Raw genomic sequence first — 144,179 nt, 5'->3', positions numbered from 1 at the left:
TGTGTGCCTTCGAACCGCCGGCGGTCATATAGTTACTCCAAAGGGGATGTGCACGGCTCGCATTCAGATTAACGGACGTACGTTCGTCGTTAGTTGCGTTGTTTTAAGTGACTGCTCCCGTGACCTTATCCTCGGCATTGACTTTCTGCGGGAGTACGGAGCAGTTATCGACCTGCGAAATAGACTCGTCACGTTTTCGATGGGACAATCTACCGAACAAGATAGTAGCAGTCCTTGCAATAACGCACTTCGTGTTTCCGCTGAGAGCGTCTCGCTGCCGCCGCGAAGCAGTGCTCTTGTGGAAGTTACCTGTGACGATTTCCGTACCGGTGATGCTGTAGCGGAGGCGAACCATACACTCCTGCTTGCTCATGGCATTTGCGCTCCCCGAAGTTTATTGTCGTTTCACAATGGCCGGGCTGCACTCCTTGTCACAAATTTTTCTAATGAGTACCGACACTTGTTCCCGGGGACTGCTATCGCTTTTGCTGACCATGTTGCGCACGATCCGGTCTGTTTTGCATCCACGGCAGTAGAAACTAACGAGCCATCTCTTGACAACATCGACATTAACTGTCACTTGTTAAAGGAGAAACGGCGGGCTTTAGAGCAACTGCTGCTAGACTTCAAGCACTGCTTTGCTTCTTCCTCGAAGGTTCGTCAAACGCCCATCACACAACATCGCATCATTACTTATGACGACGCTCGCCCAATACGACAGCAGCCTTATCGTGTGTCTGCCAAAGAACGAGAAGTGATCCAGACGCAAGTTCAGGAGATGCTGGATGATGGTGTTGTGCAGCCTTCACAAAGTCCGTGGTCTTCACCAGTAGTCCTTGTCAAAAAGAAAGACGGCACTCTTCGATTTTGCGTCGACTATCGGAAATTGAATAATGTGACAAAGAAAGATGTATACCCGTTGCCGCGCAACGATGACTCACTGGACAGATTGCGACGTGCGAAGTATTTTTCATCTATTGATTTAAAAAGCGGCTATTGGCAAATCGAAGTAGACGAAAGAGACCGAGAAAAAACCGCATTTGTCACTCCAGATGGCCTATATGAATTCAAAGTACTCCCATTTGGATTGTGCTCTGCCCCAGCTACATTCCAAAGGATGATGGACACCGTCCTCACTGGCCTCAAGTGGCAGATCTGTCTTGTGTACTTGGACGATGTAGTTGTTTTTTCCGAAACATTTGATCAACACCTCGAACGCCTTCGAGCTGTCCTGGAAGCCCTCCGTTCTGCTGATCTCACGCTGAAGCCCCAGAAATGCCACTTCGGGTATACAGAACTCAAGTTCCTCGGCCATGTTGTAAGCGCTGATGGGGTGCGCCCGGATCCCGATAAGACTGCTGCCGTCGCACGATTTCCCGTTCCAGCTAATAAGAAGGCTGTTCAGCGCTTCCTCGGCCTGTGCGCATATTATCGGCGTTTCATTGCGGACTTTTCTCAGATCGCAGAACCTCTGACGCGCCTTACAAGGAAGGACACCTCCTTTGTGTGGAACTCTGAGCAGCAGATGGCCTTCTCTTTGCTTCGTGAGCGCCTTCAAACATCCCCTGTTCTGGCGCACTTCGATGAAGCGGCTGACACTGCGGTACACACTGACGCCAGTAGTATCGGTCTTGGCGCGGTCCTTGTTCAGCATCAAGACGGGTTCGAGCGAGTAATAGCCTATGCCAGCCGCACTCTCTCTCGTGCCGAAATGAACTATTCCACCTCAGAAAAGGAATGCCTGGCGGTCGTATGGGCTACTATGAAGTTTCGTCCCTATCTTTACGGCCGGCCATTTAAAGTCGTCACCGACCATCATTGTTTGTGCTGGCTGGCAAATCTGCGAGACCCATCTGGACGACTTGCACGCTGGAGTTTACGTCTTCAGGAGTTTGACATAACCATTGTTTACAAGTCCGGCCGCAAACACGAAGACGCCGACACGCTGTCACGAGCACCCGTTGACACTGGCGATACTACAGCCGATGACGATAGCGGTTTTCTAGGAGCCCTCAGCGCATCTGAGCTCAGGGATCGACAAAGAGCTGATCCAGACATCCTTCCACTCATCGATTATCTGGAAGGGCGTGATACGATTCTGCCTCGACACTTATCTCGGCACCTTGGTTCCTTCTGCATACGGCAAGGCGTATTGTATAAAAGAAACTTCCAGAGCCAAGACAGAACTTACATTCTGGTAGTTCCATGCGAGCTCCGTGAGGATATTCTCCTTGCTTGCCATGATGAACCAACGTCTGGTCATTTGGGTTGCTCACGGACTCTTGCTCGAGTGCGCAACATGTATTACTGGCCAGGACTTTCCGCAGCAGTGAAACGCTATGTACGAAGCTGTCGCGAATGCCAGCGCCGTAAAACACCGCCCCAGAAGCCTGCCGGATTTCTCAAGCCCGTTAAAGTTCCCCGCATTCCGTTCGACCAAATTGGAATGGATCTCCTTGGCCCTTTCCCTTTGTCGCAGGCCGGAAGCAAATGGATAGTAGTCGCTACTGACTACCTGACTCGATACGCTGAGACAAAGGCGATCCCTCATGCCACAGCTTCCGAAGTAGCAGAGTTTTTCATGCACAACATAGTCTTGCGGCATGGCGCCCCTTCCTACGTCATTACCGACAGAGGGACAGCTTTCACATCACAGCTGATCGACCGCATATTTGAGCTGAGTTGCACGACCCATCGCAAAACCACAGCGTACCATCCACAAAGCAATGGCCTTACAGAAAGATTGAATAAGACGATTGCGGACATGTTGGCAATGTACGTCGATGTGCAGCACAAGACCTGGGACGAGGTGCTGCCGTACGTTACATTTGCGTATAATACAGCCTTACAAGAGACAACGCGCTTCACACCATTTCGACTTGTTTACGGACGCGAAGTTCAGAGCATGCTCGATGCCATGCTCCCGTGCCCAGATGATGACCAGCTATCCTCAGATGCCCAGCAATATGCCATCCGCGCTGAGGAAGCCCGCCAGCTCGCCCGTGTGCACATTGGGCAGCAGCAGACCACTGACGCGCACCGTTACAACCTCCGGCACCGCCAGGTTGACTACAAGCCTGGAGATCAAGTCTGGGTATGGACACCAGTTCGCCGTCCAGGCTTGTCAGAGAAACTCCTTTCCCGCTACTTCGGGCCGTACAAAGTGTTGCGCCGTGTGAGTGACCTTAGTTAGGAAGTTATCCCAGACGGTGCCACACAACCAAAACGTCGAAAGCACAGCTCGGACATTGTGCACATTGTGCGACTGAAGCCGTACTACCACCGATAGCGTATGGCCACCCGCTGTGACCACTCTCTTGCTTTTCACACCATTTTTACCGGCCCTTCTCATTTTTTTTTTCGGAGGGAGGGGGTAATGCCACCTAGCGTTGCCAGGTGGCGCCTGACTGAGGTGTGAAAGGAGGACGAAGTTGAAGAGGACGACAAAGTGTCGCTTGCACGTTTGCGTCTGTGCTGCTGTGTTCTTGTGTCTGGGCTACCCCTGCTATCATTGGTATCCTTAGTCACCGTGTACGTGACAATATATACATCGTCACGCACTTCCCGCGGTCCTTATTGAAGGAAGATGAGGTTTGGCGGTATAAGCAGAAGAGGACGAGGAAGCTGGGTCTGTCTGCTGGGGTGTACTAATCTCCAGCGCATCCTAACATCTGTGTAAATAAACCTCGTAACAAGTGTGATGGAGTTTGCGGGCTACAGATCACCACGGAACCTCTCCTACTTCGCCGAAGTAGAATTCCTGGCCTACCCCCTCTACGGACGGTGTACTAATCTCCAGCGCATCCTAACATCTGTGTAAATAAACCTCGTAACAAGTGTGATGGAGTTTGCGGGGGGCTACAGATCATCACGGAACCTCTCCTACTTCGCCGAAGTAGAATTCCTGGCCTACCCCCTCTACGGACGGTGTACTAATCTCCAGCGCATCCTAACATCTGTGTAAATAAACCTCGTAACAAGTGTGATGGAGTTTGCGGGCTACAGATCATCACGGAACCTCTCCTACTTCGCCGAAGTAGAATTCCTGGCCTACCCCCTCTACGGACGGTGTACTAATCTCCAGCGCGTTCTAACATCTGTGTAAATAAACCTCGTAACAAGTGTGATGGAGTTTGCGGGCTACAGGTCATCACGGAGCCTCTCCTACTTCGCCGAAGTAGAATTCCTGGCCTACCCCCTCTACGGACGGAGATGGCGCAAGCCCTGCCCAGCTCAACCGACCACCACACAGCTTTATCGGGAACCCCGACTAAATATGGCAAGCCTGGAGATGTGGATGACTGGCTCAACCACTACAATCGGGTGAGCAAATACAATCACTGGGATGCGAATACCAAGTTGGCGAAGGCGGTATTTTTACTTAAGAAACTGCGATAACATGGTTTGACAATCATGAAGCATCCCTGACCACCTGGGATCGCTTCATGGAGGAAATGAGAGCGGGATTTGGCGATGCTGATGATCGAAAAAAGAGCGCCGAACAGACTCTGGCTCGACGAGCGCAGGTACCGGGGGAGACCTGCACAACTTACATTGAAGTCGTCCTGCTGTGCAGGATAGTTGATGCTCGGATGACTGAGGAAGGCAGAGTGGGTCACCTCCTCAAAGGAATAGCGCAAGACATGTACAACTTTCTTATCTCCAAGGACGATTTGAATACAACGCTGATGTAACACTACACTGCCGCACGTTAGAATGTTTGAAGCGACGGCGTATCATTCCGAAGTTTGGTCGGTTGCCTAATGTCACAACTGTCGCCAGTGTGGATGTGTCTGAAACAACAAGCATGGCAGATACAATTCGACAGATCGTCCGCGAAGAGCTTCGGAGTCATCAAGATATTGGGGGCCACGTCAGACCCGTCTACAGTGGCACCTCTTCTTCAGACAATAGCCCATCTTTTACCTGTTATGCTCCCTCTGTTACGTCTCCTTCACACGCCCGATGCTCTGCTGCTCATCGTCCGAACATCCAGCCTCTCACCATCAACGCCTACAACAGCGAGCACTCTCGTCCTCCTTGTCGACTACATCCAGAACAAGAAGCGTTTAATCGAAGCGATGATGGGCCTTATTCATCGAATGAACGTGAGCCGCCAGTGTGTTATGCCTGTGGAATGATCCGCCACATTTCGTATTTTTACCGCAACCGTCGTCCGTACCAACAGTATCGCCGACAGTGGTGAACTCTCGTATAAGGTTTCCTGCTGACAATGATGATTCAAATAGAAGAACACCTGACCGGATTGAGTACAAAGCAACAGCTAGCCGACAAGAACGCAGAATGGGGCTGAACCGAAACGAATCACCGGCCTCCGACCTTGGCCTGACACCACCATCTCGGCGCCTACAACGCTCCCCTTCTTCCCGACGACCGTTGCCACCTCCGGGAAACTAGTGAGTACGGCCGATAGACGTGAGGTCGCAAATGATTCTAGCTTACCCATGCCTCTGCCCGTTTCGATGTTCAAGAATGTTCAAGAATTGAAGTGTTTGTGGACGATGTACTACGTGCTACACAGGCGCAACCATTCCTGCTATAAGTCTCGCTTTTAAAAACTACCTTGGGCGTAAAATTATGTTTGCTTGAGATAGTGCAACAATATTGTGTGGTGTTGGTGGCGAACCGCTCAACCCACTTGGAGTCTCTACCGTGATTCTTGTTACCGCCGGCCACACATTCCGAACTGAATTCGCCGTACTTGCTCGATCAATGCATGACGTAATTCTTGGACTCGGTTTCCTGGAACAATGTGGGGCAACTCTCGAATTTCGCAACGGAGACATTTCTGTGAGCAATCGAATTGAATCTGCTTTGCGTGAAAATTCGCGGACCAATCTAGCACGCTTTTGGTTTCGGACGACATATTAATTCCTGCAATGTCAGCAGAATTTATACGAGTTGTTAGTTCAAGTTGTGCCAGTGATTGGTTCGACGCTGTAGTTGAACCACTCGCCCTCAACTGCACGAATAAAAATATTCTGATTCCCCGCCGCATCACCTCAGTCATGAATGGCCATTCTTCTTTGTCGATAACGAGCTGGTCTAACGAACCTATTGTATTACCACGTGGTCTAAAACTTGCCAACTTTGACAAAGACACTTTTAAATCAGTGGCCGTGCTCAGCACAGGCAATTCCCAGCCTACCGCATGCTCAGAAGTAGATGAGACAAACTTTCTGGCCATCATTAACAAATCCCTGCCAACAAGTGACCGTCACAGTTTAGTGTAAATTCTGGCGAAACATACTGCGACTTTCGATTTCTCTCGGGACTCGCCAGCACGGATTCCCATTTCCCATACTCAGAACCGAATCAATACTGGGACTACAGATCCAATTCCTCAGAAGCCTTATCATTTATCCCCAGCAGAGCGCCAAACAATCGAAGAACAAGTGCGTGATATGCTGCATAAGGACATCATTCAGGAATCGTCTAGTCCGTTGGCTGCCCCTGCGATTCTAGTCAAAAAGAAAGATGGCACATGGCGATTTTGTGTTGATTATCGACGGCTGAATACTGTTACCAAGAAGGACGTGTATCCCCTGCCACGTATTGAAGACGCATTGATTGCTTACATTCCGCCTCCTATTTTCCTCAGTTGACCTGCGATCAGGCTATTGGCAGATCCCTATGCACCCGGAAGATAAAGAAAAGACGGCATTCATCCCCCCAGGCGGGCTGTATGAATTTAATGTGATGCCGTTTGGGTTATGTAACGTTCCATCCACGTTCGAAAGGTTCATGGATACAGTTTTGCGCGGACTGAAGTGGTACATTAGTACATGTTATTCGGATCATGTAGAGATAGTCGGGACTATTTTTCGTGAACACAACTGTCGATTAGAGATTGTCTTGGAGTGTATTGAGAAAGCTGGTCTGGTACTCAACTCCAAGAAATGTCCTTTTGGAGAACGCCAGACTGTAGTACTTGGACATCTCATAGACAAGGATGGAATCAGGCCTGATCCGAAAAAGATCGAAGCTGTGACTTGTTTTAAACCGCCGAAATCGTTAAAACATCTCAGCAGGTTTTGGGGGCTTTGCTCCTATTTTCGGCGTTTTGTCCCGAAGTTTGCTCTTCTAGCACATCCACTTACTTGTCTTCTGCAAAAAGATGTGCCTTTCAAGTGGACTGCCGATTGTGACTCCTACTTTCGTCAGTTAAAATTTATTTTGACATCAGGACCAGTATTACGCCACTTCTGTCCATCAGCTCCAACAGAACTTCAAACTGAGGCCAGCGCAGTTGGAGTTGGTGCTGTGCTCATACAGCGCTACAATGAGAATGAACATGTCGTTGCATATGCAAGTCGTTCTTTGACCAAGGCTGGGAGTAAAAACACAGTAACTGAGCAGGAATGCTTAGCTGTTGTATTCGGTGTCAACGGTTTAGGTCATGTCTTTATGGATGTGCATTTATAACTGTGACGGACCATCATTCCTTACGTTGGCTTGTAAACTTTCGTGACCCCTGTGGACGCCTTGCGCGGTGGGCTTTGCGCCTTCAAGAATTAAATTTTACTCTGTATTTTAAGAGTGGTCGTAAGTACTGTCATGCTGACAGCCTGTCACGGTTGCCACTTGAAACTACTCATTGCGACAATGAGGCCTTGGATAAATATATAGCTGCTATCTCTACAAGTCTTCCCGATGTTGCTGAATTCAAGATTGCGCGTTGGCACCGCTTTTTGATGCAGCAAGTTCCCGGCACCCTCCGCCCTCATTCGGCATTCGTGACGGTCTACTACACAGGAAGAACTACTCGTCAGTAGGTGCGCGGTTTCTTCTGGTAGTTCCTACAAGTCTTAGGTGTCAGGTTCTTCGGGTAATGCACGACGATGCCACAGCTGGACAATTGGGATTCGCGAGGACATTGCACAGGACTAAGCAACGTTTTTATCAGCCGAAGATGCGTCAAACTACTCAACGTTATGTGAACAGCTGCCTCCAGTGCCAGCGTTTCAAGCACCCAACCTGCTCACCGCCGGGTCATCTTCAGCCCATAAAGCCACCACGAGCCCCATTCGAACAGGCTGGAATTGACCTTCTAGGACCATTTCCCTGTTCCTCCAACGGAAACCGCTGGGTCATAGTGTGCGTAGACTACCTTACGCGGTACTGTGAAACTGCTGCTATACCGTCAGCCACTGCTTCTGATGTCTCGGCGTTCCTCCTACGGTCCAGCATTCTTCGACATGGGCCTCCTCGTGTGTTAATAAGCGATCGTGGGCGACAGTTTACGGCAGAAGTTGTAGAACTTCTTCGCCTCTGCTCATCCCATTTTCGCCATTCAACTCCTTACCACCCAAAAACAAACGGTCTTACCGAACGCACCAATCGGACGCTTAGCAATATGCTCGCAATGTATGTCGACTCCCGCCACAAAACCTGGGATGAAGTCCTTCCGTTTATACATACGCATTTAACACTGCTAAGCACGAAACGACAGGCTACAGTTCGTTTTTTCTTCTTTATGCACGACCTCCACGAAGCACTTTGGACAAGTTTTTGCCTTTCTCACTCCCTGCTGAAACCTCACTAGCGCATACTCTCTCTTTGGCTGCAGGAGCTCGTCAACTCGCTAGACTTCGCACTCTAGCCTCCCAGGAGCGCTATAAGCAACGCTACGACAAGCATCATCAAGATGTTAATTATGGCCCTGGTGACTTGGTGGGCTTTGCACGCCGTTGCGTAAGCGCGGCTTGTCCCAGAAACTGTTGCCCCATTATACTGGCCCTTTCGTGGTACTGGAACGCCTCAGCGCAGTAAACGTTGTAGTCTCTCGCCTGAACACCTAAGAGCGTCATTCTCGGAAGACCCAAGTAGTCCAGGTGGCCCGCATGAAGCCCTTCTATCACCGTGCCGAATCTTGACTCGCCCGGCGGGCATCGTCTGCGAAGGGGGCAATGTCACGCACTTCCCGCGGTCCTTAGTGAAGGAAGATGAGGTTTGGCGGGATAAGCAGGACTAGGAAGCTGGGTCTGTGTGCTGTGGTGTGCTAATCTCCAGCACATGCTAACATCTGTGTAAATAAACCGCGTAACAATATATATATATATATATATATATATATATATATATATATATATATATATATATATATATATATATATATATATATATATATATACGAGGAAAGTCGAGGAAAGTGGAATTTGAAATGCTTTCTCTGCGGCCGCTGTGTGCTGCGAAACACTGCGGTCGAGATTCGGTGCACAGTTTGAAGTTAAATACTACGGCTTAGTGGCACCAACCTTTGCCGCTGCTTGCTGGTTCTGCGATCGCCTACAGTTGGCACATTTCAAAAGCTACGTATAAATGTCGCATTATTGCACATCATATTCGCCACACATTGTTCTAATTTTGTATATATCATTTAAAGAAATTCTGGCGAAAAATAACATTTCACACACAGGTTCTTTATGGAAGAAGTCTTCGTAAACTGTTGCTAGACATGACGGTATCGTACTTAGGCACATGCTCAGCCGGTGCGGTTGAGTGGCGTTTAGCGTTTCATAATAATACAGTGTTGCCCGCAAAACCATAAAAACCAAACCATCCTCGCTTTGTTTTACGGCTCGGCTCAGATGTGCACAGAGCAAGTGTGAGAGATACTGCGGTTCCCTTTCCCATAAACCAATTTAAACAATTTTTGTTAAGAGCGTTCATGAGACTTCCTCCATTTGAGTCTTTTCAGCGCGTTTGATGCAGGAGCATAATATTCAAGTTGTCCTGTTTTCTGTTGGCCTGAACAATAGATACTTATGAGTTTTTTACCGCTTCGCATACGCCTAGGTTTGTAGCCTTGCCAGATCAATGCCGTTGGTATCAATGATAGGTCAGTATGCATAGGAATGATCAGCGAATTGGCAAAATTGATTTCGTTGTTTCTGAAGTGCACTGACATCGCACAGCCTACGCAGAGGCGTTAAAGGCCACCCTGTGGCCGAAATTAGTCCGTAGCTCTCCACTACAACACCTCTGTCTTACGCTTTCACTCCCGCCTTTGTGCCACGGAGCCTGAAATCTCACCTTCAGATGCAGTAATTTTTTTATTTCGCCATTCCTTATGGCGCAGTGCCGGTCTCTAAAGAAAATCGTGGCCATTGCTGCGCATTTTCGTTATTAAAAACCAATTTATACATTTTGTTAGTTATTGTTGCTTCTGATACGTTTAATATGAAAAGGTCGGCTGCTGCGTCATGCCGACTACGGACACATTCACGTCAAACCTAGCAATTATTGCGTAGGTTATGTAAAGAAATAGGGCGAAGGAAATACACATGGGATGATCTTGCTCTCCTCGATTAGTGGGCAGCCTTTAGCTTTGAAAAAGGTCAGTATGTTGCCTTAGCCTGTGCTGCAGGCACCCTTTTTTATTATATCCTTTTTTTTATCATAGCCTACGCTACAACAGGTTGACCATTAGAATAGAATAACTTTCATGCGTGTAAAGAGAGGCCTTTACATGTGACATGACAAAATTTGTTTTTTTTTTGTGTGTTACAGAAGGGGTACCATGGTGATGGATTCTTTAATTTTCATTGTTGGAGTACCCTGCACCATATGCACTGTATACGCACTGAGTTTTAGAAATGACGCTCTACGAATTTTCGCCTCATCGAACATTCTGTGCTTGCGATTTACTATAAGCGGAATCGCGCCCATTCTAAGAGAAAACCGAATTGTGTAAAAAATGACCACATATGTTTTTTTTTTAGTTCTGTCTTGAACATTATATTTTTCTGTGCGTCTGTTGTACTTTTCTTTAGTAGCATTGTGTTTACTCTAGTCCAGTAGTACCTTTCTGCCGTAACTAAAGACAATTCTGATGTTATTACAGAAACTTCTGTTGTAACGACAGGCTATAATTAAAATTTGGTAAAGGCATTAAGGCCTGTTTGGATGTGATGATGCAAAAGTACGAACACGTCCTTGAACGTTACAGCAGCTCAAATTGTACATCATACCACCAGCTCAGCGGTCACTCCCATGCTTATGTAAGTACTCACACACTTGAATCCACTTAGAAAGGTCATTTGTCAGCGCATAGCACCCTGGCACGCTCTGAGAGGTCCACTCTGAGAAGTCCGGAGTGATTCGGACATTAGCAGTTGCTGTCGCGTGGCTGACGGTACCTACGCTTACTCTAACATCGCACGTATCGAAAAAAGTGAAGCTAGCGTATTGTGAATATTTCCCAAATTTGAGTTAGCCAGATGACATTGAGAATGAGGCTATTGAATAATGTTCATTTTTTCAGGGTGTAGTTTCTCATGCGCAGTTCATTCTCACGGTCTCAATATTAATGATGACAAAAAAACGTGAAAGTTTCTCAGATGCATGGGGTTAAGAATTTCTCATAACTCGCTGATAACGTATAAGCAGCCTCAGTATTATAGGGTGAGTTTGTAACATAAAGACCAGCTTGAAGGCCCCTAGTTTTGTTCGTGAGACGTTTCTGGCTAACTTCTCTTCATTGGATACTTTATCATGAAGCGCTTATTATACGGTCCTTTCTAATTGGAAGGTTATTGCTTGTGAGCGCTGTTGTCGTCTAGAGTGAATCAGAGAACAGCGATAAATCTAGATTGCACAGCACCTCTCTGTCGAAAAAGCTATGTAGCACCTAGGAGTTATTGATAAATTGACACAAGTTTGCCATACCTGATAGAAATATTATATTATCTCATACAGATCTCATTCAGAAATATATAGTGTAGTGTGGTAATCTTCATCGATATAACCACTGACATGCGTCGCGTGCTGCCGCTCTCAAGGACGAAGAAGTTGTTCGCTGCCTTGCTCTTTCGCCACGCCTGACGCTTCGCTGCGAGGCTCCCCTGAGCGGCTGGAATCATCTGGGTTCACCGAATAAACACACCCCTACAATTGGTGCAGGTGCTGCTGGGTACGTTCCCGTCCACCCTGGAACTAAGAAGCCGCACGTTACCCTCTGCTTCCAGCATGCCGGACGACACTGCCACGACATCGTCGCCCCTCCCAACCACCGTGCTGTGTTCTGGAGCTCTACGGCAGCGTGATCCGTGCTTCTTCAGTGGCACAGCCGACCAGGACGTCGACGATTGGTTGGCGGCATATGAGCGCGTCAGTAGCTATAACAGATGGGACGACGCTATCAAGCTAAGCAATGTAATCTTTTATCTGACTGACGTGGCGAACCTCTGGTTTCGCAACCATGAGGCAGAACTGCCATCTTGGTCTGCATTTAAAAAGAATTTTGCAGAAGTGTTCGGCCGCCCTGCAGTTCGCAAGCTCCGGGCAGAACAACGCTTGCGTGAGCGCACTCAGCAAGTCGATGAGTCGTTCACTAGTTATATAGAGGACATCGTGGACCTATGCAAGCGTGTCGATCCGCTAATGACTGAAGCGGGTAAGATCGAGAACATCATGAAAGGCATCTCTGACGACGCGTGCCAAATGCTCTGGGTAAAAAATCCTGCCACGGTGAGTGACGTGATCAAGCTTTGCCAGAGCTACGACGTGCTTCGTAAGAAGCGCGCTTCTACCCGGCGGTCCGGTGTTAGAGACGACGCCATCTCTACACTTGCGCTGGACGGTTCTACCCCATCAGAGGACAGCCCTTTACTTCAGCAAATCAAAGCCTTCGTTCGAGAAGAGGTCGCCCGCCAGCTATCGCTGGTCCCTCAGTTACAGGATAGTGGCCGCCTTGTTCCTGACATGGCTCCGTCTTTGGCCCCTACCATACTGCATGCCGTTCAATATCACATCGCTGACGTCCTTCCGCCCAGCTCCATGCTCCCGCCCAGGACTGTGCTGCCGCCCAGCCCCGTGCCAGCGCAAGTAACGGCACCACTGACTTACGCCCAAGTTGCGGCCAGGCCGCTCATGCCATCAGCATCTCTTTCCTACCAGGCCGTTCCTTCCAACCTTCCTTCGCCTTTGCCTGGGTCTGCGTTCCATGTCCCTATTCCAAGGGCACGCCAACGCCCTACGAACCCTTGGCGTACCGCGGACAACCGACCAATCTGCTACTCTTGCGGGCTGCCGGGCCATGTCGCACGCCTTTGCCGCCAACGCCTTCCACCTTCTCGACCTGAACTATGGAACTACTCCTACAATACAGACCAGCCCTCGCCGAGAAATCCGCCCAGTTCCGAATTTGTATCTCGTGACAATCAAACGTACACAACTCGCCGATCACCTTCCCCTCGTCGCCGTTCCCCGTCCCCACTCCGACGTTCTACCGGCACCGTTGAGGGAAACTAACAGTCGCAGTTCCCGGGGCAAGAACTGCGCTTGGTTCGAACTCTTCAAGTCCTCGGTGTTCTCCCACTAACGTAATTCAAGTGTTTTTCGACGGCGTCGCAGTACTCGCTCTAGTCGACACGGGCGCTGCCGTATCAGTCATCAATGAAGCTCTTTGCCGTCGTCTTCGTAAGGTGACCACCGCACTTTCCGACTTTTCGCTTCGCACCGCCTCATCACAGCGCATTCATCCCTCAGCGGCGTGCACGGCCCGTGTTCTCATCGAAGACGTCTTATACACCATCGAGTTTATTGTACTGTCTCGCTGCTCACACGACATCATCCTGGGCTACGATTTCCTTTCCACTCATCATGCCGTTATTGACTGCGCCCGCGCGGAAGTTTCCTTTTTACCTCTTTGTGATACCGTCTTGTGTGACGTCCCTACCCGGCCTGCAAAACTCCTCGTCGCCAATGACACAGACATTCCCCCATTTTCTGCTGCCCTCGTTCCACTCTCCTGTGAAAGCGTTATTAGTTCGACTGTCTTCTTCACACCTTCCGACGCCGCTTCACGCCATCCCTGCTTCCATTTGCGGTCCTCAAGTTCGAAGATGGCCTTAGTGCAATGTACGTCTCAAATCCATTTTCGTGCCCGTCCGTCCTGCTACGCGGCGAGTGTCTCGGTCGTATTGAAGAACTTGATCCCGCGCTTGTAAATACTCTTCCTGCAACGCCTATTTCATTAGACGTTAATGTGCTCAGCTCTTGCCATACAGCGACCGCTTCGACACCACCCGATGTTCTTCAACAAGCTATTGACGCAGATCTCCCACCCGCACAACGCGATCAACTCGCTGCTCTTCTACAGAACTTCACTTCTGCCTTCGACCTTCCTCACACTGCTCTGGGTCGCACGTCTGTCGTTACGCACGCAATCGACACTGGTACAAACGCACCTTTACGACAGCGTCTTTATCGCGTGTCGGCCTCTGAGCGCCAAGTCATTGCTGACAACGTGGACGACATGCTTCGCCGGGGCGTCATACAGCCATCTAACAGTCCATGGGCTTCTCCGGTTGTTTTGGTCACCAAGAAAGATGGTTCCATCCGGTTTTGCGTCGATTACCGTAGGCTTAACAAAATCACGCGCAAAGATGTCTATCCTTTGCCGCGAATCGACGACGCCTTGGACTGTTTACAGGGAGCCGAGTATTTCTCCTCTTTGGATTTGCGCTCCGGCTACTGGCAGGTACCGATGGCTGATAATGACCGCTCGAAAACTGTCTTTATAACACCGGATGGATTATACGAGTTCAACGTTATGCCCTTTGGCCTCTGCAATGCCCCGGCTACTTTCGAGCGCCTGATGGACACTGTTCTTCGTGGACTCAAGTGGCAGACCTGTCTTTGTTATCTGGACGACATCGTAGTTTTTTCTGCCAACTTTTCTTCTCACCTTCTCCGCCTAAAGGATGTCCTCACGTGTCTCGCCGGCGCTGGGCTTCAGTTGAATTTGAAGAAGTGCCACTTTGCCGCTCGAAAACTCACAATTTTAGGCCACATAGTTTCTAAGGACGGCATTCTTCCCGACCCCAGCAAACTTCGCGCAGTTGCAGAGTTCCCGAAGCCAACCTCCCTGAAGCAGCTTCGGAGCTTTATCGGCCTCTGCTCCTACTTTCGACGTTTCATCTTGAACTTCGCCTCTATCATCGCTCCTCTGACCCAGCTCCTTGCCGGCAGCTCCGACCTTTCCGCCTGGACTCCAGCCTGCGATAAAGCCTTCGACACTTTACGCCGCCTTTTGGTTTCGCCGCCCATTCTACGCCACTTTGATCCGGCTGCGCCTACGGAGATCCACACTGATGCCAGCGGTATTGGGCTTGGTGCCGTCCTTACCCAACGTAAGCCTGGTTACAGCGAGTATGTTGTGGCATACGCCAGCCGAACATTGACAAAGGCAGAATCTAATTATTCAGTCACAGAAAGGGAATGTTTGGCCATTATTTGGGCTATCGGAAAATTTCGTCCTTATGTGTATGGTCGACCGTTTTACGTTGTGACCGATCACCACGCTTTGTGCTGGCTTGCCTCTCTGAAAGACCCATCCGGTCGCCTTGCTCGCTGGGCTCTTCGTCTCCGGGAGTTTGACATTCATGTCATTTATCGATCAGGCCTGAAGCATACGGACGCGGATGCTCTTTCCCGCTCGCCATTGCCTAGAGATAATTCGTCTGACCACGTCTGTGCCTACGATTTGTCGACTCTTACAACTATCGACATGGCTACCGAGCAGCGGAATGACCCCTGGATCAATGCACTTTTGGATTTTCTCTCAAGTCCTACTCCCGGTCATTCATCCAAAGCGCTCGTCCGCCAAGCCCACCACTTCTCCATTCGTGACGGTCTTCTCTATCGCCGAAATTATTTGCTTGATGGACGGAAGTGGCTTCTAGTCATCCCGCGTCATCTCCGCGCCGACATTTGTACTGCGTACCATGGTGACCCACAATGTGCTCACGGTGGCGTATTGAAAACCTACACGCGCCTACGTCTGCGATTTTACTGGCGTGGAATGTACCGCTTCGTAAGACATTTCGTGCGCGCTTGCGAATCTTGTCAACGCCGAAAAACTCCTCAGAAGTCCTCTGTTTTGTTGCAGCCGTTACCCTGCCCTGCTCGTCCGTTTGACCGCGTTGGCATAGATCTCTATGGCCCTCTTCCGACTACTCCTGCTGGAAACCGGTGGATTATTGTGGCAGTAGACCATCTGACTCGCTACACTGAAACATCACCGTTACCCTCTGCCTCTGCAAGAGACGTTGCTTTGTTCATTCTCAACAACTTGATTCTTCGCCACGGGACTCCGAAGGAACTGCTCAGTGACCGCGGACGCGTTTTCTTGTGCGACGCTCTCGAGGCCCTACTGAAAGAATGTCGCATCATTCATCGCACTGCTACTTCTTACCACCCTCAGACGAATGGCCTGACAGAACGCTTCAACCGTACTCTGAGTGACATGCTGGCCATGTACGTCAACGACGCTCATTCCAACTGGGACCACGTTCTTCCCTTCGTAACCTGCGCGTGCAACACTGCGATACAGACCACCACTGGATTCTCTCCCTTTTTTCTTCTTTACGGGCGCGAGCCAACCTGCACAATGGACGCGCTTTTTCCCTACCGCCCTGATGTTTCTGAATCGACGCCACTCTCGGACGCCGCCCAGTATGCAGAAGAATGCCGTCAGCTCGCTCGTTCGCTCACAAAGGAAAATCAGTGGCAACAAAAACACCATCGTGACACTGGTGAGGCGCCTTCATATGCGCCCAACTCCCTGGTGTGGCTCTGGGTTCCTGCCACAACCGCCGGCCTGTCAAAGAAGCTTCTTGCTCGGTATCACGGTCCATAGCGAGTCCTTCAAAAAACATCTCCTGTGAACTACGTAGTTGAGCCCGTTACGCCATCTGCGGACTTGCGTCGCCGTGGACGCGAAATAGTTCATGTGGACCGAATCAAGCCCTACTACGATCCGTCTGTCCTTTCGGCACCATGAGTCGCCAGGATGGCTCCTTCTCTGCCCGGGGGGAAACTGTAGTGTGGTAATCTTCATCGATATAACCACTGACATGCGTCGCGTGCTGCCGCTCTCAAGGACGAAGAAGTTGTTCGCGGCCTTGCTCTTTCGCCACGCCTGACGCTTCGCTGCGAGTCTCCCCTGAGCGGCTGGAATCATCTGGGTTCACCGAATAAACACACCCCTACAATAGGATTTTATGCCATTTGTATGAGTTTGATATCAGAAAATCTGCATGAGGTTATGGTGACTCAGCATTTTTTCCACAAGGGTTCATACACAGTTTTTTAATGCTAACAAGTCAGGAAGAAATTCTGGAATAGAGGGCAGTCACGTTAAATTCGAGGTTTAAGCACACACAACCGACAAAGCAACAGGATTTAACAATGGATAAAATAGTTCCTACTCTCGTTTTTCTAAAGAACATGACAACGTTGATTGATATGGCGGATGTGGGCACAGATCCCATACACACAGAAAAGTCAAACCACCAGGAGGTATCTAGATGCCACAGTCAGAACTGGGCATGGTCTTACCGATTGGTTTCCTATTGAGAAAGGAGTGAGGCAAGGCTGCATACTCTCGCCCTGCCTATTTAACCTATATGCAGAGTGCATCATGAGGAAAGCCGGTCTGGACGAGTCTTCATATGGAGTGAAGATTGCTGGAAAACGTATCAAAAACCTTAGATATGCGGATGATACCACATTAATGGCAGAAAGTGAAGTGGAACTCAAGAGACTTTTGATGCGCGTACAAGAAGAGAGTGACAAGTTTGGGCTTAAACTGAACATCAAAAAGACAAAGATCATGGCGTCTTGCCCTATCAAGTCCTGGAGCATCAATGGACAAGAAGTGGAAGCTGTTACAGATTTTCTCTTCTTGGGCTCCAAGATTACCTCGGAAGGAGACTGCAGCCATGAAATTAGGAGACGCCTGTTTCTGGGAAAGAGAGCAATGGTTAGCCTTGACCGCCTAGTAAAGAGCAGAGACATTAGTCTGCCAACCAAGATCCGTATAACTCGTGCTATGGTCTTTCCAGTTGTGATGTATGGATGCGAGAGTTGGACTGTGAAAAAGGCTGACCGCCGAAGAATTGACGCGTTTGAATTGTGGTGCTGGCGAAGACTCTTGAGAGTTCCTTCGACTGCCAGAAGATCAAATCAGTCAATATTGTCGACCATAAACCCTGACTGCTCATTGGAGGGTCAAATTCTAAAGTTAAAACTCAGCTACTTTGGTCATCTGATGAGAACAGAGGAGTCGCTGGAGAAAGATTTGATGTTGGGAAAGGTTGACGGTCGCCGGAGAAGAGGTAGGCAGCGAACGCGATGGTTAGATGGCATCCTCGAGGCACTGCAGATGAAGTTATGTGATGTTAGGAAGATAGTGAGAGACAGGAAAGCATAGCGTGAAATGGTCCATAGGGTTACGAAGAGTCGGACACGACTTAACGACTGAACTGAACTGAATAAGCATTGCTACGATGCGGCTTGCACAAGAGATGGTCAAACGCCTACTAGCAAACTACGTCTTACACAAAGAGGACATGCCCGTTTGGACAACCGAAGAGTAACTTGCCTGCAAGAAGGAAGCCCTACGGGACGCGGTCCACAGCAGCCGAGTTTGCAAGCGCCCAGGGGGTCGAATGATTCACGGACAAGCCGGTGTTTCTATACACCGATGGTAAACGAAACATTCATTCGGGAGAGGTTAACCTCAACTTACCAGGCTATAGAATGCTCTGCATGGACAAGACACGGGTCCTGGAATGTGGAACCAATCAAACAATCTACTTAATCCTGCCACCCAAACTATCCGATCTACCATCCAAGGAATGGCTGCGATCATATCCAGGCTAGGCATGAGAGAGGAAGGCACTGTCCGCTTAGTTAATGTACCTAACAGCCGACTGTGGACCACCTCAACAGTGTTAAACTCAATGCTATAGACGCCCGTTTCAGGGGAGCCTTTAAAAGAGCTCTCAGCTTACCCAGTCAGTTATACAGAAAGAAGGGTCTAAGACCATGAATTCATAGCACATCTTTGGAGCTCAGCGAAGCCCTGTTCACAAACCAGGAAGAACAACTTCCCGCGACAGTGGATGATAGGAAGAGGCTTTGCAAGCTTGTAAAGTAACCTTAAGTGTAATTCTTAGAAATATAAAGCTAGCAGAGTGGGTCCCAGAAATAACTCAAGTTACGAAGTTCTAGTGAAATTCCAGAAGACATGGGCATGAGAAGAGCATGCAGGGCGGAGAGTGGACAATCGATGGTCGTTAAGGGTAAATAACAGGATTCCAAAGCAAGGAAACCGTAGTGAAGGCGCCGGAAACTTAGATGGGTGCAAGATGTTAGGAAGCTTGTAGAGTCAAGTGGATGCAGCTAGCACAGGACCGGGTGAATTGAAGGAATATAGGAGAAGCCTTTGTTCTGCAGCAAGTATAGTCCGGCTGATGAAGATGATAATAGGGATGAAAGTAACAGGACCATCCAAGTTCACATGTATTTGCACGTCCACGACAGTGGACGTGCAAATGCTTAACGCCAGGCAGCAAACTAGAAGGCATGCAAGAGTAAAATATGAGAGGAGTAAGCTGAACCTAGGCGTACGTCGAGTCAAATATGCTATCCATGGTAATTGCTGCTTACAGCTCAAACCGGCCGTACAGGCCTCCATTTGTGCGAATCACAGGATGCAGAATCCATAACAATGACTCTGGCGATCAGATATAGCGAGAAACTAAGGATCTCGCGCACAGTACATATATAAACCCCGTATAAAACGCACGAACAGCACATATAAAAACCCCGTACTCCAGGGGTCTTTGTGGTATATATTTATATATATATATATATATATATATATATATATATATATATATATATATATATATATATATATATTGAAAGAATGCTTGGTTGAGATGGCAAGGTCCTGACGGCAAGGCCAGCGATGCCTTGTCTAGCGTTTTACTCCGATGGCAAAACCCAGGCGCGCGCCAGAGCCGGCGCCGCGGGACGATGATGATGGTATGTACAAATGAAAGAGGAAGATCATGGCATGTACAAATTAAAGAACGTCCACGGAAGGCTCACAATATATATATTAAGGGTACGCCGGGGGACGTGGCCAGGAACAAGACATAAATAACCAATTGGGCGGTTGTATGAGGTCCACCATGGATTGTTGACCGGACGTCCAGGAGGCACATGAGAGTGGGGCGGAGGTGGTGGCGGTGGTAACGGCGCTGCATAGACGACAGAGCACGTAGGTCTTGCGGCGACAGCTGCGTACGTTAGCGGGGCTGTCACAGGTGTAAGTTAACTGCTTGGTGGTGAAACGTCTGCAACTTGCTCCTGGATGGTGCGTCGCATTGTAGGATCTAGCGATGGGGTGCTTGCGGCAGAAGCAGGGGGAAGCAACAGTTGGCGAGCCACTTCCTCCCGTATAAAGGCCTTGATCTCGGGAAGGATGGAAGGCCGTTCAGAAGCGAGATCAAATACTGTAGGAGGCGGGAAGAACCGATGGTTCATGACAGAACGTCGAGTAGACGCTCGTTGCCTCTTGATGACGTCGTTAGTCTGACACAACTGAACCACTTAGATGATGGTTTGCGGATTTGTGGTCGTCAACATCTGAGAGGCATCGTCGGATATTACCTTTTGGATCTTGGTGATTTTGTCAGTTTCGGACATGTAGGGATTAACACAACTACTAAGGTCGAAAATGTCCTCTAAGTAGCTGGTGAATGTTTCCTCAGGATGCGGAGCGCGGGCTTCGAGGCGTTGTTTGGCGCGCAGTTTGTGCACGGCGAGGCGCCTGAATACCTCTGATAGGCTCGTTTTGAAGGCTGACCAGGTGGGCAGGTCAGGTTTGTGGTTGCGGAGTCAGGTAAAAGAGGACTCTAGCGAATTTGGTGGTATCGGCACACTTTTATGCGCTTATGCGTTCGTATGAGGATAGCGAATCATCCACATCATCGTCATCTGCGCCACTGATGAAGCTGGGGTCACGCTGGTGAAGCCCGCAAGAGCACAGGATGGTAGGCGGAGCGGTGGGAGCTGTCGAGCTTTGAATAGCGGTCTGGCTTAATGCCTTAGGCATAGCAGATGGTGGAACGAGTGTGTGGCTGCGAACCTCCAGCTTGAGAGGAGGAAACGAAGAGCAGCCTCCACCAAATGTAAGTTCACGTGCAATCTCAGGTCAGTGTTCCGGTTGAACGTTCCACTAAGAAGCCAGTATCTTGCGTCGTCTTCTTTATTTGACGCCTTCTTTGTTAGCACGCGCCTTTCGACCTACGCTCGTGTTCTTTACGACAGTCACCGGCGAACGTTGGGGCAACACTACAATATATATATATATATATATATATATATATATATATATATATATATATATATATATATATACATCGTCACGCACTCCCACGGTCCTTATTGAAGGTAGATGAGGTTTGGCGGGATAAGCAGAAGAGGACGAGGAAGCTGGGTCTGTCTGCTGTGGTGTACTAATCTCCAGCGCATCCTAACATCTGTGTAAGTAAACCTCGTAACAAGTGTGATGGAGTTTGCGGGCTGCAGATCATCACGGAACCTCTACTACTTCGCCAAAGTAGAATTCCTGGCCTACCCCCTCTACGGACGGAGATGGCGCAAGCCCTGCCCAGCTCAACCGACCACCACACAGCTTTATCGGGAACCCTGGCACTAAATACGGCGAGCCCGGAGAAGATGTGGATGACTGGCTCAACCACTACAATCGGGTGAGCAAATACAATCGCTGGGATGCGAATACCAAGTTGACGAAGGCGGTATTTTTAATTAAGAAACTGCGATAACATGGTTTGACAATCATGAAGCATCCCTGATCACCTGGGATCGCTTCATGGAGGAAATGAGAGCGGGATTTGGCGATGCTGATGCTCGAAAAAAAGAGCGCCGAACAGACTCTGGCTCGACGAGCGCAAGTACCGGGGGAGACCTGCACAACTTACATAGAAGTCGTCTAGCTGTGCAGAATAGTTGATGCTCGGATGACTGAGGAAGGCAGAGTGGGTCACCTCCTCAAAGGAATAGCGCAAGACGTGCACAACTTATCTCCAAGGACGATTTGAATACAACGCTGATGTAACCCGACACTGCCGCACGTTAGAATGTTTGAAGCGACGGCGTATCATTCGGAAGTTTGGTCGGTTGCCTAATGTCACAACTGTCGCCAGTGTGGATGTGTCTGAAACAACAAGCATGGCAGATACAATTCGACAGATCGTCCGCGAAGAGCTTCGGAGTCATCAAGATATTGGGGGCCACGTCAGACCCGTCTACAGTGGCACCTCTTCTTCAGACAATAGCCCATCTTTTACCTGTTATGCTCCCTCTGTTACGTCTCCTTCACACGCCCGATGCTCTGCTGCTCATCGTCCGAACATCCAGCCTCTCACCATCAACGCCTACAACAGCGAGCCCTCTCGTCCTCCTTGTCGACTACATCCAGAACAAGAAGCGTTTAATCGAAGCGACGATGGGCCTTATTCATCGAATGAACGTGAGCCGCCAGTGTGTTATGCCTGTGGAATGATCCGCCACATTTCGTATTTTTACCGCAACCGTCGTCCGTACCAACAGTATCGCCGACAGTGGTGAACTCTCGTATAAGGTTTCCTGCTGACAATGATGATTCAAATAGAAGAACACCTGACCGGATTGAGTACAAAGCAACAGCTAGCCGACAAGAACGCAGAATGGCGCTGAACCGAAACGAATCACCGGCCTCCGACCTTGGCCTGACACCACCATCTCGGCGCCTACGACGCTCCCCTTCTTCCCGACGACCGTCGCCACCTCCGGGAAACTAGTGAGTACGGCCGATAGACGTGAGGTCGCAAATGATTCTAGCTTACCCATGCCTCTGCCCGTTTCGATGTTCAAGAATGTTCAAGAATTGAAGTGTTTGTGGACGATGTACTACGTGCTACACAGGCGCAACCATTCCTGCTATAAGTCTCGCTTTTAAAAACTACCTTGGGCGTCAAATTATGTTTGCTTGAGATAGTGCAACAACATTGTGTGGTGTTGGTGGCGAACCGCTTAACCCACTTGGAGTCTACCGTGATTCTTGTTACCGCCGGCCACACATTCCGAACTGAATTCGCCGTACTTGCTCGATCAATGCATGACGTAATTCTTGGACTCGGTTTCCTGGAACAATGTGGGGCAACTCTCGACTTTCGCAACGGAGACATTTCTGTGAGCAATCGAATTGAATCTGCTTTGCGTGAAAATTCGCGGACCAATCTAGCACGCTTTTGGTTTCGGACGACATATTAATTCCTGCAATGTCAGCAGAATTTATACGAGTTGTTAGTTCAAGTTGTGCCAGTGATTGGTTCGACGCTGTAGTTGAACCACTCGCCCTCAACTGCACGAATAAAAATATTCTGATTCCCCGCTGCATCACCTCAGTCATGAATGGCCATTCTTCTTTGCGGATAACTAGCTGCTCTAACGAACCTATTGTATTACCACGTGGTCTAAAACTTGCCAACTTTGACAAAGACACTTTTAAATCAGTGGCCGTGCTCAGCACAGGCAATTCCCAGCCTACCGCATGCTCAGAAGTAGATGAGACAAACTTTCTGGCCATGATTAACAAATCCCTGCCAACAAGTGACCATCACAGATTAGTGTAAGTTCTGGCGAAACATACTGCGACTTTCGATTTCTCTCGGGACTCGCCACCACGGATTCGCATTTCCCATACTCAGCACCGAATCAATACTGGGACTGCAGATCCAATCCGCCAGGAGCCTTATCATTTATCCCCAGCAGAGCGCCAAACAATCGAAGGACAAGTTCGTGATATGCTGCATAAGGGCATTATTCAGGAATCGTCTAGTCCGCTGGCTGCCAATGCGATTCTAGTCAAAAAGAAAGATGGCACATGGCGATTTTGTGTTGATTATCGACGGCTGAATACTGTTACCAAGAAGGACGTGTATCCCTTCAGACATCTTATAGTAGCGCGGACAAAAACACACACAAGACAGGGTACAGGACGAGCGCTACTATACGATGTGTGTGTTTTTGTTCGCGCTACTATAAGATGTCTGAAGTACTGCACCAACTAGGCCGACAACACATCTTACTGACGTGTATCCCCTGCCACGTATTGAAGACGCCATTGATTGCTTACATTCCGCCTCCTATTTTCCTCAGTTGACCTGCGATCAGTCTATTGGCAGATCCCCATGCACCCGGAAGATAAAGAAAAGACGGCACTCATCCCCCCAGACGGGCTGTATGAATTTAATGTGATGCCGTTTGGGTTATGTAACGTTCCATCCACGTTCGAAAGGTTCATGGATACAGTTTTGCGCGGACTGAAGTGGTACGTCTGTACATGTTATTTGGATCATGTAGTGACATTGGGGACTATTTTTCGTGAACACAACTGTCGATTAGAGATTGTCTTGGAGTGTATTGAGAAAGCTGGTCTGGTACTGAACTCCAAGAAATCTCATTTTGGAGAACGCCAGTCTGCAGTACTTGGACATCTCATAGACAAGGATGGAATCAGGCTGATCCGAAAAAGATCGAAGCTGTGACATGTTTTAAACCCCCGAAATCGTTAAAACAGCTCAGCAGGTTTTTGGGGCTTCGCTCCTATTTTCGGCGTTTTGTCCCGAAGTTTGCTGATCTAGCACATCCACTTACTTGTCTTCTGCAAAAAGATGTGCCTTTCAAGTGGACTGCCGATTGTGACTCCGCCTTTATTCGGTTAAAATTTATTTTGACATCAGGACCAGTACTACGCCACTTCTGTCCATCAGCTCCAACAGAACTTTACACTGAGGCCAGCGCAGTTGGAGTTGGTGCTGTGCTCATACAGCGCTACAATGAGAATCAACATGTCGTTGCATATGCAAGTCGTTCTTTGAGCAAGGCTGAGCGTAAAAACACAGTAACTGAACAGGAATGCTTATCTGTTGTATTCGGTGTGCAACGGTTTAGGTCATATCTTTATGGATGTGCATTTAAAACTGTGACGGACCATCATTCCTTACGTTGGCTTGTAAACTTTCGTGACCCCTGTGGACGCCTTGCGCGGTGGGCTTTGCGCCTTCAAGAATTCAATTTTACTCTGTATTTTAAGAGTGGTCGTAAGTACGGTGATGCTGACAGCCTGTCACGGTTGCCACTTGAAACTACTCATTGCGACAATGAGGCCTTGGATAAATATATAGCTGCTATCTCTACAAGTTTTCGCGATGTTGCTGAATTCAAGATTACGCACTGGCACCGCTTTTTGATGCAGCAAGTTCCCGGCACCCTCCGCCCTCATTCTGCATTCGTGACGGTCTACTACACAAGAAGAACTACTCGTCAGTAGGTGCGCGGTTTCTTCTGGTAGTTCCTACAAGTATTAGGTGTCAGGTTCTTCGGGTAATGCACGACGATGCCACAGCTGGACAATTGGGTTTCGCGAGGACATTGCACAGGACTAAGCAACGTTTTTATCAGCCGAAGATGCGTCAAACTACTCAACGTTATGTGAACAGCTGCCTTCAGTGCCAGCGTTTCAAACACCCAACCTGCTCACCGCCGGGTCATCTTCAGCCCATAACGCCACCACGAACCCCATTCGAACAGGCGGGAATTGACTTCTAGGACCATTTCCCTGTTCCTCAACGGAAACCGCTGGGTCATAGTGTGCGTAGACTACCTTACGCGGTACTGTGAAACTGCTGCTATACCGTCAGCCACTGCTTCTGATGTCTCGGCGTTCCTCCTACGGTCCAGAATTCTTCGGCATGGGCCTCCTCGTGTGTTAATAAGCGATCGTGGCCGACAGTTTACGGCAAAAGTTGTAGAACTTCTTCGCCTCTGCTCATCCCATTTTCGCCATTCAACTCCTTACCACCCACAAACAAACGGTCTTACCAAACGCACCAATCGGACGCTTAGCAATATGCTCGCAATGTATGTCGACTCCCGCCACAAAACCTGGGATGAAGTCTTTCCGTTTATACATACGCATTTAACACTGCTAAGCACAAAACGACAGGCTACAGTTCGTTTTTTCTTCTTTATGCACGACCTCCACGAAGCACTTTGGACAAGTTTTTGCCTTTCTCACTCTCTGCTGAAACTTCACTAGCGCATACTCTCTCTTTTTCTCCAGGAGCTCGTCAACTCGCTAGACTTCTATAAGCAGGACCTATATAAGGACCGCTATAAGCAACGCTACGACAAGCATCATCAAGATGTTAATTATGACCCTGGTGACTTGGTGGGCTTTGGACGCCGTTGCGTAAGCGCGGCTTGTCCCAGAAACTGTTGCACCATTATACTGGCCCTTTCGTGGTACTGGAACGCCTCAGCGCAGTAAACGTTGTAGTCTCTCGCCTGAACACCTAAGAGCGTCGTTCTCGGAAGACCCAAGTAGTCCAGGTGGCCCGCATGAAGCCCTTCTATCAACGTGCCGAATCTTGACTCTCCCGGCGGGCATCGTCTGCGAAGGGGGCAGTGTCACGCACTTCCCGCGGTCCTTATTGAAGGAAGATGAGGTTTGGCGGGATAAGCAGGACTAGGAAGCTGGGTCTGTGTGCTGTGGTGTGCTAATCTCCAGCATGTGCTAACATCTGTGTAAATAAACCGCGTAACAATATATATATATAAATATATATATATATATATATATATATATATATATATATATATATATATATATATATATATATATATATATATATATATATATATATATATATATATATATATATATATATATATATATATATACGAGGAAAGTCGAGGAAAGTGGCATTTGAAATGCTTTCTCTGCGGCCGCTGTGTGCTGCGAAACACTGCGGTCGAGAATCGGTGCACCGTTTAAAGTTAGATACTAAGGCTTAGTGTCGCCAACCTTTGGCGCTGCTTGCTGGTTATGCGATCGCCTACAGCTGGCACATTTCAAAAGCTACGTATAAATGTCGCATTATTGCACATCATATTCGCCACACATTGTTCTATTTTGTATATATCATTTAAAGAAATTGTGGCGAAAAATAACATTTCACACACAGGTTCTTTATGGAAGAAGTCTTCGTAAACTGTTGCTTGAAATGACAGTTTCGTACTTAGGCACATGCTCAGCCGGTGCGGTTGAGTGGTTACTGCACTCGACTACTGAGCCAGGGGACTCGAGGGAATTTCGGCCGTGGTGGTCCGGTTTTGGTGGAGACAGATTGCAAGACGCCGTTTACTGGGTCGTGTCAATACATGCTGAAGAATCCTGGACGCAGAAATTACCCGGAGATTTCCAGTACAAGGTCTGCAATGATCTCAGTTGCCTTCCCAACTCAAGTGTTATGGCTCTCATATGGCTCTCTGCGAACTAAATGCATTTTTGCTTCAGGCCAAAAGCATTAAAATGGCTCCCAGTATGGCGCTGACCCTCGTTACCTCTCTGGATGGCCGAAATTAAACACAAGCCAAAATCTCGTTCAGCTCGGAGCATTGGGACATATTTTGCCGTAGATAGCCTGAATATTATACCAACAGCGCCATCATTAACGATAGCTAATACGGCCGACGTGTTCATGTCTCCTTGGGGTTTTAACAGGGATCTCGGTTTCCAACAAGCACGCACTAATACGTTTTCGTTCAAGAGGCAGTTATCAGTCGTGAAACAAAATTAGTAGGTATGCTTCAGTGGCGAAGTCTTTATTTACGCTATAAGAGACAAATGTTTGACATGGCCAGAAGTCGCTAAGGTAAAAAGAAAACAGGTAATAATTTAAGGGACAGTTTGTTTTCTCACATGTCTCTAGAAAGTTGAAGTGCAAGTTGATAATGCTTTCTGGCTGTCCTCCTTGTTTCTTTTATAGTTTTTCCTGGTCAAGATTGTCGGCCGCCCTTTGTTAAACTGTGTTTGGTCGTAGTACAAGGCCCCTTGATTGTCACGTGAGTTTTGACATAAATTGTGCTGCGGTTTTCCTCGAAAATAAAGTTGTCAGTTAGCGCCTGTCCTGTCTATATCTGTGTTAGTTGTCCCCGTCTTTTTGCGCTATGTCTTCAAGAAGTGCGAGTTATTACTAAAATATTATAGTTCAGTTCATGAAATTAAGTACCTCATCAATATTTGAAAACATGAGCCGAAGGGGCACTTTTGATCTTGTAGTTAAGATGAAAATGAAATTTGGACACAAAAGTTTGAGAGTGTATCGCAACCTTCGTATAGGTAGACGGACGGATGTTCTAGATAAGAAAGGGATGGAATCGCATATAAAAAACGCCCCCTGCTATAGGAATAATTCGATGTTTTAAGGACTGTCTACCAAAGCTGTATTTTATTGCCTTCTTTGCCTCCTTTCAAATTAATTAACCACAAAACATTTGCTTGCAATGAGTGGTCTGCTTGAACATTACTCTCAGTTTTCCCTCAGTGGAGCATGAATAGCTATGTAGAGACTTTTGAATCGTGACTACTGTGCTGCTGCAGAGGGTGCGTTATTACGATATTTATCACCTTACTAAAAAAAAAGAAACGCTAACGTACTGGCGCTCGCTCCGTTCTCGTCGCATGATGCTATCTAATTAACAGCACATTGTGATTGCATGCTACAAGCCATCCCTTGGTTTCACATTTGCCTGCCTACGTCGATGTGCTGCGTCAGTCACATGATCACCTCTCCCGGCTTTTTGGTATGACGCGCCATATATTGCCGTAATCGATTATGCTCCAAGAACACGAAGGAAGAAGCGGCGCCATTTCGATGGAGTTCGAATTCGAAAGGTGCTTGCCTGGTATGTCAGCGCCTCCTCTCTTTTTTACTATGCCAGCCGAATCGCAAGCTTCGCAGCAGGAGCCATCAGTTAACCTCACTTCATTTATAACTGCCGCGATCTGGCACTACATGTAGAGTATGGCTGCTTGCGATATGCCTGCGTCCGGTTACGCAGCGCTGGCGTTCTGCTCATCGCTCGCTCCCACTTATACACCAGACGTCTGCCGGATTCTTGCTTCAAGCCTCTTAAACTGTGGCTCTCACTTCACCCGTTGTAAGGTGCTTTAAAAGCCAAAGCTATACTAAGCTAACATGAGCCAAGTGCATTGTTGCCGTAATTTGACCTTCAACAGGAAGAGCGGTGGTTCTGTGCCATCACGTGGTCCCAGGCAACTCGTCGCAGGTGCACGTGCGAGCCACCACGACCGCCATGAGGGCGCTGCCTGTCCAGCTCTGGAAAAGCAGCTAACCAGGGAACTTGCCGGTGGCTTAATAGAAGGGACCAACCAATGCCGCCTAAAAGGTTCAGGCCTGCGCCCTATGGGAGGGACGCCACGTCCGGTAGCCGTCGACAGCTTCGCCCAGCCAGATCGTCGTTGCCGCCGCACTCGGTGCCGGAACGGGATTGCCGTCGCACACAAACAAGACAAACCTAGGCTAGCGTTCTGTCATAAAGGGAAGCGCAGGTAACCTGCTGTGCAAGCGATATTGTGTTACGTGTAGTTTGGTCGTTTTCCACGAATTACGGGTGAATGAATGACTGCGCTACAAAAAACACGGCGAAATCTTTGCAGTTACTACGTCAGATTCTGCTCCTCCCGCATCCATCAGATTAATCAACTGAAGCCGACCGAAGACACATCTGTCAGTTGTCACCATCCTGCTAAGTTTATAGCCCATGCTACTGGATATTTCAAAGGCTGACTTTCCCACGTGAATCAAATAGAACCATTACAAGAGGAAAATGGACTGCGTGGCATTGGTAATCTGTTTATTATTTTCATCAAAATAAAGTGCACTGTAGCTTCAAGTTGACCATCCAAACCATAATTACCGCCTCGCAGGCTGCCTAAATGGGCTTGATCGATCATGATTATTCAACAACAAAAAATAACCATGAACAAACATAAATACCGCTTCAGAAATACAAAGCGTGAATAAGCATGAAGGTAGGGAATTTGTATTGACAAGTAAAATCTACAGAATCTTTCAACAAATCACAATCTCAGCCGTTAAATTTAATTAAAAGGAGCTCGACGCATGAACAGCTGACGTTAGTACCGCTGAGTACAACATCTGAACACTTGATAAATCATTAGTGATTTACCTTCTTTTGAGAAATAAATTTTTTATATTATCTTTCGTGGTTATTGTAATTTTGCTGCCAATAATACAAATCGTTGACACTTGCCACTACTTCGATCGCAAATGCACAGATCGTCGCATAGAGCATAGCGTTTAGTGGCCAGTCTTCTTAAGTACAGCAGTTTGAGAGCATACTTGGATAAAGCCGAAAAAAATGGGAATCCACGCCGACCCAACCGGTGTCAGACAAATAAGTGGTGCTCGCCGCAGCTTAATCGGCGACGCTATTTCTTCCTACCTACAGAACCGAATCAGGCAAATATACAGTCAAGTGTACTAACGAACAAAACTGACCTTCATAGACTATCTCTGTGTGAAATATGACAGCAAACAATCTAGTTATTCAGCCATTGAAAGCATTCTATGATTCCCTCTCAGAGGCAAGGCGGCTTTTACTTTTACGCAAAAATAGGCTTTGCACATTTTGCACAAAGCGCGCTGCAAGGGGGACAAAACGCAATGAAAGTACCCCTCAGGTTTGAAGAAGCTGTTATCTTGTGACCTTTTTGTGGCATGGCTCGCAGCCGCTTGTGCCGTTCGGCACAAGTCTCTCAGAAATGAGAAAACTTGAAACTTCGTCTCTTCATTGTAGTTGCCTTGGCAGTTCGGCACGCAACACTTGTGAGGCATGCCGACAGTACACCGGACGGTTAAGCACACCATACACGACGTTAAGTTGCAGAAACGTACACAAAGTAGAGCAGGGACACAAAACGCCACAGCCACACCGTCAGCAGTGCACCATAGCCGGCTGTGAATGACGCGCCTACCGGAAATGACGTTGCTCACGTGACAACATCGAGCTCTCAGGCCTTACCTTTTTACCAGGTACAAGGTTGAAAGTTGGGAGCTGTGTCTGCTGTGGCCTTCTGTCCTACTCCTACTCCTCGTTAGTCCTCGTTTTTCGCGCTACATTCAAAATTAATTTTTACCAGATGTTGAACAAACGCCTCGTAGACTTGTTTCAATCCTGCGCGTCACATTCCATGGCATCAGACACGTCATCGTTGGCCGCCGACGCCGCCACGCTGCTTCGAACGTTTCGTGTGCTGCATGCTGTATCGAAATCTCCCACGTCGAATAATGGAACCATCTAAGGAATTGTTTTATTAGGACTGCTGCTTGTTGTAAGCGCTGTCCCATACATCCGTAAAGAGCTACCACCTACCTGCACAATTAAGAATAAGAGATTCAGTTTGGTTTCTTTTGCGGTTTGAAGTCCTAAATCGATTCAGGCTATGAGAGACGCCGTAGTGGAGGGCTGCGGAAATTTCGACGATCTGGGGCTCCTTGCCGTGCACCAACGAAGAGAACACGGGTGCCTTGATTTTGTTACTGTTTTAGTGCTTATTTTATTCTAGGTACAAATAGAAAGATGTTTGCTAGCCCCGGTATCTGCTATCTGATGTCACAAGCGCCTGAACTGGGGCGGCGGAAATAAAGAGACAGCGAGGAAGGGGCCTGCATCGAAAAGCTACCGCCGAAGGATAAGATATCTATGCCGTCTTCTCCATTAAGAGGGGTTGGGTGAACGGTAGTACTCACGCTTGTCGGGATGAATAGGCGTCATACGTTTCAGGAATTTCTACAGTGTAGAAAGCGGTTGTTCGGAGAATCAATATTGGCGATTTGGTTGATTTGGATTGACAGACTTCGGATGACGATTATAGGTGTGCAGGACTTTCCAGGAACCAGCGCAAAGTGTCATATAGCGTTTATCTAGCTCATATGAGTCTCCGATGTAGCATTGTTCAAGTTTTCAAAGCATTCATAAGCCATGCAGTCCGGACTCAGACCAGCCTTCAGTTTCGTTATATTAATAGTATTGAGAAACCTAGCTAACGTGAGTTGAGATTGCACCCCGTTATAGCATAAACTGCATTCTGATCAAACATTCGGAGACCACAGGTGGTTGTGTATTGTGTTTATGAGATAAGGTGTGTGGAATAAAAGAGTTGAGAGCATTTCTCAGCGTGAGACACGCGATAAAAGCAGGACCAGCCGGACGTCTAAGCTTTCATCTTACGCCAATAGTTCCACACATCGAGGCTCTTACTGAGGTGAAACCAAGCGAAGTGCACCACGCCAACCAGAAATGACACTATAGACCTCGGTGATGAGACCTAGCTTCAGTCTTTAGCTGAAGACGGAGGAGAAGACGCAACAAGGGATCCAGTTGCCGTGAGTCTTAAAGTCAGTGTGACAGCGCTGTGTTCAAAAACAAACGAACGCTTCGAGAGTTTGGTGCCATGCTAGGCTTCTCGAGTTACGAAGTAGAAACTACCAAATCTCGCTTGCCAGTATTAGGATGCGTTTGTATACACAAAGTCGAGAGAATTTTTAGCTGCGGGAACACGCAACGCGACCCAGTAAGCATATATTGGTGACACAGGCAGAGCGATGCGTGGTATACGTAAGGCAGATCAATTGGAATGATTACGGGACCTCCACCACAAGTTCTGTTTGTGATACTAGGTAACTGCCTGTAATTCGCATTACCGGATATATTCTGGTAACTATGGTGCCATCTACTGGTGGATGTGATGAAGGTGCCCTCATCCAAGTTTATTTAACCCTTTTAACAAAGAGGGTATTGAGAAAATTTTAATATTTACGAAAGTATGATGACAGCCTCATCTGGCTTCAGCTGGACGAATACGGCTTACCATGCATTTACACGTGGCTGTTTGGCTGCTTGATTTTGCATTTGAGGGTTGTGATTATCTTTGATGATAGTTTCTCGTCCTGTTTACTGAGTGAGGAGAGATCATTTTGAAGGCGCAAGAAAAAAATAATGGGTATTGAGCAGATACGACTTGCACAAGGTGAAAAATCGTGGGAGTGCAATTTCAAGTTTAGGGATAACAAAGACGCAAGCTGGAGTTGAGAGCTGGTGAGGCTGTTGGACATGCTCCCGGTCCATTTTGACCTGTTATCTTCTTGCTTTTGTTAGTCAAGTTTCTCTCTTATATGGCTATTGTACCGCACCTAGATCATTTAATGACCGGAGCTCCTAGATGATTCACTAATGACAAATAAGTACCTAATAACCTTAGACATGACAAACAATTTATATACCACTTAGGTGTGAATGCGAAATCCGAGAGGTGCAGGAGCAGAGGTTTTATTTTATGCCTATTGAAATCAAACATATTGATTAAATCTAAAGATGAAAATTGGTTGATTTGACGCAGCAACCTGGTGAAAATTAGAAGGCTATTTGTTGGATATGACAGAGGAGTACATATGCGTTGTGTTAGGCGAATAAAATCACCTGCTAACCACGGCCATGAAAACCTTCGAAGAAAATTACATTCGAGTCCACAATATTTTATTGTTGTAATGCAGCTAGTAGCAGAGGGTGTTCCAGAAAGTTCTAATTCTGGATTTATTGCAGAGAATGCGCTAGACTTTGATGCTCGCGCTGCTGTGTTTATCAAAGCAGCCATGAATTGAAGGCATAGATGTTCAGACTAGAAACGATCGCTTAAGTCATCCACAGCGAAGCGTTTTTTTAGCAATTAAATTTATGTTTACACATGAAGCATTCTTAGCTGATGTGAAAAACCGTAGTTTCTGCTGGAGCTAAAAGGTCTGGGTTGCCAGCAGGTGGACAACTAGACTCAAACTGAACCTCACGGTTTCTATTGCCTCAGCATTCGAAAACTGCGTCAAGACGTCGACAGGGCTACTTTCGTTTTAAAGGTTATGCGGTCTTTCTTTAAGCAGCACCACTGTCTGAAAAACTCTGTGTGACAACTGAGGAGGCTTGACTCGATGACGTCCTTTGGCAACTGTAGTGCTTGTCATGACCACTCGTCTTTAGTTTGTGCGAAAATACGTTTAGATGAACTTTCCGCGTATTACAAAAGGCGCTAACATCAGCAACAGATGTTTAGTGGTTTTCAGGTCTCCGAAGCCCACCGAGCAATGTGGACTTTCTGGTTTCTGGGTTTAGGATTGCTTCTCGGTAAGCTTATCCCATTCCGATTCTGATCATCTAAATGTTTTATTAGGTGCTGGTACTTAGACAAGCCCAGGGCGGCGAAACACCGCTACCCTCTCCGTTTCCTGAACTGTTGCAGTGACCACTTCAAAGGAAATACGTTTTTCCAAGCCAACAATTACTTTAAGCTCGTAATGTGCACCAGCTAGGGCATTACGTTTTAGTGAGTTGTCGGCATGAAATCCTTTTGCTAAAACATCTTTGAGTGCTTCACTTTTTGTTCGCTAAGACCACATTCCTACTAGTTATAAAGTGGAGCCAGCCTCGTATCAGTGCGCTATACCTATGAAATATATCATGGCCATCCGTATTTGCAAGGTTAGCTGTTTAAATGTGGTCCAAACCGTTAAAATTCTTGAATCTATAATATGTCCTGTGTTACAACAAACAGAAACAGTTACAAGTGGAGAATACATAACGGCAGAAGCCTTGGTATGAAGCTTCTTCATGGAAGCAAAGAAAAATTAAATACTGAAAGTACTGAAATACGAGAGAGAAATAGAAGGAACAGATGTAAAGATAACCTACTGCTGGCCAAATGATCTATAGAGAAATCTGTGAAGTGCTCCCAAAAAGGGCTTCCAAAGATAATGCTCGTTTTTGCTTCCGGTAATTAATGATAGTTTTTAATTTACTTTGCTGACAGTGCTGCAGGGGCTATCTATGTAACGATTATACACTGATGTTTACCTTATTTGTAGAAATCCAATTGTGGGCGCCTTCATTCCATATATTGAAACGGTAGGTTTCTGCTCTGTGATGTTTGTTTCCTTCATATTCCAAAACATCATTTCAATTTTCGAAAGAGATACGACCCTCATTGTAATTTTAGAGAACGTGATTTTCCGGTATTTTCCAATTCCAAAAAGAATGATAATCATAGCAAAGTTCTTGCTTATTTTTTTATTGTTTTCAGTTAGGTCTTCGTGCTAATCAGATACGACTTCGGCAGAGGTTCAAATAGCATGTTGAGAGGTATAGCACTCCATAAGCAAAAAGCAAGAACATTTTTCTGCCACTCTTTAGAGCCGCAGTTTGAAAAATTGAAAAGAAAGTAAAAGCAAAGGCAAAACAGGGAAATCATCCAACCTGGTGATGGTGCCCCTCCATCCATGACGCTTCAGTTTGGTGACGTCATCTGTGGCATAGTATTTCGTACTCTGAAATACATGATGACATCATCAGTGGTGTAGAATGTCGTATCCTGAAATAAGTGACGTCAATAGTGGTGTAGTATTTTGTGCATTGACATTAATGGTTTCGTCATCAATGGATCAATATGTCGGGCATTGAAATTGCTGAGGACGTCATCAGTACTGTAGTATGTCATACTTTGAAATTAATGATGGCATCATCAGTAATGTAGAATGTCGTACCTTGTAATAAATGATGACGTCATCATTTGTGTAGTACGTCGAACATTGCAAGTATTAATGACGTCTTCTGTTGTATATAGTATGTCATGTGCACATGAGCACACACACTTATACACTCACAAACGCCCATACATACATACATACATACATACATACATACATACATACGTACATACGTACATACATACATACATACATACATACATACATACATACATACATACATACATACATACATACATACATACATACATACGTACATACGTACATACGTACATACATACATACATACATACATACATACATACATACATACATACATACATACATACATACATACATACATACATACATACATACATACATACATACATACATACATATATGCATACATACATACATACAGTCTTTGTCAAAAATATACAGCCCAAGGGTTTTGCTTCTAAGCCCAGTAACAGGGCACAGTACGCATCTGCTCTGCTTGAGATCTAGTAGACGACAAATCTAGTCCCCATTCTTCTCTATGCTTACCTATGTATTCCAGTATTCCTTCCAAGGGCTTAGTTAGAGTGCTTAGAAGCGAACCCCTTGGGCTGTATATTTTTGACAAAGGCTGTACATACATACATACATACATACATACATACATACATACATACATAGATACATACATACATACATACATACATACATACATACATACATACATACATACATACATACATACATACATACATACATACATACATACATACATACATACATACATACATACATACATACATACATACATACATACATACATACATACATACATACATACATACATACATACATACATACATACATACATACATACATACATACATACATACATACATACATACATACGTACGTACGTACATACATACACACACACACACACTAACTTATACGAAGCTGACCCAACGCCTTCGCTGACCCCGCCGGGCGTTCGATCAATGCCTCCCTGCGGCACCTTTCATTTGGCGCTTCCTCGAACGTCGCACCACATAGAAAATGCAGTACAGCAGCAGGAGGAGGATAAACTTCATTTTTGCCGACAGTAAGTAGTAAAATGTTTTGGGGTTATACTCCCCGCAAGGGGCCATGAGTTCATGGCGCTTAGCGACTTCTCGGGCTCTTGTCATGATCCTGATTTGTGGATGAGCTTCCACGAGCTCCATAACAGTGTTATAGATGCCTAATTCCAGAGGTTTCTTGGTGGGGGTCTGGTGAGGGAGGTGAAGATCCGTGTTGTATGCCTGTCTAATAAGACCGTCGACATAGTCCCGTTCTTAGCAGTGAACGTAGAGGTAAGGTAGGGTATATGTTAGGCGACTGATAACAAATGCTTCAACCAGACATCGTAAATCAGCCTCCCGCATACCCCAACGTTTGTTAGCATTGTGCTGAATGATATGAATGATATGGTAGACAGCTGCTGTGAGTTTAGCTAGAGTGTCGGTATTTTCCGATTGATTTGAATAAGAAGCCCCAATATCATAATGGTGGATGCTTCTCGTATAGGCTGGCTGCTAGCAGTGATGCAGATGAAAGGATGATCGCGAAAGCAGGATGAGCCTCGGATGAGGAGCAGCTCGGACTTTTGAGGGGATCATGAGAGGACTACTCCAGCTGCGTGGCGTTCAATGATATCTACTTCTCGCTGAAATGTGGATTCAATTTCGGCATCGTTGCCTGTGGAAATCCATAGGGTGATATCGTCTGCGTATAAGGTACCAGATAGCCGGGTTATAGCATGTAATTTAGGAGGTAACGTGAGCAAGGCGAGATTAAAAAGGAAAGGGGAGAGGTCTGATCCTTGGGGCGTTTCATTGCTTTCAAGGACAATATTGCCTGATAGTAAAAAAACAAAACTTACTTCAGCTGTCCGGATAGAAGCGTGCTTATGTCAAGTCCGAGGATAGCCTTTGCGCCCGATTTTTTAGAAGGGTATATCTCTTTCGACAGCTGCAGCATAATGTTCTGAGCGCAGAGATTTAGGCGGAAGCCAATCATAGTAGGAGGTAGGAGGCGATTATCTTCTACAAAATGGTTAAGCTGTTGAGAATGACGTGTTCCATTAGTATACTAGCACAGAAAGATGCTCGAGAGCTAGTCAATTGCCGGGCTTTGGTATGAAAGTCCCCCGTGCACGTTTCCATGCTGCGAGGATTTCACACTGTGTCCGGCAGTCATTCATAAAGGCGGTGAGGGTTTCAATGGATGGGACATTCAAATTACGAAACGTTTTGTTGCAAATGCCGTCTGGTCCAGGAGCAGAGCTAGGGCGGAGTTGAGTTAGCGTGAATCTTACCCGATCTCCGAAATATCTGCATCTAGAGTGAGATTATCATCACTCCTATAGGAGGGAGTGTAGAGAGCTTGGGGGTGGGCATTGAGATACCGTAGACGAAGTTCATCGAGGAGTTCTTGGTCGGAGCCGGGATGTTTATGAACTATGCGAGAAATACTGTCTTGTTGGGATATTTTGAAACCGTTCGGGTCTAAAAGGTAATGGTTTAATTGCCAGATGCAGGTGAGCCAGAGCTGGCCGCGCATGTTGTCGCAATCGTAGCTCCATTTTTGGGCAGCCAAGGCAAGAGTGTGAGCCTCGATTTGCTCATCTATAAGAACTGTCCGTCGTCGAAGCGTTCTATTGTGACGTTGCGTCTTCCAGCGGTTTTGCATGCTTTCGCGAGCCTGCCACAGATGGGGCAGATGGTTATCTATATTAGGTTGTTCAGCTGTTGTACGAGATTCCGTAGTAGTAGCAGAGGCTTCTATCTGGAGAGCAGACACCTATTCGTCCAAATTCTCAACCGGGCAGGGGCGTTCAGACAACGTAGCTCCAGAAACATCGGAAACCGTGATAGTAGTCGGGCGGCCTTTGATCTCCCCTTTTACGAGGGAGGAGTGCCAGCAAGACACCGTACATGAACTAAACGGCGGGATTAGAGGAAATTGTGTTCAAGATTCCGACGGTGTCAAGTACTCCATGAGTTTCTCCTTGGTCTCTTCTACGTATTGATTGTGAATGATACCTCGTATGTATTGTCCTGGTGGCGCCAAATAGGTGGCAACACAGTTTGGGGTGCTGAAGGTTAGGGTTTTGTGAACACAGTCAACTCGAAGGCGATCGGCTTTGATGTTGGAGTAAGCCAAACTGAGGCTTGATATGATGGCTATGCGAAGGGCGTTCTCGCCTCACGCACTTGAGGCGTCCTACCGAATGATGACTTTGAAATCTTCACGAGGGAGACGTGTCAGCGGCGGAGCGCGGTTAGTCAGCTTGCGTAACGTGGAGGGATACAAAAGCTGAGACGCGCTATGCTCTTCGTTCGAGGAACGCGACTATGCAAGCGGCGGTCTGGGTTGGCGTATTGAAGACGACGAAGCAGCGGAGCCGTGTTCGTAACAGCGGGCTACGTAGGTGCAGTCTTTGGGTACATACTTTTCAGGGGGTAGATCCTCGCCTTCCACGGGAACAATGCCCATGCTTAGCATAGCACTGTATCCGGTGACGAAGCGAAGCCTGTTCCCAATGCCGATAGGCTTAACAAGGCTGGTGCCGGGCTCGGCGGAATAAAGTAGTAATTTAGGTCGCAAAAACGGAGTGCCGGTCCTGAAAATGGGCATCGCAGGTGCCAGGCATCTTGATGAATCGCGGAACACGCAATACAATACCATGGAAGGTAAAACGCCGCTCAGAACATAAAACATTTTAGAGGGAAATTTGGACCACTAAAGGGCAATGAAGAGAAAGCCATTATAGCGCTGAGGACTGTAGCCCTCCTTCTCTTCTTTCACTCCCACATTCTTAGCTTCCTTTATGGCGTGGTACATGTGTCAAACGAAGAATTGTGACAGATACTGCACCTTTTCTGCAATCTAAACCACTTTCAAGGCTGTGTTTGGATGGAGGCCAAACGAATAGGCATCCCTGTGCTGTGCGATATCTGTGCACGTCAAAACATATAGATGACGTCCTCTACAACACGCGACGCATAGAAACTACAACCGAAACCCCTACCCTTGACTCACGCCTAGCCCACCTCTGGGAGACTTATTATGGCATCCTGGGACGCTGGAAAAACAATAAACAAAACAGACGACATAAAAAGCGGCTGGCTGCGCTTCAGACCCAAATAGAACAATATTCTGAGGAGCTGTGCAGAGCAAATTGGGGACAAGTATGTGATAGAATCGCGGGAAAACTGTCCACCAAACACGCATAGCAACTTCGGTGACATCTCATTGACCCTACACGCACTACGTCAACAACACAACACCAGGTGACACGCCTCTTACACGAACACATTGAAGATCCCGACGCCCTCCTAGACGCACTTCAAAACACGCACACCTCTCTGGGAGCCCCCACACCTCTACCCCCGTATAAAGGAGAGCCCAATTCGACACTGGACACAGAGTTGACGGAGACAGAAGTCATAGCAGCCCTCCTTAGTCTCCGAACTCTGCACCTGGTCCGGACCAAATCACAAACACAATGCTCCGTAATCTAGAAGGCCAGTTGGTCGCCAAAATTATGGCATACTTTAACCAGTGCTGGGTGGAGGGTGTCCTCCCGCAGTCATGGCGTCATGCGAAGGTTATATTTATACCTAAACCTAACAAACCACTTACACTCAAAAACCTTCTCCCGATTTCGCTAGCCTCTTGCCTCGAAAAGCTCTTCGAACATCTGTTAGGCAGACTTACAACACATATGGCAGACAACAATCTATATCCGCACAGCATGGAGGGATTCCGACGCCATCTGTCCGCACAGGACGCCATGGTACAACTCATCCAAGACATTTTTAACCCACTTCTTCTTTGTCACACCAAGGCAGTCTTAACTTTGGATATTTCCATAGCTTTTGATCGCATCGAACATTGGGCGATCATGACTGCCCTATCCACATTGAATGTAGATGCGCAAACGTACACTTATATTCGAGAATTCCTCACTCACCGCATGACTGAGGTACACTTCGGCCCTCTTTCTTCCTCCTCATACATGCTTCGTCCGTCCTCTCCCCTTTTTTGCTTAATGTCAATCTAATTCCTCAAGCCCGAAAACTGTCAGACCTCCCGCATCTGAAACACACCCTCAATGCCGATGACATCACGCTGTGGACCACGCACGGCAGTGATGGCGGTATAGAAGGCACCTTACAGGAAGCAGCCACCCAGACCAAAAATTACGCTTTAAGCATCTGACTGTCTTGCTTCCCAGATAAGTCCGAACTACTGCTCATCCGCGCCAAGAACCGCCATGCCCCCCACTCCCCTATTACTATTAAACGGAATGGGAGCCCAGTAACGGGAGTTGAAACCATCCGCGTATTGGGCCTACACAACCAGAGCAATGGTAAAAACACCACCACACTTATGAAATTCAGGCAGGTTGCATGTGCGATATCGCACCTTATCTGCAGAGTTTCGGGCCACCATAAGGGCATGAAGGAGCGTGACCTTTGTCGCCTCATTCATGCCTTCGTCCTCAGAAACCTGCTTTGCACTTCTCCTTACCTACAACATTCCAAACATCACATAAACGCTTTGGATGCCTTGATCCCCTGGAATAAAAAGCTGCGCTTCACCTTCCCCTCAACGCACCCATAGACAGCTTGCTAGGCCTGGATATACACAACACGATTGGGGAGCTCGTGGAGGCAAACCGACAGGCCCAATACATCCGACTCACGCAAACATTCACTGGGCGGTATATCCTGACTCCCTTGGAATCAAGATACCGGCTAACGACCCAACCCTTTTCTCCATCCCTCGACACATGCACCAAGGACTACTTATCAAGCCACTCCCGAAAAATATTCATCCATCCTACCATGATCAACGCTACAGAACTAGTGCAAAGGCGCTCCACCGATATTATGGCAGTGAGTCGGACGCCATATGGGTGGACGTTGCATGAACGGGTGATGAAGCGACCGCAGCCGTGGTGGATTCCTCCTCATCCCCTCTCATCGCATAACCTCTCCCACCAGACACCTCCCCAGAAGCCGCAGAGGAAGCTGCTATTGCATTTGCCATAACCCGTACGGAAGCCCAGTACAGTTTAACTGATTCAAAAACAGCAATTCCAAATTTTGCAAGGGGCCGAGTCCATGTCCCTGTTATAGCATACTGGACTTGCCTAATGCACTACCGCCCCGCCATGTGGAGCTTATATTGGTGCCTGCGCACTCCGAGAATCCCGGAAACGAGGCTGCCAACTTTTTAGGTCGAGGTTTTTAAACCGAGCTCAGGTGGCCTCTAATCCGGGATTTACGAAGGAGCGCATGCACTCGCTCAGCGAGCTGACGCAGGCCTACAGAGCCTCGCGCCATCTAAAACCCGCCCCACCCCTTCCTAGACAATAAACACGCAACACTATGGCGCAGGCTTCAAACACACACTCTTCGTTCACCCCTTACCCTTTCCCAGTACCATCCCTTCTTCCACACTTCTGCTTGTACTCTTTGTCCAGAAAGCTTTTCCTCTTGCCTCCACATTCTCTCCCTCTGCTCGGCGGACCCTTCCCTGCGGGGCCTAGAGCAACTAAAGACCTGGGAGGACTGGGAGACCCTGCTGCGTTCGGAGGACCCGGTCGCAGACCATCGCCACCGGCCGGGCTGACAGTGTTATGATCCTGAGGAACATAAACACTTGAATTTCAGTGGGGTCGTGCTGGGACCCAGAGGCCTGTGCACCCTGAGCTCCTACGTGAAATAACGGTTTTCTCTTTCTCTCAAATATCTCCAGGTGGTGGAAATTACTCCCTAGCCCTCCACTTCGGCTCCTCTTTCTATCCACTTGTGCTCCCACCTTCCTTCCTCCTTTACGGCGCGGTTAAAATGGCCATGGAAACAATTGTGATAGATACTGCGCCTTTCCCTTCCTGTGAACCATTATTATTATTATTATTATTATTATTGTCAATGATGCCTGCTGTACTAATGCCTCCTAGACATCTTGCTCTGCTTCGGTTTGCTGTGTAGTGCGGTGCACGAGCAAATGGCAAATGAAAGGCGCAGCACTGACGCCTGGATCGGAACTTTGAGGGGGTTAGGTGGCTACTCCTGGCCCTACGGGGCTGGGACAGGAATGTCACTGCCACTTGCAGAGGGGGCTATCATGCCACCATATTTTCATCTGTCGTATGCCGTCATTGCACACGCTACCTTTTCGATGGTGGACGACAGATGTTGCGATGCGCGTCTTTTGTCTTCTCTATTTTTTCTTCTATCCGCATGAGGCAGCAGAGGTGGCTCATCTGCAGAGCCAGTAGCAGGCCCGTACATTTTCTTTTGTCTTCCTTCAGTCGCAACAACAACGACCTTTGATCGGACACCCGGTGGGGTCAGCCTCGTATATGAATATATAGTCTGGTGACGCCAGGAATTGTCATGACGGCACATCGCGCGAACCTTGTAGAACACAACCAGCATTTCATTGAACACATCAAAGTTTACCGACGTTATGTACTTTGTTTACAGGACAGAAAAGGCGAAGTATCTGTAACTCGCGAAATCCGCTATCATTCTCACGATAGACAAGAGGAATTATGAAACTCTTTTCACGATTCGGGAAGTGGCCCAATACCCTCGCCGGGGTGCTTATTACCAAACCATATCCCGTAGGAGCACTCGAGCAGAGGACGCTCTGGCGCGTTGATGGATGGATGGAATATAGGAGCGTCCCGTTTGAAACGGGGTGGTAGCAGTAGCTATCATGCTCATTTTTCTCCATATATCTTAATTATTGATTTAGAATGGTCAAGTAAACCATCATTATATTTATTAAATTTTTGTTCCTACGTTACTTACATTATGTCACTTCTCTGCTTTTAAGCCACCAATCTTCCTGTCGTTTTTTGCTAGTTTCCACCGCCGGTTTATTTACCCGGCCACTGGTATCTCTAAACCCCAGAGCTTCAGGAACAGTGATTGCGCCTGCATCAACTTCCGGATGGATACCATTACATTCGAGAATAATATGGTCAATTGTTTCACTGGAGTTTCCACATACAGCACATGCGTCATCTCCATTGTTAAATTTCTTTTTGTAGCTGCGTGTTCTAAGGCACCCTGATCTAGCTTCAAAAAATAGGGCACTGCCTTTTGAGTTACAAAAGAAATCTTCCTTCCTGATCTGCATTTAGGCACCCGTGAAGGGGAGCGAAGGGACCGAGGCCGCCCAATTGCGGCAAAAAGCGATAGGAAGGTCACTCGCCGAGAGATCCGTAGGCACGGTCAGATCGAAAATACCGAAGGAGATGTTCCGCGTAGTGCTGCGACCGCACGGCGGCGCCGATCAGCTGACAAGGAAAGCGGGACCGAAGCTGCGCCAGGTCCTAGTTACGGCTGCAGGCCTCAAGCTGAACGGGGAAGACAGATTCATCGCCAACCCGAAGAATCAGTCCCTACTAATTATGACCCCGGAGCTCGGCAGGGCGAAGCGGTACGAGCAAATTACGACCATAAAAATCGGGCCAGTTGAGATAGACGCAACTGCTCACGCGGCCATGCCGGAGGGCGGCAAGGGCGTCATATACGACGTTCCGCTGGACGTCACGGAGGAGGAAATTCGGCAGGGACTCAGAGATAACCCTGGCTACATTGGAGCAAGGAGGCTCGGGAAAAAGTCTAAAACCGTGCTCATCATTTTCGAAGACCAAGAAGTCCCGCGAGAGGTATGGTTCAACGGATTGCTATACCGGTGCAACCTCTACAAAAAGAAATTCGATGTGTGCTACGCATGCGGCAACCTAGGACATCGGTCGGACGTCTGCCCGGACCCCACCAGCCCTCGATGCCGAGGGTGCAGAATGCTTAATCCACCGGAGGGGCACGAACAAAATTGCGAGCCGCAATGCCTACTGTGCGGCAGCTGCCACCTCCTGGGGCACAACCGCTGCAGAAGCATGTACCGGACCCCGCACATTCTCAAAGTCCGACAAGCAGAGAAAGAAGCCACCCAGGCTCAAAACAAGCAGCAAGAGCCAACGAAAACCCGGGGCAGATCGAGAGGAAGAGGCGACGCCGCGGGCACAACGGGCCATGCGAGAGACTCCAGCACATCCGTCACCAGAGATGAGCCCAGATCCAAAAGCAAGAACAGGGGGCCGCCACAACCACCGCCACCCAAGGACGACAAGAACCACTGGCCGAAGCCAGGGGAGACGCCGGCCGGACAAGCAAAGACGAATGAAGAAGTTAACGCAGGCGGTAAGTCGGTCAGCTTCGCTAGCGGGGTCTCCAAAGAAAAAAACTTGGAACTTTCGGAATTACAACAGACTCAAGCCGAGCATAGCAAAGAAATCAGAATCATTAAAGAAGACATCAAAGAGTTTGAAGAAACCATCAAATGCCTAGTCGAGATAATTAAAGAGTTAAAAGAGGCAAAAGCTACACCTGCACCGGCACCTCCGATGCTCAGGCAGCCCGTCATACGGGGCCCCGGTGGGGCAAGCGAGAGCAATTGTGGCAGGGACAGTGACGACTCAGATGAAATGAATATCGATCAGGCTAGACCCGCGAAACGTAAATCAGACGACACTAGTGTAATTGGACAAGCCAGAAAGCACGTGGCTTTTAGAAACTTAGTCAAGGATGAAATCATAGACTTCGAATTGAACCTGAATAAGAAACTTGAGGCGAGATTTGGAGTGCTAGAAAAGATGCTTCAAGCCCTTTGCAACGCATCGGGCATACAATATCAAAATCATAATGGATCCCAAAAGGTCTAAAATTTGGCAATGGAATTGCCGGTCGTTGTCAATGAAGCGATGGCTCTTGCAACAGTACGTAGCTAGCCAGAACACACAGCCTTTGGCAATGGCTCTGCAGGAAACGCGAGGTGTATGGAAGCTTTCGGGGTACAAAAGCTACGATAGCGGGAAGGGAAGTAAAACACAGGTCGTGACGTACGTCAAAAACAACGTCGCCGTCGTCCAGCACGAAGTAGGTAACAGGGAGACCGAAACGGTCTTTGTGGAAATCCTGAACGGTAAAAAGAACAGAGGCAGCATATTTCTACTCAATGTGTACAGCTCCCCGAAGTGCACGAAGGCGAGGTTTGGCCCGATATTTAAGAGAGCGATTAGCCTGTCAGGTAAGAACCCACTAATAATAGCCAGTGATTTTAATGCCAGACATCGAGAATGGGGTTACACGACCAGCAACCCGAAGGTCAAACGCTGTTGGAAGATATCACTGAGTCAAACCTCCACATCGCTAACGACATTAGATGCCCGACGAGGGTGGGCAACAGTGTGTCAGCGGACACAAACCCGGACTTGACTCTCTGCCATAGAACTGGCATAGTCAAATGGACGAATAAGCATCAGGATCTAGGTAGCGACCACTACGTGCTAGAGGTAGAACTAAGTAGGAAAGTGAGCGTTAAGCGCGCTGTGTGTCGGACGGAAACCCAAGTGGATTGGGATAAATTCAGACAGATCAGAGAACGGGAAGTAATTGGAGATATAGAGTGCATTCAAAATTGGGCCGCCCAATTATTTACCCATGTCAACGAGGCCACCGAAGAAATTAAAGGCGAAGCTCTGCCTGAGGCGATGGATAGCAGGCCATTCGGCATGTTCAAAAAGAAAGAAGAGCTAACGAAGAAGCTCAAAAAGCAAAAGTGTAACCGCAATCTCAGGAGAGAGATAGCCAGACACAACGTCGAAATAGAAAAATACGCCCGGAAACTCGAGTCGCAACGTTGGGATAACAAATGCGACGGGATGGAGGGCACCATGAATGGGGCCAAGACGTGGCAACTGCTCAGGTTCCTGATTGACCCGACTAAGTCCAAAACGGTTGCCAATATAGAACAGGTCAAGGCGAGGTATAAATTTAAGGGTACGGACAAACAGCTCATTGACAAGCTCAAGTCCATGTGCGTAGCTCCCCCCGCCACCGCGCATTACAGAGATTACAACGGACCGGCGAACAGCGAGCTTGACGCGTCCATAACAGTGGCAGAAGTCAGAGCGGAGCTGCACGGCCTAAAAAGACGCTCGGCCCCCGGGCGGACCTCGTTAATACCAAGATTCTCGCAAATCTGGACGACGAATCGATCAATGCCCTAAACAAATATTTAAATCAGGTGTGGGAGAGTGGTCAAGTACCCCAAGAGTGGAAGAGGGCTAAGATCACCCTAATCCACAAGCAGGGAAAACCACCGGGCTTGGAGAATCTCCGCCCAATATCACTAACATCCTGCGTAGGCAAACTACTTGAGAAAGTTATTCAGAGGAGGCTAACCAAATACACCGAAGAGAATGATGTGTGGCCGGCTGAATTGGTCGGATTCAGGCCCGGCCTTTGTACGCAAGATACCATGCTCAGACTACATAACGATGTTGTCAGAGACTTCAGGAAAAAAATACGAAAGCTATTCTAGGCTTAGGTCTTAAGAAAGCTTTCGACAACGTCAGCCACGACGCCATTCTCGACGGGCTCGCTGAGCTAAGAGTAGGCGAGAGAACCTACAACTACATTAGATCATTCCTGCGAGACAGGATGGCGATCATCAGCTTTCAGGGCTTAAATTCGGAGGAGTTCCCGCTGGGTAACAGAGGAACTCCACAGGGGGCTGTGCTCTCACCTTTCCTTTATAACATCGTAATGAGGAAGCTCCTCCGTAAGCTTGGCCATCTAGATCACTTAAAACTAAGCATCTACGCGGACGATGTGACCGTCTGGATGTGCGAAGGGAACGACTCGTACATCACATCCAGGCTCCAAGAGGCAGCAGATATAATCAGCAAACACGCAGAGGACGAAGGTCTATGCTCCTCGCCAGAAAAATCGGAGCTCCTGGTAATGACCAGCAGTAGTGGGAAGATAACTCCAGATATCAAAATTAAAGTCAACGGAAACGAAGTCCGGAAAGTAGATGAAATTAGAATATTAGGTATGATTATCAACCGCAGGGGTAGTAACAAAAGCCTGATTAAGAAATTAAAAGATCGCGCGGAGCTCGTAGTCAGAGTATTTAAGAAGACGTCCAACAGAAGGAGTGGTCTCACGGAGGCTAGTAGACTCAGACTCATGCAAGCTTTTGTCACGAGCAGAATGTGCTACGCGACTCCATTCCTAAATATCACCAAGACCGAAAAACAAAAATTGAACACCATAATTAGGAGATGCACGAAGTGCGCTCTAGGACTCCCCATAACTACTTCTAACGACATTCTAGAGAAAATGGGGTTGCATAATGAGTGGAAAGAGCTGGCTGCGGCGGTCAGGCTGTCCCAGAGAGAGCGACTCGCAGGAACGGCGGCAGGTAGGCAAATCCTCGATTGGGTAAACCTACTAGCGCCCGGGGAAGGCGAAAGTGTCAGAGAAAGCATAGATCGAGAAATCAGAAAGCATCTATACGTCTCGCCCATACCGAAGAACATGCACCCCATACACGACGAGGGGAGGAGGAAAAGCAGAGCTAAGCACCTCGCTAACAAATTGGACAAACTCCCGCCGGGATCGGTCGCCTACACCGATGCAGCGATCGGGAAAGAAGGCGACGTAACCTCGGTCGCCCTATTGGACACTGGGATCGCCATATGAATAGAAAGAAATCGAGATCTACCGCCGGTAGAGGCGGAGGAGATTGCGATAGTCATTGCCATTGCACGACCAGGCGTGAAAAACGTCATCAGCGATAGCAAAGCGGCGTTTAGAAATTTTAGCAAGTGTAGAGTCAGCAATCGTGCTGCAAAACTTCTGAACGAGTCGTCTCTCGCCGAAAGCGTGACCATAATCTGGACCCCAGCACACGCCGGTCTCGCCGGCAACGAGGCTGACCACATGCTCGCCCGCTCCTCGCTACCTCGGGGTGCTGCGGACGCCTCCACAACATCTAAAACCAAAGAATGTATAGGTACCTTTAGGGATGTAACCGACAACTTGAAAAAAGACCGGAGGATATATCCGCCACCGGTTAGATCCCTGAGTAAAAAGGAATCGTACGACTGGAGAAGACTCCAAGCTCGAAATTTCTTATCGCCCCTGTGGAGGACGGGTGCCAGAGGGCGGAAGAGGGACGGTGCAGAAACCGAAATTTGTAAATTTTGCGGCCACGTGGCAACATTAGATCATATAATATGGAGATGCGTTCGTGCCCCAGGGCGCAACGCGATTAAAACTAGCGATGAATGGGAGACCACGCTAAGAAGCTCCGACGAAAAAACACAGCGATTCGCCGTCCGCCTGGCGGCCGAGGCTGAAGACCTCTTCTCCTAGACGGGGCCGGGTGTCCTCTGGCCGCGGTGTGACAGACTGCCTCCCCGGACGCCTGCGTGCCGACACGTAGGTGGCGGCTGCACCATATTCGGCGGAAATAAATGTTATTCCTCCTCCTCCTCCACTTACGGTATAATTCCACACTCTGTTTCTTTTCCATCGAATTTATCCAATTTTTACCTTCTGTGTTTTTCACCTGTTGCTTAATGCTCTTTATTTCTCCGTCCTTGTGACTAGCATACTTACTAGTTAGTTTCCTAGTTCTTGTCCTCCATTGTGAGTCCATGCTTTTTAAGTACAGGTATTTAAATACTTTAGCTGCCCATCTGTTACTGTCCAATTTCCTCAGGCGTTCCTCATATCATTATTTACTCTGAGCTTTCCGTACTTCGAAAGATGCCCAGCCCATATCTCCCTGTACCGCCTCATTTGTAGTTTTGCCGTGGGCACCTAGTGTTAATCGTCCAACGGATCTCTGATTTGTTTCTAATGTCGACTGTACCTCTGATTTTAGGCACAAAACCGCATTTCCGAAAGTAAGTCCGGGCAACATAATTCCTTTCCAAATACCCCTCAAAACCTCATACCTATTGTATCTCCACAATGCCTTATGCTTCATTATCCCGGCATTCCTTCGCCCTTTGTCCTTGAGTGATTGCTCATGCTTTCCAATGTATGCCAATCCTTCATTTACCCATACCCCCAGATATTTATATTCAGCTACTCTAGGTATTTCATGGCCTTGCATTTTAAGACCCTGATCAGTTGAGCCGTTTCAAATCATCAGACCCGACTTAATTGCCCTAAAACTGAAGCCTAGAGCGTCCCCTTTGTCTCCTCATTACTTAGCTAGAGTTTGCAATTCTTCCAGACTCTCAGCTAGCAGCACAATATCGTCTGCATACATCAAAACGGGGGGCGCTGCTCTACCGCCTTTCCACCTAATCTATATGGGAGGTTAAATCCTAAGTTACTGCCTTGTATCCTCCGTTCCAGGTTTATCATATAAAGCATGAACAGTACCGGTGATAGAGGACAGCCTTGTCTTAATCCTTTGCATACTTTTACAACCTCCGTACTTCTTATCCCTTCCCACGTAATTTCTACTTTGTTATCCCGATATATTTCATGTAGGAACTCTATTATCTCATAACCGATACCTTCTTCTTTAATTATGTTCCACAGGAGTTCCCTGCTTACGCTGCCGTATGCCCCTTTTATGTCCAGGAAGGAAAAATACAAAGGTCTATTTTCCACTCTAGATATTTCGATGCATTGGGTAAGAACGAACAGGCTATCATCTAAGCGCCTACCATTTCTAAAGCCGTTCTGAAGTTCTCCGAGTATCTTGTTACTTTCAACCCATGCTTGCACCTTTAATTTCACCACCTGCATGGCTAACCTGTACATAACATATGCTATGGTAATCGGCCTGTAGGATTTTATGTGCATCCTGTCTCCTTTCCCTTTATAAATCAAATTCATTTTACTCGGCCGCCAGCTGTCCGGAATTTGCTTATTCGTTATGACTGTTTCCAGAGCTTTTAACAACGTTTCCTTACTTTTTGGACCGAGTTCATTAATCAGCTTGATCGGAATTCCATCTATTCCTGTAGATGTGTGGTTAGGAATATTTTTTCTGCATTTTTCCAGTTTAGATTGGTCCGTTCTAAGCTGCTTTGTATTCTGCTATCTTGTGTTGCTTCCTGATTTGCGGAGATTATCCTATCGTCATTCTTAAATGACTCGGCTATAACTGATGTAATGTAGTTCACTGCGTTATCTCCCTTTAAACAATTTCCCTCGTTATCTTGAATCCGATCCTGCTTTCTTTGATTCTTCTTCCCTAGCCAGCTTATATGGTTCCAGAATTTTCTTGCTTCGCCTCTAGAGGCATCGTGTATGTCAGCCATCCAGCGATCGGTGAACTGTCTTATTTTACTTTGGACGAGGGCCTTCACCTGAAGTTTCTTTTGTCGATATGATTCACATATTTGGTCGATTTCCTCCTGAGATACCTGTGCTTTCTCTGCCATTCCGTGTTCCCTTGAAGCAGCCCGTCATTGTTCAATAGCTTCCCTGATTTCCTTATTCCACCAGCTCCGTGGCTTCCTCTTTCCATTCCAGCGGTTTGCTACTTTAACCTCCTGAATTTTCCTCCTTATGAGTAGTTCTACCTGTTCATAATCCCAGTCTTCCAGGGGGCTTTTCTGCATTGCTTCCTCTATGTCTGCCGCTATTTGATCGTCGTTTAATTTTGCGTTTACGTTTTGTGTAAGTTCCATTTCTCTTTTCATCAAGGGCCTCATCTGCAGACTAATACGTTTATGATCACTTCCCAGACTACACTCCCCTTCTTCGTCTATTTCCATTTTTGTGACCTTGCTATAAATTTCCTGCGACATTAGACAATAGTCAATGGTCGTCTGCCTGTCGCGGAATTTCCCCGTGATTTGGCCTTCACATTTTGTTTCTCTATTTCCTATAACTAGATCGTGTCGCTCACAGAAATCTAGCATTAGCTTCCCGTTACAATCCGTGTATCCATCCAGATCGTCGATGTGGCCGTTCATGTCCCCCAGTAGAATAATATTGGCCCCGTTTCCAAACTGGCTTATATCGTCACTGAGACATTCAACAAGATCCCTGTTTTCTTGCCTGCATTGATGTCCTGTTCCTAAATAAACTACCCCTAGCCATGTCCTTATGCCGGCAATTGTTCCTGAAACCCAGATATGTTCTTTACAAGATGATTTAATTCTTTGCCAATTTGTTCCCTGGTGTATCAACATACGTACCCCTCCACCCTTATTGAACCTGAATTCCTCTAAGCAACGCCACCTGGCGTCAAATTGCGGATATATTGTCTAAACGAACAATAGCGCATTTAAAAGCCATTATCCCCGTTTCTTTTGTGGCGCAATGGATTAACACCACCCAGCCCTGCAGTGAAGCTACTGAAACATCTGTTCGAATCTTGTGTTGTAATTTTTTTTTCGGAATTTTTTTTTTCAGTTGCCTTCACCGCAATTACTTCCTGCCTCCAGTGAGTGAATGTTACCTTTAGGATGCGTTCAGAGAGGCCATTCAGCAACAATCGCCGTTTATCTCGCTGAGAGCGTCGTCGGCTCCAGTGCGCCTACGGGATATGGTACCACCCCGGCGGCCAAAATACGTCGCCGGGGTGGTACAGTGGTAAGACGCCCGACTACTGTGCCGGAGTACCCGGGTTCGAACCCGACCACGACGGCTGCGTTACGATGGAGGCGAAACGAAGTGGCGTCCGTGTGCTGTGCGATGGCAGTGCAGGCTAAAGATCCCCAGGTGGTCGAAATTAATGCGTAGCCCTCCACTACGGCTCCCCTTTCTCTCTTTCCACTTTCACTCCCACCTTCATCCCTTACCTTAAGGCGCGGTTCAGGTGTCAACAGAAAACAAGTGAGACAGATACTGCGCCTTTCCCTTCCTGTGAACCAATTATTATTAAGTGGCGCAATTGATAGAGCGCTCAGCTTGGGATCGAATGAATGGAGGTTAGACTCCCGGTGGAGACAAGGTTAATTTATTTTTACTCTCGCCCTCGAAAGCATGACACTTCTGCTCACAGCTTTCTGTGCAACAATGATGAGACATTAGAGGCTTTCGGCCTAAAAGTTCGGAGCTCATATGCGCGTGCGTCTGCACACCAGCCAACCTGGCGAATGAATGAATGAATGAAAAACTTTATTTACACAAAGGGAATTCTCCCGGCGTTGGTGGGACCCTCAGTCCAGGGCCCCAGTGGCCTTTGCCGTCTTGCGCGCTCTGTCAGTCAGCTTGAGCTGGTCGTAAGGCGTCGAGCAGGACAGCGCAGCCTCCCACTGCTCCGGTGTTGGTGTGGTGTTTATTGGTGCTACCTGTGTTTCTTGACAGGCCCATGTAACATGGTAGAGTGTAGGGGGTTCTCCGCATAGTGGGCATTTATTTTCATATGTAGTGGGGTGGATTTTACTGAGTAGACTCAGATTGAGGTATGTGTTAGTCTGTAGCTGTCTCCAGGCAACCGACTGCTCTCTATTGAGATCTTCGTGGGGAGGTGGATAGATCCTCCTTAAGGTTCTTTGATGTTCAAGGATGGCTCCATAGCGTCTAGTGACTGCGTCCGGTTCCCCGTCATTGTGCGCCCCCCGATTGGCGTATCCTCGGGCATTGGCGTCGGCCCGTTGGTTACCTTTGGCAGTCTCATGGCCTGGTGTCCACGTTATGAAGCATCTCGAAAAGCTGATTTTTCTTGCCTTGAGTATGCTGATGGCCACAGTGGATATGCGTCCGCTGCTATACCTTCTGCATACTTCTTGCGAGTCCGTAATTATTTTTGTGGTAGCCTCCTCACCCTGGTGGGTGATAGAGCGATTGCCGCTTCCTCAGCCTCGAGAATTTTGTTGCTCTTGATCGAGGCGCAGTTGACTTCTTTAAGCTGGTGATCAACCACACTGGCTACCGCTCCGCGTTGTTCTTTGTATGTGGTCGCGTCGACTTACAATATGTTTTTTTCCCTGCGAGGCTTCTTTCGTATGCCTCGGATCTTGCCTCTCTTCTGGCCTTGTGTATTTTCGGATGCATGTTTTTCGGAATCGGATTGACCTTAATGATCTCTCTTATTTCTTTCGGTATGCTGCCCGTGCTGTTTATTTCTCTGCAAGCATCGCTCATGCCCCGTATATTTAGCGTGTTCCTTCCCGTTTGCGTCTGCATGAGTCTTATTTTCTGCGCGAGAAGGTGGGCCTCGATGTGATCTTGCACTGTGTTGTTTATGCCCAGTTTACTGAATTTTTCTGTCGAGGTGTTGACCGGTAGTCCAAGAGCGCATTTGTAGGCTTTCCTCAGGATTGCCTCCAGTTGTTCTTCCACGTTGGGCGTTTAGTTGGTGAGAGTGACCTTCTTAGTGACTTTTTCCCAATCGGATTTGATACCCTCTGCCCAATCCTTAATGTCCTTGATCTCTGTATCCTCGGACTCCGCCCTGGTCTTTCTATAGGCTTCCCACTGTGTGAGTCTAGCTTAGCCATAATTTTTCCTGATCGGAAGAGTTTCTATCTGGATGCGCAAGATGCAGTGGTCACTGCCTAGCGTCTCCCCATCGTTTTCCCATCTTGCCTGCCTTATTCCTTTGACGAACGCTAAGTCTGGGCACGAATCGCGGTTGATGCTATTTCCCACTCGCGTTGGCTGGGTGTGATCTGCGATTAGGCTGAGGCTTCTGCGATCAGCTTCTCTGGCTAGATCCTTGCCTTTCGGAGTTTCTCTGACATAGCCCCAGCTTTTATGCCAGGCATTAAAGTCCCCAAGGATGAGAAGACCCCTCTTGCCTGCTGCTTGTTCTGCCTTGCCCAGCAGGTAGCTGAAGCTAGCGTTCTTTTGGCTGGGCGGGCTGTATACGTTAAGCAGGAAGATGCTTTCTTGGCTTCTCTTTTGGGTAATGACTTCGATAAGAACGTGGTCAATGTCCGCTCCGTCGATGTCGTGTCTGATTGCGGTGATAGTTTTGGCAACCAGCGTGGCGACCTTGCTTTCCCCCTGCCCCTCATATGCTGAGTAACCCGGGAGAGTGGGTGATGAGCCGGTTTCCTGTGCGGCGATGATGTCTGGCGGTACTGTACAATTTGTGATATGTTGTTTAAGAAGACCCCGCTTTTTGCTGATCCCGCGGCAGTTCCATTGCCATATTTCAAGGGTTTCCAACTTGACCGAGCTCTTACGGTGCCTCGCCATGCTCGGTCAATGGCCTATTATAGGGTTTGCCTCTGGATTTCATGCTCGTGAATTGTACTAGACGTTCTCTATCTCTGCGCCTCTGCTTGGATGTTAGAAATGAGATTACTAAGATTAGCTAGGGAGTTGTTCGTGGCTGCCATGGCAGTTGCGAATTCTTGCCGCCCTATGGTGGCTGGCTGAGTTTCTGAGTTTCATCTGTTCGCAGGTTCGTGTCGGTCTGCCCTGTTCTCTGGGCTTTGAGCTCTTCTATAAGGTCGTTAAGTTTCTGTCTCAGTTCAGCATTTTCCGCCCTGAGTGTCTGAATGGTTTGTCTTAGTTCTTGCACTTCGTTAAGTTGTCCACTAGTGTTTTTACAGAATTGTGCCTGCGCGTTCGTGTTCTTTGGAACAGTGGGAGAAGTAGAGCAAAGCTGCGCTGCCCAGCTCAGTGCCTGTCACATTTCTCCGTGGATAAACTGATTGGTTTATAGGAAGGGAAAGAGGCGGTAACTGTCTCACTTGTTTTTATGTGGACACCTCAACCGCGCCGTAAGCGAGCCCTAAGGAAAAGGAGGAAAGTGGGAGTGAAGAAAAGAGAAAATGGAGGGCTTCGGGCCAACGCGCAGCAGATGCTTTAGCGTGAGTGAGTGAAAAACTTTATTAAGTATATTTAAGGGAGGGGATGTGTAGGTGGGGTCCCTAGTCCGGGACTCCAGCGGCTGCCGCTGCTACCCGCGCACGTGTCACGAGGGCCCGTTGAACCTCTAGTCCAGAACTGGATAGGGCGCCTCCCACCCCTCAACTGTTGGCACTGCATTCAGATCATCTTGAGGATTGTGTGGGCAGTGAAAAAGCATGCGCCGCTAATCGCTAGGCTTCTCGGCTCCTGGGGGCGGTAGATGCTAGTCGGAACAGCCCGTTTTCTTCGTCTCTTCTGTTGCTTTGTCCCTTGCGGGGCCACCGTACCGAGCAAACCCAAATACGCATCCGGCGTGTATTGTGTTTAAACGGGCTGGTGTGTTATATGTACCTGTCTGTAGCGTCGCCATCTAACTTCCTCCGCTTTGGAGAGCCCCTTGGCTGGGGGTGGATATTTTCTGCGAGAGAGTCTGCAGTGCTGTAACCTCTCCGCATACGTCGCCAGAGGGCCGGGATAGGGCGGTGTGGAGGATGGAGGTGTCGAGTCCCGGGGGAGGAGAGCTCGGGCAGCGGCATGGGCGCACTCGTTCCCTTCCACGCCTTGATGTCCCGGTGTCCAGACGAGGCATTTGTCTTGTTCGGGGTGTCCATAATTTTTCAATATTCTGGCAGCCTGCGGACATATTTGCCCTTTGATGTAGTTGTGGTAGGCAGCCATAGAGTCTGTTATTATATAGGCGCAAGTGGTATGCGTGGCGGCTAAAGCAATAACCACCTCCTCCGCCATTTCTATATTGTCATCGCAGATGGTGAGGGCATCAACCAGTTGTTGTTGGTGAATCACAACCGCTACCGTGTACCCCGCTTCTGACTTTGCTGCGTCTACGTAGTAGGATTCAGTGTCCGTCCCGTACTTTTCCTGGATGTATTTGGCCCGCGCCTTCCGGCGCCCTTGGTGGAACAGAGGATGCATATTGCGGGGTAGGGGATTGGCTATAAACGAGTCTGACCACCCGGGCGGTATAGTCTGTTTTTGTACGAGACCTTACGGGCTAGTCAGGTTAAGGTCCATAAGAACGGTCTGGCCCGTGCGGGTTGCTGCTAGTCGATTTATCTGGGTGGCGCGTTGGGCGGCAAGGAGTTCTTCGGCTGTATTGTGCACCCCCAATTGCAAAAGACATTCTGTGGAAGTGCTTTGGGGCAGGCCCAGCGCCTTTTTAACTGCGTTTCGTGTAATGAAGTCGATTTGCTTATAGTCTCCCGTTTTGAGGTGCAGATACGGTGTCGAATACACAATTCTATTAATGATGAATGCTTGAACCAGGCGCAGGGTGTCGTTGGTAGTGAAGGGAGGAAGGTGGGAGTGAAAGTGGAAAGAGAGAAAGAGGAGCCGTAGTGGAGGGCTACGGAGTAATTTCTACCACCTGGGGATCTTTAACGTGCGCTGACCTCGCACAGCACACGACGCCTCTTCGTTTCGCCTCCATCGAAACGCAGCCGCCGAGGTCGGGTTCGAACCCGGGTACTCCGGCACAGTAGTCGGGCGTCTTACCACTGCACCACCCCGGCGGGAGTGGAACTCAAAAAACTGATTTATTTATAGCAAGGGAAAGACGCGGTAACTGTCTCACTTGTTTTCTGTGGACACCGCAACCGCGCCGTAAGGGAAGGGAGGAAGGTGGGAGTGAAAGTGGAAAGAGAGAAAGAGGAGCCGTAGCGGAAGGCTGCGGAGTAATTTCGACCACCTGGGGATCTTTAACGTGCGCTGACATCGCACAGCACACGGACGCCTCTTCGTTTCTGGAACTCAAAACTGATTTATTTATAGGAAGGGAAAAGCGCAGTAACTGTCTCACTTGTTTTTGAGCGCAGCTCTTTGGCGGGCGTTCCTGTGTTTCGCGGCGGCGTCGGCGTCAGCCTCGTAACCAGTTCCGCCCCCCTTTCAGCCCCCCCCCGTTCGAGCCGGCGCTTTGGCCACCGGAGCCTCGCAGGAGGATGGGGGGGGGGGGGTTCACTCAGCGGCGAATGATGGGGGCAGGAGCGCGCGCAGCTACCGGAGCACACGAGGGAAAAAAAAGTGGAGTGTTTCTTGAAGGAATACGTGTGAAAAATTAAAAAGAGAAGTATGTAATTGTGCTTATGTGCCTTGCTCGAAATCCTTGCCTCTTTTTTTTCTCTATTGGTTCACGGGAAAGGAAAGACGCAGTATTTGTCACATTTGCTCTGTGGACACCTGAACCGCGCCGTAAGGGAAGGGAGGAAGGTGGGAGTGAAAGTGGAATGACAGAAAGGGGAGCCGTAGTGGAGGCCTACGGAGTAATTTCGACCCCCTGGGGATCTTTACGTGCCCTCACATCGCACAGCCCACGGACGCCTCTTCGTTTTGCCTCAATTTATCGAAAAGATGAAACAGCTGATGAGCTGCGCTCAAATTTCGCATTAGGAAGTAACATAATCGTGGGCATTTTTTTTTCTGTAGACACCGCAACCGCGCCGTAAGGGAAGGGAGGAAGATGGGAGTGAAAGTGGAAAGAGAGAAAGAGGAGCCGTAGTGGAGGGCTACGGAGTAATTTCGACCACCTGGGGATCTTTAATCTGGAACTCAAGAGACTTCTGATGCGCGTACAAGAAGAGAGTGAGGCGCGTACAAGCAGAGAGTGAGAACTTTGGGCTTAAACTGAACTATTAAAAGACAAAGAGCATGGCGTCTTGCCCTATCAAGTGCTGCAGCATCAAGGGACAAGAAGTGGAGGCTGTGAGAGATTTTCTCTTCTTGGGCTCCAAGATTACCCCGGAAGGAGGCTGCAGCCATGAAATTAGGAGACGCCAGCTTATGGGAAGCCCCGCCGGGCTGGTGCAGTGGTAAGACGCCCGACTAAAGTCCGCAATACCCGGGCTCGAAACCAACCTCTTTTTTTAAGGAATAACAGCGCGGAGACGAAGGACAAGGAAGAAGACAACACCTGCGCAGGTGTTGTCTTCTTCCTTGTCCTTCGTCTCCGCGCTGTTATTCCTTAAAAATATGTACCAACTAGCTCAACTTCCCGTGTTATTACACCCAACCTCGGCGGCTGCGTTTCGGTGGAGGCGAAACGAAGAGGCGTCCATGTGCTGTGCGATGTCGACGCACGTTAAATATCCCCAGGTGGTCGAAATTACTTCATAGCCCTCCACTATGGCTCGTCTTTCTCTCTTTCTACTTTCACCCCCACCTTCCTCCCTTCCTTTATGGCGCGGTTCAGGTGTCCACAGACACAAGTGCGACAGCTATTGCGCCTTTCCCTTCCTGTGAACCAATTATTATATATGCTTCTGGGAAAGAGCCATAGCTAGCCTTGACCGCCTAGTAAGGAGCAGAGACATTAGACTGCCAACCAAGACCCGTATAACTCGTGCTATGGTCTTTCCAGTTGTGATGTATGGATGCGAGAGTTGGACTGTGAAGGCTGACCGCCAAAGAACTGACGCGTTTGAATTGTGCTACTGGCGGAGACTGTTGAGAGTTCCTTGGACTGCCAGAATATCAATAAGTACTTTCTTCTGGGCGAGTTGGTTCATATTAGCAAAAGGTAGGTGGTGGTAAAAATATTTTAATGAAAATGATTAGGAGGTTGTAGCGGCGGTTGGAGTCCTCAGTCCGGAACCCCATTGGCGTAGGCTGCTGTCCGCGCTCTTCCGATGAGTTCTTTTTGAACCCTTGCGTCCGAGCTGGTCAGAGCTGCCTCCCACCCCTCCTGCGTTGGCTGGTTATTAATAGTGACAGTCTGATTTCGCTGGCATGCCCACACCATATGGTATAGGTCCGCCTTCTCCCCGCAGAATTTGCATTGTGAGTCAAATGACTCTGGATCTATTGCGTGTAGTCTGCGTGGATTGTTAAAAGTGTTGGTCTGTAGCTTGCGGAGGTGTATCTCCTCCCCTTTGTCTAGTGTCTTTGCCGGTGGAGGGTAGACCCGGCGAGATAATCTTAAGTGCTGAAGTATTTCGGTGTAAGTTAGCAATGGGATAGGAGGTTCCACGAGATCCGTATTGGGTGCCCGGGGGAGAAATGCTCGGGCTGAGGCGTGTGCGCTCTCGTTCCCTGGGATGCCCTGGTGACCTGGTACCCATACTAAGTGTTTATTCATGGGTTGGTAGCCACGGGTGTAACTATCTTGCAGGATTTTAGCTGCTAGCGGTGCAATCCTGCCCCTGAGGTAATTGCGATATGCTGTCTGTGAATCTGTAAGAATGTATTCTGAGGTAGTGTGTGTCGCAGCTAGGGCAATTGCCACTTCCTCCGCAGCCAGTGTGTCATGGCTGTGTAATATTAGTCCATCCACTGTTTTATCTTGGTGTACTACCGCAACGGCCGCCATTCCCTGTTCAGGACCCGCAGCATCGACATAGAACACGCCCTCGCGCCCGCCGTAGTGCCTTTTTATAGCTTCCGCTCGTGCTTGTCTTCTTGGCTGGTGAAAGTCGGGGTGCATATTCCTCGGTAATGGAGTTCCCTTGAATTGTCCTCTCCATGAGGCTGGGATGTCGCTTTTAGGGTCTAGCTGTTCGGGGCAATTGATGTTCAAATCGTTCAAGACTTGTCGGCCAGTCAGAGTCGTGGAGAGTCGTACCACCTGCGCCGTGAGGTGTGCCTCAATCAGCTCGTCTACCGTGTTGTGGACGCCCAGTCGTAAAAGCCGGTCCGTCGATGTCGTAAGAGGGAGGCCCAGGGCCTTCTTGTAGGCTGTTCTGATTATGACGTCGAGGTTCTTGATGTCAAACTTCTTGAGACGAAGGTAGGGTGCCGCATAGACGATGCGGCTCACGACGAAGGCCTGCACCAGTCGGAGAGTATCTTCTTCGCGCATCCCTGATTTCCGCGTCGTTATTCTGGCGATCATCCTGCCGACTTGCTCGCTCACGAGGCGGAGTTTCTGGATGGCGAGGTGGTTGTTGCCCTTGTTATTGATGCAAAAGGTAAAAGACTTGCGCAAAAGGTAGATGAAGAAAGAGATGTGACAACAAGACAGAGCGCTAACTTCCAACTGGTTTTATTTAGGAAACGGTACCTACTTATATAGACAAGTGAAATCATATCATATCGATCAAGAGTAAACACGTGAGCACACAACCAGCGAAGATCATCTACCAAGCAGGGCAAAAGTGACTTAAATCTCATCAGATTATCACTGAGGCCAAAAAATGTTTGCAGAGTAAGAAGGCTGAATGATGTATGCAAGGTATACCAACAAACGCAGACAGATACACACACATGGAAGACTGCGCGCGCGCGAATCATTGAACATAAGAGGAATGTGGAAAGCTATAAAACTGGCAACCTGTATGACCATATTGTCTGCCATAAATGCAAACCTGTGTATGAGGGCACTGTAATTCTCGCACGTAGCAAAACCAAAGTGCAGAGAGAGATCATTGAGGCCTTTTTAATAACGAAAAACGGTGAAAAATGTATTAGTTCAACCTCTTTAACACTCCTAGACAAGGAGCTAGCCTTTTTAGGACATGTGTGATTTGCTGTGTTACTTGCTGTTACACTGCTTCTTGTTTGTTGTTGAATTTTATGACTGACGCGGCCTTTGCCTAGAAATCAACAATTCTTTTTGTTTGTTGTTGATTGTTATGACTGACGCGGCTTTTGCCTAGAAAATTGATTTTATTCACTTAGGTTTTCAGCCATTTGGCTGTTTTATCGGTTTTAGTTTGCGACTGCCTGTTTTACTTTGTTTTTAGGTCTGACTTGGCTTAGCCATAGAAATGTGTTGTTACGATTTTACGTGTGCTTGTCTGTTTGTGTGTGTATCTCTGTGTGTGCGTGTGTGTGTGTTATTTGCGCGCGCGCAGTCTTCTATGTGTGTGTATCTGTCTGCGTTTGTTGGTATACTTTGCATACATCATTCAGCCTTCTTACTCTGCAAACATTTTTTGGCCTCAGTGATAATCTGATGAGATTTAAGTCATTTTTGCCCTGCTTGGTAGATGATCTTCGCTGGTTGTGTGCTCACGTGTTTACTCTTGATCGATATGATACGATTTCACTTGTCTATATAAGTAGGTACCGTTTCCTAAATAAAACCAGTTGGAAGTTCGCGCTCTGTCTTGTTGCCACGTCTCTTTCTTCATCTACCTTTTGCACAAGTCTTTTACCTTTTGCCAGAATATCAAATCAGTCAATATCAAATCAGTCTATATTGTCAAAGAAGAGGCGTTCGTGTGCTGTACGATGTCAGCGCACGTTAAAGATCCCCAGGTGGTCGAAATCACTCCGTAGCCCTCCACTACGGCTCCTCGTTCTCTCTTTCCATTTTAACTACCATCTTCTTTCCTTCCCTTACGGCGCGGTTCAGGTGTCCACAGACACAAGTGTGACAGATACTGCGCTTTCCCTTCCTGTGAACCAATTATTATTATTATTATTATGTATTATATCGTCAACTATAAACTCTGACTGCTCATTGGAGGGTCAAATTTTAAAGTTAAACTCAGCTACTTTGGTCATCTGATTAGAAGAGAGGAGTCGCAGTAGAAAGATTTGATGTTGGGAAAGGTTAAGGATCACCGGAGAAGGGGTAGGCAGCGAACGCGGTGGTTATATGGTATCCTCGGGGCGCTGCAGATGAAGTTATGTGATGTTAGGAAGATAGTGAGAGACCGTTAAGTGTGGCGTGATATGGTCCACAGGGTTACGAAGAGTGGGACACGACTGAACGACTGAACTGAACTGAATATGATACCGCCGCAGTGGAGCATTAGTTAAGATACCTGTACAATTGAAGGGCTTTTAGCACAATAATTAACCACAAAAGAAGAGCAGAACGGGACAAGATGCCTGAATACTCTACCGGAGTACCCAGGTTTGTAGCCGAGCGCCGGCGTTTGCGCCTCAATGAATTTTATACGGAGAGGCATTCTTTGGTGTGCGATGTCAGTGCACATAAAAGAACCACACATGGTCGAAATTGACGAATCCTCCATTACGGCGTCACAAGCTGAGTCGCTTTGAGACGTTAAACCGATCACGTTAACTAAACTTAGCTTTCATGAAATAATCACCTCTTGCTTGCAGCCTTTATTTTACGTCAATACACACCGCGATGTCTTTTGACCTGGCTTTTACATTTTGCCCTACATTATATCGTAGATACTCCTTACCCTATAGCATAGGAAATTACCTTAACATATTGGCAGCTAACAAAATATGTATACAAGATATCTCAAAGAATAAGCTATTATCTGCCATGGTGCTGTTTCGAGTCTATTGAGGAATCATTATAAATAGGTTTGTTCTACTTTAATGTATGTTGTTTCTATTATTTATATGCATTTCTTTTGTTATGCACTCAGTCAGCGTTGTACTGTTTTCCTTTTTTTATTGTGTTAATTGGGATGTTAAGTTCACCTTAACGCTGATGTTCACGAAACACACTGCTACCTATGTATTCTTGGGTCACTGGGTGCTACCTCAATCTGCATTATGCAGCTTTTTGCCCAGTGTCCCCTCTTCCCGTTGTAATGTGTGTGGAGAAATAAACTTTCAATTTATTTCAAATAATATTTATGGCGTCGGCTACATGGCTTCTATACACTACTTTGCATGAAAGACGAAACTTAACCTGCAAACATTATACCGGATGTCATCGCGCAATGATACTAGGCGTTACAAAAAAGTTGCTAAGTCTTCCTGGACTTCAGTGTCGAACTGATGCATACTGTGAAGCATCACTCGTGGTTTAATGCGATAACGCAGCCACGGCCGATGTTCTGGAACCTACCTGATGCAATTACTGCCACGACTTAGCGTCGCTTGTAATGAATAGTAGCCTAATGCGCGAAAATTGACTGTAGTGCAGTTACTTGCTGCTAGACACCCATTTAGTACGTTATAAACAGTATACTCGAAAACCATGTGTTTCGTGTCTCGTGACCTGTCTTCGTTGCGCGGGCGTTTACTTGTCTATGCGCAGAGGCGCTGACGTAATGGATCAATTAATAGTTGCATCGTCAATTTTAAAATGTGGAGGTCGGAATGTTTGGCATAATTACGAATTGATTTTTAGCTATTTCTTCGGTTCTTATGTTTCATCTATTTTTCAACTATGGAAGCTTTTGTTTTTGGTAATAGGCATTTTGTTCCCAATTCGCTTGAGAGATTTTTCTTTTCTTCTAGGTTTCACAACGTTCACAACGTCGGAGAAAGACACTCCGAAAGGTGAGGATTTCTTGTTCCTTTTCTGAGAACTCAAAAGCCCGATACATTACTTTCTGAGTAAATGTTTGAAGCCCTTTCAATCAATTTAACTAATATGTAGTAACAGCAACAAAACAATACTTTGAGAAGGGGTGAAAAGAGGGGAAACATGTAAACCAAATTAGAAAATGTGCGTGTTTCCAGTGAGCTTACAGATATCTGAAGTTATAGGTAAACGTCAGGCGGCCACAGAAATATTTTACAGCTAGAACTGTCCCCGTTTAATAAGTTTAATAAGAGAGAATGTTTGAGTTTTTCTCGCGCTGTTCAGAGGATATTAGAGTGCAAGGGAAAAATATATTTGCAGGTTCGACTGTCTGATGTTGTATTTCCGTTACCTGTACCGAAAGTAACCTCTGTTGTGTTTTGGATCTTCAAATATAAGCACACGAGAATAACACCCGTAAATGTGATTGTGAAGTTGTGTGACCTTGCACATGCACGACAAATTGCCTAATATTCTAGTTTTGTTGAGCGTAACTACTTTTTCTTCTGTGAAGGTGTGCTTACTTCGGAGCGTGAATGACGTTTAAATGCAGTAGAACTATAGTTGATTAAGCAAGTATACCGCAAGATAGCATTCCTAAAGGCGGAGTCACACTGCGCAAACACAACAGCGACATCAACCGAACAAGTTCGCCAAACAAGCAGCCAACAAGTTCCCGAACAACCTTGTTGCCCAACAGTATGTCACATCGCACAAACAGCCGGGATGCCGAACAGGTTGCTGCAGTGTTACCTCAGTGTGACAGTGTTCGGCAACCAAAACAAGCAGGAAACAGTGTCCGTCAACACTGTCTGGTTTATTCAGCGGCGGGGCGAATTTTCGGGCGACAACGCACCAACCAAAGTACTCATATTTGAGCTGATTGACTCATTCCTGCACATTTCTACTTGCAGATACCTTTTTTTTTGCAGAAATTTCCTGGCAAACCATTTCCCACGTTGTGGTGTCTTGCAGGCAGCGCATGCAGGCGAGCGCTCACGCGGCGGCGGTCACGAGCAGTCGAGCCAGATTGCTCCGGCCGCACACCGACGCTTCGTGGGGATTGTACGTACATGCTGCGATGTAAAAAATTGTCGAGTACACTTCACTATAGCAAAAATTGTACTTAACTGACCTTTTAATTCACTCAAACTTCTGAAGGTTGCCCCAGAAAGCGCGCCGCTGGTCTGCGTACGTTGTCCGTCGCCGCAGCCGGGACCACGGAGTCGTGAGCCGGCCGTGTAGCGCTGCTTGGTTTGATGCAGTTTACGTTCGTATATAAAACAAAATTGCTATCAGAATGTCTGCCTGCTATACTTGTACAACAGCAGCATGCCTGCACAAATTGCGCAGCTTCCGCAGAGTGTGATGATATGCGCTGCTGCCTGCCTGCCGTACCAGCGACTGCTGGCCGTACTCGTCGCTAGGCCTAGTCCGTTTCGGCGGATGGCACTCCTGATTCCTGAATACGTCAACAGCCTCGAAATCGTAATAAAGAATCGGTTTTTGTCATCGCTTTATAGGGAAGCCCATATGAGTAAAATACATCAGATAAGACATGCGTTTGGCGGCCGTACTTACCACAAGTACCACCGATGACTGCTGCCGGCCGCTACTAACATTGGTCGGCGGACCGGGTCGCACCGGCGCTTCGTGATGATTAACCACGTCTTGCGATGTAAGCAGTCGTCGATTTCAGTTCACTGTAGTTAATTCTATACTCGATGACCACTTTAATTAGTTAAAATTCGCGAATATTATCCACAATCACCAAATTTGTACAAGAGAAAGCAGCGCTCGACACCGTGTACGAAATTGGTACCTCAGTGTGATGCAAACTAATGCCGACAAATATTTAGGGGCTGTTAGGATCGAAGGCTCAGCTCCATTCCACGCGGCCGGATATTCTACTCGAGAGGCGACGACGCGGCGGCGGCTCCGTGCACGGCTAGCTCTTTTGTCCGTAAAACGCGGCGGTGCGTGCAACAACACTTTGGTATTTCGCCGCGCGCCAGACAGCCACTTCGAAGCGACTGCCGGTTGGTGCCTTGGTTCTCCCGGCTTGGATCAACGCCGGAGACTGATGATGAACACGTATGACGCGATCGCATCAGCGAAGCCTGCGTGGGCGAGCTGTGTGGTTGTGCGGTGAGAATGCCGACTTGACGTCCGGTCGAGGAATTCCACTCGTGTTTTGTTGCAAGCCAAGGTGGTTTTCTGCAGGACCAGCGTTCTCACGCTCGAGGCGTGGGAATGTGAATGTCGATGGCCCAGCCGGCGCCAAGTGTGAATTGCAGCCCGTGACTGCAAGAAGCCACAACATCCTCTCCGCTATCATCGACCGTGTCGAACACGCGACTCCTGGACAGGTGTGAACATAAATAAAAAAAAAAAAAATAAAATGTAGATAAATCTTATGCAATGTCTTATCTGCGGTAATCCTCTGCTTATTCCTCCAAACCTCACAAATTTTTCACTGGCCCGCGTATTATGCACGAATTTGGGCGAAATTGTAGCGAACTGGGCGGCTCCTGACATCAGCGTTGCAACGAGCCGCACGGTTCCGCGGTGTGATACGGCGTTGCCAACTGTCGAAGGACAAGTCCGCGAGCGCTGTTGGCGGGAGGCGACCACATGTTTCTGATTAGCTCGTGTTGGAACGATGCGACAGTGTCGCCAACATTACGCCAACACGCTGTTGAAGGACCGTGTTGACCAACTGTTTCCGCAGTGTGACTCTGCCTTAAGTAGCAGCACTTGGCAATAGGCATAGTAGGTCATTATTTACATTTGCACAAGCGCGGTGATAAGGAGAAAGTGCCCTCGCTTAAACTTCGGCACAGCAATAAGTGCGTGTACCTTAAAATAGCCCGATTTTCATTCACAGGCAATCTAACAAAAAAAAAAGCAGCTTTTGCTCTCTCAACGAATAAACGTGTTTATTCTGCCAGTTCCCTTTCTGCACAGCGCTTTTTTAAAGAGCAAAGTGTTTTGAAAAGAGCTAGGAACCGAACAGATATTTCCAGTCTGAGAGATGCCATAATTGTTCGTTCATATGGCTCAGAAGCCAGTCAGGGTCGATTCGATTAACAAAAGATTCGGAGGAACGTAATTAACGACCTTTACAATTCCTGATTATGTCCCACGCATGGGTCGAGACGAGCACTATTTCTCAACTTTACTGTTTCACATAGCAGCTCAACACGCATGCGTAGTACCGTAGCACCAGCTAGAGCTTTTGCTACGCTTGATGGTTATGCAGTTTTGGCCCTCTTAATTTGAGGCGAAGAAACATTCACAGCAAAGCTGCCTTTTGTGAAAAAGATAAAACATTTTGTTTTGTGGTTTGGGCGCAATTGTGGCGAAAAATTGTTAAGTCGGGCCCACCAGAAAACCAGCGTGTTTGTGTCTTTCATGGCCCGAGATGCGACAGCGTTGAGAAGAAAGCGGCATTCTCTGCTAAATACCACCGCAGTGGAGACTCAGTATATGGCTTTGGCAGAACCGCTGCCATTACCCGTAATGAATGGGTCTTATGTGATCTTGAAATTTTTATGAAGCACATATCTCCAGAATTGAGCCGAAACTTTATTAACTTCAGTTTATTTATTGTACATTGTTTCTGCAGATAAATGATATTCTATCGGACGAGAAGGTGACAATGGTAACACTGCACGTATCACGCACATAGGCTGCTAAGGCTTATTGGCCTCATTAGCACCGTGCGCTTCTTTGTGTGCATCCTACCAGTTTCTTTTTTTTATTTTTCGTTTGGAACATTTATCGTTAGTAACTTGGACACTTATCTGAATTATATATCGAAATATTCAACATGCGCTTAACCGCTTTAGGTACCAACCTAAAATGGCTACATACTTTATTCTTTTTTTTATTGTGCATTGTCTGCTGGCGTTTAATTAATCCAAGCAGAGCAAAATATAAAAGAAAATAAATTTGTAGGAGTATTTGAAGATATATAAACAAAGAATGGTGACAGGAAATAAATTGTGAGGCGGAAGTTTGCGGATGAGAAAATGTCAGATTGCATCACACACACACACGCAGAGAATGGGCGTCGGGGAGGTCAGTTAAAAGAAGCTTCAGTCTGGCAATTTGTCGGACTAGCATGACACTGGCATGCAGCAGAACAAAGTTCAATGTAACCTTCATAATACGGCGAATAAACTAGATTTGATTTGGGTGTTTCCCAATGACTATGAATGTTTATGGTGGTAAAATTGCATCAATGTGTTACGATATTTAATTGGTGTCTGCTTCTTAAAAGATATTCCAGGATGCGGAGATACTGGGACCACTGCAGGTAAGCATAAATTGAAAACATATTTCGAAGTTAAAGCTTAATGGTTGGTTGGTTGGTTTGTGGGGTTTAACGTCCCAAAGCAACTCAGGCTATGAGAGACGCCGTAGTGGAGGACTCCGGTAATTTCGACCACCTGGGGTTTTTTAACGTGCACTGACATCGCACAGCACACGGGCGCTTTTGCTTTTCGCCTCCATCGAAAAGCGGCCGCCGAGGCCGGGATTCGATCCCGCATCCTTGGGAACAGTAGTCGAGCGCCGTAACCACTGCACCACCCCGGCGGGGTTAAAGCTTAATGAAACCGGCAGGTTTTTTTACGACCTATTGAAGTACACAGCGATTTTTTGTATTTTTGTGCAGTAAGTTTGTCTAGATAGTTGCAATGGCAGCTGCTTACTGCTTTCTGGAAATAACTGTTCAACACACTTTGGTGCTTCTTGAGCGAAATTGTGCGGCCCATTTTGAGACTAATTTTCAGGTTTAGTTAGCTGCGATAAATTTGGTGTAAAATGAAAGCTTATGAAATACTCTAGTTAGAGAATGATTCAAACATTTATATTCTTAAAAAAAATTTCTTTTCCTTCTTCCTAATTTTCTAGTTATGCGAATATCTGCTCCGGATTCTTGACGCAACAACCTTATTAAATTTACAAAGTAACGGAGCAAACATATTAACATAAAATTGCTACAGTGCGGACATGAAGCTTTTGCGTAAGTCGGCTTTTTAAAATAAAAGACCTTTAAAATCGTTTCATACTTTTTGCGAAGTCAACGATCCGATGAGATTGCAAGGTATGGCGGAGTTCTCAATTAGGCATCTACTTACCACGAACATTGCAGTACTATACGGTACAGTGTTTAAATAAAATTATGATATAAAGCGTATTACAATGACCTGTGTGCATTTAAAGGCCGAAGGGTGATTATGGGCCTTGCACGATTCGCTTATGAGCTGTAGCAGGAATCGGAGCGCTCGGTACAAAGAAGGATGTTGCAGTGACTGCTGAGGTGCGTTTCTTGCTACTGCAGGCAGGACGTCGACAGAAGGAGGCTTACTCCTGGTTACTCTTGTTTCGGAAATACTGCCGGATGTCGCATATGTTTTCCAGAGATATATTGTGGAGCACTCTAGTCTATTTAGAAGCCGGTGCAGGATCACTGGACGAGCAGTCTTGCGATTCGAGTTCTTGGCTTGTTTAGCGCTGTTTATCAGTGCCTTGGCAATGCGAATTCGGAACTAAGTTGGTCCATAAAGCGTTCCTTGACTCTATTGCATCGTCATACTGTCGAGGCGTTCAGAACTACCGCAATTAGTAGGTGGAAGGGCATTCTGACGTAGTCTTCCTTGTTCCAGACTTCATTCTGCACCTTGCAATCAAGAAATTCATGATGGCAACACCTCTCATGCTTGTTTTTTGTGAACTTGTGCAGAGTGCAGCTTTGTGACATCGATTACATTGCCCTTTACAGTTGTCGCTTTGAAATGCATAAAAACTTGTTTGTAAAACAATATTCTAAAGTATACACTCAGGAATTAAAGGAATTACTCTATTTGTGTCGTACATGTTGACCCTGGGATCAACAAGAAACCCAGCAGGCTTACCTGCATAGTCGCTGTATTTATTGGCGATCCACAATGGGCTGACCTTTCTTGCAGTAAACACTCTCAAGGCCGCCCTTAGGCAAGAATTTAGAGGCGCCGCTAGTATGTAGAGCCTCGCTGTCATCGCCTTATCTCTCTGCTAAGCTGCTCGAGGTGCCAAGATCTCTCTCGCAATCATCTGCCACTTAATGGTCAACGGAAGAAGTTAGAGGCCAAAAAAAGCACCGATTCCTTCCTAGACAGCCATCACATTGAATATGTTTTTGATATAATACTATTTTTCTATGGTCATTGGAAGTGCGACGCTTACACAGAAACTTATTCCCGCCAAGACAGTCTGCATCGCGCATGGAAAGCGCGGGAAAATACAGCATTGAGCCCAGGCCTGAAATTCTGCAACTGAAATTTTCTCCCGTGCCGACATGAATGAAGCGACACTCGTCATGCATAATATCCCCATTTGAAGACAGATGCGTTTTCATATATACAGGCCATAGTCAAGTGAAAAGCGGCAACACAACGGGATAACGTTAAACATGTGCTATACTTTGCGCGTATATTTTTTATACTCGGATTGAGCCACCGCCTTTCGATGACGTATTTTTTGTTGCTAAGAAACATTCGACGCCCTCAAACAAGCCTACTCCCTATTAGAACCTGGCATTTAAAAACAAAGGAAACGAAGGCTAGTGTCATCTGTGCAACATGGAACCTTGAAATGTCCTCTGCTCATGACTCTATGCGGCTAGCGACACACTCCCAGCAAATAAAATATTTTTATGGCAGGATAAATATGTGTCTTCATATAAAGCCCCTATATATGAGAGGACTTGAGTACAGTGCAACAATGTTTTTATTCGGCCATATTTGAGTACCTACGATGGGTTGGGGGGGGGGGGGGGGGCAATAGCGCTGCCCTGTACCGTCGCTGCAGCGTCATTTTAGCGGCATGTTTTGAGCTGGGTGCAGAAAAACGTGTGGCCTCAGCCGCGCTATTACACTTGGCGGCCAGTCCGCAACACTTGCAGCCGCGGATGCCGCGAGGTTACTAAAGCGGCACTTACCGCTGGCGCGGTTGACGACGGCGCTCTCGCCGTGCACTACTCCCTGGTCTTCGCTAGGCCTAAATTGTTTTGCATTGAAGGCGCATCGATTGGTACTTTAGAAACACTCTGCGCTAGAATGAATGGCCTCTCCCGAAATTACCTTTCTATACCAATTGCATGGACTTATGAAATAAAAAAAAGATATACTTTATTTCGGCGAAGACCCAGCCAGCTTGCAAGCTAACGATAAGCCGCGCCATACCAGTGGCAGCTGGCTGCAGGTAAAAAAAATAGCTTCTGGAAATTATTGTAGTCCCCATTGCAGCATATCTCATACCACTGTTTGCCTCAGGATACTAAACAACCTATACCGTACCACACCATACCACACCATACCATACGAAACCATGTCATGCCATGCTATACCATAACGTATCATACCATACCACGTCATAACATTCCAAACCATAGCATACCATAGCATACACTACCAACCACAACATACCAGATCATATTATACCATACCATGCCATACCATAACACACCGTACCACACCACACCGCATCACTATACCGTATGATAGCACTACGTGCTAAATTACGATTACTAATGCGACACGGATAGAGAATCGGCGTCCTCAAAAAAGTTCAGAAATGAGTAAGGTTAAAGCTCACTGAATTTTAGGAAGCCAAAAACAGGTGTTTTCTGTTTAATGCTATAATGGCGTTGATTAGCACGAAATGTGAAGACATATTTTACCTGAATGCTGAATCAGTACAACATAAAAAAAATACAGGCTGTTTAGCTCGGCTAATAACGAAATATCATGCAAAAACACTTATGACAGACTATTTCGAAGTTAGGTTTTTAAGGTGTCAGTGTCGAAGTTCAGGATCAAAAAAGGCTATTCGTATTATTGAAAATGCCCCGTTTAAGACTCATACTCAACTTTTTTTGCTAGTTGAAGAACTTTGTCATTTTTGTTATTTAAATTTTATGAAAGATAGCCGAAAGGAATGACATTTTTACGATGATTTAGGTAACTTACTGAATTTATTACTCAACACGTAAAAATGAAGAAAGATATACCACGGTGCAGCATTGGCTTAGAGCTAGCCCATTCGCCTCATGTGCGAAAGGACCTTGGTTCCAATCCCGGTGTCACGCAATTCCCCATGGGAAAAAAATTAAATGATGGAATTGAATAAACAGGTTTAGGGTGCTACCTATCCGGTGATTACATTCGGAAATGCACTCCCTCACCAGAACAGGATTTGGAGACAATGATGTAGTAATTGACCACCACATCCTTTGAATACAGTTATAAAACCTTGGTCCTCAGTTCCCAGCGGCTGCGAAACAACTGACCACGGCGGCGTCAGACCTGCAACGCAGCAAAGGGTGCTGAGATTATCTGGCTCCGGACAGACGGCCAATGGAAACTGAACCTGGAAACTTTTAACGCTAGAACCTTAGCTAGTGAGGCTAGTTTAGTAGTACTTTTCGAGGACCTTGAGGGCTTAAAATTGGATGTGATAGGGCTCAGTGAGGTTAGGAGGCTAAATGAGGCATATGTATACTATATTGAAGGGCGGACATCTATTGTGTTATCGAGGTTTGCCGGAGAGACAAGGACTAGGGGTAGTGTTTCTTGACAATAAGGATATAGCTGGTAATATAGAAGAATTCTGCAGCATTAATGACAGGGTGGCAGGCATCGTAATTAAGCTCAGTAAGCGGTATAAACTGAAGGTTTCACAGGCCTACGCGAATACATATAGTACTGATGATCCGGTAGTTGAAAGTTTCTACGAAGATGTAGAATTAGCAATGGGGAAAGTAAAAGGTTTCGAGCAAGACACGTATGTACAATTACAGACAGCGTTTTTTAATCTTTCACACGTATTCCTTCAAGAAACACTCCACTAACAGTTCTTGGCTGTCATGAAAGAAGCTTTATGATCGGAGAAATGAAGACAGCAATTGAGTTATCGGGAGGTTGTGGGAGGCAGCGCGTGGACCCACAACAACGTTGCACGACGAACAGATAGCAGCGATTGACTGATGCCGCTGACGCCGCTAGCGAGTGAAGCAAGTGAGAACGGGATGCACGCACCGGGATCCGCTGATAGGAGCCGGCGTTTCGGCAACCGGAGAGCACCCTCGTCGCCACGCAGAAAGAGGAGGGACGCCCTCCTCCTCTTTCTGCATGGCGGCGACGGTGTTCTACGTAGTCTTGACTCGCTAGCGGCATCAACGGCATTAGGCAGACGCTGCTAGCGCTGCCTCCGGCGACCCCCCCCCCCCCCCCCCACACACACACCATTATTTGCTCGTCTTCTCCGGTTGCTGGCGCGCTCCTGCCCCAATCGTTCGCCGCTGAGTGTACCCCCCCCCCCCCCGTCTTCCTGCGAGGCTCCGGTTGCCGAAGCGCCGGCTCGAACTGGGGGGATGAAAGGGGCGAAGCGGGTTACGAGACCAACGGCAACGGCCGACGACGACTCGAAACCAAGGAACGGGCGCCAAAGAGCTGCGCTCTAAAGTACTCAATATGCTTTACTAATGGGTGACTTTAATGCCAATGTAGGGAAAAAGTAGGCTGGAGACCAGGCAATGGGTGACTATAGCATTTGTTCTAAGAGTAGAAGGTGGAGTTGCTATTTAAGTTTGGAGAGCGCATAACTTAAAAATTATTCATATTGTTACGGGGATGTACTTAACGTGACGGTACAGCAAACAGAGCAACCGGAAGTGTACATGATAAAGCTCTAACGGGAAGAATAAGAATGAAATCGACTTCATAGTGTGTCTAACACCGAATGCGGGATGCATGATGTAGATGATTATGCAGGATGTAGACGTAATCAAAAAGGTGCGATGCAGTGACCACAGGATGGCAAGGTCTCGAAATAGTCTAGATGTGAAGAGGGAATGGAACAGATTACTAAGAAATTCCATTAACGAACGAGCTAGCAGTGAGGGGGGGAGGGCAGAAGAATTTAGGATCTCGCTACAGAATAGATATTTAGCTTTCACGAAGAATGCTGACCTTAGCGCAGAAGCAATGAACTGTAATTTCAGAGATATAATTACAGATTGCAGTGTAGACGTAGGCGGTAGAATAGTTAGGATACCGGTAAACTATCTAAGGAGAAAGAAAATTTGATTAAGAAACGCCAAAGCCTGAAAGCTTCCGACGTAACTGACATGATAGAACTGGCACAGAACTGGCTGAGATATTAAAGGTAATTGATAAGCGCAAAACGGCTGACATAAGGAAGTAAGCATGAGGAAAGTTGAGCAAGTTCTAAAGAACGGGGCAGCCTTAAAGCGGTAAACAGAAAATTGGGAATAGGCATAGTCACATCTATGCGCTAAGGGAAAAGGCTGCTATTTTCATCACTAATATGGTCTGGATAATAAAAGTAGCAGAGGAATTTTATACTAATCTATATAGTAGCCAATGTAGTCAGGACAATCTTAAGACAAGCAGTGGTGAAAAGCAGCCAGATGTTCCTCCAGAGACGAAGGATGAGGCTAAGAAAGGTTTGGAAACTGCGAAAGGGGGAAGTAGCTGAGGAGGATCAGGTAACGACACACAGGGGTATATCGTGCTAGAAAAACTGGCCACCCTGCGTGCACAATGCCTCGTGTCATCGTCGGTACCGGAGTCAAGGAAGAACGCTTAAGGTATCTTATTCATAGGAACGGAGACGTTAACGGCTTGAAAAATTACAGGCCAATCAGCTTACTATCTGTTACATATAAGCTATTTACTAAGGTAATCGCGAACAGAATCATGACAGTCATAGACTTCAATCTAGCAAAAGATCAAGCAGGTTTTCAGAAAAGGAACTCTACTAACGATAGTATCCATACGATCACCCAGGTGATGGAAAAATGCTCGGAACATAATCAGCCCTTATACATTGATCACGAAAAAGCATATCACTAAGTAGGAACCTTGGCAGTCATACAGGCATTGCCAATTAAGGGCGGTGACGCACCGTATGTGACTGTACTGAAAGATATCTATAGTGGCTGCGCAGCAAGCATACTACTGCATAAATAAAGTAAAAAAAATCCCATAAAGAAAGGTGTTAAGGAAGGAGACACAATCTCCCCAGTACTATTCACAGCCTGCTTAAAGGAAGTATTGAGAGAATTGGAATGAGAGCAGTTAGGGATAAAGCCTGATGTTGAATACCTCAGTAATCAGAAATTCTCTGATGACATTTGCCTCGCTAAGGAACTCAGGGGATGAACTGCAAAGAATAATTGATGACCTAAGACAGGAATAGCAGAAAGCTAGGCTTGAAAATCAATATGCAGAAGACTAAGGTAACGTTCAACAGCTTCGGGAAAGAACAGCAGTTTACGTTAGGTAGCTTGGCACTGGAAATAGCAGGCGAAATGAGAATATGTCTACTTAGGACAGGTAGTAACCGCAGATCCGGAGTATGAAAGAAAAATAACATGGAGAATAAGATTGGCTGGGAGCGCATTTGGTAAGCACTCGCAGATTATGACTACCAGCTTACCGGTATCGCTCAAGAGGAAGGTATACAACAGTCGCATCTTACCTGTACTTACCTATGGAGCTGAAACGTGGAGTCTAAAAGGGGGTTGTACTTAAGTGAGGACTAAGCAGAGGGATATGGAACGCAAAATGGTAGGTGTAACGTTAAGAAATAGAAAGCGCGCAGAGTGGGTCAGAGAAATAACTCGAGGTAAGGACTTTTGAGTGGAAATCAAGAAGAAGAATTGGGCATGGGCAGGGCATGTAGTGCGTAGAGAGGTCAACTAACGGTCGCTTAGTGTAACAAATTGGATTTCAAGGGAAGGAGAACGTAGAAGGGGCGGCAGAAAGTTAGATTGGCGGATTAGGTTAAGATGTTCGCACGTGAGAGTGGATGGAGCTAGCACAGGACCGGGTTATTTGGAGTAATATTGGAGAGGCCTTCGCCCTGCAGTAGCTATCGTCTGGCTGAAGATGGTGATATACCATCTTTTACATATGACGGCCGTCAAATGCTGCGGCTTATAATTCCAAGCCTTCCTAATATACGATATGTCATTTAAAGTACTGACTGCTGTTTCACTAGCTCTGCACACACTTATTTGTCCTGTATTTCCTGCTTTTCTATGCATTTATGTTTCCTCCGTTCGCACTTATGTAGGTTTTTGCCAGGAGATTGTTTTCGTTCTGTTATGTTGTTCCAACCGTGTAAAGGTTGCTGCCGCTTTTCCTGTATTTAAGGGTGCTTCCTGCTGTCAAGCCAGCCCTAGGCTTTTCATATACACCACTAAAATCCTTGATGATGATAACCGAGGGAGTTTGTATTTAAATCTTGTTAAGGGTGGATGATTGTATACTGCACATCCACCCTACAATTTATAGTTCCACACTTTACTACGCTATAATGCCTGAAAGAGGCCTACTCGTAAGGAGGACTATACGACCAAGCTGTCATGAACGACACTTATAAAGCACTGCCTTAAGTAAGATGCAGGGACTTGTCTGACCTAGGGGCAGCATGTCTAAATCGTCAAAGGATCTTGGAAAGCTAGATTCTTATCCGGTGAGCCCGTGGCAGGCGCTGCCACCGGCTCACCAGAAGGTTTATTAAAATTATGGCCAAATCCGTGCTGGCTGCCTAGTGACGCTTTCATACCAAATCAGGCGAAGCGTATTGTCTAGCTGAGCAATTTCTTTATGTGCGTATAAAATATGGAAACCTGATTACTTATTGTAGTATAAATAGTAACAGCCGATTGGGTGAAGAAAATTGGCTAGTTGGAGAGCAACTACATTATGCTCATCCTATTATAGCTGCACGATTATGTAATGTGGTTTAAATAGTAACACTGTCGTAAAGCTCATAGAAAACTTCCCCAGCAATTATCCTATTTGTAAAAACATTCTACAGACAGGGGTCTAGGCAGTCCCTCAGTCCACACTAGAAGAAAGATTTAAGGTTTCTGTAGAAGATGTATATCACATTTGTAGCTGCATGGCTGCGATATCATCAAAGTTTCTCCGTATTTACCTCTTAACATTATTTGTATGCTTTCTTATCGTTTACCCCGTATATGTCAGCCCCCAAGATTTTTTAGTAGGAGCCCTCTTACAATTCAAACGATGAAAAAGAAAACTGTATTATGAGCAGCATAATGTGTTTTCTGAGTATCCAGGCTTGGCTACATAGTGCAACTTGAGAACAAAACATTGCGTAGAAATAAAGACAGATCCTCCAATACCAATAAAACATTTTACTTACCTCCATCTTGTAGCTATCCTTTTGCATATAATTATGTGCGAAATAATGTGGTGTCCATATAAGGGACACATCCTGACTTTGTATGCTGCTATCTTCCTTGCCTGAAGCGCCACCGGCAGATAACCCCAAGCACTTTGGTAAGTTTTAGAACAATTATTCTTCGGGCGCAAAACGTATGGCTATACAATAATGTAAGGGGTCTAAACAGCAAACACTGACGGAATGTAGTCTGAATCTCTGTTTACAATGGGAATTTTGTCAAAACGCTGGAAGTATGTGCGCAGTAAGAAAGCGGGGAGAGTTAGTAACCAATTTAACACAGTCTTTCCTAATAAATTAACAAAGGCTCACAAGCCATCTTTCGCTTTGTAGCTTTGTAAGTGTACCTCTGGGGACCTACATTATTGTGAATGCTTATCCATGACACTCGCACGATGCGGTGAGGGTGCTTCTATGAAAAAAAAAAAACACTACAATGAAGGAGAAGAATAAATAATAGTACAAAGAAAGGTAAACCAACGCAGACCATGTGCGAAATATATTTTTTTACCACGATGTGCAGACCTCACCCATTCAACTTCGAGCAATACACGCTTCGTTATTATGCAAGCATTCGGTATACTCTTATATATGATCAAAATTCAGACGAGAGTGGTGTGTTTCCGAACAAATGGGTTAAATCTAATTTCGTGCTTGAAGATTGATCATATTCCTGATAAAATGAAACCATCTGCGATTTGAGTATAGTTGTCTAAGCGATATTTATTCCCTTTTGGAAATAACAGAGAAACATATCAGTGTTTACCGTCGGAGGGTTTGTCAGTATTGCCGGCTGAGTTTCGAGATTTAGATGCCGCAATAAACTTGAAGGCCTCGCCTTCAGAAAAGGGGTCCGCGAGCCATGGTCTCGCCCGACGAATGATAATTTATTCCAATTTCTTAAAAACACCGGTTTACTTCCTGATAAACGCAAAAGCATTCGATAAAAGGAACAACAAACAAAAGAGACTCCACTGCTGGAGATATGCCGTTGACGCGCACGACGCGTACACTGCCGAGGATAAAACCGAACGAGGGTCAGGGCTTCACCGCGGCAAACAAAACACACTGCGGCGCGAGCAGTGCGAGCGATAGGGCCAAAGCACTAACTGCGGCACAAGAGACATTGCTCCTCGCCTGAAAGCAACTCACGCGAATATGTATAGCCATTTCTGCAGGCACTTCTTCCATATTCGCATCGCCGGTCTTCTTTCCGTCGTCCGTGCACCCTCCGCTGGCCCGTGATGCTCGACGGCCACCCCGCGCTCGCCTCCCCGCCGGAACAAAACGGGGCCTTTCCTCCGACGCGCTTATCTGCCCTTGTCTTTTCGAGGCTAACATCCCGCCCACAAGATTGGCTGCTCGCGCATGCGTACTCGCGCTGCCTGCGCAAACACAATACAAATAGGAAAACGCGCGCGCGCTTTAAAACACTTAAAGGGGCTGCGGAGCCCCACAGACTTAAACTCGCATCACCAACAATGCCTAAATCAAAACTTCACGCGAAGCGTATACAGTTCGTTCGGTCGAAACGCTGGCGCTGTCGCCGCAGCCCATAAATATAAAAACATTTCGAAAAAAATATGCATGCGATTTCGTATTAGTATCGAAACTCTGACGCAAGCCTGATTTGTTCAGCATTGAGGACGGGGCCATCTGAGTTCGCTTCACATGTACCCATGAATTTTCTTACTCTTACCTAGAGGGTAAGCTGGCGGCGCTGCAATTCAACCACCATGGACGTGCAAAGAATCATTGGGCGGTGTGCTACTTGTTGCGGGACAGTTACATTTTTTTAGGGAGCACTGGGTGGCCTTGCTAATATGTCTTCTTTTTATAATCATCCAGAGGCGCAGAATCCTTAGTAGCAAAGGAGAAAAAGCAGACTACGCTAATAAAAGGTTTCTGTTGTTCAAGATGCGACAAAAAACTTCATAAAATTATTATGAAACCGCAGATACTTACAAAGCATATTTTCTTTTTAAAGCGTGCCTATTAAGTGCGAATTATTGACATCCGTGCTGCTGAATACTTAGCCACGCTTTTTGAAATTTACTGTTACAATATCGAGTGTTGGAACGTTTTTCTTTGTAGAACAAAGTTTATTTTGGCATTATTTTTGGTCAGAAGGGGTTGTTCTGCAGTCAGTAACTCTCCGCCTCTATGCTTTGGGCGCTCATGGCGTCTAACTTGGCGCCAGAAAGCTCCATGCAAGCTCCCAAAGATGGCGCGCCACAACTTTCCCTCTAGGCAAGATAAGAAACTCTATGCATTCACCACCTATCTGGTAGCCAAGCTGGAGAGTACTTTGCGAAAGAGTTTCTAACCGAGGACATATGTACATTAAGTATATATCATTCTATTTAATAAGTGTCGATGTCTTCAAAGAAGTGAGATAGGTACTGCGCCTTCCATTCATTAAAAGAACCGAACCGACTAAAGTCATTTAAAAATTTGCCAAAATGAGCCGGTCTCTCAAGCAGAAAATTCTAGAAATTAAAAGTTGGTGTTAAATGCCTTACAGCTTATACTCGTAAGGAAAATCTTAAGCATCGTCTTAGTTTTTAGTTCATAGCAGATTTCAGATGGCAACATGATAGAAAATAGACATCTGTAGACCTCAGTACTTTATTCTTGGGCTAGAAATTCAAAACAAAGATGAAGTTATATTTTTTTAGAAATTATTTTCTCAGCGTGCTCTAAAATAAACTTCTGTTTTTGTGCTGATTGCGTGACTATAGTACAACTAATTACGCAAACAGCTTTGAAGCCGCGGATGCATGAAGAAAATTAAAAGTGCTTATATACTGTCCACAGTAATATTATCACCAAACTACATTTTGGTGGTGGTCGAGTGCGCATTACATGTAAGTATGTACCACTTCATGTCTGAATATTCTTCTTAATATTCAAAATACACAATTTTCGCCTAATATACGAATGGGGATGTAAAAAGAGCGCAGAAAATGATTTCATTGAAATATTTTAACAAAAGACCCCGTACAGATATTCTGCGCAGTAAATAAAGCCGGTTGCAAGGGTTAGAGCTGCTTTGGTGTACAAAGAAAGAGAATTTGTCTGCTGCATTTAGGCAGACCCCTAGTAGAGGTCCAAAATGAGTAAGCACGATTGCGAGCTCCCCCAACTACGTAAGCGTAATAACGGAGTCGGCAATGACTGCTCAGGTGTTTTCATGAATTCTGATGCGTCTAATTTCTAAGCTTATTTTTTTGTACCAGATTTCCTTGTTGTTGTTTTTTTCAGCCGTATACACTGACAAACATGGGTGTAAATTGAAGGTAATTGGAACGTGGATGACGAAGGTAAATCACTTAATTATTGCTTGATTTGTTCACCGATTCAGTAACGATTTAAGAACGCAGCAATTTATGCATGACGCAGCAAGGAAAAAGTTTACGCCAAAGTATTATTGAAGTAGAACCTTGCTGAATCAGCCCTCACTACTTTCGACATAGCATATGTTAGCGCCGTGAAAGGCATAATTATCTGTAATTATCTGGATGTATAAGCAATAAATTGTCACACAGTCGAGCAGATGCTCTATAAACTTACTAATTGCTTTTTGCAACACCTACCATGCATTACAAAAATATAAAAGAACACATGGAACATATAGCAAATGAGATCTATATTTTGGAAGCGTAACACTACCACTATAAGCGATCCGGGAAATTGATATCCGTAGTCAGTTTACCCGCATGGGCCAGTTTCAGCTTCACAAACTCACCTCGGAAACATGGAAAGTATTTCCAACGAACATAAAACAGATCATTTTTGAGAACGGATACAGAAAAACACAAGTTCACAGCAATTTAAGCATTTGCTCACATTGCGAACAGCTTCACACCCAGGATATGGATAGAAGCTTGCCGCTACTCGCTGAAGAACTGCATAAATTGCATAATTGATGAACTTCTGAAGGGGTGAAACTTAGCCCGTGGCCAAAAAGCTGCCTAATACAAATTTAGGTACGGGAACCAGCACTCTGGTAATGAATAGTGTATTAATATGAGAGAGCAAGAAACCAGCATGAAATAAAATGGTGACTCCGGTTACTTTTTTTTGTGCGCAAATAAAGAACGAGCATTCATTTCCGCGAGCATATAATTATTAGAATGCAAGAGCAAGGATTCTGCAAACAATAGAGGAAGCTGTACCTGATGCGGCTGAAAACCACGTGATGAAACTTCTTTGTTCTGAGCAACCGAGTCTGGAGGAAACTAAAATTTATTAAATTAGGGTAAGGAGAGGCTTTCGTGTCGCAGCAGACTTAATCCGATTGAAAAAGAAATCCGCCGATGGTACGTGTATTGAGGGAAATGTGAGATGCTGTACTTACATCGGTCACATTTGTTTGCGGTACTGCATGAGTTTCAAAAGCAATAATATTGTTTCGGGGGGTAGTTCAGCTTGAGGTTACAGAGAGCGGAGACGGTAGACAAGGTTTTCTAACAACAGGCCTTTCCTCGTCGTCTTCTTTGCCACAACTCCCGAGATTCTTCTTTTTCCTTCTTATGCGCATATCAGAGCATGCACCGCCTAACGTGACACTACCCCGCCGGCTGAAAAGCACCGTCCCGGTGCGTACAACCGTCCAAACCAGGGTCCGTGTAGTACGGCTTTAGGCGTGCAACATGGACCGTCTCTTTGCGTGATGTAGAGGTATCCTATGCGGGATGCAAGGGCGCAATTTTGTATGTCACTCGAGTCACTTATCCTAAAATACTGTAGGGTCCTGTATAACGAGGCAAAAGTTTTTCCGAGATGCCAACGAGGCGAGCTGGGGTCCAAAGCAGCACGAGAGAGCCGCAAGAATACTGGATGTTACGATGACAGTAATCATAGCGACGTTTCTAGGAGCGCTGGGAGGCTGCAAGTCGGTTACAAGCAACAACGCGGGCAGCATCAGCTCGGGCTATGGCGTCACGAGCATATGACAGAAGGAAGCAGGCTGTCATAAGAAAGCAGAGGTTCACGGCCGTATGGAAGATAGAAATACCCTGCACCTCCACCAAGGTGTTACGGGGGCTAGTTCAGCTTGAGGTTGCATAGCGGAGACGGGAGATGAGGCTTTCAAACAACAGGCCTTTCCTGCAAGCACCAGCCGACATTGCTCGAACGTCGTCATAGTCTTCGCCAAAACTCCCGAGATTCTTCTTTTTTCCTTATGCGCATATCAGTGCATGAACCGCCTAACGTAACAATATTATTAAAAAGTCCTTGGTGATTTACCAAAAGGTAAGAAATTGTTTAAGCAAAAATAAAACAATTGCGTTTTAAGACTCAATAGCAAAGTACTGACCATCTGTAATGAGCTGCGTGTGAGATGGAAGATGCAAATTACAGTGCATGAGAGTATGTGGAGGAGGAGGAGGAGGAGGAGGAGGAGGAGGAGGAGGAAAGGCAGGGAGGTTAACCAGTAAAAGCCACCGGTTTTCTACCCTGCACTGGGGGAAGGGGATGAGTGGATATAAAAGTTGTGAGAGATTTTTGTAAAACACCGTGTGCTCAGAAAGTTTGCACGACAGCAGTGCAGAGATATAGATAAATTTGCTGTGCGAGTACACACGTAAAAACGGTTTTTATTCATCGCTTTCATCGACGTGTACTATTAATTCGCTGCTTCGTTGCACCGATGCTCGATGGAGGAAGGCTCTTTAATAATACTAAAGACCAAGGGCACCAAAGCTCAAAATACGCCATTATTTTAATGAGTGACTCAGTGCCTTAGTAAGTTCTGTGCGACTGTCGGAGAGCCCTTGAGTCACCGAGTCGGCCGGGTATTCGGTTTGCGTGTAGTATTAGCAGTTCACAGCGTCAAGTGGCAGGTGGAAAATTAGTAAGGATGGATGAAGAAAGCTATTGGGCTGTCAGAAGTCAGGTCGGTGACCCTTAGATTTGGGTTTCTGGAATCAACCTTCCGAGTTCAGTGCGAGAAGGGCACAGGGAAATTGTGATGCCGTAGATTCAGTGATGGTGCCCGAAGTGATGGATATGCGGCGACAAAAATTTAAAGCGAGGGGGGGGGGGGCACCATCATGTGCAGGCATAGGCAGGTATGCTGGCTAATGGTAAAGTGTTAAGAACAAAATAGAAATGAAATAAAAGACAATGTCTAAGCTTTATTGCCGAAGCTTTACTGTCCACGTTTTTGGATTTGCCGGGGTAGCTCTGAAGAAAGGTTGATGAGACCGCTAAAAAAGACCTGCTGCCACTCGGTTTCGTGTCCAGGCCCTGGCAGAAAAGTTAAGCTTTGGTAGCCACTTCTTTATGCCACTGTGCCACATAGTTTCTTGCTTTATTGCCTTTTTTACAAAACAATACAGATTGGCGGAATTGTCAGAATGAGCCCTAGCCTGTTTATAGAAAAGTCCTCTTATTGCGAAACGTTGAAGTTGATCACTTTTCCAATGCACTGACAAGAGTGGGCAGACATGAATGACTTTTCAAAACATCTATTATTTATCGGACAACATCATCAAAATACTATCGGAAAGCTTTGGATTTAAGACCAGGATGACTCCTTTCTTCACGTAATGAGGTGCCAGTTTCTCACTCGGCGCGTTCGATGTCCTCGTCTTCTATAGGTGGGTTCCTATTCGCTTCCTAGTCATTTCATCGACGCTGTGGTGTTGCTACTGCTGTTGGTTTGTGATAACGGCGGTAGTGCGAGACAAAAAGCAGAAAGTAAATTAGCTGCACGTGGAAAGACGTCGCAAATCAATAGCAAACCAGCCGAAATGCACCTAAATTAGTGCTGAACTTTGCTCCTGCATTTGTAACCTTGCTTGGCAGGAATAAACCGCCTATTAAGTTTAAGAAAAAAGTCATAAGTCAAAGCGATTGCAAGTGTTTTGCTCGATGACGTGGTGTTCAGTGGAGTTGGTCGAGAGGAAAGCGTGCAAATGATCGAAAATAACCATATTACAGAGGTTGTGTTTTGTTCACGTAGCCTAGGAAAACATAGGTATAGTGTTCAAAACTATAGTATTTTTTTAACAATATACAAGCTTTCATGTGAGCGTTTTTTTCTTTTCTTGGGTTCAATATTGCAGACCCAATTCAACAGTCACATCGGGCACTACATATCAAACAAGCGCATAGCCAAAGGTAACGAACCTGACAATGTGTGTCATTTGCAGGAGGATCCCAAACGTTTACCGGACTCTCTACGCCGGGTGCGCGCCTCTTCCGGAAGAGTGAAGGTGACATAGTCTATCAACTAATTACGCAGTAGCTTTGTATGTCGGGCGTTATTATCAGAAATAACGTATGTAGAACTAACGTCTACAAATGATAGTAGCCCAAGTTCAATGATTCTTTCCTCCAGTCCTACCATTAATTTCCTGCGCGCAAGTTTTAATGCGGAAGCAAATAACGCTTGCGAAGCAGAGAAATCTAGCTAGTCTCTATATATTAAAACTGAATATTTCACTTTTACAGTAGAAAATCTAGCTTGGCATTGCTTATGAAAACCGTAAATTTCAAGGTATTCGATAGATGAAACATAGTCATTTCTTACAGTTCCATGTATATATATATATATATATATATATATATATATATATATATATATATATATATATATATATATATATATATATATATATATATATATATATATATATATATATATATATATATAGAAATGCTATTTTAACGCAGTATTGAAATTTATTTGGCAATTCGATGTGTGGCAATTCTAGTAGTTCTCCTAATGGCGCTCTTGGTGCTGCTTTTAATAGGCCGCTTTATGCCTGCGGAGGCATGTCGGCCGCTTGGCCTCGGGAACCTTAATACTGGAAGCGCGTGCGCTGTGGAGCATCTTGATGAGGTGAACACGGCGACTGCTTCAAGGCCGCCCTTCGTGATGCCGTACTAAATTTCCACAAATTAAAACCTTCACGCAGTGACAACCTAACTAATTGCTGCTGACTGACCTCGCTTACCACGCATCTCTGTCAGAGGTGTTGTGGAAGCCTCTGTCTGTAATATGTAATGTGTTGTCCTGTCTTGCCAATATGTACGGATCTATACCCGCTCCAAATAATATGCATATACGGGCATAGACAAGTGACTTGTTGGTGATTTTAGCCCTAATAAACCGGAGAATTACGCACTGCGTAAGTGATGAAATAAGCCAGAACCCCACGTAGCTTTAAATTTTTTGTTTTTATTTTGATAGCAAAATAGTTAAATATTTTGTGACAGGCATGCTGTTTTACGCAAGCAACTTCAGCGGAGGCTTCGATACAAAGTTGTTCCTATATAGCAGCCCCTAGCGAGCAATGCCCTGCCTGCGCACGCGTGGTCGCCTTGCACCCTCTGCAGTGTATCACAATGATTAGGAGCACTGGATTCACTTCTGTTGGCCAGTGATTAGCTGTTATATTGCAGTTTTTAGGTTAGCAAGTGTTGTGTTCCAAGTGCTGTGCTCGTCCGTTCTGTTGTGACTGGAGCAGTGCGCGCTAATGAACAGGCCCGCACCCCTCTTCGCGCTTCACCGGGACGCCCCCCACGGCGGGCTCCCTCACTCTCCTCTAGTTGTGGGAAACAAGCCCCATCCCCATCTCCGGCCTCCGTTCCCTCCGTTCTTCACCTGGCAGTTCGGCCTACGCCTCGGCCGACGCTGGTCGCACCCTCTTATCTAGTGAATAAACAAAGTTAACAGTTTAAGAGTAGCGCGTACGTCTTTTCTACATCGACGACGCGCAAACACGACAGTGGCGACGAGGAAGGGGATGACCCGCGCTACACAGCGCTATTGACAAGCCATGGCTACGCGAGAGTTAATACCAGAATTCAACGACTCACATTCGTCATCGTGGGTTGGACGCCTCCAGTTCTACTTCGAGACTAACAACCTCACAGACCCAGCCTTGAAAGGGCCAACCTGCTAATGCTGTGCGGGGAGCAGACTTACGACACTGTCTGCGCCCTTATTCAGCCAAGCACACCAACGGAAGTGCCTTACGAAGAAATCGTTGCAGCACTTCAAAAGCACTACAACCCGAGGTCATCTGAAGCTTACAGCCGAGCCCGCTTCCGGCGACGAGATCAGCTGAAAGGCGAAACTGTGAGCGCCTACGTAGCAGCGCTCAAGAAGCTTGCAGCTGACTGTAATTTTGGGAGGCTGACCACAGCCAGGACAGCTACCGGGCAGCATGAAGACACAGCATCTGCTAACACCACCATGCTTCCATTGGACGTCATGTTACGTGACAGATTTGTGTGCGGACTGAGTGACGAGTCACTACAGCAGCGCCTGTTCGCTCAGAGGGACTTCACGTTTAACAAAGCTTACGACATCACCGTGCGAGCGGAGAGCACCGGTCACCAGCAGAGAGAGATGCGCCGGAACAGCGAGCTGGTACACCAAACAAGCAACTAGGTACGCAGACTTTGTGTTGTGTCAAAATCGGTCAAAAATGTACAACGCTGCTGGCGGTGTGACGGTCAACACAATGCCCAGGGATGCCGATTCCAGTCAGCCACTTGCAATTTTTGCCACAAGCAAGGGCATATTGAGAATGCATGCATTACGAAGCGGAAGCTTGCCAAGATAAAGTCGCCTTCTCAGCCTACCCACAGCGTAGACGCCTCAAAGAATAGGCCGCCATCTGATGCCCACGGAGCAACATCAGCAGTATCATCAGTGTTGTACGACCTGAACACCGTGAATCTCGGCACGCGTCCGAAGATTTTTACCGAAGTTACAGTACACCAAAAACTGATTAAGTTCGAGGTGGACTCAGGCGCAGCCTGTACTTTGATCAGTGAGGCCACATTCCGAACTTCGTGGCCATCAGACGCACCACCCTTGCAACAAGACGACACGCACCTGCGAACGTGGTCAGGACAAAACTTGCCACTATTGGGCTCTGCCAACGTACGGGTTTGTTACAACGCCCAGACCCATACTCTACCAATCCTTTTTGTGAAGGGCTCAGGATCAAGCTTTCTAGGGAGAAACTGGTTTTCTCCATTAGGGGTGACGATATGCGGCATACACCAAACGCCGAGCCACAACGTCATTTAGCAATTGCAGGAGAATTACGAAAGAGTATTCTCTGAAGATATTCCAGGAAATGACGGGCCACCATTCCCACTGGAGTTGTTAAGCGGCACGCAACCGAAGTTTTTGAAGGCCAGGCCGGTACCCTTTGCTCTCGGAGCTTCCGTTGAAAGGGAGTTGGACAAACTGGAGCAGCAAGGTGTCATCGAGCCGACACAACATTCGCAATGGGCCACACCACTGGTTGTAGTTCTGAAGAAGAACGAAACAATACGCATCTGCGGAGACTGCCGGAGCACCGTAAATCTTGCAACTAAAGCGTTGTCTTACCCTCTGCCGACACCTGGAGAAGTGTTCAGTGTACTACGCGGAACAAGAGTCTTCAGCACTCTAGACCTCACCCAGGCCTATCAACAACTGAAGGTGAGCGAACCGACGTCAGAATTACTGACAATCAACACACTGAAAGGCCAGTACAAGGTCAAGAGATTGCCCTTTGGCGTAGCTGCAGCCCCGGCCGTATTTTAGAAGTCCATGGAGACAGTACTTCAAGGAATCCCAGGAGTTTGTGTCTACCTGGACCATGTCATAATCAGTGGCGCTTCCACGGAAGAGCATGCAGCGCGCCTAGAGCACGTTTTTGAAAGGCTAGCGAACTCAAATTTGCGTTTAAGCAAAGAAAAATGCTGTTTTGCGGTGTCAGAGGTGCAATTTCTGGGACACCGAATCGATTCAGAAGACATCCACCCGGCCGAAGACAAAGTGCGAGCGATCACCGAAGCACGGGCACCAACAAACAAGCAGGAGCTACAGGCGTTTCTCGGACTCTTAACGTTCTACGACCGTTTCTTAGAACAAAGAGCTACTGTGGCCAACGACTTATACCAGCTGCTCCGGAAAGAGGTGAAATAGACATAGTCGCCACGCCATCAGCAAGCATTCGACGCCCTGAAACACCTGCTTCGAAGGTGTACAGTCCTCAGCCACTACGACGAAAGGAAGCCACTGCTTTTGTCTCGCGACGCATCTCCGTATGGAGTCGGCACGGTTCTTTCGCAGACTGATGACCAAGGAAGGGAGGCCCCGATTGCCTTCACCTCACGTACGTTGTCACAAGCGGAGCGCAACAAAGCGCAACTGGACAAAGAAGGGCTGGCCATCGTCTATACGGCGACACATTTTCACCAGTACATTGCCGGCCGAAAGGCTATATTTTTAACGGATCACCGACCGCTACCGGGGATTCTGGGGCCACAAAAGCCTATGCCACCGACATTGTCTCCGCGAATGATACGTTGGTGTATCAAGCTCTCAGCGTACGACTACGATCTGGTCTACCGCAATGGGACTAAACATCAGAATGCCGACGCGCTAAGCCGCCTGCCACTGAACGAAACAGTTGACGAACCGCCTCCGCCCGGAGACGTTCTTATGTTCGAAGCACTGCCAGAACCTCCGCTTAGAGCAGGCACAGTTGCAGCATCGACGCAGAAGTGCGGAACTCTACGCCAAGTTTACACAGCTGTTCAACAAGGCAACGTGCACAAACGCAAAGGGGACAACTTCGAATCTTACCGCAGGCGAGCTACAGAGTTGAGCACCCACCGCGACTGCATCCTATTAGGATCCCGAGTTGTGATTCCAAGAGAGCTACGCGCACAAGCTATCTCTCTCATCCACGCCGGACACAGGGGTATCGTTGCCATGAAAGCGTGTGCCAGAAGCTATATGTGGTGGCCTAACATTGACCACGACATTGAAACAACAGTACGAAACTGTAAGCCTTGCCAAAGCAGCCGGAGCAATCCACCGAAAGCTCCTCTCCCAGAATGGGAAAAGCCACACACACCTTGGCACACCCTGCACATTGATTTTGCAGGCCCAATTGAAGGCTGCCCTTTCCTTGTGCTCGTAGATGCTTGCACCAAATGGCTTGAAATAAGGGGAATGCGACAGACGACTTTGGCAGCAGTCACTGACAACCTCCGATCACTGTTCGCAACGTTCGAAATTCCCCGCAAGGTAGTGTCGGACAACGGAACACCGTTAGTATCTGCAGAGATTCTCAAGTTTTATCGCGACAATGGGATCTCTTCAGTCACATCGGCCCCCTACCACCCAGTGACAAACGGACAAGTCGAGCACTACGTGGCCGAGCTTAAACGTGCCCTTGAGAGAGACCAGACAGGGTCGCTGCAGCGCCGCCTCGCACGTTTCCTTTTCAAGCAGCACACAACAGTACAAAACACGACAGGCCAGACCCTAGCGAAAATGATGTTCGAGCGCTAAATGCTGACGCAGCGACCAGCTGCTCTCCCCGAGCCAGAAACAGAGACGACCCGGGAACAAAAACTGATTCCGCGCGGCAGGACATTTGTTGAGGGGCAGCGCCTCCCCGCCCGCTAGTTTCTCAGAAAACCACGCTGGGAGGAAGCTACTGTTGTGCGACGCTAGGCCTGCGCTCTTGGCTCGTCAGCATACATGGAACAGTGGCACGCCGACACCTCAACCAGCTGCGTGGATTTACGACGCCTTCCGAAAGTGGTCCAGCAGCAGCGAGGTCATCTGAACCATCATCCCACATAGTCTGGCATCTCTCCACAGAAGAAAAGACTGCATCCAGGGCAGACCTACAAAACACAGCGGGCAACATCCAGCCTACAAGTGGTCCTTCCCTGTGCGTACAGAGCCAGCGCATCTGCACGTGTCCTTGCCGACCCCCTGCACGCTCTCAGGCAACTTTTTAAGGGGGAAGGAAGTGTTGTGTTTCAAGTTGTGTGCTCGTCCGTTCTGTTGTGACTGGAGCAGTGCGCGCTAAGGAGCAGGCCCGCACCCCTCTTCGCGCTTCGCCGGGAGGACTCGCCGTCTGCCTGCGCTCAGCGGGACGCCCCCCACGGCGGGCTCCCTCACTCTCCTCTAGTTGTGGGAAACAAGCCCCATCCCCATCTCCGGCCTCCGTTCCCTCCGTTCTTCGCGCGGCAGTTCGGCCTACGCCTCGGCCGACGCTTGTTGCACCCTCTTATCTAGTGAATAAACGAAGTTAACAGTTTAACAGTAGCGCGTACGTCTTTTCTATATCGACGACGCGCAAATATGACAGCAAGTATTCCGTGGTCTCTTCAACTTTGGTATATCTGCCTTTGGCATAACAAGTAATGCCTTGAGTCGTAGCATACTGGAAGGCACTCTCTTTGAATCCAAGTACAAGGTGTTGCACAAATAGACGCGCACTGTAGAATGCTTCTCCCAGCTAAACCGCAGAATCCTTGCAGTTCAGATTTCGCACAGAAATCGCATTTTGTCGCTAGTATTTTTTAATACTAAATTTGTTGGGGGGACTTGCCTGATTCGATCAGAAGAAGTCAGATGCTCCCATCGCCTGCGGCGGCGGCGACGCCAGACGAACCGCTGCCCCAGCGATGGGACTGGTGGCGCCACCTCATGCTGCTTACAACAACTCAAACCTTCTGCCAGAAACGTTCGCCCCCTCTTTTCCTGCTACAAAGTTGTTGTATCAGTGTTATCAGTGTTAGCTTTATCAGTGTTAGCTTTAGAAATAACGGCTGTGAGATGAGAATACTTCGCCCCTATGCACAGGAAAATTTCAATCAAAGATCGCAGAGATATGCAAAGAATTAAAATTTTTCAGCCTCTACCTGCATATAATGCATTGTAAAAGTGTGCAAGGAGCCAGGGGTCTTAAACAGATTGGTAATCTTTAGCTGTTTTACATTTGCCCCTGCTGTTGACAGGGAAGTCATTAAATCGCATAGCACAAATTTATAAAATATTGTCACCAACACACGTAGCAAACAGAACAACCGAGCTGCCCTTTTTTTAATCAAGCGAAGCTCGAGACAGACGAGGACGACGCTCAGCCACGCGCCAAGACGTTCGGCCACTTGGTGGCGCTAGAAGATGGGCAGCGGTGTGGCATTGCCCCCCTTCCAGGAGGCATCGACCCGATGCCGCAAACGTAAGGGAACAATAGAAAAGCGGGGCAAGTTATAAGGGAGTCTCTGGCTCTGATTTGGACCCTAAAATTGTTTAACGACTGTAATAAGGCTTCATTCTGGCGACGTGAACTATTTCAGACTTCGGATGCCGAGAGGAGCGGACAGTGCCTTGTGGTAACACCTCGTAGTTCACCGCGCTGAGGCGACGGAGCACCTCGTAGGGTCCAAAGTAACGGCGCAGAAGCTTTTCAGAGCGCCCTCGCAACCGTATTGGGCTCCAAACCCAGACTTGATCGCCGGGTGTGTAAGTCACCTCTCGGTGTCGCAGGTTGTATCGCTGGGCGTCGTATACTTGTTGGTGCCGAATTCGCTGTCGGGCAAGTTGGCGTGCGGCTTCTGCGTCACGAATAAATTGGTCAGCCCCCACGACAGTGGAGGGAACAGAATCCGGAAGAAGCATGGCATCCAGCATAGTGAAAGGTTCGCGTCCATGGACCAAATGAAATGGAGTGAAGCGTGTGGTTTCCTGAAGCGCAGTGTTGTATGCGAACGTGATGTATGGCAGAATTCGGTCCCAGTTTCCATGATCCTCGTCTACATACATAGAAATCATGTCGGCAATTGTCTTGTTAAGCCGCTCAGTTAGTCCATTAGTTTGAGGATGATAGGCAGTTGTTTTTCGGTGGGTGGTGCCACTGAGTCGAAGGACCTCGCTCGTGAGTGCCGACGTAAACGAGGTTCCCCTGTCAGTTAAGACGATTGTTGGGGCGCCGTGACGGAGTACAATGTTATGAATGAAGAAATGCGCAACTTCCTCTGCGGTACCACGGGGAATGGCCTTGGTCTCACAGTAGCGGCTGAGATAGTCAGTGGCAACCGCTATATACCTGTTACCCATTGAGGACTTTGGGAATGGGCCCAGTAAGTCCATGCCTACCTGTTGAAATGGGAATTTTGGGGGATCGATAGGCTGCAGGAGGCCAGCTGGTTTAATGGGCGGTGTCTTCCGCCGCTGGCACTCACGGCAGGTACGGACGTAGCGGTGCACAATGGCAGCTAGCTTGGGCCAGTAGTACTTTCGGCGTATCCGTGCCAATGTGCGAGAAAAACCGAGATGGCCGGAAGAAAGGTTGTCGTGGCACGCACGAAGAACTTCGTCATGAAGCGTGGTGGGTACTACTAGCAGATAAACAGTTTCTGTTGGACCGTAGTTCTTCTTGTAGAGCACACCATCGCGCAAGCAAAATGACGACAGTCCGCGCCTGAAGAGCTGAGGAGGAGATGACCCGGTTCCTTCGAGGTATTCGATGAGGGGCAAAAGTTCAGAATCGGCCCGCTGCTTTCGGGCTAACGTGGACGACGTGATAACACCGAGGAAAGCGGTATCGTCGTCGCAGCCGTCCGTGTGGCAGGGAGTAGGGGCGCGGGACAGACAGTCAGCATCACTGTGTTTCTTGCCGGACTTGTGCACGATAGTAATGTCAAATTCTTGCAACCGAAGGCTCCATCGAGCAAGCCGACCCGATGGATCTTTCAAGTTTGCCAGCCAACACAGTGAGTGATGGTCGCTCACGACACGAAACGGACGACCGTACAAGTACGGACGAAATTTCATGACTGCCCACACGACAGCGAGGCACTCCTTTTCCGTAGTTGAATAGTTAACTTCACAACGGGACAAAGTGCGACTGGCGTAAGCAATGACGCGTTCTGCACCGTCCTGCCACTGAACAAGGACCGCACCGAGGCCAATGTTACTGGCATCCGTGTGCAGTTCCGTGTCAGCCTCTTCGTCGAAGTGGCCAAGTATAGGTGTACATTGGAGACGGGACTTGAGTTCCGCGAAGGCTTGTTCCTGGTCGGGGCCCCAAACGAACGGTTCAGCGTCTTTTGTCAGGCGGGTCAGAGGCTCAGCGATCTTGGAGAAATTGTGAACAAAGCGACGATAGTACGCGCAGAGGCCGAGAAATCGACGCAAGCTTCGTTTATCTTCTGGTTTGGGGAATGAAGCGACAGCGGCCGTTTTTTCTGGGTCTGGGCTAACACCTCGAGCGCTGACAATGTGGCCGAGAAATTTCAGCTCATTAAAAGCGAAGTGGCATTTTTCGGGCTTCAGAGAGAGACCAGCAGATCGGATGGCCTCGAAAACAGCGCGCAAACGTTTCAGGTGCTCTTCGAACGTGTCCGAGAAAATTACAACGTCGTCGAGATATACGAGGCATGACTGCCACTTCAGGCCAGAGAGTACGGTGTCCATCATTCGTTGAAATGTGGCAGGGGCCGAGCACAGGCCAAACGGAAGCACTTTAAACTCATACAAACCGTCCGGCGTAATAAAAGCGGTCTTCTCGCGGTCTCGCTCGTCAACCTCTATTTGCCAATATCCGCTGCGGAAGTCAAGTGACGAAAAGTAAGTGGCATGGCGAAGGCGATCGAGGGAGTCGTCTATGCGCGGCAGGGGGTACACATCCTTTTTCGTGACGTTGTTGAGGCGTCTATAATCAACACAAAACCTCAAGGTTCCATCCTTCTTCGCGACAAGGACAACAGGCGAAGCCCACGGGCTCGTCGACGGCTGGATAACGTCGTCCTGGAGCATTTCTGTTACTTGGCGGCGGATGGCGTCACGTTCTTTTGAAGACACCCGGTAAGGACGCTGGCATAGTGGACGTTGGTCATCGGCAACTATAATTCGGTGCTTCGTTAGGGGCGTCTGTCGGACCTTGGAGGTTGATGCAAAACAATCGCGGAACGAATTGATAAGATTCTCTATGCAGCTTTTCTGACTGGGCAAGAGGCGTGGGTTCAAATCGGTCTGAATGGCTGTAGACGTCGCATTGTCGAGGTCTGACGTGTTGGATAAAGCGTACTGGCCTGTCCATTCTCCAAGTTCTTCAAAATAAGCGACCGTCGTGTTCGCCGTCAAATGTTGGGGTTCACACGTGAAGTTTGTCACTAACACTTCGGCTTGCCCACGGACAAGTTCGACAAGGCCCCGAGCTACACAAACTTGTCGAGTGAGAAGCAGTGACATGTTAGCTTCGGCAATGCCACGCGTGTCGGTGCTGTGATCACATTTGACTGTGACGAACTTGCTCGTCCTCGGAGGGATTGTTATGTGGTCGTCAGAGACGCGCAACATTGTTTTCCGGAAGTCCGTGTTGCTGTCAACGGCTCGCTTGGTTGAAAACGATACTGTGAGCTGCTCCCGAAGGTCTATAACAGCACCATACTCTTTCAGAAAATCCATGCCTAGAATCAGATCTTTACAGCAGTCTTTTAATACGGCAAAGGTGCCAGTGAAAGTAAGACCGCAGATCTCTATGCGGCAAGTGCACATGCCAATCGGCGTCATGACATGGCCACCGGCAGTGCGCATCATTGGCCCAGACCAAGGCGTCAGAACCTTACGGAGTGTCGTTGCTAGCTGGCTGCTCATGACGGAAAAATCGGCGCCGGTATCCACAAGTGCGGTCACATCCCAACTGTCGGCGGTTACGAAAATTTCCCCGGAAACAATGCGTTCGCAGCACGTCGGTAAGTTCGTCGGATCGGGTTGTCGCCGCTCGGGCCGTCGCGTCAAATCGTCGGGTGGAGGCTGTTTATTCTGAGCCGTAGCGGCGGCCTCACCCCCGGAGGTCGCCGTGTTTAGTTTTCCCGGTGAGGGGACGTACCTCTGAATTGCCCAGAGGAGGAGTTTCGACTTGGTGACCCAAAACGCCACGGGGATGATGATCGCGGCTGCCGTTGCGGTGACGTCGGGTGCATCTCGTTAGCAGCGAGGTATTCCTCAATCTCCTGTGGTCTTTCTCCATAGCGAGGTCGAGGCGCGTTCGGTGGAAATCCTCTTAAGCCCATTCTCCGGTATGGGCAATTGCGTAGAATGTGGCCAGGCTCGCCGCAGTGGTAACAGAGCGGCCGTCTGTTGGGTGTGCGCCACAAGTGCGCCTTGCTGATGGCGGGACGCTGGTCTTGCTGCGGCTCGACGGGGCGCAGATCTTGTTGCTGCTCGACGGGACGCAGGTAGCGAGGCGGTGGTCCGGCAACGGGGCGGAATGAATGTGGCTCGGGGGCAGGTCGACGTAGGACATCACTATACGTCATAATGCATGGCTCTGGTTGTGGTGCTGGTGGTGGCTGCACCGCTCGCCGGATTTCATCACGAATGACGTCTCCGGTAGAATAATTCACTGCAGGTGGTGCATTCAAGTGGAGGTTCTGCAGTTCTTCGCGAACGATGCTCCTCACAAGCTCCCGCAATGCCTCGTCCCTAGCTGCTGGCACAGACGCGCAGTAGGGTGTGGCCGCTACGCTTGCCTGACGGCCGTATTGGGTGCAGCGTTCCTGCAGTGAACGTTCCATGCTCGTAGCTTCTCTCGCGAAATCTGCGACAGTTCTTGGAGGGTCACGAATGAGGCCAGCGAACAACTGTTCCTTCACCCCGCGCATGAGGTGCCGTACTTTCGTTGCCTCGGGCATGGTAGTGTCGGCCCGATTGAAAAGTCGCGTCATGTCCTCGACAAACATGGCCACGCTCTCATTTGACTGCTGAGACCTCGAACGGATTGCTATCTCTGCGTTTTCTTTGCGCGTACTCGAGCTGAGCGTTGTGAGCAACTCACGGCGAAAGACGGCCCAGTTGACGAAGGACGTCTCGTGGTTCTCAAACCACGTCTTGGCCGAGTCTTGCAGCGCAAAGTACACATTCATTAACTTCCGCTCGTCGTCCCATTGGTTGAATGCGGCCACACGGTCAAAAGTGGCCAACCAGTCTTCGACATCCTCGAACCGGTCACCATGGAATGATGGCGGTGATCGAGGTGCGAGAAGGACGTACGGTGGGGTGTTGCTGGAATGCTGACTTGTCTGGCTGCCCGTCGTAGATGTCATGGTTCGCAGCGGTGTGGTCAGTGGTTCGAATTCGGGTTGTAGGCCTCGGAGGCGACGGCTCGCTTTATGGACGGGAGTGGCGTCGGAGCGAAGATGGGCAGCGTCACTGACGTCTTCGGGGGCAACGTACATGGGATCTTACCCAGCACCTCCACCAAATGTCACCAACACACGTAGCAAACAGAACAACCGAGCTGCCCTTTTTTTAATCAAGCGAAGCTCGAGACAGACGAGGACGACGCTCAGCCACGCGCCAAGACGTTCGGCCACTTGGTGGCGCTAGAAGATGGGCAGCGGTGTGGCAATATAAAACAACAAATTTTTTTCGCTACATAAGAAAACGAGAAGCGGATGTGTCTTGTTCCAACTCTTTTTTTTTTTTACTATCTACAGCTGCCGGCTTCCTGCCAGAAAATTTGCAATGATACTGTGAAGAATTTTCCGGAAGGGACTCCCTGTCGTCTGGTAAGGCTGAGCTGTGGATAATTTATACATATTTATATTTATCAACAGCAAACAAACTTTATCGACATTTTTACTTAACATCCTATCACAATATTCATAGGCTTTATTCGTGTTCCGGCCTCCAACAACGAACACGCAGCGGGGAAGCAACAAGAAGAAGAGCGTTTAATCGAGATTGCTTGCGGGCATTATACCCTACAAGCTGCTGAATGATAACGGCCATAGCGCATGCGTGACTGATACAATACACCTTCCTCGGTGTAATCTCCAAAAGTCTGAGAGTACAATACGCGACACTCGTTGGAAATTCTGGTCGTAGTGAAGACGATTGGGCTGTCTCTTATATCGGGCGGATCGCCTTGGCACAATTTGCGTGGGCTGTATTGTAGACTGCGATGCTTCCATGTTTTCCTAGGAAATGTCTTCGCAGCGAGAGTCATCTTCCGTTATGTCGCTTTGGAATGGCTACGTGTGTCTAGAAGATATTGTCTGTTGCGTCGAAGCACTTAGTTATCCTCTGTAAGGACGCGATAAGACATTGGTGCCACCAGGCCCCCATGACTCGAGCCTTGCAGTCCCATGCATTCCCTCGTGCTGGTTGGCGCCGGGACTTCTGTTGACACGAAGTCTGGTAGCCGAGTGCGTAACTTTCTGCCTTGAAGAAGCTCTCCAGGGGACCGGCCTTCAGCTAGTGGAGTCGAGCGATAACCGAGAAGGCCCAACCAAGAGTCCTCGTTGAGCTCGCCAGTCTTCTTCATTATTCTTTTGACAATTTGGACTCCCTTCTCGACGAGACAATTGGACCGTGGGAATCGTGGGATAGAGGTCACATGCTTGACGTCGTATCTAGAGGCGAACAAAGCAAATTCATGTGATGAAGACTGAGGAACGTTGTCGGTGCAGACTTCCACCGGAATTCTATACCGTGCAAAAATTGAGCTAAAACTTAGCAATGACAATGCATGTTGTTGTGTCGGTAAGCTTTTCGACTTCAGGGAAGTTTGAAAACGCATCGAACACGCACAGGTAGGAGTTTCCGCCGTACATAAAGAGGTCAACACCCACCCTGTACCAGGCATGGTCTGGGATCGGCCTAAGCACCACTGGTTCAGTTTCTTGTTTGTATGCGTATTTTTGACAAACAGAACAGATATTCACCATGGTTTCAATGTCCGTATTCAGTTTCGGCCAGAATACCAAGCGACGTCTCTCGCTTTGCACCTATTTGTGCCTAAGTGACCTTCATGAATGCGACCCAGTATTTCAGCTCTCATATTCTTCCGAATGACGACCTTTGTCCATTTAATAATAATACCCTTAACTTCTGATAACTCAGGACCAAAAAGATTTCATCCAGCCTTCAGTTTCTTCTCCATTCCTTAGTTGCCGCAGCACTGTCTGAATGTCTGGGTCAGAGGCTGTCGCTTCTGCCAGTCGATCAAACATTTTCTTGCTTACCAGCTCTCAATTCACGCTCAGTGCATGAACGTCGACGTCATCAGTGAAGTCATCGCATTCGCTTGGAACGGCTGGCGACGACCTAGAAGGTATATCGGCCAGAAACAGTTGTTTGCCTGGACCAAAGTGAAGAACATAATCGTATCTTAGCAAGCGCAGGAAAAATCGCTGCAGTCTTGGTGGCATGTCACCAATGGCTTTCGAAGCAATCTCTGTGAACAGTGTGCGGTCTGTTTCGATGGCGAACTTGCGGCCGTAAACGAAATGAAAAAAAAAATTTCACAGCCGAAAGTAATGGCCATTGCTCCTTTCTCGATTTGCGCGTATCTTTGTTCTGCCGCCGTCATTGTGCGTGATGCATAGAGCGACCGGCCGCCAACTACCACCATAGTTCTGAAGAAGGGCAGAACTGATCCCATTTTTCGAAGCATCAGCAACGACCTTGGTCTCTTTAGCAGGATTGAAAATGGCTAGCAAAGGCTCAGTGCGTCACAGACAGCTTGCCATGTTTCACAGAGGTTTTCAGACAATTCAAAATCGGCGTCGTTTTTAATGAGGCTTCGTAGAAGCGTCGTCCTTTCCACTAGATGCGGTATATATTTCCCGAAGTAGTCCACTATCCTGAGCATTCTGTGAACGCAGGCTTTGTCCTTTGGCTGAGGCATTTCACCTAGTGGTACGGTCAGTGTGAGGTTAGGTCTTAGTTCGTCTTAGTTTATGACGTAACCCAAAAAGTCAATTTCTGTGACACCGAATTTGCATTTCGCCGCATTGAGCGTCAGGCCGGCCTTTTTGGCTAATTGCAAGGCTGTGCAGAGACGAGTATCGTGCTCTTCTATTGTACGCCCCCATATCAATATGTCACCGACATATATTCGGACCACTGGAGCCTGATCGAGTATTTCATTCATAGTTCTCTGAAAAACATAAGGCGCCGAAGCAATGCCGAAGGGAAGTCGCAAGAAACGGTAGCGCTCAAAGGGTATTCCAATTGTGCATACCTTTGATGTAGCTTCATCTAAAGGGATTTGGTGGAACCCCGAATGTGCGTCAATGCGAGAGGAAAAGGTGACCCCGGCAAGCTCAGCCTCAATTTCATCTGTATTAGACATTTGATAACGTTCTCCCTTTAGGCACTCGTTAATTCGCCTGGGGTAAACACATATGCGCAGTTTCCCCATCCTTTGTTTTGTGCTGCAACAGACGGACTCACCCAATCAGTGGGTTCGCTGCCTTTGGCCACAATGCCAGCCCGCTCCATCCGATCCAGTGCTTCTCGCAGGGGCTCGAGCAACGCCAAGGGCACCCGTCGCACCGGCTGGACTACCGGTGTTGCATCCTCGCGCAGAACCATGTGGCAAGGGCGTGCTAGGCAGCCGATGCCCTGAAAGTCGGGAAACTCCTTAACCACTTGGCCAATGCTGTTCGTGTGCACAGTGTTCACAGAACGCGACAACAGACCTAACGCGTAACTTGCAGACGGTCCCAATATGGCCTGGTTGCCCTCTTTTACAATGAAGAAGTCAAAGTACCTCTTTTGTCGTTCACAACAACTTGGACCGTAGCCACCCCGATGTGCTTTACAACGTCACCGGTGTATGAGCGGAGGACGAAGGGGCTAGCTCTTAAACAAGAATTCGCTTTGAGCCTTTGAACAAGGGAGTAAGGCAATAAATTCGCTTTCGAGCCTGAGTCTACTTTTAGAAACACTACTTTGGAAGCCACTCTCGCGTGAATGACCCAGTCAGCTCTGTTGCCTAAGCAGACGTCGAGCATTTCAAAACATTCCTGCTCACTGCGTACTTCGCTTACCTGAGACACGTTTTTGCAACAGACCAAAAAATGGTTAGCGCCACGGCCCCCGAAGCATGTTTTGACGAACGCTGGGCTTCTGCGCGCTCGTGAACGCGGTTGTACTTAGACCATTTGAACTGCCAGCTTGTTTTTATCCGAGCAACTTCCTGTTCTCGTTAAGCCTCGTCCTGCTCTGAACATTCTGCACACTGTTCACAGGCTGAAAAGTTGCCTTGCTGGCGCGTTTCAATTCGTGCTGCTTGCTTCTCCGCTTGAGCCATGTATTCTTTTGTTCGGCGCATACCTCTTCAGCCTTGCAAATTTTCTATGCCTTCAGTAAAGTAATGTCCCTAACTTTCAGCATCTTTTCGCACAATTTCGAATTATTTGTGCCAAAGAGAACCTGGTCCCTCACCATGGAGTCACTGAAGGTTCCAAAATTGCAGCTTCGTGCAAGTCTCTTCACGTCCCGTGAAAGGCGTTTGAAGGGTTCGCCCTCAGCTTGCGTTCTTGAACTAAAGACATACCGCTCGTAAACTTCGTTTTGCTGCTCTTTGCAGTATTTCTCGAAAGTCGTTGTAAAAGTTTGATAATCTTCCTTATTTTCGTTCTCCGAAACCAAACGTTGTTGAATACCTAAAGGGTGTGTTCACCGGCTACGGTGAGAAGCAGTGTGGTTTTGGCTCCTTGCGTCCGTGGTTCTTTCGTCAACTCTGGCCTGCAGGAACAGCTCGAACCGTTGCTTGAAGAGGCTCCAGTTCTTCACAGTGCTACCGGACAGCACCAGCGGCTGTGATGGCTTCACTAAATTCTTCGTGCAGGGTCCAGTGACACCGCTTCGATCAGCGCGTTACTGCATACGTGAACGTCATCCCACTTCTGACACCATGATCCGGCGTCCAACAAACACGCAGCGTGGAAGCAACAAGAAGAGCGTTTATTCGAGGTTGCTTGCTGGTATATAAAGCCTACAAGCGGCACTATGATAACGGCCAAAGCGCATGCGCAACTGATACAGTACAATTCGGCCGCAAGCAATAAATTGAAGTTATTTGACAAATGCATTTCGCTGATATTACTGAACCCTATTTGGTTCGGTTTACGGGGAATGAAATCCCAAAGCTAAAGGCTATGAGAAACGCCGTAGTGGAGGACTCCGGAAATTTCGATCACCTGGGGTTCTCTAACGTGCACTGACATCGCAAAGCACACGGGCGCATTTCTTTTCGCCTGGATCGAAAAGCGGCCGCCGAGTCCGGGATTTGATCCCGCGTCCTTGGGAACAGTAGTCGAGCGCCGTAACCTCTGCGCCACCATTGCGGGTTAGGTCGATAAGAAGACTTCCAGGACTTGATGAAGGGGCTTGAAAACGTCTACCAAGGTCTAGGACAACTTAAGATTACTTACAGCTGAAACCCGAAGAGCGGGCGACCGTGAAGCCAGAAAGAAGAATTCCTGTCGCCCATCAAGATCCTGTGAAGACTACGCTAGATGATATGAAACTCGACGGCGTGATTACAACAGTGACCGAGCCATGCTCTTGGTCCAGCTATATGGTCGTAGTGCTGAAAAACGTAAGAGTGCGAATTTGCTTGGATCTTTCAGATTTAAACAAGGCCGTCCTAAGAGAGCACTACTATAAGCCTACTTTGGAAGATGTGCTGCCACAACTACAAGGAGTCGAACATTTTTCCACCCTCGATGCTTCGCCAAGCTTTTGGCATACAACCCTTTATGAAGGAAGCTCACGTGTTTGCACCATGAGCGCTCCCTTCGGAAGATATAGGTTTCGGCGTATGTCATTCGGCATCACATCGGCACCAGTAGTGTTTTAACGTGCCATGCAAGAAGTAGTTGCAGGATTGGCCGGCGTAGTTGTCATGTTGGATGACATACCGGTCTTGGGAAATTCGAGAGAGGAACCCGGCACAAACCTCGCCGCCTTGCTTCAACGCTGCAGGTAATGACACCTAAAGCTTAATAAAGAAAAGTGCCAATCGCTGCAGTCCAGGTGCGTTACATGGGCCAGATCATCACCGCAGAAAGGCTTTTATTGGATCTTGACAGAGTACAAAACATCATGCAAGTGGTAGCACAAGAAAACCGTAAGGATCCTCAAGTATTCCTTGGTTCGATAAACTCCGTATTACGATTTATCCCGAACCTGTTCATTACAACCGCATATCTTTGAGAGGTACTGAGAAAGGACGTCGCATGGACGTGGACCAATGTAAAGAAGAGCAGTTTCGAAAGGTTGAGAGCTAGCCTTGTCACTGCGCCAGTTCTTGCTTACTGAACAATCAAAGCCTTTAAAGCTCTCTGTGGACGCCAGCCAGTACGGTGTCGTTATTTTACAATACGGCCATCCCTTAGCCTGTTCTTCCCGCTCCTTAACTGACGCGCAGAAGCGGTACGCAGAGATCGAGAAAGAGGCACTAGCTATTGTTCATGGCTGCATAAAATTCAAGGACTACATACTCGGGCGGCAAGAAGAATTTTGTCGCCCTTCAAGATCCTGTGAAGACTACGCTAGAGGAGATGAAAGTGGAGTCCGACCACAGACAATTTGAATCAATTTTCAAGAAGCCGCTTTGCGACTGCTCTCTCCGCCTTCAATGCATGTGGCTGGCACTTCAAAGATTCCCAATCAGGGTAACTTTGAAACCAAGGAAAGAACTCTCTTTGGCTGACGCCCTGTCACGCTTTCTCTGTAAAACACAGCTCGTGGACGAAACGAAGCAATTTCAAGTCAGTCGTGTTTCTTTGCTACCGATTTCAAATCAACAGTTCCTGACGCCGTCATCACCGAGCTGTCCCGTTATGCAAGCGCCGAGTGGCCACAAAGCAAGCAGCAACTGCCAGATGCCTTAAAGACCTACTGGAGCTATCGCGACGTCCTGCACGTCGACGATGGGCTGCTTCTCAGAAAGAAGCTTGTCCTTCCTCCAGCCAAGCGCAGAGAGGTCTTGGGCCTGCTGCACGCTGCACATTGTGGCGGAGATAAAATGAAGGCGCGAGCAAAACAATGTATTCGCCAAACGTGAACGCTGATATTGTAGTTGTAGCGAAGTCATGCATCTTTTGCGATATGTGCAAATAGAGTAATGCAAAACTACTCATAATTAGCCGTGAGTTACCCAATTTGCCGTACCAATTGGCCAGTGGAGACCTTTTCCAACACGAAGGCAACGAATACCTCATACTAGCAGATGCTTACTCTTTTTTCTTCGAGCTTCGCAAGCTTAATCGGACCAGCGCAGCTGCGATTATCGAGGGAATTGCAGAAATCTTTGCGACGCATGGCATCCCAGTCAGGTTGTGTACTGATAACGGCCCTCCCTTCAGCAGTGCAAGCTTACAGACATTTGCATGTCAGTTCAGCATCAAACACATCACATCAAGCCCATACTACCCGTGCGGCAATGAGTTAGCAGAACGCGCTGTACAAGAAGTTAAAACCTGCTCAACAAGTGTCCGTTTTCTTCCCTTCAATTATTACAGTACCTTGCTGTAATGGAGGAACATGCAATCCCCAGCTCAAAGGCTGATGGGGCTTTAAACCAGAACTCGACATCCGGTTCTAAGTTGTCACCTGGAGCTAAGTTGTTCCCCTGATGCGGTTCGACGGCCACTACAAAATGCGCCACTAGCAGCGTTGCTACAACAATAGAACGGCAAGCAACCTACCAGACCTTCAAAGTGGAAACCGGGTGTCTGCGTACGACACACACAGCAGAACGCGGGCTCCAACCACCTCGCGATCGTACGTCGTGGCTACACACAGTGGACAGCCGTTGCGCCACACAGTTGCGCTCTGAGGGCCACAGAAACCGTGACGCAGGTCCCCGCATCCCACGCAGAGCACACAGGGTATCTTTCGTCAAGTAGCCCGCCTACGGACACACTTCATGGCATCCTTTGAAAAAGTGAACGCATACGTCGAGAGCCACAGCGTCACCACTGCCAAACGTAAAACGTAGCGAAGCAAGCCTAGTTTGTAGTTCATAATATTCCTTTATTTATTTTTTTTTTGCTCTTCAAAGCAGATATACGACGGAGCACAATGCTATGCTTGTGATAACTGCGCATGTTTCCTGCGCAGATCTCATGACGCACGCGTCCTTAAATACTGCTGCATTGCTGAATAAACGGCTTTTTTTTCCTCCTGCTGCTCGTCTAGTTTACAATAGTCAACTCGGTCAATGGTACCTTGGGTGACGCATTAAAAACCCTGCAAGTTTGCATCAATTCCCGGACTGGCGACACGACTAGTGAAGTGCAACTTGTACATGTACAGATGCGCGATTGGATTGTGGGAGCTCTGGCGCTGGTTTAGAAGAGCGGAGGTATGTTTTAAAGAAAGCGACAAATGATTAAAAATTGTAGGGCAAAACCTCTTAGAGAGGAAGCCAGAAATAATAGGTTGAACTGGTAAAACAAACCGCGCAGATAATTCAAAGTCCCATAAAGGACTGCTTGTGTAGTATGTCAAAGGGCTGCTGCGGGTCTTATGTGATGATCTGACACCCATTCTCCGTGAAGACAACAATAAAACAAAGCCAAATAGAACAAAATAAAAAGAAGGGAAGAATAAAACAGTACAGAGCAGAAAGCAGAAGAGAAGCATAAAGAAACAAGAACAAGAGACGAAAGAAGCGAGTAGGAGTAGAAGAGAAAAAATGAAACAAAACAAAAAACATCTCAATGGAACATACAGCGCTGTGTGTCGAGCCTTTGCCTGGGATGCGGAGGCGCTGGATGGTAGACTACACTTTCGCTATTACCCTTCAATTCGTCTTCTTATTATTTCCTTCTTCTACTTCGGCATAATTTCGGTTCATTTGATTTATGCTTCTTTTCTTCAATAACGCGGTACTTGCGTGGAACCGGAAGCCCTACTTTATTGAATGGATGTCCTGACCTTTTGGTAGTCTGCCTCTTAGGTTGGAAGTGAGGTCGTGTCGCGATCCGTGAGCGGGACGGCAGTCGCTTCTTCATGCTGAGGAGAAAGGTAGTTTTGAGCTGAGGAGTATTCAGGGAAGGAACCTTCATACCCATATACTGCAGCACAGAATCGGGCACCCTACAAATTGTTTTCCCCGCTAGGCTTCTGTGGTTGGACAGAAAACCTAGAGACACGAACTGAACGCAACCGCTTGAGGCCAGAGTTTTTTCATAAGAGCTCCCGATTGCTCGAGGCCGCTTCGGCTGGTAGTGTCATTTTAATGTCGGCCATTCAACGCCATTACGTATAGGTGTAGTCTAGCTGAATGATTGTCAAGAAAATATCCCATACCTTGGAAAGAGGCAGTCACAGTTTAACAGACAAAAAGAGAAGTGAAACGTTTAAACATACTGCACTACAAATATATCTGTTATTAGTTATCCAATTTGCCCTTAAAATTTCTAGGATGTTCGAAAGCATTCAGGTAAGCTAAAATATGTAAAGTAACGTGACTTGCATAAACTAAATTATACTGGCACATTAGACGTTGGAGATAAGAAAATGTGTGCGGTAGGGAAAAGGATAAACTTTTGTTAAAATAGCTATACAAGATTCAAAGATGGTTACATATTTGCTCCATGGCTATAAGTTTGTACTTGTCTCTTACATTCATGCGCCGAGTGATTCGAAATGTATTACTGACTGCGTATCGGAGAAAACCAAAAAAGGGTTGACGAAGAGTCTCGGATCGCTAGGCGACGTTTCGAGGACAAGATTTGTCTTCTTTGGGAAGACGAAGACAGTTGATGACCGCGCTGTTCAGACGAAGATAAGTCCACTTGTCGAGAAGTTGCCTTGCGGGCTAAGGCTCTGCCTTATTTGATTTTTTTCGATACTGAGTAGCCGTAATCTTCCCGTTGCGTGTTACTTGCGGTGTGAGTTAGTGGCCGTGGCGCTGAGTTCCAGAGTTGATTGTGGTATAATTATGTGCGTGGCATGGGCATATCGGCTCAGGCGAAATGCCAGAATGCAAGTGTAACGCGTGGGATTAAATCCAGTTTATCCAATATCGTGTCTATCCGAGGGAGTGAGAGCGTAGGCGGCAAAAAGTTAGGAGGGTGGATGAGGTTAAGTTCGCAGCGGTCAAATGGATTCAGCGAGCACAGTACCAGAATAATTGGAGGAATATGGGAGAGGCCTTCACCCTGCAGTGGGTATAGTCCGGCTGAGGATGATGATAAGCCCCAGGTGGAAGAAATATTTCGAAGCTCTAAACTCGGCACAATAAACTCCAGCACAGTAATCGGGCGTTTTTGCTTTTATTTGACGACTTATATCTCTTGAATTCCAGTGATGAGCAGGTTTTAAGAATTCACATTTCTTTTTTATCAATATTTATTGCCTCAGGGCATCAAAATTCACGGTTGTACTGGCAGCGAATGCCGCATGTCTGTTCTCTGTTGCTCTTGCATTGAATGAATTATAAGGAACTCTGATATTCAAGCTAAAGAAGGCTATTTTAAAATGAAGGCGATAGATGTTTAGAAACCACTGATTTTTTGTCAAATATTAAGCATTTCTGTTTTACATTTCATGGTAAGTTTCTTGTTATATTTATACATGTGGAATATTGGTTGGGGTGGGAGACGCAAAATGTATATTATATTTCAATCAGAAATCAGTTTTCTCGCCCTTGAACCTGTCTTTGAACCTATTATATATACTTCTGAATTCCATCCTAAAATTGTGCTGTTCACAATAAAGGACGGCTTAACGATATTGACTGCACTTCTGACAAACACAATGGAATACGCTGTTTTTGTCCCAGGGAATTTTTCTTAGGAGTGAGTACAACTTTGCTCCTACGTATAGAGCCCGAAATATTTCTCAGAGTGGCTATTAGTACGACAGAAACGCATTTTGATGAATTTGGGAGTGTAATAATTTTGTGTTCACTCTTTTCTTTCGTGATCTAAGGTTACAGGAGATCCCATAAAGGGCAAAAACCATATAAAGGACGGATGCATTCGAGGCTACTGCAGCTCTGGAGTGTGTGTCAGCGACAAGAGAAACATCAGTTGCTACGTACCGCCAAATAATACGGAACTCAGTTCACCTTCAGGGAGCTTTGCTGAGTAGCCAGATCGGTAATAAGTTGAAAAGATCATCGCGATGACTATCAACATAAGCAAAGAAAATAGAATGACAAAATAAAATTTTTCTCATTAAAATTTTTTTGAATAAATGACTATCTGCTGGTTATGTGCTTTTGTGATGAAAGTATTTTTTTTTGCCTTTCATATTAGAGGCAGAAACATGTGTTCTTGCATTTTTAAATATAGCACGCAACGGTACAATGTCTTGTGTTTGGGCATAAATTATGTATCGTTTTAAAGCGATCCTGTCAGAACATTTCAACTTTCCATGTTCTTTCTACGATTAGTGAAGTGAAAATTGAAAACCAAAAGCTGCAAATACATGCGCCTAATTAAAAGCAACAAAATTTTATTTCTGAAACCCCATTAGCAAACATTTCGTAAAAAGAGCTATGCTTTCGATTAATGTTCGCAATGATGTTGAAGCTACTGTGACGCAGTGTTATTTTGATTATTTATTTTTGCCCCACAAGCCACGAAACCCATTGGGTGAGGAGGAATATAAAAAATGAACATAGAAATTAAATCCACTACAAGGGTGCAACGGACGCGGTACACAGCAAGTACATGAAAGTAGCATAGTGTTGATCTAAAACATGGTAACATAAAACCGAACACGATAACAGAAAATGCAAAGAACGAAACGCGAGATGAAATAAAAAAGCAGGTGTAAATAAACCAGCGGCACATCCGAAAACAACATTAGGAACTGAAACTGATGCAATATGTCATGCAACACTATAGTGATGAAAGCATACACAAGTGCTTTTTAAATTCTCAAGAATCAGGTATAGAAACTATATCGCCAGGAAGATCATTCAAGTGACTAATTGCTGTAAGTAAAGCAGATAAATAAGGAAATAGTTTTGCCATATATGCGGTGGATGCTAAGATGATTACGTAAGCGCTGTGAAGAGCGGGGAGGTGATTCTTGAGGCAAAAATGAATGGCAGGTGTAAACATATTTATCAAATAAAAACAGGAGGGAAACTGAACGACGGATTCTAAGTAGCTGAATATCCTTAAGTTTTTTAAGCTGGCAGATACTGGCGAGGGGATTATAAACACCACAGATGTACCGAGCCGCTCTGATTTGAATGGATTCAAGCATTTCCGTGAACTATGTTTGATGGGGAGACCATTTTTATTCGTCCTCTCGAACTGAGAAAAAAAAAAACATAAAACAGGAGAGGGAGCTCGGACCATCAAAAGCTTTGCCAGGCTTAAAACCAATGAAAAATAAATAAAAGAGAGCAGAAGCTTGAGATAAAAAAATATTTTTTAAAAGCGATAGAAGGTAATTAAAAAAAGAAAAATATGAGGTCCATGTCGCAAGGTGGTCCACGCTGGTTTAAGAAGAATAAAAGGAAAAACCCAGAAGGTAGCATCCAGACCTACAAATGAATCAAAAACAGGAACCAGAACCAGAAAAGAAGAGAACAGCAGCAAAACCGCCGTCACATAAAATGACAACAATACGGAGAGAGAGGCAGATGTACGAAACCCAAAGCATAAAAAAGAAGGGAGACTGAGATAGAAAAATAAACAGGACCGTCCCCAACAAAGAAATAAAAATCGGGTGAACAATAGAGAATTGCAGTCTCCTACGGAATTGTATTCGTGGGTCCACAAATGAAAGAGAGAAAAAATACTGATTTTAGGAACAAAAGAATCAAAAAGAAATTGAGAAAGTGCCGACATCACAGACAAGAGGGAGGGGATGAGAAAGAATTGCAAAACCTAGACAAAACATTAAGAGAAAAAAAAACTATTAAATCTAGTCTGATGCGAAAAGACGTCCATTACTAAACCAGATTATATTAACAGCAAAATTCACGGGTAAAAGAAACGATTGAGGAAGATGCATAAAAAAAAAAAACTACTGCACTACTATACCGGACTCGTGTGAAATGTGCAGCAGAAAAGGCAAAAAAGAAGTCAAATATCACATATCACAGAGGAGTAAGAAAAAAATGATTCCACTCGTTTCTTAGCAGTATGCATGCTGCCCATGCGGACCTGGCTCTGTAGGCAAGAATGCCTGCAGTCACGGGCACATCCAGGAAAACTGAAAGGCATGCCTTAAGCACTCTGCTCAACACAGGAGCACAGAGCCCTCCCCAGTGCAGAGCGTGGTAGGGGGTCTTCAGGACCTTCCGACGAAGACCCTCGCCTCCACCACCGTCAGGCTCAAGCAGAGGATCGTGCAGGTCATCCGCTGGTGCGTGTAAAAACCAAGATGGAGAGTTGGTGGCATCGAAGGGCACGCCACGACGAAATACCAAAGGACACGTAGAAAGGTGATCTAGTAGGCATAAGTGACCTGCGCACTATAGTCTTAGGCGCCTCCATGCAAGCAAGTGGGCGTGTCCGAATCATTCAGGCTGAAAGGAAGAGCAATCTTCCTCCTCTGTACAGAGCGTGGTTGGGGGTCGGCAGGATACTCCGAGGAGTCCCTTATCCCCAGACTCAAGTACAGGGTCTAACGAAAATCCACTGGTGCTTGTAGAGCCAAGGATGGCCTGTTGGCAGCAGCAGCGTGCACGCCACAACAGGAAACAGGTGAAATATGCACCCAAGTAACAAGGCAGCCAGAAAAAAGAGAGAGAGAGAGAAATAAAGGGTACCTGAGAAGAAAAACAATGGATTCAAGGAAAATATTAGAGAGAAAGGAAAGGGAAATCAAGTATAAATGATTACGTACATGATTAGAACGCATGTTTCGAATATATATATATATATATATATATATATATATATATATATATATATATATATATATATATATATATATATATAGAAGACCTTGCACAGGGCGATACGTCGTCAACAGTCAATAGAACGTTCTGCAATCAGTCGTGAGACGTGTCAGCACACGTACGAGCGTCGAAGCGAGCGTCGTTGTTGTTTTTCTTTCCTGCCCGTCACGCGCGTTGAACATGCTTGTCGTCGTTCTCTTCAGCAATACGCGCTGAACGTATCAGAGCCCAATACCTGTTTTACAACTTCCCCCGGGCGAAAAGACGCCATACTGGCGGCTCATGGCGATGTGACGATGTGACGATGGCCGGATCGTAGTAAGGTTTCAGGCGGTTACTGTGTACTATTTCACGATTTCGGCGCCGGTGGTCAGTGGATGGCGTAAGAGGTTCGACGAGGTAGTTGACGGGGGATGTTTGCTTGACAATACGGTAGGGGCCCTGATACTTGCTCAGAAATTTGGATGAAAAGTCGGGACTGGAGGAAGGCACCCATAGCCAGACCAAAGACTCTGTACGGTAAGTAGGAAGAAGTGCAGATTGATCTCGGGTGGTTTTCTGCTGTTGCTGGGCGTGAGAAGTGAAGGACCGGGCAAGCTGGCGGCACTCTTCGGCATAAGTTGCAGCTTGTGAAACAGTCGTGAATTCGGAAGAATCCGGTCGGTAAGGGAGGATGGTGTCCATGGTACAAGAGGGCTCACGACCGTACAGGAGGAATTATGGCGAGAAACCGGTGGGTGCTTGTGTAGCAGAGTTATAAGCGAATGTGACGAATGGAAGAACGCGGTCCCAGTTGGAGCGGTCGGAAGCGACATACATTGCTAGCATGTCGCCCATGGTGCGGTTAAAACGCTCAACCATTCCATTTGTTTGCGGATGGTACACAGAGGTGGCGCGGTGAACGATTTTGCATTCTCTAAGAACAGCTTCGACGACTTCAGAAAGGAAAGCGGGACCTCTGTCACTCAGCAATTCTTTGGGAGCCCCGTGGCGAAGAATTATGTGATGGAGGATGAAGGAGGTAATGTCTTGGGCTGTAGCAGATGTCAAAGGCGCCGTTTCGGCGTAGCGTGTGAGATGATCGATTGCAACGATGATCCAGCGATTGCCTGTTGATGTGCTAGGAAGCGGGCCGTATAGGTCTATTCCAACACGCTCGAAGGGCTGAGCTGGGTAGGTCAGCGGCTGCAGAGGAGCGGCGGGTTGGCGAGGTGGGTGTTTTCGGCGCTGACACTGTTGGCAGGACTGGACGAACCGACGAACATAAAGGTACATCCCACGCCAGTAGTACCGCTGTCGCAGGCGAGTGAGGGTTTTCAATAAGCCGGCGTGGGCACACTGGAGATCGTCGTGGTAATGGGAGCAAATCACGGAGCGTAGATGGGTCGGAATTACAAGCAGCCACTTTATACCATCCGGAAGGTAATTCCTACGGTAGAGGAGCTCGTCTCTGATGGCGAAATGGTGAGACTGGCGACGGAGAGCGCGGCAAGGAGGTCGTGAATCGCGGCCAGATAAAAAATCCAGGAGTGAAGCGATCCATGCGTCTTTGCGTTGCTCGGAAGTCATATCGGTGGGCATGCCGGTGGGATGTAGAACGGATATAGCAGGAGTGGCTTCAGACGGCAAGGGAGAACGTGAGAGAGCATCAGCATCGGCATGTTTACGGCTAGAACGATAAATGACGTTAATGTCGTATTCTTGGAGCCGCAGAGCCCAACGGGCCAGTCGACCAGAAGGATCTTTCAAAGAAGACAGCCAGCAGAGGGAGTGATGATCGGTGACGACATCAAAAGAACGGCCATACAAGTAGGGGCGAAATTTTACTATTGCCCACCCAGAGAACAGCGAGACACTCTTTCTCGGTGACGGAATAGTTTGCTTCAGCTTTTGTTAGGGTTCGACTTGCGTAAGCGACAACGTACTCATCAAAGCCAGACTTCCGCTGAGCGAGTACTGCGCCGACTACTGCGCTGGCATCAGTGTGGATTTCCGTGGGAGAAGAAGGGTCGAAATGACGCAGGATTGCCGGAGTCGTCAGAAGGTGGCGGAGTGTCGCGAAGGCATCATCACAGTGTGGAGACCAGGCTGAAAGATCGTGGTTGGACAGAAGCTGACAACGTCGTCAAGGTAACACAAGAAAAGATGACAATGTCGTCAAGGTAACAAAGGCAAGTGTGCCATATGAGCCCTATGAGTAGGTTGTCCATCATGCGTTCGAATGTGGCAGGGGCATTGCACAGTCCGAATGGCATGACATTAAACTCATCGAGCCCATCGGGTGTGACGGAAGCGGTTTTTGGGCGATCGGCACCAGCCAGTAGCCGGAACGCAGGTCTATTGAAGAAAAGAACTCAGCTCCCTGCAGGCAGTCAAGGGCGTCGTCGATACGAGGGAGAGGATAAACGTCCTTGCGCGTGATCTTGTTCAGTCTGCGGTAATCTATACAGAATCGGATGGAACCGTCTTTTTTCTTGACCAGGACGACCGGAGACGCCCAAGGGCTGTGCGACGGTTGCATCACGTTGCGCTGGAGCATGTCGGTCACCTGTTCGTCAATAATGCGGCGCTCGGCGGCTGAAACACGGTACGGACGCTGGCGCAAAGGGGCATGGGTGCCGGTATCAATACGGTGAGTAACGGTAGTTGTGCGCCCTAACAAAGGTTGCTGGGAGTCGAACGAAGTCGCGAAACGTTGTAGGATGGCGACAATCTGGGTTCGTTGTAAGGGCGTCAGGCCAGCGTCGATGGACCGGTGGAAAACTTCGAGGAATGATAGAGTGGCTACAGGAATAGGTGTTATGGCGCTGATGTGAAAGCCGGCGATGGTATCGGCGAATGGATAGGTGGGCGTGGAATCGAGCAAAGCAACACTACCCAGTGACTGGCCGCGAAGTAAAGTGGCAGAGCAGGGGCACGGGTTACAAAACAAAAATGCACTTCAGTTGCGAACAATTGTCAGCAGAGCATGGGGCAGCAACACGATTTTTTCGTCAGCGCTTCGTAACGAAGGTGTGTAGATAACAGTGGCTTCGGAAGAGCAGCACCATAAAGAGGCACAAGCACTGAGGAGAAAGGCGGAACGTCGGTGTCCTCTGCGACGTGCGCGGTAGCGGTAGCAGCAGCGGGTGTGTCGAAAAACGTTTCACTGAGGGGTGATAACTCAAGTTGAGCACGGGCGCAGTCTATTATGGCGTTATGATTGGAGAGGAAGTCCCAACCAAGGATAACGTCGTGTGATGAGCGGGCGAGGACGAGGAATTCTATTCTGTATTGAACGTCGTCGATGACAAGGCGGGCGGTCTAGGCGGCTAATGGTCGAATGTCCTGAGCGCTGGCTGAGCGAAGAGAAATTGCAGGAAGCGGCGTCATCACCTTTTTGAGTTTGCGACAGAGGGCGTAATTAAGAAGAGAAACGGCTGCGCCAGGGTCTACAAGTGCTTCGACAGGAACTCCCTCGATGAATATTGTAATAATGTTGGCCGGTACGTGAACAGGTCTTGAGTTGGTCCCTGATGGCGCATTTCTTGCCTACGGAACTGCGGCCGTTAGTTTGCCATGTTAACGGCTGATTGGCGGCGGAGCATCGGAGATCGGTAACGACGGCCAGGAGAAGGCGAGCGGAGGGAGCGGCGATCGTAACTTGAAGAGGACTGCGGAGGAGGCTCAGGGAACACAGGTGAGGGGGACGGAGGAAGATTGTACATCGGCTCACGTGTATAGTCGTAGGGACGAGTGCCACGATTGCGCCACAAACGAGCCACATGGCCGGCGACTCCACAGGCGTAGCAGATAGGTCGGTTGTCTTGTGTGCACCAGGGGTTGGAAGGGTGTGGCTGTGGTCGACGGCGGAGGACCGGACGATAAGGGGGGATTGTAGATTGCTCATTTTGCTTGCGTCCCTGAGGCTCGTATAGGAGAGGAGGCCGGCTGTACACAGGGGCGACGGGGGGTGGTGGCCGCACCAAAACATCAGCGTACGTCAGAGGAGCCGCCACCAATGGCTGCTGAGGAGGTGAAGGCAGAACCTCAGCGACCTGCTCTTGTATGACACGCTGAAGAAGGGGAGCGAGCGGCGGCGCAGGCGCAGGTGCTGGCGGGCAAGTGAAGGTGGACAAGGAAAGCTGGCGTGCGACTTCCTCACGAACAAACTGCTGAATGTGCTGAATTAGCGACTGCTGGTCCTGGGCACCGTCCCCGGAGAGAGCCAAGCTGGAAAGAGTGGCCTGCTGAAGGCTAGCACGTGGTGTGGAAAGCCGCCTCTTGCGCAGCTCATCGAAGCTTTGGCACAAGCTGATAACGTCGGACAGAGTTTGGGGGTTTTTGGAAACGAACATCTGGAAGGCGTCATCGTCAATGCCTTCCATAATGTGTCCTATCTTCTCGGCGTCGCTCATGGTAGGGTTTACGCGCTTGCAGAGGTCTACGACATCTTCTATGAAACTGGTGAAGTTTTCGCCGGTTTGTTGTGCCTGACTTCGCAAGCGTTGCTCGGCGCGAAGCTTACGTATTGCGGGACGGCCGAAAACTTCGGTCAGGCTGGTCTTGAGAGCCGTCCAGGTAGAAATGCCACTCTCATGTTGGCGAAACCATAGAATGGCAACGTCGCTCAAATAGATAATGACGTTTGTGAGATTCACGGTGTCGTCCCACTTGTTGTACGCACTTACGCGTTTATACGACGCCAACCAGTCTTCTACATCCGTGTCATCGGTGCCGCTGAAGATGGCTGGGTCGCGCTGACGCGCTGCACCGAGACAGATGACAGGCGATGGTGTTGGCGGTTGGCTGCCGGTCTCAGGCATCGCGGAAGTGGTAGGCAAAGCTCGGCGGCGAAGCTCCAGGTTGAGGGGATTGCTGGCACCTCCACCACTTGTTGTAGAAGACCTTGCACAGGGCGATACGTCGTCAACAGTCAATAGAACGTTCTGCGATCAGTCGTGGGACGTGTCAGCACACGTACGAGCGTCAAAGCGAGCTTCGTTGTTGTTTTTCTTTCCTGCCCGTCACGCGCGTTGAACATGCTTGTCGTCGTTCTCTTCAGCAATAGGCGCTGAACATATCAGACCCCAATACCTGTTTTACAATATATATATATATATATATATATATATATATATATATATATATATATATATATATATATATATATATAGGTAAATAGATGTACTTGGTTGCGAGAAGTTACATAAAAGTGAAAAATTGCTTCATACTGTTTCCAAGTTTATTTGTCGACGTTTCGGCAGGAGCCTTGCCTTTCTCAAGACTGATGGTACATGATTCTTGTTTGTCTTCTTATAGGGTTGGCAAGAGGTGATACAAACAATATGGGCACACACAGGTGAGTCAGCTGGACACGCACAACACACACATACACACACAGGTGTGGAGAGCAGGCTAGGCCCAATGGGTCATCAACCCAAGGCACCGGCCGCCGCGACTCATCTGTATACAATACAAGACACAATACAGGCAACCGCGGAACAACATTGAAAGAAAAAAAAATAAAAAAAAGACGAAAACAGGTGGGGGAAGGTGTTTGCTGCAGGTGGTGAGAAAATTATTTTTCTTATTCTCACTAAAAGATGGGAGCGCCCAGCGTGATGAGAAAACCAGGTGGACACTGCTGATTAGAAGAACCTGACAGCGGCGAGTAAAGTTCGAGCAACTTGCGACGGGAGATGAACCTCAAAGAAAGAATAACAAAAAAAAAAGTGAGTAAATATGTGGGACAGTAGAATGGTGAAATACTTTGAGGTTTTGGCTAACAGATGTGAGGGCCAAGCAAAAGAAGAAAACAGGTGGGGGAAGGTGTTTGCTGCAGGTGGTGAGAAAATTATTTTTCTTGTTCTCACTGTTCTCACTTGTTCTCACGTTCCCCCACCTGTTTTCTCCTTTTGCTTGGCCCTCACATCTGTTAGCCAAAACCTCAAAGTATTTCACCATTCTACTGTCCCACACATTTACTCACCTTTTTTTTTATTCTTTCTTTGAGGTTCATCTCCCGTCGCAAGTTGCTCAAACTTTACTCGCCGCTGTCAGGTTCTTCTAATCAGCAGTGTCCACCTGGTTTTCTCATCACGCTGGGCGCTCCCATCTTTTAGTGAGAACAAGAAAAATAATTTTCTCACCACCTGCAGCAAACACCTTCCCCCACCTGTTTTCGTCTTTTTTTTATTATTTTTTTTTCTTTCAAGGTTGTTCCGCGGTTGCCTGTATTGTGTCTTGTATTGTATACAGATGAGTCGCGGCGGCCGGTGCCTTGGGTTGATGACCCATTGGGCCTAGCCGGCTCTCCGCACCTGTGCGTGTATGTGTGTGTTGTGCGTGCCCAGCTGACTCACCTGTGTGTGCCCATATTGTTTGTATCACCTCTTGCCAACCCTATAAGAAGACAAACAAGAATCATGTACCATCAGTCTTGAGAAAGGCAAGGCTCCTGCCGAAACGTTGACAAATAAACTTGGAAACAGTATGAAGCAAGTTTTCACTATATATATATATAATGAATGAAGAAAAGAAGCCAACAGTCACACATATATATATATATATATATATATATATATATATATATATATATATATATATATATAATGGATTAGGACAGAAATGAAGAGAAAAAGACAACATGGGTAACCTTTCAGAGGAGTTACGTAGAAAAATAAACCCTGCGGCATATAATTTAGAGAATGCGAGATAGCAAGCAAATAGTTTACTTAACAGAAGAATGTCAGCGACAATAGTCAGGTATAGTGCTGCTTATGTCTTGAACCATTTGAATTAAAATTGCACAAGCGACCGGATTCCGAAGCAACGTCGGATATTGAGACGTTGTTATATCTGATGAGCAAAAAGACTTTAGGCGAGAAACAAAAGGAGCCTTAAAAGAGCAGTCTTGGAAGTAGTGACGGACGTCATTACACATCTTGCCACAGGAACAAAGTGAGGAGGAGGATAGACGTACGTTTTTAAAATAAAAAGGCAATCTGCCATGCCCTGTAATTAAAGTTGTAATCGCATTACGGGGCGGACAAATGCATGGTATAATGAGGGTATCGGGTATCCGATTAAATAATTCTGTGCCGCCATTATTTTCCTGCCAATATGTGCTCCATAAAACAAGGGAAGAAATATGTAATCGTGAACGGACATAACGTTTTGAAAGAGTAGAAGTATGTAAACAGCCGTACTGGTCTGCGCTACCAGCTGCTTGGTCGGCCAACTCATTGCCATAAATGCCGGAGTGGCCCCGGATATGGAATAACATGAACTAAGAGAGAGACGATACGCGCGACAGGTTCTTTTTAATGGTAAGAACTGTGGGGTTAAAAGAATTTACTGAAGAGATGGCAGGGAGCAGAGACAGAGAATCTGTATAGAAATGAATAGGCGTAGTGGGAGGGTTGTTAAGTGCATATTCAACTGCAGAATTAAAGGTTACAAGTTCCGCTTCATACGCACTGGAAGGTGGCTGCAAAGAAAAGCGATGAAGAAATAATATGTTTTGGGTTGAGTTAAGCACTGCAAAAGCTGCGCCCGCGGAGTGAAGTGTGAACGACCCATCAGTATAGATATACAGTGCGCATTGGGAAGAACAAAACATGGCTTCCTGGTAGGTGAGTTTAATAAAATGAAATTTAAACTTTATTGAGGGATGATCAGCCCAGGGATTGAGCAAGGGCTGTGTTTCATAAAGCTTGTATGTAACGTTGCCATAAACTATAGGTTGCCGGAGTGTAAAAAGCTTGAACTCGGCACATAACTGGTCTAGATGAATAGGCAACGGAACATTTGCAAGAACGCAAAGTGCATCTGTTCGCGTGGTTGCGTAGGGGCCAGTAAGAGCGAGGAGTGGTATTCGTTGTAGTAATAGGACGCGAACTCTTAGTCGAGAAAGAGGACAGTGATACCACCATGCAGGGGCAGCATATGTAATCGAAGGGAGAATGACTTGGTGATAAATTTGACGCAAATGAGAAGGTGAAACGCGAAAGTGTAAATTAAACGAATTAAGAAGCTTAGTCGTAGAGGCCAAAGCTTTAGTTTGCAAGTGATTTACATGGGGAATAAAGGTATGGTACGAATCAAAAACAACCCCTAATAATATGACAGTTGGCTCGCACTTAAGGCTGTGAGATCAAAGACGAATGGTGGGTTTACGCTTATTTAACGCTGGTACTCCATTATGAAATAAAACATAAGAGCATTTTTGTGCGTTTAACTGAACACAATTTTCGGTGCATAAAGTCAGAACGCTGGTTGCCCTTGTAGATAACTCGCGACTTGTCTTACCAGGTACAAGGATAATGCTGTCGTCGGCATATGCCTCAATGTGAATTGGGGAAGGGAGAGATATATTTAGGAGGTTATAAAGGACAATGCTCCAAAGTAATGGGGAAACAGGCGAACCTTGCGGACTACCAAGAGAAGAAGGGGCCGAAACAGAACAAGAAGGAGATTGATATATTTAATGCCGGTCATCTAAAAACGAAGCTAAAAGGGAATATATATTTTTTGTAGTGAACTACAAGGGGATATACGAAAACGAGGATGAAGTAGGCGAGAATATCACGAAGACGAGGATAAGGACGACGAAGTGCCGCTGCGGAGCTGGAACTCGCTTGTGGAGACCTAGACTGGCTGTGTTCTTGTGTGGTTTGCCGTGCAACTACGAGAGGGCTATTATCCCTGTTAAAACATAGTAAAAAACCCCTTTCACTTGGTGGAGGTGAGCATTTCCTGCCGCCCTGGAGCTCCGCAGCCGCACACTCCCGACACAAGCAATGACCGACGCTACCACCCCTATCCAACCGGCCCCTCATTCGCCGTGTTCTGCGCTGGAGCTTTGCGCCAGCGTGATCCTCCTATCTTCAGCGGAACCGGCGACCATGACGTGGAAGACTGGCTGGCCTCATATGAGCGGGTTAGTATTCACAACCACTGGGACGACAACCAAAAACTCAATAACGTCATTTTCTACCTAACGGACGTTGCAAACCTATGGTTCCGCAACCACGAGGCCGATATCACATCGTGGTTAGTTTTGCCGATATTTTCGGCCGGCCTGCAGTGCGCAAATTGCGCGCTGAGCAACGCCTGCGCGGCCATGCACAGCTTCCTGGTGAGAATTTTACCAGCTATATTGAAGATGTCGTAGACCTGTGCAAGCGCGTGCACGCTTCAATGTCAGAGAGCACCAAGATTGATCACATAATGCAAGGAATCGATGATGACGCGTTCCAGATGCCTCTGGCTAAAAATTCAGCCAAAGTCGTCGACGTTATCAACGCATGCCACAACTTTGATGAATTACGCAAGCGCCGTAACATCACTCGCTCTTCACTCTCACACCCGGCGCCGCTTGCAGCCTTAACACCTGAAGCAGACCAATCCACCTTGCTGCCACAAATAAAGCAGTTCGTTCGAGAAGAAGTTGCCCGTCAACTATCCCTCGTTCGCCAACGTCCTGACGCTCCCACTTCTTTAGTGCCAAAGTTGCAGCAAGTCATCCCCAACAAGTTGAGGAAGCACTCCCCACGCTTCCTGAAGCTCCTTCTGTTGCTCTTTTGACATACGTCGGAGCACCAGTCCAGTATAGTCAACCTGCTGTTCCAGCCCCTTTGACCTACGCGGCTGTGGCTGCGCGGCCACCGACTGAGCCGTCACCACCCATGCAGCCTGTCCTACACCCTGCACCGCTTCCTTAAACGGCACCGCTTCATCCTCCCACTCCGCACTATTACACCCTTGGCGTACTTCGGACAATCCTATTTGCTACTACTGTGGTTTCGCTGGACATGTGGCCCGTCGATGTCATCGTCGCATGGCCGAGCCTGCGTCTTCTGATTACTCGTCAGCGCTGCTTCGTTCTGCCACTCTCCGCCTGCGTATGCCGCAGAACAACGTTCGTATACAACCCGTCGTTCTCCTCCGCGTCGCCGGTCACTGTCACCAATGCGCCGGCGACCATCACCTGCTGACGAGGGAAACTAAGGTCCGCGGTTCCTGAGGCAAGAACTGCGTACTCTGCGAAAAACTCAAGGCCTCATATTTTGCCCACGAACGTTATAATGATTTCTATTGATGGTCTGTCCGTATATGCGCTGCTCGATACGGGTGCTGCAGTGTCAGTGATTCATGCGCAACTCTGCCGAAGATTACGAAACGTTACGAAATCATTTAACGGTTTGTCGCCCCGCACTGCCAGTGGAGAGGATTGCACCTTTAGCACCATGTACAGCGCGTGTCGTCATTGAAGGTATTTTGTAGTGTCGGGTTCGTAGTATTGTCATCTTGTTCCTACGACGTGATCCTTGGATGGGACTTCATGTCTAAAAATAACGCCATGATCGATTGCGCCCGAGCTGAAGTAGAATTTTCTGCACTGTGCAACGCACTCCCCTACGACAACCGTTCAGTGTGTCCTCAAAAGCTCACCATCACTGAAGATGTCGACGTAGAATTTTCTGCACTGTGCGACGCACTGCCCGACGACAACCGTTCAGTGTGGCCTCAAAAGCTCACCATCGCTGAAGATGTCGACGTAGCACCAGAGGCTTATGCCCTTGTGCCTCTTTTGTGTCCTGCCGTGTCAGACGTAAGTGTTTTATTTACGCCGTCTGCATCCTTCATCCACCGCCAGCACCTGCGCTGCCATCTGCTGTTCTCGATGTTCACGGTGGCTTCACGAAGCTACTCATCTACAATCCGTCTCCGCGCCCGATTACTTTGCTACGTGGGAAATCTCCCGGTTCTATTGAACCAGCCCACCTTCTCTCTGACCTGGACGCCTTCGAGACCTACCGCAGTAACTACATTGATGCTCTGCAGTCCGATCCGACGCCTGATTAGTTGCCAGACGGCTTCTTTCGAACCGCCATCGATGACACTCTTCCTTCCACCTACCGGACTCAGCTTGTGGCCCTTTTAGACATTTCGCTTCGCCTTCGACGCCGCCCACACACCTCTCGGCCGTACTTCCACAGTCGCGCATCACATTCAGACCGGCTCTAACTTGCCTTTTCGACAGCGCCCCTATCGTGTGTCAGCGGCAGAGCGTCGCGTGATCAATGAGCAAGTTGAGGACGTGCTACAACGTGGTGTAATCCGTCCATCACAAAGCTCCTGGTCTTCACCAGTGGTGCTAGTGAAAAAGAAAGATGGTCCGTTTCGCTTTTGTATCGATTACCGGCGCCTCAACAAAATTACCCAGAAGGAAAATTACCCCTTTCCGCGTATAGACGACGCTGTTGATTGCCTCCAAGGTGCCGAGTACTTTTCATCTCTTGATTTACGTTCAGGTTACTGGCAAGTACCAATGGCCGCCTGTGACAGAGAGAAGACAGGATTTGTGACGCCGGATGGCCTCTATGAATTCATTGTGATGCCCTTCGGTCTGTGCAATGCGCCCGCCACATTCGAGAGGATGATGGATAACATCTTGCGGAAGTTGAAGTGGCATATCTGCCTCTGCTACTTGGACGACATTGTCTTTTCCACCGACTTCGCTACGCACCTAGAGCGCTTGCGGCAAGTTTTGGTTTGCCTTACTGACGCCGGTCTGCAACTGAATCTCAAGAAGTGTCACTTTGGTGCCAGGGAGTTGACTATTTTGGGGCACATCGTCTCTAAGGAAGGTGTTGGCCCTGATCCGGTCATGCTGCGCGCAGTGGCGGAATTTCTTAAGCCGGTTTCGCACAAGCAACTTCGAAGCTTCATACGTCTATGCTCCTATTTTCGGCGCTTCGTGCAGAATTTTGCTTCGATAATTGCACCCCTGACGAAACTACTCGGAGGAAGCAGTGACAACTGCGTGGTCGGTCGAGTGCGACGAAGCGTTCAACGCATTGCGCCGTCTTTTGACTTCGCCACCAAACCTTCGCCACTACGACCCGACAGCACCCACCGAGGTCCATACTGATGCGAGTGGCGTTGGCCTCGGAGCTGTCTTGGCACAACGGAAAAACGGTTTTCACGAATACGTCGTCGCGTAGGCGAGTCGTGTCCTCTCTAAAGCTGAATGCAACTACTCAGTACGGAAAAGGAGTGTTTGGCAATTGTGTGGGCATTAACGAAATTCCGGCCCTACTTTTACGGTCGCCAGTTGGACGTCGTCACGGACCACCACACGTTATGTTGGCTGTTCTCTCTTGAAGACCCGTCCGGCCGCCTCGCACGATGGGCTCTCCGCCTACAGGAATTTGACATCCGCGTTATATATCGCTCTGGCCGTAAATACATGCACGCCGACGCACTGTCTCGTTCTCCCCTCTCCAACGAACCTGCTTGCTCCACGGCGGCTGATCCCGTCCTCTCCTCTCTAACCATCGCTGACATGCCTGCGGAGCAGCGCAAAGACCCGTGGCTCGCATCTCTTATCTACATCGTGTCCACGTCTCCGAACGCTGCTGCGCCTTCTCGGGCTTTACGCCGTCAAGCACCACACTTTGCCCTACCAGACAGTCTTCTCTACCGCCGCAATTATATGACTGATGGTCCACGGTGGCTTCTCGTGATTCCCCGCCATTTACGGCATGAAATTTGCGCCTCTTTCCATGCCGACCCTCAGTGTGCCCATCCTGGTGTAGTCAAGACGTTTCAAAGAATCTCTCAACGCTACTATTGGCGCGGCATGTACGGTTATATTCGCAAATACGTCCGCTCCTGCATCGCTTGTCAGCGCCGGAAGTCGTCCACACCTCGTGCTTATGGCCCCTTACAACCACTTCCATGCCCGGCCCGCCCTTTTTACCGCATTGGCGTTGACCTTTACGGGCCACTTCCCTGCACGGTCTCTGGGAACCGGTGGATTATCGTCGGCATCAACCACCCGATATGCCGAGACCGCCGCTTTATCCGCCGCTACTGTCCGTGAAGTTGCCCTGTTCTTGCTACATCATTTTGTTCTTCGCCACGGCGCACTGCGAGAACTGCTGAGTGACCGAGGACGCGTCTTCCTTTCCAACGTCGTTGAAGCTCTACTGGCCGAATGTCGCATCATACATCGAACCACTACAGCCTACCACCCTCAAATTAACGGGCTGACTGAGCGCTTCAATCGTACACTCGGAAATATGCTGACGATGTGCGTTGCCACCGATTTGACTAACTGGGACGCTGTTCTTCCTTTCGTGACGTACGCTCACAACACAACCACGCAGTCAACCACTGGATTTAGCCTCCTTTCCTCCTTTATTGGCGTGAGGCGTCGTCCACGATGGGCAATATTTTACCATTACGTCCCGACTCCTCCGAGTGTACTCTCCTTTCAGACGTTACCCAGCATGCGGAGGAATGTCGCCAGTAGGCCCGGTGTTTAGCATAGGAATCTCAAGGCCGCCAAAAGCTTCACCACGACAAAGATCAGACGCCACACGGTTTTCCTGCAGGATCCCTTGTTTGGCTTGGGTTCCAGGCACCCCACCGGGATTGTCATCAAAATTTCGAACCAAGTATCACAGCCCCTAGCGCATTATCCGTCAAACCTCCCCTGTGAATTACTTCGTGGGGCCACTCACTACCTCTTCGGACATGCATCATCGCGGCCGCGAAACTGTGCACGTGAGCCGCCTCAAAACGTACTACGATCCACTCCTCTTTCCCTCACCATAGGTATCCAGGATGGCTGCTCCTCGCTCCGGGGGAAATTGTAGTGAACTACACGAGGATATACGAAGACGAGGATGAAGTAGGCGAGAATATTATGAAAACGAGGATAAGGACGACGGACTGCCGCTGCGCTGCCCGAGCTCGCTTGTGGAGACCTAGACTGGCTGTGTTCTTGTGTGGTTCGCCGTGCAACTTCGAGAGGGCTATTATCCCTGTTAAAACACAGTAAAAAGCCCCTTTCATTTCGGACATCGATGCTGCCTTAGAAAACGCAAAATTAAAGGGTGCCAAACACTGTCAAATGCACCTTTGAAGTCCAGAGAAATTAAAACCCCAGTGTGCTTCTGTACTCCGGTAATAATTCAAATAATTTTTAAATGGCCTGGACAGAATTCCGGCCGTGAGCGAAACCATACTGATTCCAGTGAAGCAAGTTATTTTTTGATAAAAAGTAGTACAGTCGACCATAAAGTAAGCGCTCGAGTACTTTACCAAATGAAGAATTAGTAGAAATCGGGCGGTATGAGTTCGGAAGGAACGGTGGTCTGTTGGGTTTGGGAATAAAAATAACTCTGCCTATTTTCCATGGTTGAGGGAATTCGTGACCCAAAAACAGAGAAGAATTGAAAATTGAGGAAATAAAGAAGGAATGAGCATTAAACAAGGAAACGACAAAATGAGGAGAGATAAGATCGGGGCCAGCAGAACACGTTAAATCCATTGAAGTTATAACAGCTTCAATTTCTTCAAGAGTGAACGGTGGATCCTGGATTGAGGTATTATAAGGCTGCATAATAATATTCCTAACGTGAGTATGTAAAGGTAGACCTAAAGAAGAATCGTCCACAGCGACATGCGTATTCATCAGAAGCTTTATAGTGTCTTGAAACGTCTCTGTATAGGTACCGTCAGGGTATCTCAGCATAATAATTATTGAGGGAGTCCTGAGCTTTCCAAAAGCATACTTGTAAGGCCTGCCAAAAAGGAATTTCCTTGTAGGATTTGAGCAAAGTTCCTTTACATAATTGTCGTGTGTGCGCCTCATGTTAGCTCTATAGACAGCAAGCGCTTTATAATAAATTGAGCGGTGGTAAATTCTCCGTGTAGGATCGGAAATACGTTGAAAACGACGTCGAAGAGCCCGAGCACGTGAGCGCTCCATGCGCAAATCAACCGACCACCAAACAGATCCCTCAGGAAATGTAGATTTAACAGAACGTAAGTTTTTGTTGTAGAGTTTGATATACATCTGATTAAATTTTGAAGGGACGCTATCAAGGGCAGGCGCTGAATAGATATGATGATTGTAAAAATGCTGAAACTAATTCAAAGATGCTAACTGAGAAATTAAGCGACATGATCAGGCTCTAGTAAGCCTCTTAAACTGTGATGAAGGTTGAGAAATGAAAGAAAAAGAAATAAATCTGTCCTCTGAAAGGGATGAATCTGGCAAAACTTCCCAAAAATAAGCCTCGTTTATTAAGTTTGGGGAAGCCCATGTGATGTCAAACTAACTAGAAGCGTACAGAGTTTCATATGCTGGCAAGGAATTTGGATTATTAATAACAACCAAATTATTGCTTGCAGCAAATGCTTGAACGTGAGTTCCTCTTAGGTCCGTAACACTTTCACCCCAAAGGATGTTTTTTGCGTTAAAGTCACCACAAATGATAATATTAACTGTAGGTGAAGTCTGCACACAAGTTGCCAGTACAGCAAGAAATTTCGATATCTGCACGAGGTGGTATATATACTGCAATGAAAAGAAATTGATAAGTCGATGTCGAACACAAAATGGCAACAAGCTCAGGTGAAATGAAGTAGGAAAGACATCAAGATTAGGATTGTGGAGCAATACAATGTAGCGGGGATTTTCAGTACAATACATTTTATGAATTCAAGGGGGAATTCCTGCAAATTCTTTTTAAGGGGTAATGATCGCAGACAGCCGTTTCTGTGATGTCATTATCTTGAATGCATTTAACCGTGGGGGCAGTCGCGCAGCGTGTGTGATCCAAATTTACTTGTAAGAAATTAACATTAAGGTTAGGACGAGGGATTACCGTGGTCCTAAAAGCCATAGTTGGTTCTTGCCCGTATTCGAGCCACTCGATCCTGCAAGATAGTGCAGGAGATGTCACCAGCAAGATGGGCACAAGGGCGGCCTGCCGTTGCGCATGGGGCGCATTTTACATTTCGGTCCTTAATCGGTCTGGGGCACTGCGCAAGGGGGTGCGAACCGGCGCATCGAGTACAACACGCCTTATCCGGGGAAGGTTTTTGTGTACAAGCTCGAAGGGCATGACCGTACTGTGCACAAAAGGTACATAAAGGCGCATGTAGATCCGCCTGGACTTCAACTGAAGCCCAACCGATCGTGTCCCTACGTTTGAGTTTGAGTTTATTTTGATTTAGACAAAACTGTCTGGGTGAAGAGGGCTAAAGGTGACACGCGTGGTCACCTGACTGGGCCCTAGACACCCTGCATTCATGCAGACAGAGTTTGGAACACAGCAAGAACACAGCAAGTTTGGAGCATAGCAAGAACACAGCAAACGATTTCATCTTGCAATATATACATAGGAAAAAAAACACCTTTGTTACAAAACAAACAATACCCGCAGATAGGTTTGCTTGACAAAAATACACCTTTGTTTCAAAAAAATAATACAAACAGATACGTTAATTTGACAGAGCGAAAAGAAAGACATTCCAGAAGAACTTGATCTTCCAAACAGTGTATAATATGCGAACATTGCATTGCTTACACACACCAGCTGGTTTAAACTTATTCACGTGGCATTCACTGAAGAAAGTGACTAAAGAAGAAAATCTTTGCCTGTTTCCGGAAGGCAGGCAGAGAGGAACAGGTTTTCATGATATCAATCAGGTCAGGATAGAGGTTCAGGAGGTTAGGAATTTGCCAACTGAATAATTGTCTACCATAATTCGTCCGGCAGTTGTTCTTGATAAAAATGGTTTTCCTAAATTCGTAATGTGGCTCATGTTTTGTATATTTGAATATGAATAGTGCTGGATTGCTTTTAAAATCTGAAAAGGCAACCTCTGACAAGCGCAGCCTAAATAATGATTCAATGTCCAGAATTCGATTTGGCCTAAAATGTAATGATGTCGAGTCACGTCGTGATAGATTTTCAATAAAGCGGACACCTTTCGCCTGTAATAAATAGAGGCTTTCCATATTTGTCCTCGAAGTGCTGCCCCATACAAGCAGGCAGTAATGTAGCCGCGAGTGAACAGTGCTGAAATAGAGCTGATGCCGGAGATAACGAGGCAACAGTAAACGGAACCGATTGAGCATACCAATGCATTGTGCAACACTGCGTTTAATGAAGCGAACATGACAAGACCAACGCAGGTTTTCCTGAAACTGAACGCCTAAAACTTTGATTTCTGAAACCCGTTCTAGTGGTCGCGACTGAAATATCACTTCATTACTAATATGAACAGCCTTGTTAACTGGAGTAAACACAATGTACTTTGTTTTGTCCACATTTAATGCTAGCTCATTTGCAATAAGCCAATCGGATAAATTCTCAAGCCATAAATTTACATGTGGAATTAAGGAGTCTAAGTTTTCTGCTGAAAAAAATGCACTTGTATCGTCGGCGTAAAGGATGATAGGAGGAGTTTCTGGTAGAGATACAATGTCGTTAATGTACAGAAGAAACAAAGTAGGTCCTAAAATTGACCCTTGGGGAACCCCAAATTTAATCAACTCAGACTCGGAGGTGAAACCATAGACAACATACTGAGAGCGGCATGAAAGGTAATTCTGCAATAGTTTAAGTGTAACCCCTCGTATTCCATAAAATGGCAGTTTTTTAAGAAGTATATCATATTTAATTGAATCGAATGCTTTACTAAAATCTAGAAAAACACCTAATGTGTACAGATGATTTTCCATGTTTTTGATAAGCTTTTCCTTGATACTAAGCAAAGCAGATTCAGTCGATTTATTTTTTTGAAATCCGTATTGGCTATAAGAGATTAACTCATGTTTATTAAGGTAGTTAGTGATTCTAATATTAATCACTTTCTCTACTAATTTGGAAAACAACGGGAGAACTGATATAGGTCGGTAATTACTGATGATATTTGCAGCACCGCCTTTAAACAAAACAGCCACTCTTGCTATCTTCATTTTGTCAGGGAAAACACCTGTTGTCAAGATTAGATTTGTCAGATGACAAAGTAGATTAACTATTAAGTCAGCAATTACTTTAATTGGTGCTACCTTAATGCCATCAAAACCACAGGAACAGCTATTTTTGAGGCCAAGTATTATGTCATTAACCTCTGAAGGAGTTGTGGGATATAGGAAAAGGCTATGTTGTACATTAGATTCTACGTATTGTCCAGTATTTCTGGACGTTGTTGCACGAAAGGCTCCAAGTGCCAAAAATCGCCTGTTAAACTCATTAGCAAGATCTTTACCACTAAGATCAGTTCCTCCAATTGTCATTTGAGTTGGTACGTTCTTCTCCGGTTTCTGTAGAAGATTTTTTACTGTACGCCAGGTTTTTTGAGGGTCAAAATAAACATCCGAAAACTTCTGAGCGTAATAGTTAATTCTAGACTTTTTTTATATCAGCACCTAACTTATTTCTAATTTTTATACTCTTTCAGGACTGACAAATCTTTCGATTTTATAAACTGGCTGAAAAGTCTATTTCGTGCATTGATTCGTCTAAGCAGGTCTCGCGTAATCCAAGGCTTCCTTCCTTTTCTGCATTTGGCTGTTGCTACAACTGGGAAAGCACATTCATAGAACTTTAATATTTTATCCAAGAATCTGTCGTACAAAATATTAGGATCCTCCTCGCATAGTAATTCGCTCCGGTCTATAGAGGAAACGAGTTGACGAAAATGGTCAATTTTAATCTTGCTTATAATCCGGAAATTCTGTGGTCGATCGGTACGTTCGACGATCTGATTATATGACCTTTGAATGAAGCAGAAAGTTGATAGGTGATCGCTGACGTCACTCAGGAGTACTCCTGCTATTGTACCGTGAATATCGCTGTTTGTTATACAAAGATCAATAAGTGTTTCGCTGGAGTGTGTGATGCGGGTAGGTTTTGTGATTATGTTATAAAACCCATTGGCCGATACTATATCAACGAATTCATTCACAAAATGTGACAGGTTTACTTTGCAAGGCAAAATCATCTAATACAGCGTCGAAAAAATGAAAAAAATCTTGAAGGGACGAAGAACGTGGCCGATAAATTACGCCAAAGATGAATGCACCTGTCTGAATAAAAAGTGACTCGTATGCGGGGCTCAAAACTGTGCATTGCGGGAGCAGTTTATAAGGAATACTGTTTTTCATGTACAAAGCTACACCACCCCCTTTTTTGTTTTTCCTGAACAGTGCTTCACATCTGTAACCCGGAAAGCAGACAACATCGTTCAAATCAGTGTACCACGTTTCAGTGAAAGAAAGCACGTCAAAATCATGATCTAATGTCGACAAAAAAGTACCTACTTCTTCTTCTTTGTTCTTTAAGCTACATGCATTCAGATGATAAAAAGAAAAGCATCCAGATTTAGTTTTTGCAATCTTGATAAATCTAAAGAAGTTGGCATCGTGATAACGGCTGCTCTCCATTGCGACTGTCATTCACAGCAGAAATTCACTACCGATGCAGCAAATCATGTCATCTTATTAAAGTCACTTTCATCACGGATGCAGATTGCACTGACGCCCTCGGTTTTCCGCACAAAAATGTGACCATTTTTTATGCCATACAAAGCGATAGGTATTTTCTTTGCCTTTTCCATTCGCTAACCAAAGAAGGCGCTTAATGAAAGGGGTGAGGTTGTCCAAAAATTTCAGGTCAGATGCTTCATCTTCAAGGCGTGAGCGGTTCCGCATCCACTCTTCTTTTAGTCGGACGGATGCAAACCGAGCAAGAACGATCGACTTTTTCCCCTTTCGTGCTGGTAGCCTATGAAGTGCGTCCAGGTTACTGTTTTCAAGCAGGGGTAGCTGAAGTTTGCAAGCCAGGTCATTCATTTTTCTTAGCAGGTTTTCATTTGCTTCCTCTGCGAGTCCATGTACCTCCATGTTTTGCCTCCGACTGTACTGTTCAAGTTCATTTAGCTTCAGTTTGACTTCGTTCGTGCTCGGTGACGTTCCTGACTCTATGCTCTCGACTCTACTTTCTAAGGCAGCAATGTCAGAGTCCTGCTTGTCTAACTTGTTCAAAACAGTGTCGTATTTGTCAGAAAGCAATTCTATCGAGGTTTCAATGTCACGGACGGTTTTCAATAGTTGTGTCAAATTGTCAACTTTGGACACGAGGGGGAGGATAAGGGTAACCTTTTCATCTAACTCTTTTAACCTCTTCAAAATATTTGAGTCTTCAGTTGGCGTGAGGACGGTGCTACATCTTTTCTGTCCAAGTTTACAGGTTGGACAGATCCAACTAGACGTCAGTGAAGCACCCTTGGTACGGAAGTTAGTGGTCTTCACCCCAGAGCATTTGCCTAGATGGTACGAGTATTTGCAACCAGTGCACGTAATATACATGCCATCTTCAGGCAACGGGCCATGACATGACAAACACTCTTTTGCGTCTTTATCCGGCATCGTCAAGAAATCTAAAAGAACCCTTCAAAGTGGCAGCTGTGGACAAGATAAAATTTGTTTTTTATAAGAAAGGCTAGAAGCACCACCAACCTGTGAACAAGTGCAGAAAAAACTTAAAAAACGCGTTCTGGTTGCTGTCCACTGCTGCCGCGTGAATGGCAGCAGGCCTGTAGTGTCGGTCCTTTTTGTAGCCAACTTGTGGTCACGTGGCTCCGTGGCTATCGATGCAAAGATCGACACGATGGTCTTTCGACTGTCAGCCGGACGTACTGGCGCAGATCAGACGATAGCGCAGCTGGGTTGCACGATATCCCAGCGGCTTCCTGTGAACAAGTGCAGAAAAAACTTAAAAGACGCGTTCTGGTTGCTGTCCACTGCTGCCGCGTGAATGACAGCAGGCCTGTAGTGTCGGTCCTTTTTGTAGCCAACTTGTGGTCACGTGGCTCCGTGGCTATCGATGCGAAGATCGACATGATTGTCTTTCGACTGTCAGCCGGACGTACTGGCGCAGATCAGACGATAGCGCAGCAGGGTTCCATGATATCCCAGCGGCTTCCTGTGAACAAGTGCAGAAAAAACTTAAAAGACGCGTTCTGGTTGCTGTCCACTGCTGCCGCGTGAATGACAGCAGGCCTGTAGTGTCGGTCCTTTTTGTAGCCGACTAGTGGTCACGTGGCTCCGTGGCTATCGATGCGAACATCGACACGATGGTCCTTCGACTGTCAGCCGGACGTACTGGCGCAGATCAGACGATAGCGCAGCAGGGTTCCACGATATCCCAGCGGCTTCCTGTGAACAAGTGCAGAAAAAACTTAAAAGACGCGTTCTGGTTGCTGTCCACTGCTGCCGCGTGAATGACGTCGGGAGAAGGCGGGAGGGTCGACCTCAATGATGTGTACCCGCTGCCCAGATCGCTGAGTAAAAGAAAGACTGACATTGCATGTTTCGGGATCGAGGCATAATCCGGTGTTCCTGCGGTTGACGACCGCCACCAAATCATCCGGGAGTACGCCCGTGTCAACACCTGATAGCCGAACGTGCGGGTTCCTCCTTGAGGGAACCCGGACCTTAATTGAGGCGTTGGTGGCCTCAATGCGGGTGATGGCTGCCCTCAAACGCTCACGATCTCCTAGGTCCTTGAAAGTAACTACCAAGGCACGACGCATGGGCCGGAGGTTGAGAGCGCCAATCCCCTCGGATTCTGGATCTATTGATGCCTTGAGCAGAGTTGTGACTTCCTGTCCCACATGATTTGTAGCGGCCGCAGACCCTAAAACCACCTGGTGAGGTTCAACAGTATGATGCTCGTGAGGCCTTATAAAGTCCTGAATATCATCCGTAGATCTGCGAGTTGCTTCACGAGGTGGAGCAGCCCGCAAAGTTGCTGCGAAGGTCCGAGAAACATTACGTTCAGTCCTCAGTAGAATAACTTCGCAAGCAGATGTCCTACAAGAAAGCTCCGCGTTGTGGGCCTTAAGAACTTCTATTTTACGGTCTCGAGAAGAGATTTGGTCATGTAAAGAACGGATACACTCCCTGTCCCGTACAGCACAACCAAAAAATTGCATTGCCTGTGCATTCAGAGACGAAGCCAGGGAGACAAGGACAGCGCGAACTCCAGGGCCCATTTTACTTTTGCTGGCGTTGATTGTAGATATCAGCTCTCGTGTGCCCTCAAGGCAGCGTCGGACCCCAGCGGAAATTCATCAAATCTGTGGACGGCTCAATGGCCGCAGGATGTGGGGAGAGGCCGGGTAAGGTAGTCAAATGAGTCAAATGCGTCTACGAATGCGAATGCGAATGGGAATCAGCATTCACTTCCGGGCCAGAATCCTCCAAGAAAGGAGTAACGTCCGGAAGGTCAGCTTTACTGCCGGAAGAGTCCGCTGTGGCTGGAGGTTGCGCGGTAGAATCAGCAAAGAGATGAGCGTTGCCAGCAACAGCAACCGTGTCAGCCATGGTTGTTCGAGCATCTGTCAGGCCTACCCAGGCTGCCAGCTGAGCCCTGAAGTTTGCAAAGTATCACTGCAGCATTTAAGGACGCCAGTAGAAGTCCCTCAGAGGGTCCCTGGAAGAAGACAGGGGCCCTCCGAGCAAACGCACTTGCAAACGGGACATTGGGGACTCGATAAAACCAAATATTCCGGAGCACCAGAAGCTGCTTCCTTCTTCTTTCGTCTTCGTCTTCCTTCTCGCGTTTTCGCGTGTGCAGGTCACGACTCGTTTTATTTTGGACTCCGTGAAACACAGTAACTCGAACCACCTTTACAGGCTGAAGTGTCCGAACCTATTTTGCCCCAGAAGGAGCGCAGCGGGGTTTGCGGAGCCTCTTCCAAGCGCACACCCCTGTGAGAGCCGGGTGCCAGGCCGGGGGACGCTTGTACCCATTTTTACCGGTAGGTGTGCGGCAGCGGGTTTCGAACGAACCACCTCCCGTAGCCGAGACGGACGCTCTAATCACTAGGAAACGACTAGGGGAGACCATACAAGTGAGACAAATTCCAACTGGGGGCGAACGATGGTAAATAGGAGAGCGGATGAAGCTGGTGCAGTCTCTCAGGTTTCGGCATATGAAACCTGAAGTGCTTGATGCTTTGCTGCGGACTGCTGAAATGTGAGAAGACCATGAAGGATTTCACGGGAACTGAGTCCCGAGATATTTATACGACATGACCTTGGGCCTGAAAGTGTTATTTATAGAATAGTAGAAGTCAGAAAAACCATGCTTACGGCTAAAGGTCATAGATTTACATTTAGTAGTGTTCAGAGTCATGTGAAAGTTTTTCACTAACCAACAATACCATGAAGATCAATTTGAAAGATCAGGTGGTCAGTCTCTGCAGTGATTTTACGGTACACAACACAGTCATCTGCGAAAAGATGTAAATGAGATGAAATTTTGTTGGTAAGGTCATAAGTGTAAATGAGAAAAAGTCTAAGTACACGTTCCTGTGGTATGCCTTAGGTTACGTCACATAGTGGTGAGGAAGAGCCGCTGCCAACTGTGAATTGTTGTCTAGATGATAGAATGTTTCGAACCCAGGATAAAGTTACAGAATTAAGACAAAGGGTAGATAATTTAGAAATCAGCCGGCCGTGAGAAACTCTGTCAAATACTTTTGAGAAGTCTAAAATATACAATCTCTTTGCTTGTTATCTTTCATGTTAAAATGCAAGTCAGTGATAAATCAAATAACTGGGTATCACAAGAGTAGTCTTTCCTAAAACCATGCTGATTTGAAAAGAAAAAGTTATTTCGTTCGAGATGATTGTAAATGTGAGAAGAGATGATATGCTCAAGTAATGTACAGCATATGCAAGGAAATTGAATAGGTCGATAGTTATCAGGCGAGATTTTTGTACCCGTTTTGAAGACCGGGATAACATTGGGAATTTTCCAGTCAGAAAGCAGTTTCCCGGATAATAAAGATTGCTAAAATATATGGCTTAAAATTTGGCCGGAAGTTGAAATGATTTTTTAGGATGTTCGAGTCTATGTTGTCCACTCCGGAAAATGATAACATAAGGTTTTAATGAGCGATGCAATACCCTCAGCACTAGTGCTGATCGGCTCCATAAATAAATAGTCATAATCTGAAACAACTGGCATACTGGAATGATCCTCCTTGCTAAACACTGGCGAAAAATGTATTAAATGTTTCTTGACACTGAGTATCAGTTAGCGGCAGATCATGAATAGGTAAGCATGATATCATTCATGCTTACCTCTTCGCAGTCTCTATAATAAGATATTGTTGAAAACCTGAAATACACTCGTCAGAGGACAATATGCATTGAGCGGCTTTGTTGAGTTCTAAGAGCGCGCACTGTCATCTTGTTTTCACTGGAAGATATCCCACAACGAAGTTTGCGTCTAAGATTCTACGGAAAATGGCGGTGGTTTCTTTTCAACTAACAAATGAAATATCATTTGGATGAATGTGCCAACCTTCGTATGTCTTTTTATGCAGGCGACAGAAGCAAATCGCACATTTTAGTATTTGCACTCTCCTGTTTACCTACTGTGCATAATATATAACAAATTTCTATGCGGATTGATAGCATTTGAGAATGAAATAAAACATTCATCAAAGAGTATGCAGTTCAAAATAAAAACGAAGCAATTTGCAGAATTTCGAAAAGAAGTGGCTTAAAACAAGTACAGCCCCACGGTGGTGGCTCAGTATTTAATACCCCGATCACACGGCCTTACTCCGAGGTCTTTACTGTAAAGGATATTTACTGTTCTAAATTTAAAAAAAAAGGAGAAGTGGCGCAGCTACGCGGCAAGTGCAAAAGTAGAATCTATAGCAAAAGAGGCAGATGATGTTAATGATGATGATTCATGAATAAATGGATGGATAAATGTTAGGAAAGTCCCCTTTGAAACGGTGTGGTGCATGCATTACCATGCTCAACCTTTCTTTTATGTGTTTTAACTTATATAATCCTTCAACTTTATCGACTTTCCTTTTAGTCCCAGGTTATCTTTAAATACCTGTGTTTAATTTCATTTTAGCTTTCATGGGGGGGTGTCCTCTCCCTGCTATTTATCCACCAGTCTTTCAAGCATCTCTTGCTAACCTATACCACTGATTCGTTCACGCTTTCTTTGTTACCTCTAAACCTCAGGTCCTAGGTTAGAGTGACTGTGTCCGCAGTGACATCTGGATGGATACTGCCACACTCCAGTAAAAATGTACAATTGTTTCACATCTCACATTTATTTTCACATTTATTTTTCATTGTTAGATACATGTATACATGGTTATTAGTGTTACAGAAGGAGGTCCCGAAGTAAAAACGTTCCGGGGGACCTTCTATGACAAAATGAATAAAATTCGCGGGTAACATACTAGGCAGTTATAAAAAACGATATACAGGCATGCAGAGAACAAATTATATTACTAACAATAATAAATAATACAATGCAAACTACAAACAGTATAGAAAATTCTAAATAATCAATAACTGGAAACAAAAGTGCACTAATTGCTGAAATCTGAGAATGCATTTTGCTGAAAAAATAATGAAATAATGTGAACACAGAAACCTGTGATACAGAAAAACATATTTAGTCGGAGGAACAAAACAAGGTAGAAAATAAATATGTCTTTAAGAACGATGAAATGAATGAAGAGTACGCTGTGATTTGATTTCGGAAGGCAGTGAATTCCACACAGACATGCCTGAGAAGTATACAGTTTGTTTGCCATAATTAGTCCTGATTTTGGGTATTAGTAGATTATGATGTTCAGCAAATCTGGTGTTTATTATTGTTAAAGAGCTTGGAGGACTCAAACCCACTAAGAACGACATGATTATTAGGCGTTTTAAAGATAATTGATGCCAACCAAAAATTAAGCTGTAGCGACAATGGCAGTATATTAAGTGTGCGATAAAAATTGACAACGGATGCACGGTAAGGGCTGAAAGTAATCATTCGGAGTGCTTGATTTTGAAGGTGGCGAACAAATGAAAGGTGAATGTTGTATGGGTTACCCCAAGATGATATGCAATACGAGAGGTGGCTATGTACGAAGGAGAAATATAACATGCGAAGTGTAGGTAGGTCGAAGTAATGCCGGGCTTTAATGATGACGTGAATACCAAAAGCTGCTTTAGATTTATTGAATTTTGTATGCTGATGAAACTTTATTTGATTATCTAAAGCGACACCAAAAATGTAGTGGATTCTGACGGATAAATTACGTCCATGCCTAAATGCACCTGAGGAGTAGGAACTACCTCCTTGTTGCATGAATGAAAAACCATAAAGGTTGTCTTTTTTTTATTAATTTGTAGATGATTATTATGGCACCAGGTATGAATACTCAGATGGTCAGTGTTCAAATTGGCGGTTAGTATAGAAATATCACTAGCGTGGGGAAAATGGTAGTATCGTCAGCGTAAAGAATTGAACTAGAGTAGTTGAGGCATTTTGGCAAGTTATTAATATACATAAGGAACAGGAGAGGGCCTAAAATGGATCCCTGTGGGACACCGCGGTTTATTAGCTTTGGGTTCAAAAATATGCGAACAAATTCAACGACTTGAAGTCTGTCAGTGAGATAAGTACGAATTAAGCTAAGTGCAAAACCACAAACACCAAGGCATTCCAATTTTTGAAAGAGAATGTCATGGGTAACTGTGTCAAACGCTTTTGTTAAATCAATAAAAAGTGCGCCAACAAAGAAAGCGCGATCAAGGAAATGCTTAATTTGGTAAGTGAAATTTATTAATGCATGTTCGGAGGATTAATTCGGCCTGAATCCAAATTGGTGGAGAGTTAAGAGATCGAATTTAAGAAGATAATTTGTTAGACGAATGAATTACTTTTTCAATCAGCTTAATGAAAAATGGTTGTATAGTAATGGAACGGTAATTGGTTATTATACTGCGGTCGCCTTTTTTTAAAACCCGGCCGTACCACTTTTCCACGTTTCAACTGATTAGGAAAACTGCCACTTTTAAACATAGCGTTAATTATGTGAGCCAGAACAGGTGAAATGTCCTATGCAACAAGTTTCATTTTAGCTGGAGCAATTCCATCTAGCCCAGGACCAGTATTGTTTAATTGCCTAATGGTCTGAAGAACTTCTTTAGCAGTAGTTGGGTATAGGAAAAAGGAATGAGGGGTGCGTGTACACACTGGTGACTGTGAATTAACGATTTCTGTGTCCGCGCTCAAAATACGATTAAAAGCGTTGGCGATATCTGTAGCATTTGAGAATATGTCGATGCTATCGCTAATATTAGTCATGGTAGGTTCGCGGGCAGCCATATTTAAGAATTCTTTAATTAGTTCCCAGTTTTTACGAGTATTGTTTCCATCATATATAATTTTGTTTTGGTAATAACTACGTTTGGCAGTCTTAAGCACAGCTGTTAGTGTGACAGTACTTTTTGAAGCGGTTAAGAAGTGTGATGTTAAATGCCTGCTTTTTAAGTTTTTTCCGGAGATTACCTTTTTTGCGGATTGAACGTAATAACCCTCCCGTAATCCATGGGTTTCTATGCACGGAAAAGTTTTTCGCCTGTTTAAAAGTCGTTGTAAAAGAGTTAAGGCTTTCAATTATTATAGTAATGAACTTTTCAAACGCTGTATCAGAGCAACTTTCATTCAGGACGTCGCTCCAGTCTACAAGAGCTATTTGAGCTTTCTGAGTATCTATGGCACATAGCACAAGTTTCAACTTGATTACACTTCCTTCAGAAGCTTCGGGTTCTAAGACTCCCTGATCTAACTTTAAAGAGAAGGCCGCTGCCTCTTGAGTTGTCATGGAATGTTTCCTTCTTATTCAAAGTTTTACATTTTATAGACGTCTTTGGTCCGTTTCTTTTCCGTTGACGTATTTCATTTTTTAGGTTCTGTGTTCTTGAACTGTCATTTAATGTTCTTTAATTCTCCGTCCTGCCTTCCTACCTACGTACTGGGTAGTTTTCTGGTCCTTTTCCACCACCGTGAGTCAATACCCTTTCGGTATAAGTATTTAAACAGTTCAGCTATCCACCTAGTGTCGTCCATTTTCCGGAGGCGTTATTCGTGCATTATTTTGGCTGTGAGCCTCTCGTGCCTCGAAATACGCTCAGTTCATGTCAACCTCTACTGCTTCGATTGTAGTTTCGCCCTAGGCTCCAAGTGCTAATCTTTCCACGGATATTTGATTTATTTCTAAGCCCTACCGAATTTCTGTCCTTAAGCACAAAACCGCGCTCCCGAAGGTGAGCCCTGGTACCATTATTCTTTCCAAATAACTTTAACTACATCATATCTGCTGTACCCCCATATTTCCATGTGCTTCATTATCGCGGCATCCTTTCGCCCCTTCACCCTGCTGGCCTGTTCATAGTTTTTTTTTAATTTTTATTTATTCATACTGTTAGCCCTCTATATGAGGGCCATTACAGAAAGGGAAACACATAAATTACAAGTACAATTCTCTTCGGTAAAATACACTCTATGTAACAGAATTACAGATTTGCACTGTAATGCTCCAAGAACGTGTTAACACCTATCTCAAATTTGTCTAATTCCGCTTGGTCCACAACTTCGCTTGGCAGTTGGTTCCAGATTTCTACTGCATCGGGAAAAAAGGAGTAGCGATATACATCAGCACGTGCAATATAATAGGATGCAATACCTTACTGTGATTTTCTCGTGGGCAACGGTTCAGAGGACGTGTAACATAATGTTGTTTATTAACTTTTACTTCATCATTCCTTAGCAGAAAAAAAGTTTCAATGTTCGCTTTGTTCTTCTCATTTCTAGAGATTCTAATTGACACTATTTTAGCATTTCTGTGACTGAGTCACTGCGCCGGTATTTAGAACATATAAAACGTGCCGAAAACCTTGGCAATTTTTCCAGTTTTCGTTTTAAACCCTTTTGATGTCGACTCCACACTACACTTGCGTACTCTATGATTGGCCGCAAAAATGACTTCTACGCAATCAATTTACTTTCTGTGGCCGCATTCGACAACTTCCTCCGCAGGAAACAAAGCTTCTGATAGGCTTTTAAATAAAATAAATATTTTCTATATGGGTGCGCCAACACAGATTATGTGTTAGTGTCACTCCCAAGTATCTAAAACACTTTACCTCATCTAAAGAATTTTCACCGATATTATATTCAAACGACATAACATTCTGCTGCCTTGTTACATGCGTGTAATTAGATTTTTGGTAATTTATTTCCATGCCCCATTTCAGGCACTACGAGTTAACGACTGAAGACACCTATTTATATTCATCTGATCTTCCTGGGAAGCCGCAGGAGAGTAAATTAAAGTCATCAGCAAAACGTTTCATTTTGATTGGCGATTGAATAATAACAGAAACATAATTTATATATAACAAACAAAATCGGAGCTAAAACGGAACCCTGTGGCACCTCAGACAGAACTTCACGCCTATCTGATAGTGTGCTTTCTATCTTGACAACTTGACAGTGCTTACCTAGATACGCTTGAATCCATAGTACTATATTTTCAGATTCCTAATCTGCGCAGTTTAAAAAGAAGTTTATGATGCGAAACTTTATCGAACGCCTTCGCGAAGTCCTCTATACTTGTCCTTCGTTTATCCATACCTGGAGGTAAATATTGTCACGAGTGAAGTCACAGGGAATCGTGAGGGTACACGTAGCCAAGGACCAGAGAATAAGGTCGGCTTGTAGTTCCGAAAACAGAGTCACAGAGTCCGGCACCAGCGCGCCGCTCGTGCCAACCACCGCTTCGTCGTCGTCGGCACCAAACACGGCTGTCGCGCGGCGCTAGGCACGTGGCATTATTCTCCCCCCCCCCTCTGTGAAAGAAAACACCATCCCGATGACAAGGTGAGAGGAGAAAGAAAAAAAAAATTAGGCGTGAGGTGAACTGTACAATAACGCAAGGTTTCACTTGCAGGAAACGCTCAGTCACGCGAAAAGTACGGCTTTAAGCACACCACATGCACAATTTCAGGCCGCTGGCGTCGAACACTGACGGTCACAGTTCCATCTGGAATGACTTCGTAATTAACGCTGTTTAAGCGGCGCAGGACTTTATAGGGTCTGAAATAGCGGTGGAGTATTTTCTCGCTCAAGCCTTTGTGGCGCACGGGGGTCCACATCCACACTTGGTCCCCTGGTTCGTAGTGGACTTCCCTGTGCCGAAGGTTATAGTGTCGAGCGTCGGTGGCATGCTGCTCCTTGATGTGCAAGCGGGCCAGCTGACGGGCTTGCTCGGCCTGTTCTGCGAAATGGGCGGCGTCGGGTTCAACCGCATCTTCCCCGCACGGGAGCATCGCGTCCAACATCGTGCGGGCCTCTCTGCCATATACGAGACGGATCGGCGTAAACTTCGTGGTTTCCTGAGGCGCCATATTGTAGGCGAAAGTGACATACGGCAGGATCTCGTCCCACATTTTATGCTCAACGTCGATGTACATTGAGATCATGTCCTCCAAAGTTTTGTTTAGTCGTTCCGTTAATCCATTTGTCTGAGGGTGATACGCTGTTGTTGTGCGATGCTCGGTATGGCTGAGAGTTAAGGTGTCCCGCAGTAGCCGAGCTGTAAACGCCTTTCCTCAGTTAGTAATGATGGTCGACGGTGCACCGTGCCTGAGCACAATGTCGTTCATAAAGAATCGCTCAACTTCGCCGGCAGTACCTCGGGCAAGGGCCTTCGTTTCAGCGCAGCGTGTTAAGTAGTCTGCGGCGACTACGATCCACTTGTGGCCGTTCGAGGATATAGGAAATGGGCCTAAAAGGCCCATGCCCACTTGCTCGAAGGGGGTGAGGGGTGGTTCAATAGATTGTAACATACCGGATGGCTTGAGCGTGCGTTTTTTTCGTTGCTGGCTTAGTCGATAAGTCTGTACGTAACGTCTAACGCTCGGAGATAGATGTGGCCTGTAGTAGTTCTGCCGGACTCGGTTTAGGGTGCGTGTAAAGCTAAGATGCCCTGAAGTTGGTTCGTCGTGGCAGGCCAGGAGGATTTCGTGCCTTAGATCAGATGGTATGACTAGCAGGTATGTTTTCGCACTCGACGTAGAATTCTTATAAAGCACCCCATTGCGGAGGCAATACGACGACCACCCCCGAGCAAGATACCGGGGTATTGTAGGATGCCCACCTTCAAGATGGTCAATAATCAGTCGCAGCTCGTCGTCCCCACGCTGTTTGGAGGCGAGATCGAGCGTAGTGACTACTCCAAGGATTCTATCGTCGTCGGTGGCATCTGACGAAGGAGGGCCGACGGGCGCGCGGGACAGGCTATACGCATCGGTGTGCTTCCGGCCAGACTTATAAATAACATCGAAATCGAACTCCTGCAGGCGCAATGCCCAACGTGCTAAGCGGCCACAAGGATCCTTTTAGTTTTTCAGCCAGCACAACGAGTGATGGTCAGTGATGACGCGAAACGGTCGGCCATAAAGGTACGGGCGGAAATTCGCGGCGGCCCATACTACCGCCAAACATTCTTTTTCAGTGGTGGAATAGTTACACTCAGCACGCGAAAGTGCACGGCTGGCGTAGGCAATTACTTTCTCGACCCCGTCTTGGTGCTGAACTAGAACGGCACCAAGGCCGACGTTGCTCGCATCCGTGTGTAACTCTGTGTCGGCATCATCGTCAAAATGTGCCGGGATCGGGGGTGACTGGAGCCGGCGTCGTAACTCGTCGAAAGCCATCTGCTGCTCGGCGACCCAGGAAAATGATGCGTCATCTCTAGTCAGGAGAGTCAGAGGGCTGGCCACCTGTGCCAAGTTTTTGATAAAGCGACAATAATAGGAGCACAGCCCCAAAAACCGTCGGACTGTTTTTTTGTGGGCGGGGACGGGAAAGGCAGCAACGGCAGCAAGTTTCTCAGGGTCAGCTCGGATGCCATCAGCACTCACGATGTGCCCAAGAAACTTCAATTCGGTGAACCCGAAGTGGCACTTTTGAGGCTTGAGAGAAAGGTTGGTAGACCGGACAGCTTTGAGAACAGTTCTCAGGAGGCGCAGGTGTTCCGTGAACGTCTGTGAAAAAATTATCACGTCGTCGAGATAAACAAGGCATGTCTGCCACTTAAGACCTGTGAGCACAGTGTCCATCATCCGCTGGAAGGTGGCAGGAGCACAGCAGAGCCCGAATTGGAGGACGCGGAATTCATAGAGCCCATCTGATGTTACGAAGGCAGGTTTTTCACGGTCCCTCTCATCAACTTCAATTTGCCAATAACCACTCCTGAGGTCAATGGAGGAGAAGTACTTGGCTCGGCGAAGTCGGTCAATCCGTGGCAGTGGATAGACGTCCTTCTTTGTCATACTGTTAAGTTTCCGATAGTCAACGCAGAAACGAAGTGTTCCGTCTTTCTTTTTAACGACGACTACAGGCGACGACCATGAGCTGCTTGAAGGTTGAATGACGCCATAGGCGAGCATCTCCTTGACTTGCTGTTGGATAGTGTCTCTCTCCCGAGGAGACGTACGATAGGGCTGCTGATGGATGGGCCGAGTGCCTTCATGCGTGATAATCCGGTGTTTAATGACCGACGTTTGCTGCACTTTAGATAAAGACGTGAAGTACACACGAAACTCCAGCAATAGATCTTGGAGTTGCCTCGTTTCAACGGGGGAAAGGCTAGAATTGATGTCGACAGCGTGTACGGCATCATCCGGTTCAGTGCTAGGCGTAGCTTCCTCTGAAGCAAAACATTCGGCGACTTCCTGCAGATGGTCGACGTAAGCAATGGCAGTGCCACGGAACAGATGTCGATGTTCATAAGAGAAATTGGTGACAAGCACCTCCGTCTCTCTTCCACAAAGGAAACAAAGACCTCTTGCCACAGAAACTCCCAAGGCGAGTGAGAGGGAGACATTAGGCTCAACAACCCGGAGGCCGTGATGTGGCTCGTCACAAGTAACTCTGGCGAGGACGCTGGCGCGTGGTGACACTGTGAGGCTATCATCGGCGACTCGCAGCGTGGAGTGGGACCCGCGGTACTCATGCTTTTCAGTGGCCAGTTTGGCGGAAAACATCACCAAGCGGTTCGGTAGATCTATAATGGCAGCGTGCTCACGAAGGAAGTCGATGCCAAGAATAACACCACGAGAGCATTCGCGTACAACAAGAAAAGTCGCAACAAATGTGCAGCCTCGCACCGTACCCGGGCTGTACACATACCCAGTGGAGCAACCACATGTCCGCCTGCCGTCCGTATGTCTGGTCCGTTCCATGGCGTCATCACCTTTTTCAGTGTCCTTGTAAGCCGCCCGCTAAGGATAGAATAATCGGCTGCCGTATCAACTAAAGCGCTGACCTCCTTCGTGTCGACGATGATAGGGATGTCCAGGGAGACCCGGCCAAGACCAGGGCCTGTCGACGTCGGTTCGGAGTGAAGTGAGCGGTGTGGCGGCGGAAGCTGGACGGCGGTTGGGTGGTCGGTGTCGGGACAATTCAATGTCGACGGCAGGTCGGAGTGAAGCAAGCGGTGCGGCGACGGAAGCTGGGCGGCAGTTGTGCGGTCTGCGTCGGGGCGATTTAAGCGACACGGCGGTGATAACTGGTCGGCGAGGCGGACGACGTCGGGGAGATCTGGTCTGTGCGGCGAAAACTGGGAAGGCATTCGGCGTTCGACGTCGGGGCGAATCGAGCGGTGCGGCGGTGGAAGCTTTACGGCGAATCGCTGTGCGGCAGCCTCGCCCCCAAAGGTCGCTGGTGCTAGTTTTCCCGGTGAGGGCTCGAGGAACCATTGCGTCCAGCGGTATACCGTGGTTCCAGAGGGCGAAGAGCGACGAGGCGAAGGCGAGCGGGACTCGCAACGAGGAGAATGTGGCAGACTACGCTGGCGGGTGACGTACTCGGCGATGTCCTGAGGCCGCTGACCAGGCCGTGGACGAGGGCTGTCGGGGGAAAAGCCTCTAAGGCCCATCTGACGATAAGGACACTGCCGGTAGAGGTGACCTGCCTCGCCACAGTGGTAGCAGAGAGGGCGGTTATCTGGAGCGCGCCAGAGATCAGTCTTCCGGGGCGCCTGGCGCCGATCTGCCCAAAGGGGCAGCGGTTCGGCAGCGTGCACAGCGACCTGAAGTGGCGTGTAAGGCGAAGGGGTAGGTAGCAGGGCTGGGCGGCGTGTGACATCAGCATAAGTCATCCGCTGGGTGGGGCCCGGGGGTGGTGGTGGAATGACTGTACTTGTTGGTGGCGTGAGTGCGTTCCAGACCTCCTCACGGATGATGCTGGCCAGGGACACCGTGCCTGGAGTAAATGATCCATGAAGGTGCTGGAGCTCCTCGCGAACCACGGTGCGAATGAGGTCGCGAAGGGTGCTCATATCTGCCCCGGGATTGTAGTCGGTTCGGTCAGACGGCGGTAGTGTGGAGATGGAATTCAGCGGCCGAGCGTACTGGCTGCATCGCTGCTGTAGCAGTTTCTCCATGATCCCAGCTTCAGCCAGAAACGCCGCGACGGTGGTGGGCGGGTTCCGCACGAGGCCGCAAAAAAGCTGGTCTTTGACGCCGTGCATCAGGTGCCGCACCGTCTTCTCCTCACTCATGGACGGGTTGGCGCGATGGCAAAGGCGCATGACGTCTTCAACGTACATTGCGACCCCCTCGTTCTGACGCTGAACTCGAGAGGTCAGGACACGCTCGGCATTCTCTCGGCAGTCACTGTTGGCGTACGTACCGAGGAGCTGGCTTCGGAATTCCGGCCACGTAGAGAATGTGGCCTCGCGGTTCTCGAACCATGCCCGAGCAGCGTCTTCAAGGCTGAAGTATACTTCCGCATTTTTGCAGCGTCGTCCTAGCCGTTAAACGTCGCGACCCTTTTGTAGTGAGCTAGCCAGTCCTCGGTGTCTTCTAACTGCTCACACGTGAAATGGTTTAGGGGTACGTGGGGTCTGAAGGATGAGACAGGACGAAGGGGTAGAAGGGACAGTCATGGTACGGGCGGGCGGTGTCGTTGCCACAGCTAGAGTCTCTTCGTCAAGAGGGAAGGCCTCGGGGGACAAGCCTCGGAGCCGTCGGCTGGTACGATGAACAGGAGTGGTCACGAGAGGCGGCCGCGTAGGGTCGTCCGCAGGAGAAGGGATCATCGATGGCACCTCCACCAGTGTCACGACTGAAGTCACAGGGAGCCGTGAAGGTACACGTAGCCGAGGACCAGAGAATAAGGTCGGCTTGTAGTTTCGAACACAGAGGCACAGAGTCCGGCACCAGCGCGCCGCTCGTGCCAACCACCGCTTCGTCGTCGTCGGCACCAAACACGGCTGTCGCGCGGCGCTAGGCACGTGGCAATATAATACCCAGAAATTTGGCACAAGAAACACAAACACAAGCGCAGAGACACAACACACGCGCGCACTACCAACTTTACTATGGATCTGATCACACTTCCTCTTCACCACTCCTCTTCTTCTACACTTATTTACATCTCATCATCCTCTTCTTTTCCAAAGGGATAGTGGCACTTTCTTCCCC

General features: G+C 47.3%; 1 protein-coding gene across 2 annotated transcripts; it reads left to right on the top strand.

Annotated features, from left to right (window-relative positions):
* The first annotated feature begins 33,849 nt into the window (after positions 1 to 33,849).
* On the top strand, positions 33,850 to 106,339 carry LOC146175083 (uncharacterized). 2 transcript variants are annotated; one of them, XM_084583520.1, is made up of 8 exons: positions 33,850 to 33,957; positions 63,185 to 63,226; positions 67,537 to 67,572; positions 76,610 to 76,639; positions 79,806 to 79,864; positions 83,705 to 83,767; positions 95,817 to 95,888; positions 106,063 to 106,339. In XM_084583520.1, exons 1-8 carry the CDS (start codon positions 33,879 to 33,881, stop codon positions 106,222 to 106,224), a joined length of 543 nt encoding a protein of 180 aa, XP_084439646.1. In that variant the 5' UTR covers positions 33,850 to 33,878; the 3' UTR covers positions 106,225 to 106,339. The 2 variants fall into 2 exon arrangements, with proteins under 2 accessions (XP_084439646.1, XP_084439647.1); XM_084583521.1 differs by lacking the exon at positions 76,610 to 76,639.
* The last annotated feature ends 37,840 nt before the right edge of the window (positions 106,340 to 144,179 follow it).

Source organism: Amblyomma maculatum, chromosome 11 (assembly GCF_055883805.1).
Source record: "Amblyomma maculatum isolate TAMU_Amacu chromosome 11, ASM5588380v1, whole genome shotgun sequence".
Taxonomy (NCBI): domain Eukaryota; kingdom Metazoa; phylum Arthropoda; class Arachnida; order Ixodida; family Ixodidae; genus Amblyomma; species Amblyomma maculatum.
Note: the sequence above shows the minus strand (reverse complement) of the source record. Positions and strands in the feature narration are given on the sequence as shown.

What these genes read in the sequence shown, in the direction of transcription:
- LOC146175083 (XM_084583520.1), top strand. Translation starts at nt 33,879, where the DNA reads ATGTTTAGTGGTTTTCAGGTCTCCGAAGCCCACCGAGCAATGTGGACT. An exon ending in AGATACTGGGACCACTGCAG is followed by an intron (nt 67,573 to 76,609) that starts GTAAGCATAAAT and finishes CCTTGCCTGAAG; the next exon opens with CGCCACCGGCAGATAACCCC. An exon ending in CCTCTTCCGGAAGAGTGAAG is followed by an intron (nt 83,768 to 95,816) that starts GTGACATAGTCT and finishes TACTATCTACAG; the next exon opens with CTGCCGGCTTCCTGCCAGAA.